Source organism: Schistocerca nitens, chromosome 10 (assembly GCF_023898315.1).
Source record: "Schistocerca nitens isolate TAMUIC-IGC-003100 chromosome 10, iqSchNite1.1, whole genome shotgun sequence".
Taxonomy (NCBI): Eukaryota; Metazoa; Arthropoda; class Insecta; order Orthoptera; family Acrididae; genus Schistocerca; species Schistocerca nitens.
The window spans coordinates 116,757,623-116,901,801 of record NC_064623.1 but is presented as its reverse complement, the minus strand read 5'-3'; the positions used below and the strand labels follow the sequence as shown (position 1 = coordinate 116,901,801).

The window sequence follows — 144,179 nt, the reverse complement described above, 5'->3', positions numbered from 1 at the left end:
CAAACCGTGCGCCAGTTAATATCAGGATGCTGTAGCACCATGGGGTCGCAAGGGTTGGACAGCATAAACAAACGATAGTAATCTTTTGTACGGTGAGAACGGGTGACTGGAAGATCGGCCCGAACGTAGCTGAGTTCGAGGAAACAATTGGCGACGTAGTACAATAATGAAGAAATAGGTGCCACATTGATCGGTGGATCGAGAGAAGCTGGTCGGAGGATATCTAAGAGACTGCGTGTTAAGGACGGGACCGGCCCCTGCCAGTGCCGCAACAGAGTGTGGACAAAGAGTGCGGAAGATCGTGCCCGCACGTTGACGAGTCCGAGGCCACCTTTTGCAGGAGGCAGTGTTAGAGTGTTGTAGCGGACTTTGAAAAGTGCCCCTGCTGACACGAAATATCCAAAGGCTGATTGGATGCGGCGGCCAAGGAGTAACGGCATTGGGAGTATCTGGGCTACGTGTACCAGTTTAGGGGCGACATACATGTTGACATAGGACACACGTTGGAGTTGGTTTAAGTTACGGTGCACTTGACCGCGGACATGGTGCCGAATCGACTGCAAAAGCCGCCGGTAAGCCAGGGCCGCTGTGCGGTGTGTGGAGCTCGTTAATTCGATACCCAAGTAACGAAGGGTGGCACTGACTGGGAGTGGGGTCGGCACCATAGCCGGGAGGCCGCGCCCAATGTGCATCATAGTCGATTTACGGACATTAAGAATGCTACCAGAATGACGTCCATACTGGTGGATCCATTGGATGGCGTCATTGAGTTCCGTGGGGGAGCAGGTGAGAAAGAGGAGATCGTCCGCATAAGCCCTACAGTGAAAGGTGTAGTCGCGCAAAGTGAGGCCCTGCAGTCGAGAGGTAAGTCCAGTGATGAGGGGCTCAAGTGCAATGGCATATAGTAAAGTAGACATAGGGCATCCCTGACGCACAGAGCGGCGTATAGGGATCGGTCCTACAAGCCTCCCATTGACTTGTACCATCGAGACCGCGGGAAGTAGTAACCGGCGAATGGCATCCACAAAAAGCAATGGGAACCCCATACGTGTCGCCACCATGAGGAGGAATGGGTGTCGAACGCGATCAAAGGCACTCGTGAAATCGACGGATACCAGTGCTGCACGAAGGCGACAAACCGACGCCAGTGCAATGAGGTCACGGCATTCTCCTAGGGCTGTTTGTAAGGTGGCCCCACAACCACGTGCAGTCTGCTCAGGTGAAAGGACCGTAGGTAAGACGGTGCGTATGCGCGCTGCTAAGAGGCGTGCATAGATTTTATAGTCTGCATTCAGTAGTGTAAGGGGGCGATATGCAGAGACATGAGACCCTCCTTTCGGTTTAGGCACAGGTAGAAGAATGCCAGTGACGAATTCAGGTGGAATTGGGAAGGACGGAGTAAAGAGTTCCTGAATCATTTCCGTCCAGCGAGGAAGCATTAACGTGGTGAACGCCCGGTAAAACTCCACTGGGAGACCATCTGGTCCGGGTGATTTGTTCTTGGCCCCTTTGTTGATCGCATCTACCACCTCTTCTGCGGTGATTGCAGACATCATGGACGTTGACTCCGCTACGGTGAGCGTCCGATCAGGGGAAGGACGGAGATCATCAGGAATGGGCGTCGCCATCGGTTCATCATCATAAAATTGGCGATAATGTTCAGCAAAGGCAGACACCACCGCCGCCTGTGTTGTGTGGTGAACACCATCGGAGGTCGTGATGTTGGGGACAAAAAGTCGACGTCGATGACTATGGTCGGATGCGGCATGGATTGTGGATGGGGCTTCGTCGTGGAGGAGGTCTTGTCGTCGGGAACGCACCACGACACCATGCAGTCGTGCACGTTGAAGAGAGAGGAGACGAGCTTTAGTACGCTGTCGTTCCCTATGGGTGTCAGGTGATGGAGGGAGCGCATCGAGCTCACGGAGGACGGCGTAGTGAAAATTTGTGGTGTCTCGATGCCATGCTGCTGCGTCCTTGCCACATTGTATGAAGGCCTTTCGGATCGCCGGTTTGGCACATTTGAGCCACCAATGGAACGTGGATGTGTACTGCGGAAGGCGTCTTTCGCAAGACGCCCATGTAGTGGCAATACGTTGTCGGCAGTGCGGATCGTTAAGGAGGGAGGTATTAAGCTTCCAGTAACCCCTGCCGCGCCACACTGACTGAGGTGGCAGAGCCAGGGAGCAAATGACGGCGCAGTGGTCCGAAAATGCAAGGGGCCATCGTTCAGCTTGGGCGACTTCATTGCGAAGTTGGGCAGAGACATAAAACCGGTCCAGTCTGCTCGCAGAATGTGCTGTATAATGGGTAAAACCGGGGGTATTGCCATGAATTTTCTCCCAAACGTCCACTAGATGAAAATCTTCGATTAAGGTGAGCAGCGCCGGGCATGGCGAATAACCAGGCACTTGGTCCTGCGGATGGAGGACACAGTTGAAATCGCCTCCCATGATAAGGCGATCATAGCGGCCAGAAAACAGGGGCGCCACGTCATGTCCGAAGAAAGTGGACCGCTGCCGACGGTTCGTGGAGCCAGACGGAGCGTAGATATTGATGACGCGCGTGTCGAAGATGGTAACAGCCATGCCTCTTCCACAGGGAAGGATTGTCGTGTCCGTGAGTGGGATTCCTTCGCGTATGTAGAAAGCCACTCCACGCCCTGATTGATCACATGTGGAAGTGTATGAGTCGTAGCCGTAGACTGGTGGTAGTGTGGCAACGCGTACTTCCTGAAGAAGGGCGACGTCGACGTCAGAGGCCCGAAGCATGGCACATAGGAGTTGCAACTTGGGTGCAGTGCCGATCATGTTGATGTTCAGTGTGGCAAACCGGTACGTTTGTTTCAGTGGTGGTGGACGCGCATCTACCATCACCAAGGGGAGGGCACCGACAGGAAGTCCCGTCCCATCAGCTGCAATGCCTCGCTTTTGATGTTAACAGGCAGCCTTGTCCGGCGGAGGCAACTCATCCGGAGGAGGGGGCGTATCTTCCTCAACGTCGTCGGCCCATGTTCCTGTGCCGTGGGTCTGTCCAATGTCCATGGGAATGGCGTCGTGGTTAGAGAGATCTGGAGTTGTCGGCGGGGAGACAGGCGTCTCAACCTGCGCACCGATCGTTACATTGTGCGGGGCGACCTCCATGGTGGTCTCGTCCTGCGAAACGTCTTGTTCATCTTGAAAGTTGTCCGCCGACCTCTGCGTCGAGATGTCGGCTGGCTGGGTGTCGTCTTCGTCGTCGCGGGTGGCGATGCTTTGAGAGCCCGTGGGTGAACGGCGACGGCGTTTGCGCCTACGTGGCGAGCGTTGTTTGCGCACGTGTTCCTCAGTGTCGGACGACGGCAAGGAGGAACGTCGACCTGGTTCGAAGGCGTCGGTGGGTACAACGAGATTGTCAAACAGGTGTTGTGAAGAAGTACTGTTCTCCTCAGCGTCCGGTGCGGGAGCCTGTTCGGCGGCAAGGTTGTCAGGTGGGACGTCCGCACCGTCCATAGGTGACTGGGACGGCGGGACGTGCCGATCGGAAGGACCGGGCGACGGACGGGATGAAACTGTAGACGTGGCAAGAGCCGCTGCGTAAGTGACCGGCAGGGCGGTCATCGTGGGTGTGACGGACGCTTCCGACAACGGGAGCTGCGCGACACGTCGTTGAATGCATTCAGACCGTAGGTGACCTTCTTTCCCGCAACCGGAACAGGTCCGAGGTTGGCCGTCGTACATTATAATGGCACGGCAGCCTCCGATACGTAGATAGGAAGGCACGTGTTTCTGCAACTCGATGCGGACCTGTCTAACACCGTTTAAAACGGGATAGGTTTGAAATTGTACCCATCGTTCGGCAACATGTTCCAGAACGTTGCCATAGGGACGGAGCGCCTCGATGACGACGTCTGCAGGTAGTTCGAACGGCAGTTCGAAGATCCGTATCGTCCGTATGCCGAGACCTGCGTGATCGACGGTAACGGGTCCGACGTTGCCGTCGGAATGACAGAAGCGCAGTCCACGTTTGGCCTCTTGAAGCACCTTGTCGCACGCCGCATCGTTGATCATTTTGACGTAGACGGTACTGCTAACTATGGACAAGTGGATACCAATTAGATCCGTTGGAGGTATCTTAACTTCATCGCGTATAAATCGTTCTACCTCCAGGGCCTTGGGTCGGGCGAAGTCGGAACAAAAGTTGAAACGTAGTGTCTTCTTCCGATAGTTGTGCGCCATGGTGGTCTAGAAGAGAGAACGGCACTTACAGCGGCCGAAGTAAACACAAACACACCGTGCGCGCTTCGCCCGCAGCGCTCTGGCGCGTGACCGCCTCGCAGCACTGCCGGCGGCAAACTGCGCCACTCAGCTACCGGGGGCGGACACTGTTGGTAATGAAATGATTTTACAAACGTTTAAATGGGACTTACCTTTTACAATAATCTTACAACTAACATTGCGCAAACATACCTTCAGTAATCTTGAAAATCAATAATATTAGTTCCTCTTATTATAATAGTTAGCTGATGTCTCTGTACATCCGTTTATAATCTCTTGTAAATCATAGCTGGTGGCTGGCAGGCACACCGTTCCTTTCAACCTCTCGCTTCAGACCTGCTACCGACTCGCTTCACATCTCGCTTACCACTGACTTCCTACGAACGCTTAAGTGCGGTCTCTCCTGCCAACAATGTTTTCTGGTGCAGACAATCCCTGCTACCATTACAGAATGTATCAATGCGCGGTCTTTCCCGCTCTTTTCTGAAAATGTATCGATACGCGGTCTCCCCCGCCCTTTTTAAAATTATGTCAATGTGCGGTCTCTCCCGCCAACAATACTTTGGTGCATACATTCCCTGCTACCACAATTATTTCCAACATGACAAATATTAATTATTCCCACTTAATTCTATTAATAAAATACACTCCTGGAAATTGAAATAAGAACACCGTGAATTCATTGTCCCAGGAAGGGGAAACTTTATTGACACATTCCTGGGGTCAGATACATCACATGATCACACTGACAGAACCACAGGCACATAGACACAGGCAACAGAGCATGCACAATGTCGGCACTAGTACAGTGTATATCCACCTTTCGCAGCAATGCAGGCTGCTATTCTCCCATGGAGACGATCGTAGAGATGCTGGATGTAGTCCTGTGGAACGGCTTGCCATGCCATTTCCACCTGGCGCCTCAGTTGGACCAGCGTTCGTGCTGGACGTGCAGACCGCATGAGACGACGCTTCATCCAGTCCCAAACATGCTCAATGGGGGACAGATCCGGAGATCTTGCTGGCCAGGGTAGTTGACTTACACCTTCGAGAGCACGTTGGGTGGCACGGGATACATGCGGACGTGCATTGTCCTGTTGGAACAGCAAGTTCCCTTGCCGGTCTAGGAATGGTAGAACGATGGGTTCGATGACGGTTTGGATGTACCGTGCACTATTCAGTGTCCCCTCGACGATCACCAGTGGTGTACGGCCAGTGTAGGAGATCGCTCCCCACACCATGATGCCGGGTGTTGGCCCTGTGTGCCTCGGTCGTATGCAGTCCTGATTGTGGCGCTCACCTGCACGGCGCCAAACACGCATACGACCATCATTGGCACCAAGGCAGAAGCGACTCTCATCGCTGAAGACGACACGTCTCCATTCGTCCCTCCATTCACGCCTGTCGCGACACCACTGGAGGCGGGCTGCACGATGTTGGGGCGTGAGCGGAAGACGGCGTAACGGTGTGCGGGACCGAAGCCCAGCTTCATGGAGACGGTTGCGAATGGTCCTCGCCGATACCCCAGGAGCAACAGTGTCCCTAATTTGCTGGGAAGTGGCGGTGCGGTCCCCTACGGCACTGTGTAGGATCCTACGGTCTTGGCGTGCATCCGTGCGTCGCTGCGGTCCGGTCCCAGGTCGACGGGCACGTGCACCTTCCGCCGACCACTGGCGACAACATCGATGTACTGTGGAGACCTCACGCCCCACGTGTTGAGCAATTCGGCGGTACGTCCACCCGGCCTCCCGCATGCCCACTATACGCCCTCGCTCAAAGTCCGTCAACTGCACATACGGTTCACGTCCACGCTGTCGCGGCATGCTACCAGTGTTAAAGACTGCGATGGAGCTCCGTATGCCACGGCAAACTAGCTGACACTGACGGCGGCGGTGCACAAATGCTGCGCAGCTAGCGCCATTCGACGGCCAACACCGCGGTTCCTGGTGTGTCCGCTGTGCCGTGCGTGTGATCATTGCTTGTACAGCCCTCTCGCAGTGTCCGGAGCAAGTATGGTGGGTCTGACACACCGGTGTCAATGTGTTCTTTTTTCCATTTCCAGGAGTGTATAAACATCTTTCATAAATTGTGGTTTGACAATATACAATAGAAATATACACGTCTTATACGGTAGTATTCCGTGTACAAAGAGTAAAAGTGCAGTACATTGGCGGGGCTGTCATTTGTACTCGGGTGATTCACGTGAAAAGCTTTCCGATGTAATTATGGCAGCACGACGGCAATTAACAACTTTTGAATGTGGAATGGTAGTTCGAGCTAGACGCAAGAGTGTGCCGAGAATACCAAGTTTCAGGCATTACCTCTCACCACGGACAACGCAGTAGCCGGCGGCTTACACTTAACGACCGAGAACATCCACATTTGCATAGAGTTGTCAGTGCTAACAGACAAGCAACACTCCATGAAATAACCGCAGATATCAGTGTGGGACTTGCGATGAAAGTATCCGCTAGGACAGAGCAGTGAGATTTGGCGTTAATGTGCTATGAGAACAGAAGACAGACGTGAGTGCCTTTGCTAACAGTATGACGTCGCCTGCAGCGCCTCTCCTGCAGTCGTGACCATATTGGTTGATCCCTAGTCAGATGAGTCCCGATTTTACTTGGTAACACCTGATGGAGTGTTCGAGTGTGGTTGCGGACTCCACTAAGCCATGAACCCAAGTTGTCAACAAGGCACTGTGCAAGCTGTAAGCGACTCCATAATAGTGTGGGTGCATTTACATGGAATGGACTGGGTCCTTTGGCCCAACTGAACGGAGTATTCACTGGAAATCGTTACTTTCAGCTACTTGGAGACCATTTGCAGCCATTCATGGAGTTCATGTTCCCAAAAAACGATGGAATTTTTGTGGATGATAATACGCCATGTCAACGGGCCACAACTGTTCGTGGTTGATTCGAACATTCTGGACAATTCGAACAAATGATTTGGCCACTCGGATGGCCCAACATCAATCGGTTCGATGAAAATTTATGGGACATAACCGAGAGGTCTCTTCGTGCACAAAATCCTGCACCGGCAACACTTCCGCAAGTATGGACGGGTATAGAGGCAGCATGGCTCAATATTTGTGCAGGGCAGATTCGTGTCACGGACCGGCACGCCTTCCCACTCGGGAAGCAGTGCGTTAGACTGCACGACTAGCCGGCCGGGCTAATATGGCATGATATTTAATTTAGAGAGATCCGTTTCATTTGTACGCAGTTATTTATTCAAACTGAGACCAGTTTCGGGATTTTAAAATCCCATCTTCAGGTGCATGAAATTATTGTATTTGGTAGCACATAACATGTAGTCGGACCAGTCACTGCAAAAGCTCCAATCACTGACTGCATGTTGGCAGAGACTGTCCGCCGCCGGGCAGCCGACTGCATGTTATGCGTTCCCAGTTAAATAATTTTGTACACCTGAAGATGGGATTTTAAAATCCCGTAACTGGTCGTGGTTTGAATAAATAATTAGTACAACTGAAGCAGATCTCTCTAAGCTAATTATCGTGCATCTCCGCTGTGGATGTCTACGTATCAAATCTTGTAAATGTGGCATCTTTCTCCAGACTCTAGATTGGTTCCCAACCTGGGGGTAATCATCCCTAACGGGTAAAACGAAACTTTATGAGGAGCAAAACAAAAGCATTCAATTGTGTTTTGGTCATGAAATGAAATTGTTTGTAAAAGATCATTCCCATTATCACTATTCCGTAAGGCTGTAATACTGATTACACAAATGTGATTTGTTCAAATGTGCGTGAAATCTTATGGCACTTAACTGCTAAGGTCATCAGTCCCTAAGCTTACATACCACTTAACCTAAATTATCCTAAGGACAAACACACACACCCATGCCCCAGGGAGGACTCGAACCTCCGCCGGTACACTGATTACACAGTCCACCCACAACACACATACTTTTTGCTTTGTACAATGCATCTATGGCAATAAAGTTGTGACATATGCATGAGATATCCTTAAATATCTTATGAAAATGACTTCTCTAAGTTATAGGTGGTTTCCAGAATAGACCAGAAAATGCTTGATTATTCATTTCACAGCAATAAATGAACTAACTGACCATACAACGGAACAGTAACTAGGGTAATGGTTAGGATACTACTGTAGAACCCACACATTATTAGTATTATTATTGGAGTTAATATTAGTGGGCGTGGTGATGGGTAGGGCACTGGCAGCCAGAAATCTTCCGGTTTCTGACAGTTCAGAAGTAAGAAGATCGGCAATCAAGTGATTCGCAAACAATAAGTATAGCGCACGCATTTTAATATGGCTGATTTTAAATGGGAGTGATTGATGTTGGTGAAGCAAATGTCACTAGGAAGAGGACTTGGGCAGAAGTATTTTGAACTATCGTCTGCCTTCACTGTGGAATGTTAGGTTTCTTTTCTGAGAAGCAATTATAGGTGACTCTCGCGACACACTGAGAATTGCTTCGTCGTCCTATAAAAAAGTAGTTAGAAATAAACAGTAGTAATTGTCACATTGAATCCAGAGTTCGTGGTTTAATAAAACACCCACAGAACATTAAATATTATTTTCCTTCCAGCATTTGAAAAATAAAAGTTTTCGAAGAACATTCTTTTCCATTCTGAAGCTTAGTTAGGCACTCATGTTAATAATGGTATGGAAAGGGAAAGGGGGGTGGGGTCTGGCTAGGTACTATCTGGTTGTAATCAGGCGTAATCGTCTCAGAAAAGTTGGGAAGCAGTGTTCTAGAGAGACATATTTTTATGAACACTATACATTTACAAGGACGCATGATATTCGTAGAGTGCATGATGTGCAACAAACACAAGAAAAATTGTTGCTGTATGGCCCTTGGCAACGGGTGTTGGCTAAGTACATCGACACGGGTTCACAGGTAGATGCCGTGTTTCTTGACTTCCGCAAGGCGTTCGATACAGTTCCCCACAGTCGTTTAATGAACAAAGTAAGAGCATATGGAATATCAGACCAATTGTGTGATTGGATTGAAGAGTTCCTAGATAACAGAACGCACCATGTCATTCTCAATGGAGAGAAGTCTTCCGAAGTAAGAGTGATTTCAGGTGTGCCGCAGGGGAGTGTCATAGGACCGTTGCTATTCTCAATGTACATAAATGACCTTGTGGATGACATTGGAAGTTCATTGAGGCTTTTTGCAGATGATGCTGTGGTGTATCGAGAGGTTGTAACAATGTGTAAAGGATGAGCCAGACAATAGGGGATTTTACTTTATTATATGAGCCTCAAACCGGTAACTTCATTTTTCCATTACGGTCAAGCCACGGCCGGCAGTGTTAGCTGCCTGTAAATTCTTTCGTCCCACGGTCTAGCAACAGGAAGTCAGCACCGACGAAGGGCACCTTGATCACGCGCCTCTCTCGTGTGCTTACGAGGTAACGCCGCCCCAGGCGTCGCTTAGCAGGCAACGCTCTGGAAAGTTCCATGCCGCCCGCACGGTTTGCTCGGTCCTGACCAATCAGGGCGTAGGAAGCCGCGTGGTGCGTCGAACATACCCGGCCGCCCGTCACCGGGCTCGTTCTCTTGTATTCTTGCTCACCCGCGAGTCGGATGCGCGCCCTGTAGCATTGAACATCTCCCGCTTCTCCCGGTGCTGCGACACTGTGGAATTAGTTTTGGCAGACAACCACTTTCGGTAGCTTCGCGAACAATGTTCGCCAAATTGTAAGCTCTGGCTCACTCTCACCTCCCTAGGCCTATGTAGCCCCTTTTCATCATGCTTTAGCCAATAAATGGCCTTTCTCTAAAAATTACCCTATTATTCCACAACGCCCACCGCCTGCCCATACCCGCCATCCTGCACAAATGGAAAATTGTACTGAAATGCAGGAGGATCTGCAGCGAATTGACGCATGGTGCAGGGAATGGCAATTGAATCTCAATGTAGACAAGTGTAATGTGCTGCGAATACATAGAAAGATAGATCCCTTATCATTTAGCTACAAAATAGCAGGTCAGCAACTGGAAGCAGTTAATTCCATAAATTATCTGGGAGTACGCATTAAGAGTTATTTAAAATGGAATGATCATATAAAGTTGATCGTCGGTAAAGCAGATGCCAGACTGAGATTCTTTGGAAGAATCCTAAGGAAATGCAATCCGAAAACAAAGGAAGTAGGTTACGGTACGCTTGTTCGCCCACTGCTTTAATACTGCTCAGCAGTGTGGGATCCGTACCAGATAGGGTTGATAGAAGAGATCGACAAGATCCAACGGAGAGCAGCGCGCTTCGTTACAGGATCATTTAGTAATCGCAAAAGCGTTACAGAGATGATAGAGAAACTCCAGTGGAAGAGTCTGCAGGAGAGACGCTCAGTAGCTCGGTACGGGCTTTTGTTAAAGTTTCGAGAACATACCTTCACAGGAGAGTCAAGCAGTATATTGATCCCTCCTACGTATATCTCGCGAAGAGACCATGAGGATAAAATCAGAGAGATTAGAGCCCACATAGAAGCATACCGACAATCCTTCTTTCCACGAACAATACGAGACTGGAATAGAAGGGAGAACCGATAGAGGTACTCAAGGTACCCTCCGCCACACACCGTCAGGTGGCTTGCGGAGTATGGATGTAGATGTAGATGTAGACTGTTTTGAGTAAAATTTCTCTCCGGTAGGCGCCCTCATCTTGCCAGGTTAAATAAATCTTGCCAGGTTAGTTCAGCTTCCAAGCAAATAGGATAATTGCGATCCATATCTGCAGCTGTCTTATCCCATCATGCTGTGTGTGTGTTTGGTGGTTAGGCACGCGCTGATAAGCGCCTTATCGCGTCACTTTCATCCGCCATCCGCCATTTAAATATATGTTCCCGCAGTCTCTCTCACAAGTCGATCAGTGTCTGTTACCGTTTGAACTGTAGATTCGTCAATAGGCAGGCATTCTGCTAACCGATTGCGATTGCATACATCTACGGTAAGAATTTTGTTACTTTTCCATTTATCTAACGTTCTTTTGGCAAAGAGTAAGGTGTTACTCTAACATTATGAGAGACAAATACCGGTCTGTCGAAATTTTTTGCGCATGTGGCCTGAAAGGAAAATATTTAGTAATATAAACTTTGGTTTCAGGAAATTTGAGAGAAATGGACTTTTTGCGCATACAATATTACCGTGCTTGTACGTGAGAGTTTGTAAGATTGCAACAGCTTTTCCGAGACTCGCAGCTACAAAAATCATCCCGATCAGAGGACACAAGATAGCCTACATAACCTGACGGTGTGCGGCGTGAATAATTGAAAATGAGGAGAGAAGATTCTGGATTGGAAAAGGATCAGTAACAACGGACCTTAAAATAAGGACAAAGGTAAGACAATAACGACTTTTGGTATATTTTTGAACCTATTTGTGTTGTGTGTGTGAAAATTATAGTGCCTGTCGAGTAGGGAGTTGAACATTTTTCGAAACCTCCCGTTCCGCAGCTGCTCACGCTAACCACGGGACCACGGCGATCCTGAGCTCACCCTATCCTTGATGTTGCCTATATTTCGCATGGACTGCTCAGTTTGTATATTTTACTTATTTTTTTTCGTAGTCCCACACAACTTCTTCCTGTTTTCTCGATTGATCTGTGTTCAGTTTTTCAAGGCCTATCCACTGTGCCAACTTATAACTAAATCTGAGGGGGGTGCGATGGGGAGGTTCCCTTGTTAGATGCGTTCCAAGCGGAGAGCTGTCACTGAGTTTGTTTTAGCGGAAAACCAGAGCATCGCAGATGTTCATAGCAGATTGCAAGGCTGGCTACCTTCACAGCTGGTTTTCTGTATGTTATTAACAATGTTATTTCCAAGTCAGCTATCTCATGCAAATGTTAAGAGTTTACGCTATGTTAAAAACATGTGTGACTTCTTGTATATTGTAAACTCTGTTTTTCTTTTGTTTTCTTATCTCTGGTGTTCTGAAAATTATTTTCTGCTGGAAGTATCGTAGTTGACATTCATGTACTTCTATCGCGTCTAGTGTGAGGGAAAAAGATGAACAGGCATAATTAATTTGTTTTGCCTAAGAGATATGACTGCAATCAGGAATCGTTATTTTTTTTTTAGTGAAGGACACACACAGCTGTAAATGATATCTTTCACTGTTAGATCTGAAATTTTATGGACAAATGAGCCCTCCACCAACTGACTGAAATTGCAGACATTGGTGGTAAGAGATACAATGCATTTTTGTTTCTTAACATCTGCCTGGAAGAAGATGTAAAATCGCATTGTCGCTGCTGGTACAGAATTTCTAAAATAAGAACTGGGTTCATGTGCGAATTACCCTCCAGAAAAAGTATGTGTAACTGAAAACAATATTTTTTTTACTCGACAATGTAATGGCTGAAAATTCTATATATAGCCATAAGGCGATAAGAAAACCATAGCTAAGAAATTGTAAAAGTTACCGCTAATCTTTAGCAAGGTACCGACAACTGTAAGGGGGACATTATGCAATAGTTCTTCCGTACTAAGAGACGAGAACAAGTTATAGATTTTCCTCTTCGATCTACAAAATTTTTGTAATTAGAGAATAGTACAATTCGCGTTCGCCAGTACTACTGAAGAACTTTTCTGGAAATTATGCCGAATATTGTTCGCTGTACTCGATCTGTAGTTTGTAACTAAGCCATATTCTGTACAATGAAACGTTTTGCGATGTCTTCCGCAGTCTCGAGAAAGACAGAGAGGTCGATTAAAGAGATCATCGCTTATTGGATAATACTCCAAATGTACATTGAACAAGGCATCTACATCTATATCTACACACATACTCCGCGAGCCGCCGCACGGTGCATTACAGAGGGTACAACACAACACCACTAATGACGTCCTTTCTTCTTCCGTTTGCAAACAGACGGACAGAAAAATGACTGCCCAGAAGCATCCTTACGAGTCCTAATTTCTCTCTTCTTATCTTCGTGGCCCTCATGCGAAGAGCAGAATCGCTCTGCAGTTGGTGCCAAAGGGCGGTTCTCTAAATTTCCACACTGGTGCTTCGCGGAAAGAGCATCGTCTTCCCTTCAGGGATTCCCATTTGAGTTCACGAACTTCTCTATAATACTTATGTGCTGATCCAACCTTCCACTAACAAACCTAGCAGCACGCATCTGAATTGGTTTGAGGTCTTCGTTTAATTAGTCTTCACTGGCCCGCAGGTAGAAAGGCATCGAGCCAGCAACAGAAAACATGTGCACATCCAGAGGGTGAAGGCTCTTATTTACATAGACATGTGACGTCAGTATAACACTTGAAGATACCCAAAAATAGACTCGACTCTCACCTGCTGGCTGTAGATGACAGTGTCCTGAGAGCAATGGCTCACATCCCTGTGTTCGTCTCTGTGGTGGTGGCTCGCATCCGTAGTCGACAGCTCCGGCATGCGTTTGGACCTTTGTAAGGAAGAGTTTGCTGATACGTCGTGGTTGACGATAGTTCGAAAGCGTTTTTTACGTGCACTGAGTGTTTGTGCACTCCATTGTTTTCGGCTGTTTAAGCGTTGTGAGCGTGTTTGCAGAGCCTTTTACATGCATTATTTTGACAATTTACGAGTTGTTTGCGTGTCCGTAGATCAGTGTACTGCATTATTTCGCTAATTTACGAGCTGTTTGCGTGTCTGTACATCAAAGTACTGCATTATTTGGATAGTTTATAATTAGTGAGCGTGACTGCAGAGCGTTTTACATGTGTTATTTTGACAGTTTACGAGTTGTTTTCGTGTCTGGACATGAGTGTACTGCATTATTTCGGAGATTTACGAGTAGTTTTCATGTCTGTAGGCCATATAGTGTGACCCCAAGCACGTCAGAGCGAGTGTTTTATATCAGTGTAATAAATAAACTACGTGAAATACACCCATAAATAAATTGTTCCAAAATAAATAAAGTACAGTCGTTCCTATCCAGCAGCCCAGAACAGGCGGAGCTCTTCTCTCAACTTTTTTCCCCAAACTGCCAAGGGTCAACGATTCCTCTGGTAGCAGAACTGTGTACTAGGTCAGTTGGACTCCAGACCTCACAGTGGACACACCAGATGGAGCTACTGCCTCAAATTGTTTAAATAAAGACTGCATGCAAAATAAATACTTACATCCATCCTATCCAGCAGCCTAGCACAGGCATTTTCCCACCAAGGTAGAGGTGGCAGTCGGACGACTTAGCGGAGGTAGCCCAAGTGGCCTTTTTTCCTGCCATTTTCATAAGTTAGTGGTGGTAGCACAAGTACCCTTTTTTCCCCTCCAAAATTTGAACTTCCTGCCACTTTCTGGGCGGGAGGATGGGGAGGGGAGCAGTTAGATTAGTGGAGGTAGCCCAATTGACCTCTCTTCCCGCCAAAATTTGAACTCGCCATGACGTCATTGCAATGTTGCCATATCTATCGATGCCATCTTGGATAAATCTGGCAACAATGCCGACTGAGCTGGCGTTCTTGTTGTTCCACTACTGTCATAATGTAGTGCAGCATGCCTGACTTGTAGCGCAGGAGAAGTGCAAACATTTTGCTGCCTTCAGAGGGATGACCATAATTAGGTTTGACGTAGCATTAGATACGAACATACGGTTCATATGGCGAATTGCTTGATTGGAGATTCCAACGAAAAATGTTCTTCAACGTTGCCGATAGCAACCAAATTTCAAAATCGTATCTATTATGCAAAGATGTAGCAATACCTAAGATTTTTGAATTCCACACCTTCATTGGTTTTCGAGTTTTGAATTTTTAATATTATTTTATTGGTATTCTTAAAAACCAACTGTTGGTACACAGCCGGCCGGAAAGGCTGAGCAGTTCTAGCCGCTACAGTCTGGAACCGCGCGACCGCTACGGTCGCAGGTTCGAATCCTGCCTCGGGCATGGATGTGTGTGATGTCCTTAGGTTAATTAGGTTTAAGTAGTTCCAAGTTCTAGGGGACTGATGACCTCAGCAGTTACGTCCCATAGTGCTCAGAGACATTTGAACCATTTTTTGTTGGTAAACACAACACAGCTTTCAGATGCTGAATTTGGTATGTAATCATACATTCACAAGATATAGTTCAACGGTTCTGTGTATTGATGGTGTTGATGTTGTGAGAAATATCAGTAATTAGTGTCCTGTGTCTATCTCAAATTTCAACCTTCAATTTTCTTTAATTAGTGATGATAGAATAAACAAATTGCATTTTCGGTGATATTAATGCACAGAAGTATGTAAAAACATCAAGACTACTTCCTGCAAAAATTTCATTCAGGTGGGTTAATATTTATAACAAAAAAGTAGGCATTTATCGTAGAAAGACAAACTTATGGCAAAATGAATTTTAGCATTTTATAAAAAAAAATGAATGTTGCTACAAGACACATAGGAGAGAGCGGGAAAATACCGTGCACGTAAGCCATTTTCCAAATATTTCGTATTTTTCGAACTCAATTGAAATGCTGAGCACCTTTTTTGGGCAAGAAATCAATGCCTCACACGTTTATGGCTTCATATTTGCTATATTACATCGATTTACGTTCCTACAGCTATTTTACAAAAGTGTTACATTGCACGGTATTACCCCGAGGGGTGGGGTAATACCGCAAAATATATCTTATGATACAGCATTGCACATAAAATGACAAAAACTCTTTAAAAATAAATCAAATTAAGAAATTCAAAATTCAGAATTTACTTAGAATTGAAACACACAAATTTTACAACTTATTAAAGTTTCTAAAGACAGAAAATCCTTTACTGGTAAAACAAAATTATTGGATTTTGGTGTCAACTTGTCTCTGAACACATGTATCCCCTGTTTTAATGGCAGTAGTCGCAAATATAGTTTTCAGCTGTGTCACATGCACTACGCGAGGAAAACTTGTAAGATGACACACATACACACACACATTTCCAAATATATAGTTCACGAAAATTCCAAAAGAAATTACCATATGGGGTAATACCATTCACCACGGGGCAATACCGTGCTTCGGGCACGGCATTGCCCCGAGACAACATGGCTCGCCATTTTAAATTCTAACCCAACAATCACGAAATTTAACGTATAACGTTTGATGTTTAAAAGAAGATCAAGAAATGTGTAATTAAATAGAGCTACTTTAAATATTGTTGCTATTACATATTTCACTCACCTCAAGACTTATTATCTTCAGATTTTATAAGAAAACAGTCGAAATCAGTCGAAACCGATTGTCGAAGATGTCTGCGCCGTTGGACGATATAGACCCCTCTGTGTCTGATTATAGTTACTTCCGTTATGTGGCAGCACCATGCAGCGCTCTTTGCGCTCTCTGGGAAACTGGATAAAGCGGTGCACGGTATTACCCCGCTGTACGGCATTTCCCCACTCTCTCCTACCCATTAAGAAACACCGTCACCACTGCGTTTTTCATTCCCGCTTCTATGAGGCTGTTTGTTGTAATTTCAAGCTCAGGGTTCCTTTGTGTTGAATTTTCTGAATAAAAATCTGGTTACAGTCTACTTGAGGAGGGGCAGTGGTAGGGATACCTGATTATAAACCAGTGCCTGTTTCCGTGGAGCTTGTTGCCTGTACTGAACAGGACTTCAGTAAATTCCCGAAAATTATATTCTCAGAGTAAGCAGCCAAGGTAATTTATTTCCAACGACTCGCTGTCAATTATTTCGCCTCAGTTTGCAACTTGTTTTTCCTAGTTTGAGTTTATGCCAAGGTCGGAATAAAGTGGTTCTGTTTGATGGTGATAGAAATAAAAAATTATCTTTTGCATATTTCGATGTGCCACGCGGTCAGAGAAATAGCCATTATCTCTTTTTTTTTTTTTTTTTTTAAAGTTGGAGTTTTAAGGTGGAATCTTCGCATAAAATGAAGAGTCTCTGTTTTTAAAGGCATGAAAAGTAGCATGACGGTCAGTTTTTGGAACCTCAAAGCAGTCAAACACATGAACACTTATGTATCAGTGCTGGATGTCGAGTCTATATATTTATTGTATGTAATAGTGCCTTGATACGCTTAGTGGTTTCTTAATGAGATTCAAAACTTTGAACACGACGAAAAAATTCAGTTTACAACAACAAAGATTTCCGTGAGAAATCAAAGTGCAGAAATAAAAAAAACTACGCAGTTAAGTAATATGACTGGAAAAATGATTCATCATACAGGAGCATCTTTACAATTTACAAAAACGATCTGGTTGATGGTACCGACAGCGGCATTAGACTGTTTGCCGATGATGCTGTAGTCTATAGGAAAGTAGTATTACATGCCAGTTGTGAACAAATCAATGAGGATTTGCAGGAAATAAATGCGTGGCGTTATAACTGGCAGTTATCTCTCAATATTAGTAAGTGTAACCTACTGCGTATAACAAGGCGAAAATCCCCATTAATGAACGAGTTCAAAATAAATGCCCAGTCTTTGGAAGCAGTAACGTCCTTCAAGTATCTGGGTGTGACTATTCGAAATGATCTCAAATGTAATGGTCAGATTACACAAGTAACGGGTAAGGCAAACTCTAGGTTGCGGTTTATTGGTAGAACCCTGAGGCGATGCAGACCTCCAACAAATAAAATAGCGTACAATACGTTAGTTCGTCCAGTCGTTCGTCTGTATGGGACCCTTACCAGTTGGGTCTGATTCAAGAGATTGAGAAGGTCCAATTAAGAGCTGCAAGATTCGTGACTGGTACATTTAACCATCGCAAGAGCGTTACAAATCTCATATAAAGTTTGAAGTGGGACACACTTGCAGATAGACGGCGCGCTAAGCGGAAGGGGCTGCTCACTAAATTCTGAAATCCGATCTTCACCGAGGATGTAGAGCATATATTATGACCACCAACTTTCAAATCGCGCAATGTTCACCATTCAAAGATAAGGAAAATTAGAGAATGTACTGAGGCGTTCAGACAGTCGTTTTTCCCTCGCGCGATCCGCGAGTGGAACAGAGGGGGGGAAATATGACTTTGGTGCCAATTGTGCCCTCCGCCACACACCGCTTGATGGCTATCGGAGTATATATGTAGATGTAGGTGAACATATAGCAGAGAAACAAACGTCTCAATTACTTTCCCGACATTTTCGCTATGATTTTTCAGAAGGAATATTCAAAGAATGAATCTTCAGTTAGATCAAGTTATCATACTGCTTTTCAACTTGCAAAGAATTGCACAGTTTCATTTATCTTCGGGTTATGTTGACATTTTGGAAAATCTGCTACAGCTGGAAAATGGTTCAAATGGCTCTGAGCACTATGGGACTTAAAATCTATAGTTATCAGTCCCCTAGAACTTGTTGTTGTTGTTGTTGTTGTGGTCTTCAGTCCTGAGACTGGGTTGATGCAGCTCTCCCTGCTACTCTATCCTGAGCAACCTTCTTCATCTCCCAGTACCTACTGCAACCTTCATCCTTCTGAATATGTTTAGTGTATTCATCTCTTGGTCTCCCTCTACGATTTTGACCCTCCACGCTGACCTCCATTACTAAATTGGTGATCCATTGATGCCTCACGACATGTCCTACCAACCGAGCCCTTCTTCTAGTCAAGTTGTGCCACAAACTTCTCTTCTCCCCAATCCTATTCAATACCTCCTCATTAGTTATACGATCTACCCATCTTATCTTCAGCATTCTTCTGTAGCACCACATTTCGAAAGCTTCTATTCTCTTCTTGTCCAAACTAGTTATCGTCCATGTTTCACTTCGATACATGGCTACGCTCCATACAAATACTTTCAGAAATGACTTCCTGACACTTAAATCTATACTCGATGTTAACAAATTTCTCTTCTTCAGAAACGCTTTCCTTGCCATTGCCAGTCAACATTTTATATCCTCTTTACTTCGACCTTCATCAGTTATTTTGCTCCCCAAATAGCAAAACTCCTTTACTACGTTAAGTGTCTCATTTCTTATCTAATTCCCTCAGGATCACCCGACTTAATTCGACTACATTCCATTATCCTCGTTTTGCTTTTGTTGATGTTCATCTTATATCCTCCTTTCAAGACACTGTCCATTCCGTTCAGCTGCTCTTCCAGGCCCTTTGCTGTCTCTGACAGAATTACAACGTCATCTTCGAAACTCAAAGTTTTTCTTTCTATTCCATGGATTTTAATTCCTACTCCGAACTCTTCTTTTGTTTCCTTTACTGCTTGTGCAATATACAGATTGAATAACATCGGGGATAGGCTACAACCTTGCCTCACTCCCTTCCCAACCACTGCTTCCCTTTCATGCCCCTCGACTCTTATAACTGCCATCTGGTTTCTGTACAAATTGTAAATAGCCTTTCGCTCCCTGTATTTTGCCCCTGCCACCTTTAGAATTTGAAAGAGAGTCTTCCAGTCAACATTGTCAAAAGCTTTCTCTAAGTCTACAAATGCTAGAAACGTTGATTTGCCTTCCCTTAATCTAGCTTCTAAGATAAGTCGTAGGGTCAGTATTGCCTCACGTGTTCCAATATTTCTACGTAATCCAAACTGATCTTCCCCGAGGTCGGCTTCTACCAGTTTTTCCATTCGTCTGTAAAGAATTGGCGTTAGTATTTTGCATCCGTGACTTATTAAACTGGTTGTTCGGTAATTTTCACATCTGTCAGAACCTGCTTTCTTTGGGATTGGAATTATTATATTCTTCTTGAAGTCTGAGGGTATTTCGCCTGTCTCAAACATCTTGCTCACCAGATGGTAGGGTTTTGTCAGGACTGGCTCTCCCAAGGCTGTCAGTAGTTCTAATGGAATGTTGTCTACTCCCGGGGCCTTGTTTCGACTCAGGTCTTTCAGTGCTCTGTCAAACTCTTCACGCAGTATCGTATCTCCCATTTCATCTTCACCTACATCCTCTTCCATTTCCATAATCTGGTCCTCAAGAACATTGCCCTTGTGTAGACCCTCTATATACCTCTTTGCTTAGAACTGGGTTTCCATCTGAGCTCTTGATATTCATACAAGTGGCTCTCTTTTCTCCAAAGGTCTCTTTAATTTTCCTGTAGGCAGTATCTATCTCACCCCTAGTAAGATAAGCCTCTACATCCTGACATTTGTCCTCTAGCCATCCCTGCTTAGCCATTTTGCACTTCCTGTGGATCTCATTTTTGAGACGTTTGTATTCCTTTTTGCCTGCTTCATTTACTGCATTTTTATATTTTCTCCTTTCATCAATTAAATTCAATATTTCTTCTGTTACCCAAGGATTTCCACTAGCCCTCGTCCTATTACCTACTAGATCCTCTGCCGCCTTCACTACTTCATCTCTCAAAGGTACCCATTCTTCTTCTACTGTATATCTTTCCCCCATTCCTGTTAATTGTTGCCTTATGCTCTCCCTGAATCTCTGTACAACCTCTGGTTTAGTCAGTTTATCCAGGTCCCATCTCCTTAAATTCCCACCTTTTTGCAGTTTCTTCAGTTTTAATCTACAGTTCAATAGATTGTGGTCAGAGTCCACATCGGCCCGTGGAAATGTCTTACAATTTAAAACCTGGTTCCTAAATCTCTGTCTTACCATTATATAATCTATCTGAAACGTGTCAGTATCTCCAGGCCTTTTCTATGTATACAACCTTATGATTCTTGAACCAAGTGTTAGCTACGATTAAGTTATGTATCCGTGGTCTAGGGGAGCGTCTTTGATTCATAATCAAAACGTCTTCGGTCCCGGGTTCGATCTCCGCCACTGCCTAAATTTTAATAAACAATCAGCATTGGTGGCCGAAGACTTCCGGCATAAGAAGCCTCATTCCGCCAACGGCCTTGTCAAAGAGGGCGGAGGAGCGGATAGAGGTTCAGGGCACTCTCTTGTCCTAGGGGTAGGAAATTGCCCCTAAAGGCGGAAGAATCAGCAATGATCAACGACATGAGGATGCAGAAGGCAATGGAATCCACTGCATTAAAGACACGTAACGTGTATTCACAGGACACGTGGCCTGTACTTGAAGAAGTGTCATGATGATCTCTCCATTGGCAAAAGATTCCGGAATAGTCCCCCATTCGGATCTCCGGGAGGGGACTGCCAAGGGGGAGGTTACCATGAGAAAAAGATTGAATAATCAACGAAAGGATAACGTTCTACGAGTCGGGGCGTGGAATGTCAGAAGCTTGAACGTGGTAGGGAAACTAGAAAATCTGAAAAGGGAAATGCAAAGGCTCAATCTAGATATAGTAGGGGTCAGTGAAGTGAAGTGGAAGGAAGACAAGGATTTCTGGTCAGATGAGTATCGGGTAATATCAACAGCAGCAGAAAATGGTATAACAGGTGTAGGATTCGTTATGAATAGGAAGGTAGGGCAGAGGGTGTGTTACTGTGAACAGTTCAGTGACCGGGTTGTTCTAATCAGGATCGACAGCAGACCAACACCGACAACGATAGTTCAGGTATACATGCCGACGTCGCAAGCTGAAGATGAACAGATAGAGAAAGTGTATGAGGATATTGAAAGGGTAATGCAGTATGTAAAGGGGGACGAAAATCTAATAGTCATGGGCGACTGGAATGCAGTTGTAGGGGAAGGAGTAGGTTACAGTAGAATATGGGCTTGGGACAAGGAATGAAAGAGGAGAAAGACTAATTGAGTTCTGTAACAAGTTTCAGCTAGTAATAGCGAATACCCTGTTCAAGAATCACAAGAGGAGGAGGTATACTTGGAAAAGGCCGGGAGATACGGGCAGATTTCAGTTAGATTACATCATGGTCAGACAGAGATTCCGAAATCAGATACTGGATTGTAAGGCGTACCCAGAAGCAGATATATACTCAGATCACAATATAGTAGTGATGAAGAGTAGGCTGAAGTTCAAGACATTAGTCAGGAAGAATCAATACGCAAAGAAGTGGGATACGGAAGTACTAAGGAATGACGAGATACGTTTGAAGTTCTCTAACGCTATAGATACAGCAATAAGGAATAGCGCAGTAGGCAATACAGTTGAAGAGGAATGGACATCTCTAAAAAGGGCCATAACAGAAGTTGGGAAGGAAAACATAGGTACAAAGAAGGTAGCTGCGAAGAAACCATGGGTAACAGAAGAAATACTTCAGTTGATTGATGAAAGGAGGAAGTACAAACATGTTCCGGAAAAATCAGGAATACAGAAATACAAGTCGCTGAGGAATGAAATAAACAGGAAGTGCAGGGAAGCTAAGACGAAATGGCTGCAGGAAAAATGTGAAGACATCGAAAAAGATATGATTGTCAGAAGGACAGACTCAGCATACAGGAAAGTCAAAACAACCTTTGGTGACATTAAATGCAACGGTGCTCACATTAAGAGTGCAACGGGAATTCCACTGTAAAATGCAGAGGAGAGAATACATTGGTGGAAAGAATACATTGAAAGCCTCTATGAGGGTGAAGATTTGTCTGATGTGATAGAAGAAGAAACAGGAGTCAATTTAGAAGAGATAGGGGATCCAGTATTAGAATCGGAATTTAAAAGAGCTTTCGAGGACTTACGGTCAAATAAGGCAGAAGGGATAGATAACATTCCATCAGAATTTCTAAAATCATTGGGGGAAGTGGCAACAAAACCACGTTGGTGTGCAGAATATATGAGTCTGGCGATATACCATCTGACTTTCGGAAAAGCATCATCCACACAATTCCGAAGACGGCAAGAGCTGACAAGTGCGAGAATTATCGCACAATCAGCTTAACAGCTCATGCATCGCAACTGCTTACAAGAATAATATACAGAAGAATGGAAAAGAAAATTGAGAATGCGCTAGGTGACGATCAGTTTGGCTTTAGGAAAAGTAAAGGGACGAGAGAGGCAATTCTGACGTTACGGCTAATAATGGAAGCAAGGCTAAAGAAAAATCAAGACACTTTCATAGGATTTGTCGACCTGGAAAAAGCGTTCGACAATATAAAATGGTGCAAGCTGTTCGAGATTCTGAAAAAAGTAGGGGTAAGCTATATGGAGAGACGGGTCATATACAATATGTACAACAACCAAGAGGGAATAATAAGAGTGGACGATCAAGAAAAGTGCTCGTATTAAGAAGGGTGTAAGACAAGGCTGTAGCCTTTCGCCCCTACTCTTCAATCTGTACATCGACGAAGCAATGATGGAAATAAAAGAAAGGTTCAGGAGTGGAATTAAAATACAAGGTGAAAGGATATCAATGATACGATTCGCTGATGACATTGCTATCCTGAGTGAAAGTGAAGAAGAATTAAATGATCTGCTGAACGGAATGAACAGTCTAATGAGTACACAGTATGGTTTGAGAGTAAATCGGAGAAAGACGAAGGTAATGAGAAGTAGTAGAAATGAGAACAGCGAGAAATTTAACAATAGGATTGATGGTCACGAAGTCAATGGAGTTAAGGAATTCTGCTACCTAGGCAGTAAAATAACCAATGACGGACGCAGCAAGGAGATCAAAAGCAGACTTGCTATGGCAAAAAAGGCATTTCTGGCCAAGAGAAGTCTACTAATATCAAATACCGGTCTTAATTCGAGGAAGAAATTTCTGAGGATGTACGTCTGGAGTACAGCATTGTATGGTAGTGAAACATGGACTGTGGGAAAACCGGAACAGAAGAGAATCGAAGCATTTGAGATGTGGTGCTATAGACGAATGTTGAAAATTAGGTGGACTGATAAGGTAAGGAATGAGGAGGTTCTACGCAGAATCGGAGAGGAAAGGAATATGTGGAAAACACTGATAAGGAGAAGGGACTGGATGATAGGACAACTGCTAAGACATGAGGGAATGTCTTCCATGGTACTAGAGGGAGCTGTAGAGGGCAAAAACTGTAGAGGAAGACAGAGATTGGAATACGCCAAGCAAATAATTGAGGACGTAGGTTGCTATTCTGAGATGAAGAGGTTAGCACAGGAAAGTAATTCGTGGCGGGCCGCATCAAACCAGTCAGTAAACTGATGACCAAAAAAAAAAGTTATGCTCTGTGCAAAATTCTATTAGGTGGCTTCCTCTTCCATTTCTTAGCCCAAATCCATATTCACCTACTACGTTTCCTTCTCTCCCTTTTCCTACTACCGAATTCCATTCACCCATGATTATCAAATTTTCGTCTTCCTTCACTATCTGAATGATGTCTTTTATTTCATCATACATTTTTTCAATTTCTTCGTCATTTGCAGAGCTAGTTGGCATATAAACTTGTACTACTGTAAGTAGGCGTGGGCTTCGTGTCTATCTTGGCCACAATAATGCGTTCACTATGTTGTTTGTAGTAGCTTACCCGCACTCCTATTTTTTTATCCATTTTTAAACCTACTCCTGCATTACCCCTATTTGATTTTGTATTTATAACCCTGTAATCACTTGACCAAAAGTCTTGTTCCTTCTGCCACCGAACTTCACTAATTCCCACTATATCTAACTTTAATTATCCATTTCCCTTTTTACATTTTCTAACCTACCTGTCCGATTAAGGGAGCTGACATTCCACGCTCCAATCCGTAGAACGCCTATTTTCTTTCTCCTGGTAACGACGTCCTCTTGAGTAGTCCCCGCCCGGAGATCCGAATGGGGGACTATTTTAGCTCCGGAATATTTTACCCAAGAGGACGCCATCATCATTTAACCATACAGTAAGGCTGCATGCCCTCGGGAAAAATTACGGCCGTAGTTTCCCCTTGCTTTCAGCCGTTCGCAGTACCAGCACAGCAAGGCCGTTTTGGTTAGTGTTACAAGGCCAGATCAGTCAATCATCCAGACTGTTGCCCCTGCAACTACTGAAAAGGCTGCTGCCCCTCTTCAGGAACCACACGTTTGTCTGGCCTCTCAACAGACACCCCTCCGTTGTGGTTGCACCTACGGTACGGCTGTCTGTATCGCTGAGGCACGCAAGCCTCCCCACCTACGGCAAGGTCCATGGTTCTTGTGGCGGGGCCCTAGAACTTAGAACTACTTAAACCTAACTAACCTAAGGACATCACACACATCCATGCCCGAGGCAGGATTCGAACCTGCGACCTTAGCGGTCGCGCGGTACCAGACTGAAGCGCCTAGAACAGCTCGGCCACACCGACCGGCTACAGCTGCAACTTACACATCTGGGCATTGAGTCAAACAGAACTTGGATGGCATGTACAGGTACAGCTGCCCATTCAGCTTCAACACGACACCACAGTTCATCAAGAGTAGTGAATGGCGCATTGTGACGAGGCAGTTGCTCGGTCACCATTGACCAGACGTTTTCAGTTGGTGAGCGATCTGGAGAATATGCTGGCCAGGGCAGCAGTCGAACATTTTCTGTGTCCACAAAGGGCCGTACAGGACCTGCAACAGGCGGTCGTGCATTACCCTACTGAAATGTAGGGTTTCGCAGGGATCGAATGAAGGGTAGAGCCACGGCTCGTAACACATCTGAAATGCAACGTCCACTGTTCAAAGTGCCGTCAGTGCGAACAAGAGGTGACCGAAACGTGTAACCAATGGCACTCCATACCATCACGCCGGGTGATACGCCAGTATGGCGATGACGAATACACGCTTCCAATGTGCGTTCACCGCGATCTCGCCAAACACGAATGCGACCATCATGATGCTGTAAACAGAACCTGGATTCATCCGAAAAAAATGAAGTTGTGCCATTCGTGCACCCACGTTCGTCGTTGAGTACACCATCGCAGGCGCACCTGTCTGTGATGCAGTGTCAAGGGCAACCGCAGTCATGGTCTCCCAGCTGATATCTATGCTGCTGCAAACTTCGTCGAACTGTCCGTGCAGATGGTTGTTGTCTTGAAAACGTCCCGATCTGTTGACTCAGGGATCGAGATGTAGCTGCACGATCCGTTACAGCCATGCGGATAAGATGCCTGTCATCTCCACTGCTAGTGATACGAGGCCGTTGGGATCCAGCAAGGCGTTCCGTATTACCCTCCCGAACCCACCGATTCTATATTCTGCTAACAACTTGACCAACTTGAGCAGCAATGTCGCGATACGATAAACCGCAATCGCGATAGGCTACAATCCGACCGTTATCAAAGTGGGAAACGTCATGGTACGTATTTCGCCTCCTTAGACGAGGCATCACAACAACGTTTCACCAGGCAACGCCGGTCAACTGCTATTTATGTATGTGAAATCGGTTGGAAACTTTCCTCATGTCAGCACGTTGTAGGTGTCTCCACCGGCGTCAACCTTGTGTTAATGCTCTCAAAAGCTAATCATTTCCATAACACAGTATCTTCTTCCTGTCGATTAAATTTCGTGTCTGTAGCACGTCACCTTCGTGGTGTAGCAATTTTAATGGCTAGTAGTGTAAATTAAAAAATGGGGGGAGGGAGTTAATGGATCAACGATGAACTTCCACGAGTGTCATGGGACGTCGGCTCCGGACATATACAACGGACATTAACGAACAAAGTGAGATCAACAACAACAACTAAAATGTGGTTAGCAATCCGCGCGTTGCAAGCGGGTAGCGAACGAGTCAGCGGTTTGAAAGTACATACTTTTTAATCAATATTTTTTACATAACTGGTTATTTAATTTACACTCCTGGAAATGGAAAAAAGAACACATTGACACCGGTGTGTCAGACCCACCATACTTGCTCCGGACACTGCGAGAGGGCTGTACAAGCAATGATCACACGCACGGCACAGCGGACACACCAGGAACCGCGGTGTTGGCCGTCGAATGGCGCTAGCTGCGCAGCATTTGTGCACCGCCGCCGTCAGTGTCAGCCAGTTTGCCGTGGCATACGGAGCTCCATCGCAGTCTTTAACACTGGTAGCATGCCGCGACAGCGTGGACGTGAACCGTATGTGCAGTTGACGGACTTTGAGCGAGGGCGTATAGTGGGCATGCGGGAGGCCGGGTGGACGTACCGCCGAATTGCTCAACACGTGGGGCGTGAGGTCTCCACAGTACATCGATGTTGTCGCCAGTGGTCGGCGGAAGGTACACGTGCCCGTCGACCTGGGACCGGATTGCAGCGACGCACGGATGCACGCCAAGACCGTAGGATCCTACGCAGTGCCGTAGGGGACCGCACCGCCACTTCCCAGCAAATTAGGGACACTGTTGCTCCTGGGGTATCGGCGAGGACCATTCGCAACCGTCTCCATGAAGCTGGGCTACGGTACCGCACACCGTTAGGCCGTCTTCCGCTCACGCCCCAACATCGTGCAGCCTGCCTCCAGTAGTGTCGCGACAGGCGTGAATGGAGGGACGAATGGAGACGTGTCGTCTTCAGCGATGAGAGTCGCTTCTGCCTTGGTGCCAATGATGGTCGTATGCGTGTTTGGCGCCGTGCAGGTGAGCGCCACAATCAGGACTGCATACGACCGAGGCACACAGGGCCAACACCCGGCATCATGGTGTGGGGAGCGATCTCCTACACTGGCCGTACACCACTGGTGATCGTCGAGGGGACACTGAATAGTGCACGGTACATCCAAACCGTCATCGAACCCATCGTTCTACCATTCCTAGACCGGCAAGGGAACTTGCTGTTCCAACAGGACAATGCACGTCCGCATGTATCCCGTGCCACCCAACGTGCTCTAGAAGGTGTAAGTCAACTACCCTGGCCAGCAAGATCTCCGGATCTGTCCCCCATTGAGCATGTTTGGGACTGGATGAAGCGTCGTCTCACGCGGTCTGCACGTCCAGCAGGAACGCTGGTCCAACTGAGGCGCCAGGTGGAAATGGCATGGCAAGCCGTTCCACAGGACTACATCCAGCATCTCTACGATCGTCTCCATGGGAGAATAGCAGCCTGCATTGCTGCGAAAGGTGGATATACACTGTACTAGTGCCGACATTGTGCATGCTCTGTTGCCTGTGTCTATGTGCCTGTGGTTCTGTCAGTGTGATCATGTGATGTATCTGACCCCAGGAATGTGTCAATAAAGTTTCCCCTTCCTGGGACAATGAATTCACGGTGTTCTTATTTCAATTTCCAGGAGTGTATATGACATTGAAGAGGTAATATAACGGAAAAAACACGTGCATTTTCATAAAATTATAGTGAATTTCCCACGCTATTTAACTATTTACTCTTTGTAATTAAATTTTGACGGACGAGGACAGGCTTGGAAAGCCCAACTCAAAAATGGTTCAAATGGCGCTGAGCACTATGAGACTTAACATCTGAGGTCAACAGTCCCCTAGACTGAGAACTACTTAAGCCTAACTAACCTAAGGACATCATACACATCCACGCCCGAGGCTGGATTCGAACCTGTGACCGTAGCAGCAGCGCGATTCCGAACTGAACCGCCTACAACCGCTCGGCCACAACGGCCGGCTAAGCCCAACTCAAACCGCGATAAACACTGATGCGAGTGACATTATTCACAGTCAGTAATATACTAAGACGCAGTGTGCCAGACCACAGAAGTAATGTACAATTACTCGTCGGAAGTGTTCTCGAAATCACACTTTGCAGGGTGGTATTCGTCATACATTGAAAATGTAAATTGAACCTTCACGCTAATAAACTTGTTTCTTTCATTATATTGTTTCTTAAGTGTCATATATATTAAATAATATGACCAGTGACGAAAAAAGTAGATTCGTATTTAAGTCTGCATGGCAGTCGAACGGTCGCTGCATACACGTTCATTTTACAAAGCTCAAATGTTAATCACGTGGCCACCGTAAACTCTAAAACGTGGCACCTATGCTCAGATATGTAATCCACGTAACATGCCGGCCGCGGTGACCGAGAGGTTCTAGGCGCTTCAGTCCGGAACTCCGCGACTGCTGCGGTCGCAGGTTCGAATCCTGCCTCGGGCATGGATGTGTGTGATGTCCTTAGGCTAGTTAGGTTTAAGTAGTTCTAAGTTCTACGGGACATGACCTCAGATGTTAAGTCCCATAGTGCTCAGAGCCATTTGAAGCATTTTTTTTTTTTTTTTTTTTTTAATCCACGTAACAGACGCGTAAAACTTCTCTTGCGATTTTCACGGAATTGCCAGAGTAATGTACCTCACGCACATTAAGTTGTTTCAATGGCCTCCTAAAGGCGTAGAGGCCGGCCGGTGTGGCCGAGCGGTTCTAGGCGCTTCAGTCTGAGTCTGAAACCGCGCGACCGCTACAGTCGCATGTTCGAATCCTGCCACGTGCATAGATGTGTGTGATATCCTTAAATTGATCCGTAGTGAGGTCCTCAAATGGTTCAAATGGCTCCGAGTACTATTGGACTTAACTTCTGAGGTCATCAGTCCCCTAGAACTTAGAACTACTTAAACCTAACTAACCTAAGGACATCACACACATCCATGCTCGAGGCAGGATTCGATGAAAAATATTCGTATTTGTTAAAACTATTAATAATTCTCACATGGTTCAATTACTGTAAAAGAAAATATATTTCATAAAGTAACCTCTTAAGTGTTTTCTAGTTTTCGAGTTAAAATTCGATAAAATTTGAGTTCCTTTCCGAATGGGACAATAGGTCTGCCACGAAACTCAGGAACCACATATAAACACAGTTTGCATACATATTTTTAAAAATGCAGATAAGAGCCTTCCAGAGAGAGACACAGTCCTGACTATGAAGTGTAGACGAGACAGGGTTTAAATTTAAGGAAATAGTAATCGATACGTCATTCCTTAATCGTACCACAATATAGATATATACCAGGTGGTCCATTGATCGTGACCGAGCCAAATATCTCACGAAATAAGCGTCAAACGAAAAAACTACAAAGAACGAAACTTGTCTAGCTTGAAGGAGGAGGAGATTAGAGTTTAATGTCCCGTCGACAACGAGGTCATTAGAGACGGAGCGCAAGCTCGGGTTAGGGAAGGAAATCGGCCGTGCCCTTTCAAAGGAACCATCCCGGCATTTGCCTGAAAGGATTTAGGGAAATCACGGAAAACCTAAATCAGGATGGCCGGAGACGGGATTGAACCGTCGTCCTCCCGAATGCGAGTCCAGTGTGCTAACCGTGCCACCTCGCTCGGTGTCTAGCTTGAAGCTTGTCCAGCCTGCAAATACAACATTAATGCAATAAACGCTCAAAATTATGTCCGTCAACCTCAATGCATTTGGCAATATGTGTAACGACATTCTTCTCAACAGCGAGTAGTTCGCTTTCCGTAATGTTCGCACATGCATTGACAATGCGCTGACGCATGTTGTCAGACGTTGTCGGTGGATCGCGATAGCAAATATCCTTCAACTTTCCCCACAGAAAGAAATCCGGGGACATCAGATCCAGTGAACGTGCGGGCCATGGTATGGTGCTTCGACGACCAATCCACCTGTCATGAAATATGCTATTCAATACCGCTTCAACCGCACGCGAGCTATGTGCCGGACATCCATCATGTTGGAAGTACATCGCCATTCTGTCATGCAGTGAAACATCTTGTAGTAACATCGGTAGAACATTACGTAGGAAATCAGCATACATTGCACCATTTAGATCGCCATCGATAAAATGGGGCCAATTATCCTTCCTCCCATAATGTCGCACCATACATTAACCCGCCAAGGTCACTGATGTACCACTTGTCGCAGCCATCGTGGATTTTCCGTTGCCCAATAGTGCATATTATGCCGGTTTACGTTACCGCTGTTGGTGAATGACGCTTCGTCGCTAAATAGAACGCGTGAAAAAAATCTGTCATCGTCCCGTGATTTCTCTTGTGCCCAGTGGCAGAACTATACACAACGTTCAGAATCGTCGCCATGCAATTCCTGGCGCATAGAAATGTGGTACGGGTGCAATCGATGTTGATGTAGCATTCTCAACACCGACGTTTTTGAGATTCCCGATTGTCGCGCAATATGTCTGCTGCAGATGTGCGGATTAGCCGCGACAGCAGCTAAAACACCTAATTGGGCATCACCATTTGTTGCAGGTCGTGCTTGACGTTTCACATGTGGCTGAACACTTCCTGTTTCCTTAAATAACGTAACTAACCGGCGAACGGTCCGGACACTTGGATGATGTCGTCCAGGATACCGAGCAGCATACATTGCAAATTTGGGCATTTTGATCACAATAGCCATACATCAACACGATATCGACGTTTTCCGCAATTGGTAAACGGTCCATTTTAACACGGGTAATGTATCACGAAGCAAATACCGTCCGCACTGGCGCAATGTTACGTGATACCGCGTACTTATACGTTTGTGACTATCACAGCGCCATTTATCACAAAGCGAGAAAAGTGGTCCAACTAAAACATTCATATTTCTTTACGTACTACACGAATATGTAATAAAAAATGGGGGTTCCTATTTTAAAAAATGCAGATGATATCCGTTTGACAGCGCCATCTAGCGGGCCAACCATAGTGCCATCTAGTTTCCCCCTTCAAACTAGACGAGTTTCGTTCTTTGCAGTTTTTTCGTTTGATACTTATTTCGTGATATATTTGGCCCACTCACTATCAATGGACCACCCTATTCAAAATGTCTCTGAGCACTATGGGACTTAACATCTGTGGTCATCAGTCCCCTAGAACTTAGAACTACTTAAACCTAACTAACCTAAGGACATCACACACATCCATGCCCGAGGCAGGATTCGAACCTGCAACCGTAGCAGTCGCGCGGTTCCGGACTGAGCGCCTAGAACCGCGAGACGGACCACCCTGTATATATATATATATATATATATATATATATATATATATATATATATATATTAAAATTGTAAATGTTTTAAATCGTTAATTTGCGAAGTTTCTCGGCCGATTACTTTGAAATTTTGACGAGTTCAGTTCTAATACGAGCGTCTTTTGACGGACCTAATTATTTAATATGTGCATATTTTTAATACATATGATCCCTCTTTCCACTTCCACACCTTCCTTCATCAGGGCAATTTCCAGCACCTCCCCCTCCCGGATGATGAACTTCGCCATGACATCTACTTCCAACTATAACCTGGCCTTGTTCCCCCTCCCCTCCCCAGGGCCTCCTTTTTCCTCTCCCCTCCTTCTCCCAGAGCGGATTTTCCTCCTTCCCCCCCCCCTCCCCCCGAGACCCTGCACCCCATACTTCCCTATTTCCTTCCCACATCCCTCTCTACATGGCCCTCGTCAGGGGGCCCCAACTCATCTACCCCCTCTCTTCCCCTCCCTTCCTCCCACCCTTCTTCCGGTCTCCCTCATCTCCTTCCACCTGGCAGATCCTCCGTTTTGATCATCGTCAGTGTGCCACATCAGTGTTGTGCTTAGTGCTGTTTCTCGTGTGCGTCAAGAGGTGTGATTTTAATTGTGTACTGCCTTGAGGTTCGCTGTCAGTGTTTGTTATGTGCTACGCCATCTGTCGATACTTTTTATGCTCCGGTCATACTGTGCCTTGTGTTCTTTTAATTGTTGCAGTGTGTGGATTTTTGTGTGCCGGTCATACTGAGCCTTGTGTTCTTTTAATTGTTGCAGTGTGTGGCTTTTAGTGTGTGCTACTTTTTTACAGTTTTTATCTCCATTTCACAGTCGCCCCTTTTTTTGTCTATTGCCTTCCATGATGTTCCCCCTTTTTATATCTATGTTCACCATATTCTCTCCTTTGTATTTTTTTCACTGTCTTCTATTGTTTGTTCTATGTCTTTCGGCTGGAGAGCAGCGCATATGCTGCTGCCAGCCTGCCCCGATGGGGAATTGAAATATAATAAAGAAAAAAATATACATGTGATGTATAAGTACATGTATGCAGTATATAAGGGGAAAACATTGTTACCAAAAATCTAAAAATGTACCTTTTCGGTTTACATCAAATTTTTACATGTTATTGTAACAAACTATATATATATATATACAATAATGAAACGATGTTAGCAAACTGTAAATTTGTGTCTATGGCTTATCCGTTTCCGACTGGAATACTGTTATAAAACCTGAATTTGCATTAACAATAAACAAAGCTCAAGAGCAGAGAGAGGGTGAGAGGGATGGGGCTGGGTGGGAGGTAATGGATATAGAAAACGGGATGGAGGAGATGGACAGAGAGAGGTGGCTGCAGGAGATGGAGAGAGAGAGGGGTAGGAGGTGATGGGAAGAGAGGGGGGGAAGGACGAGGAGGTGGACAAAGAAGGGAGGGAGAGATGTACAGAGCAAGGGGAGATGAGAACATACATTCAGTTCCCAAATATATTATAAACGTGTGCCTTCTCCTCTCTTCCTTTTCCACTGAAGCAGACTGAGCCTCGCCTAAGTGTCGATCAGTACAGCTAGTATTGGATAAACCTGATTCCACCATTTTGACGTATGTTTTCTGAATATATTGCCTTAAGAGACTGTTTGTCTTTGGTTGCTCGTTACAGAGTAATAAAATAATTATGATTTATTCAGTTTGTTACCTAAATTGTTTCTGTGTAAATACTTTGAAACACCTTGGAAAAACCGGCCATATGTAATCCCCAAAATACAGAACTCAAAACACAGAGCAATGCATCAACCATTATACAGATCCAAAAGTACTGTGATGTGGTCGCCGTCGCTGTGGGAACGACTCAGTATTGTGCCTTTGTGCTAATCTCCCATGACGTTCAACGAATACGTACATGGGGAGAATATGGGCCAATTCTTCATCAGTTATCCTATCCATACTCATGTGCATCACTATCAATGAATAACTAAGGATGAGACATGTCCATGGACATTTATTTGCTCATATCTCCGTTTTTATTTTTCAGAATGTCTGTACTACGGGACATATTGAGTGCAGTGGACGAGTCTACTTGTGATCGGTGAGTATTCTATTTATTCCTTTAAAACATTTGCAAAAGATCTGTAGCACTCACACCAAATGGTTAACGTTGCCAGACAACTTTGGGACACGTTACAAGAACATATTAGCAGGAAGGTCTGTTTTAGTAACAGTAACTGCATACCCATCCCCATCCCTGTGGACAAGGTTGGCTTTGCATTGCTGTGATGCAGCACGCGACTCATTGTCAGAGACACCTCGCAGATATTTGGCCAGTAAGGTGGGAAGTGGTAGCAGCACACATTTTCTAATCACCAGACTTTCCTCAGTTCCTCATGGAGTGGGGGAAGTGCCACTGTTCATGGTCATCCATATGTCTAAGGTGGACATTAAGCTGTTGTGGTTCCATTGGAGTGGAGTAGACTATGGGTTTCACTATTTCTGTTCTTTTATTATCTTAAACTACAAACGCACTGCTTTGCAGAGTGTCTGAGAAGTTTGCATACCCCTCTTGGCTTTTTTTAAACTGGAGAAGTGCATACCTGTTTTATCTGTATTCCTGATTTGGCAAGTGCCCACAACATAAAACATCCTGTTTCAGATAGTGTCAGCAACTTGCCACGCGTTGGACGTAAGTGAATGCGCCACGTTCAAGAGCGTTAGTTTCTGATCCAGGTCCCAGACGAGTTGTGTGTGAGAACTAATGAGACTGATTTTTTATCTACCAAATTTTTACCTTTTCAAACATCAGTACTGTCCCTTCCAAAGTAGTTTCTTTGGCAGCTACCCATTGGCCAAGTCTTGGAATTAGCAATGTTTCAACTGTTAGGGCCTTTAAAATTGTTGGTGAAGTTCTTTTCAATATCCTCCACAAGCCGAAAATGATATCCTCTTAAGACATTTTTCAATTTCTGGAAAAGGAGAGTTACGAGAACTCATATCAGGAGAATAGGGGGCGGGGGGGGGGGGGGCGGCGGAGGAACAACGGTAAAGCCTTACGAGGTCAAAAATTCCGTGATGGAAGTGGCCGTGTGGCATGGGGCGTTGTCATCATGCAGCATCCACTAGTCTGCAATGTCCAGTCACTAGATTCACCCTTTTCCTAAGCTTTCAAGAACATCTTTGTAAAACACTTCGTTGATAATTTGTCCTGGAGGAACAAACTCTTTATGCACAGTACCCCCATGGTCCAGATGATGTCTCAGTGTGCCACTCCTCACTTTGCCGCTTTGTCTCAAGATCATACTAAGATAATCCAGAATTCATCCACCTGTGATCGTAGGACTGAACCATTCGCAGTCATCGGCAATCTTCTTAACAAGATCAACGCATGCATTTCTTCGATTGTCCTTCTGCTCAGTTGCGGGGTTTTTGGCAGCATTTTAGCACAAATCTGTGGCATGTGCAAAAATTCGCTCAAAATTCGATGTACCGTGAAAGTGTTTGAGTTTAACAGCTCACCCCTCATCATTATTGTTAAATGTCGACAGTTTTTTGAAGTTGAAGGTCTCCCTGACCGAAGTTCGTCTTCAATGTGTCCTCAGCCTCGCAATAATTATTTGTTCCCTGTAGGCCTGCTTCAGCTTCTCAAAGGTCACACTCACGTATCCCCAAGTTTAACACAAAACTTCATGGCATAGCGCTGCCCTAAATTCCATTGATCCATTTTCTAACACACAACAGAAACACAGATTTACTGACGGCACTATCAAGCTGAAACTCGGACTGAGCTTCTGGAAGTAATGAACACACCGCTCAACACAACTTGAGCAACGCAGCGTTGCCAGATCGCTTCCAGTGTTGTCAGTCTAACTACTTTTCTCAGACACCTTGTAAACTGATAGGAAAAAGTCCCAACATAAACTGAATTTGGTAGGGGTGTTTCTGCACTTGACAGATGAAGTCTATTCAGATTCACACCAGTCGCATCAAAATGCCGCTAGTAACGCTGCTACGAGAATTCAAATCAGGCATGCTCTAGATACACACTGCAACGGACGTGAGCGTTAGAAACTTTAGTGACTGGTCGTGGTGAGTTGATGTTAGTCAAGAATGCCTTTAAACCTCACTGAGTTTGAGCGAGGTTGCCTAACAGGACTATGAGAAGCTGGATGTTCCTTCTGCGATATTGCAGAAAGACTTGACAGGATCTTAGTCACTGTGCATGATTGCTGGCAGTGGTGGTCAAGAGAGTGTACAGCCGCAAGAAGACCAGGCTCTGAATAGCCACATGGCACTACCGAGTTGGGAGACCAACATGTTCGGTGCATGGTTCCCGCGCTCATACTGCATCTGGAGCGCTTCAAGAACAGCTCTGAGCCAGACACCCTGTAACATGCATTCCACTAACCCAAAACCATTGCTATTTGCGACTTGTATCAAGTGAGAGCTCAGTGGAGAGCAGGACAGAGGTCTGTTGTGTTTTCTGCTGAAAGCCGGTGCTGTCTCAGTGCAAATGATGACCATGTGGTGGTAAGAAAGAGGCGAGCCGAGGACCTGCAACCAACCTGCCTACGTGCTAGATGCACTGGACCTACACCTGGAATTATGGTCTGGGGTGTGATTCCCTATGACAGCAGGAGCACTATCGTGTTTATCCCATGCACCCTGACCGCAAATTTGTACGTCAGTCTAGTGAATCGACCTGTTGTGCTGCCAGTCATGAACAGTATTCCTGGAGGTGTTTTCCAACACGGTAACGCTCGCCCGCCTGCCGCTGTTGTAACCGAACGTGCTTCGAAGTGTGTCGACATGATGCCTTGGTCCGCTCGATTACTAGGTCTGTCTCCAATGGACCGCATGTGGGACGCTATCAGATGGCAACTCCAATGTCATCCAAAAATTACATTGACCATCCCTGTATTGACCTACCAAGTGCAACACGCATGGAACTCCATGGCACAAAATGGCATCTAGCACCTGTACAACACAATGTATGCACATCTGCGTGCTCCCATTTAACATTCTGGCAGTTACACCGGTTATTAATGTACCAGCATTTCACATTTGCATTGGCTTATCTCGCAAGTACATTAACCTATGATCCTGCAATTTTAATCACTTAAATATTTTACCTAGACAAATCTATTCCCGAAATTTCATTGCTCCACGAATTTTTTTTTTTTTTTTTTTTTTTTTGTGCTGCGATTTTTTTTTCTGTCAGTGCATATTACTGTTCACACAGGAGGAATGTGGTTCTATGGTCCCCATAGGAAACGTGACTCGTGTCGTGATACACAATGTCACGACCGCACTGCTGGACGCGTGTTTTTCGAAGGGCATGTGCATGGAAAATCTTACACAGACATCGTGCAAACATGTGTCGATTCTTCACCTCGAAAAAGAAGGATTTGTGGAACATAATGGGTCAGAGTAATTAGGTCTGAGCCTCCATGTTTCGAAATATTCATCCATTTTGATAAGGTCTTCCTCAATGATTCTTTCGGAACTGTGGAAGTCTTGATGTTGATATGTGAGAGCAATATCGTCTGCATAGATAAACTTCTTAGAAGATGTCTCTGGTAATTTTTTTTTGTGCTGTAATTACTGGAAGTACAAATGGGGACAGACTGACTCACCCAACTGCGACTGTGGGAATCCACAAACTCTACATCATATCGCAATGGACTGCCCTACGAGGAGATTCCCTGGCACAATGCAGGAGCTGCACCTCCTGGAGGGAGATGCTTCTGGCTGGCTGAGGGGGGGGGGGGGGGGCTCTGAGCACTATGGGACTCAACTGCTGTGGTCATAAGTCCCCTAGAACTTAGAACTACTTAAACCTAACTAACCTAAGGACATCACACACATCCATGCCCGAGGCAGGATTCGAACCTGCGACCGTAGCGGTCGTGCGGTTCCAGACTGTAGCGCCTTTAACCGCTCGGCCACTCCGGCCGGCTGGCTGGCTGAGGGACTTGGACATACAACCATGAGTCTGGTCTACTCTTTTCCTTCTGAAAAACCTATTACTAGATACTATTACTATAATTTCTATGTATTTTTGTGTATTTTGTGTTTCACTTCCTTTTTTAGATCTAATAATTGTTTGTTGCCTGTAACATATTGACCATTCATTGTTTTTATACGTTGTTTGTGTTATTACTTACTTACTGCTGTATTCTATTAGCCATACGATATATATATATATATATATATATATATATATATATATATATATATATATATATGGGTCAGAGCAGGATGGATACCCAGAACTCTTTGTTAATCAGGTACAGGTATTCCTTGAAGGACAATTTCGAGGCAACTGAACTGGGCGTGTTTCAGCAACGTCTCCTGCTCCACTGAAATTATGACCACGAATTCCGCACCTTACCACGCCAGGCAAATCACTATGCGCAGTAATAACGTCCCACGTGGATCAACGCCGGTACAAGGCTAACGAGAGATCGTGCAAAAACGTTGAGGATGCTAGTCGTAGCATTAATTCCTAAGAGGCCGTGTGTCAGGTACGACATCGAGACGCACAGACTTGTGTAAGGCGCGATGCCGCACATACAGATCACGTGATACATACTTTTCTGCATGGAAATAAAACATTACACAACGTACTGTCTTCAGCTGGGAGCATGGGGACTTCTTTGACATACTGTACACACCAATTACAGTCACCAACGCCCAACATGTACGCTTATGAGACAAAACACACGGAGAAAAGATGTCAACGTGTGTGCAGAAGACAATCCTTGCCAATTAGACCCCTGGGCTTCTTTCTGTCAACAATCCATGGCTTTACGAGGCTCACTCAGTAACTATTTGCCCTTTCGACATCATCGTCTTTAGATCAGCCGTGTGGCTTAGTGCACTCGCGCCTGCTCCTAGATGACACACTTCTCGTCACTTCTGTCACATCTGTTAGCTCCACACTCCTGCGAAGTGTAGATCCTTCCGGCATTCTCTGTTTGCACCAATGAAGAAAAGCATTCTGTTATCAGTTTTCGTGGTCTGAGGATGTACCAGGAGACGAAATCCATAGAAGACCTTCAGCACAACACAACTATGAAGGAATAGGAAACAGAAAGACTTCCCGTTACATCCGTTACAGATTTTCAACATGCAGCAAGTCCACGAGATAGCATTAGTTTGAATACGAGACGGGTGATTGTTAATGAAGTGCTAAACCAAACGAGCAATAGTCACGGTTCTGCATGTGACACTATCTGTAGTTGGCACAATTTTCGTTAAACATGTGCAACATTTGTCCCACAACAACTCAGTGAAGAACATATTAAGTGTCGTCTGAGTATCTGTCTCCAGCTAGTGGACCTCCATGCTAATAAAACTGAAATGGACAGGAAACTCCTCGGATCTGTAGCAAAAAGAAATTCTAGAGTCAGCGTTCTGCAGGAACAATTTTGGGATGCACAACGGCCACTTTTGGTCTATTACCCGAAAAATTGGTCAAGAGTAAACAGTCTCATTACACTGATATATTTTTCAACGAGTTGAAGCCAGGAAACCAGGGAATCGCTTTATTACCCCTCTATCTTAAGTTAAAAGGAAGGTCAGCGTTGGCCTTAATATTGATGGTTTATTGATAGCAAAATCGATTTTCAATCACTTAGTGATCATCTTCAGTGCTGTGGTATACAAATTAAACTCATAGGCACTGGTATCAAGTTATTATCAGTAACCAAAACTGAGAAACGATCACAATAACTGCAAACAGAGAGTCTGTCTCTCTATCTGTCTGTCTGCACGCTACTGAAAACCCTTTTTCTCAGGAACGGCGATACGCATCAAGTTCAAATTTATATCACTTACTAAAGTCAATGATCCCATTGCTGCGTAAAAATTATAAGCTTCTAAGTCAATGCAATCAAAAGATGCGACCGTTTGCGTAACATATTTGGACACCCGCAAACTCACTCATCAAAATCTATGGGGTACTTTACGATCACCTAGAATGATGAAATTTCGCAAGAAGCAAGGTTTTATAGCATATGTAAAGGCAACAATCCGAAAATTGTCAATCTGTAATTATATCACATGAAAAAATATTTTTGTCTTATTTTAGCCGTCTGTCTGCGTGTGTGTCTGTTTTTTATGATATCTTTTTCTCTCGAACTGCTTGGTGTATCAAGTTCAGAATTATGTCACATAATAAAATCTATGGCCCCTTGACGCTGTAAAAAATTTAAGATTCTAAGTCAATGCGAACAAAAGATACGGTCAATTATGTCATACATTTTGATACTCGCAAACTGATTCATCAAAACCTATAGGTTAAGCTCTACTTCCCTTTGATGCAGGATAATTATATTCGGCAAGAAACAGGGTTCCATAGTATAAGCAAAGTAAAAACTCTGAAACTTGCTAAATGGTAATTATATCACATAAAAATGTGTTTTGCTATTGCATTCACCATCTGTCAAAAGCATAATAGGAGAAAATTATAGCATGCAGACATAAAATGTAAGCTGTACTCGCGTTTTAGTACATTAATAAAAATGTTTTATTAAATCTTGACTTTCTAAGTATATAAACTGAAGTCCCCTGCTCGCTTCTTTTTGTATGCTTGGGCTATCCTGAAGAACTACCTCAGAGATTTTAATACAGTCTCTGAATTCCCGGGAGGAATATATTGCCAATATCCATTCTCAATTCCCAGCATGTATGAACCACATAGAGGTATGTATATAACTAAGTTTGTAAGGAATCCTTAATATGCGAGTCCTACTAGTGCTTGGGCAGTTTTATTTCATTGGTTTGGGCCATTTAAAGGTGGATTAAAATAAAGCTATATTTAGGATCTATCGGTTCATAGGATGGCCATATGGCGCTGGTCCCACGTTGGGAAATTCTGTGATGATTGACCAGCAAAAATAGCACTTTAGAATAATTTTTGAATTAAAAGCCTATAACGCAGCATTTAAGGTTTGTTACTTACTTGTATATAAATTATTTGATCATGCATTTACAATTTGCTAAACTGATGACACGAAAATTTAAAACAAATGAAATCATTAATATGTTTGACATGATTTATGAACATCCTAATAAACATCTACTTAATTTTTTTGATGAAAAGTTGAGATTTATGTCCACGAAGAAACTCAGTGTTTCAATTTAAAAAAATTAGATTTTGCAGCTAGAAGCACACAGGTTTGTTAGTAAAATACAAGATAACCACGGGAATGTGTCCAACAATCAAATTTTACCTGTACCGAATTCAAATTTAATACTTTCGCAAATAATCAGCATTAAAATGTGTTTCAAACTTACTGACCAATTGGTTTGTGCCTACACTTCTTAGCAATGAAGTTACTTATAATACGAAGGATGTTCTAAAGGTAAGTTTCGCCATTGTTTTTGGAAGAGAAGATGATATACAGGTGACGCAAACGAACGGCATATGAATCCACACACACACTGCTGGTCAGACAGAAGGGGCATCAGTGCAGAGGAATGGCGCATGCGCAGAGCGCCCACGAAGAAAGAGCACCAGCTGACCGGGTTGACCGAGACTGCTCCACTGCACATCGTGGTGGTCACGACGGCAGATCGATATGTACTGACAAGGCCAATGGAGATGCGTGCCGTTATCCACTATGAACGGACATGTGGGACTAGTGTGTACGTCATCCATGAGTGCCTACAGACCGGTTATAGGGAAGAGGTCACGTTGCGTCAAATTGATGGTCATAGATGTCGCGTGCAAGATCGGATTTTCACCCGTTCACTGCATTGAAAGCTGAACTCTCTGCACGTCACTAGCAAACCAGTACTGGCGGAGCAGGCCGTGGGCAACTCCTTGCATCACAGGGCACCGAGTTTTACCACAGTGGCATTTTCAAACTGATTGCATGCTACGACTATGTCGAAAAATAGTGCAAGGTGTATAGTTCATTATGCCACGAAGTACACTATGTAATCAAAAGTATCCGGACACCCCCAAATAATACGTTTTTCATATTATGTGCATTGTGCTGCCATCTACTGCCAGGTACTCCATACCAGCGATCTCAGTAATCATTAGACATTGCGATAGAGGAGAATGAGGCACTCCGCACAGCTCACGGACTTCGAATGTGGTCAGGTGATTGGGTGTCACTTGTGTCATACGTCTGTATGCGAGATTTCCACATTCCTAAACATCCCTAGGTCCACTGTTTCCGACGTGATACTGAAGTGGAAACGTGAAGGGACACGTAAAGCACAAAAGCGTACAGGCCGAGCTCGTCTGTTGACTGACAGAGACCGCCGACAGTTGAAGAAGGTCGTAATGTGTAATAGGTAGACATCTATCCAGACCATCACACAGGAATTCTGAACTGCATCAGGATCCACTGTAAGTACTATGACAGTTAGGCGGGAGATGAGAAAACTTGTATTTCATGGTCGAGCGGCTGCTCATAAGCCACACATCACGCCGGTAACTGCCAAAGGACGCCTCCTTTGGTGTAAGGAGCGTAACAATTGGACGATTGAACACTGGGAAAACGTTGTGTGGAGTGACGAATCACGCTCCACAATGTGGCGATCCGATGGCAGGGTGTGGGTATGGCGAATGCCTGGTGCACGTCATCTGCCAGCGTCTGCAGTGCCAACAGTAAAATTCGGAGGCGGTGATGTTAAGGTGTGGTCGCGTTTTTCATGGAGGGGGCTTGCACACCTTGTTGTTTTGCTTGAGACTATCATAGCTCAGGCCTACCTTGATGTTTTAAGCACCTTCTTGCTTCCCACTGTTCAAGAGCAATTCGGGGATGGCGATTGCATCTTTCAACAAGATCGAGCGTCAGTTCATAATGTACGGCCTGGCGGTGATGTTAAGGTGTGGTCGCGTTTTTCATGGAGGGGGCTTGCACACCTTGTTGTTTTGCTTGAGACTATCATAGCTCAGGCCTACCTTGATGTTTTAAGCACCTTCTTGCTTCCCACTGTTCAAGAGCAATTCGGGGATGGCGATTGCATCTTTCAACAAGATCGAGCGTCAGTTCATAATGTACGGCCTGTGTCGGAGTGGTTACACGACAATAACATCCCTGTAATGGACTGGCCAGCACAGAGTCCTGACCTGAATCCTATAGAGCGCCGTTGGGTTGATTTGGAACGCCGACTTCGTGCCAGGCCTCACCGACCGACATCGATACCTCTCCTTCGTGTAGCACTCGGTGAAGAATGGGCTGCCACCCTCCAATAAACCTTCCAGCACCTGATTGAACGTATGCCTGCGAGAGTGGAAGCTATCATCAAGGCTAAGAGTGGGCCACAACCATATTGGATTCCAGCATTACCAATGGAGGGCTCCACGAACTTATAAGTCATTTTCAGACAGGTGTCCGGATATTTTGGATTACATAGTGTATTTGTTTCTTGCGGTAAGGTTTCCTTGAGAAAAGACAATGAAGCAAATTTCTTTCAGAATGTCCCTTGTACCTTCATCACTTCGTTACTATAAAATGTCATTTTCATTATTTATTGTTGAAGAAGTCAAAACAGCGATGCTTGTCTTCCAACAAGAAAGTTTGGAACAGTGTTTTGAGCAACTTCAGTATTACAATTACATTTATCGACTGCTATTTGCGATCGTAAGTGACAATTATGTTCTTAGACTGACCTCGATGTTAGGAAAGCAGTGACTGGCATCTTGTGGATCTTGGTTGGGATGAAATGACATACTGAAGAAATTTTCCTTCCGTAGTATCGAACTTATAGGAAACAGATAAAATTGCTTTAAGCATTCCTTTAAAAGTGGTGCAAATTTTCCAACCGAAGTGCGATGCGTTTAACTCGGTGCAAGTTGGAATTTGAAGGGGTGAAGTTTGAAAGACTTAATTCGTGGCAGCTGTCCACCATTTAATTCAGCCAAATAAATCCATAGAAAATACCCTACACAGCATAATTAAAGGGTCAGTTTTTGTAAACCATGTACGTGTCTTCAATTGTGACGTAAAAGTTTGAAATTTCGCTCGAAGCTACCACCAACCTGCCTCTGTAATTGTGCAAAAGTATGACGCTCTGCGTCGTTACCCTCACTATCGGTTAAGCTGCTGCTCTTACCCTGCTAGCGGGCATGTGGAATTGGAGGGGTCTCAGGGGGTCCATCACGAATTCTCTCTGTACAAGTACATTTTTAAAGCACTCAACAAAGACGGGCAGATGGCGCCTAGGGTACTGCCAAACTGGGTGGCATTAGAGGAACCCATTGAAATTCTACTGATGTCATTGGTCATTGTCGTACACCCGCTCCCCCCCCCCCCCGCCGCTTCCCCTTTTGATCACACCAGTTGTTGTTGTTGTGGTCTTCAATCCTGAGACTGGTTTGATGCAGCTCTCCATGCTACTCTATCCTGTGCAAGCTTCTTCATCTCCCAGTACTTTCTGCAACCTACATCCTTCTGAATTTGCTTAGTGTATTCATATCTTGGTCTCCCTCTACGATTTTTACCCTCCACGCTGACCTCCAATGCTAAATTTGTGATCCCTTGATGCCTCAGAACATGTCCTACCAACAGGTCCCTTCTTCTTGTCAAGTTGTGCCACAAACTCCTCTTCTCCTCAATTCTATTCAATACATCCTCGTTAGTTATGTGATCTACCTATCTAATCTTCAGCATTCCTCTGTAGCACCACATTTCGAAAGCTTCCACTCTCTTCTTGCCCAAACTATTTATCGTCCATGTTTCACTTCCATACATGGCTACACTCCATACAAATACTTTCAGAAACGACTTCTTGACACTTAAACCTATACTCGATGTTAACAAATTTCTCTTCTTCAGAAACGCTTTCCTTGCCATTGCCAGTCTACATTTTATATGCTCTCTACTTCGACCATCATCAGTTATTTTGCTCCCCAAATAGCAAGACTCCTTTACTACTTTAAGTGTCTCATTTCTTAATCTAATTCCCTCAGTATCACCTGACTTAACTCGACTACATTCCATTATCCTCGTTTTGCTTTTGTTGATGTTCATCTTATATCCTCCTTTCAAGACACTGTCCATTTCGTTCAACTGCTCTTCCAAGTCCTTTGCTGCCTCTGACAGAATTACAGTGCCATCGGCGAACCTCAGTTTTTATTTCTTCTCCATGGATTTTAATTCCTTCTCCGAATTTTTCTTTTGTTTCCTTTAGTGCTTGCTTAATATACAGATTGAATGTCTGGGAGAGGCTACAACACTGTCTCACTCCCTTCCCAACCACTGCTTCCCTTTAATGCCCTTCCACTCTTATAACTGCCATCTGGTTTCTGTAAAAATTGTAAATAGCCTTTCGCTCCCTGTATTTTACCCCTGCTACCTTCAGAAGTTGAAAGAGAGCATTCCAGAACATTGTCAAAAGCTTTCTCTAAGTCTACAAATGCTAGAAACGTAGGTTTGCCTTTCCATAATCTTTCTTCTAAGATAAGTCGTAAGGTCAGTATTGCCTCACGTGTTCCAACATTTCTGCGGAATCCAAACTGATCTTTCTGGAGGTCGGCTTCTACCAGTTTTTCCATTCGTCTGCAAAAAATTCGCGTAGGTATTTTGCAGCATACCAGCACACCAGAGGAAAATGCAAATTAGGAGATCTGCAAAACCATAAGCACACTTTGCTACTTCGGATCACGTTCAAATTTCTTCCATTGGTTTTGAACAGTCCCTAGTGGTTCCACACTATACTCGAGAGTAGTTGTGGTCGCATTGCATTTTAGTTTTGACTCTGAGGGCTGGTGTGTCAGAAATGTTTTCTTTGGCCTCCCATAAGAAAACCCCATGTGATTTCGACTTTGGTGCTCATCCCCACTTCAGAAGTGTCGAAAGAAGGGGTGAACTGTGAATAAGATGGGGTGCGACAGCCTTCCCATCGATTGACACATCCACAGTGACATTGGGCAGAACCGTGGTAAAATTTGAAGCCAGTGTGGCAGCATTAATCCACTTGACGCCTAACATGGACTTCTGAACTCTGGCCGTTTTTCGCATGTGTCGAAGCCGTGCTGTCCGAAGCCTCGACAAACCCGAGACTCATGTCGCAGGGCGCACCGCTTCTGCACCGATACACAGGAAGGGCGTAGGTGCCTTTGAGTCAAATGTAAAATTTATACGTCCTTTAATTTGTTGCACAGTGTAGTTACACCTCCGCCTTACACGACTATAATGAGGTGCACACTACAGGAGTATTTTAATTTTAAATTATTACTGGCCAGCTGGTTACAACCTAGGTAGCAGCCCTGTTTTAAGAAGCCAGCGGTTCACTTTCAGTGAAGGAAGAGGTGAAGGAAGCGAGTGGTGTATATGTCGTTTGCTGCTCAACTGAAAAGTTGTTTCTGATGGTGCTGGAAAACCTGGACAATGACGGAACGTATGAATTTAAAAGGCAGGGTGCCTATGTAGAGAAATGGTGCCATTGAAGAGTTTTTATCGTTGTAATAAATTAGAAAGCTGCTGTGAAGATTGTATTGTATTGTCTGTTAACTGGGGACCTAGAAACGACGGAGAGGCTCCGTCCCCGCCGTAGCCGCAGTGGTCCACAACCTCACGACGACTACCGCAGTCCACCCCTTCGCCACCCCACACCGAACCCAGGGTTATTGTGCGGTTCGGCCCACGGTGGACCCCCCAGGGAACGTCTCACACCAGACGAGTGTAACCCCTATGTTTGCGTGGTAGAGTAATGGTGGTGTACGCGTACGTAGAGAACTTGTTTGCGCAGCAATCGCTGACATAGTGTAACTGAGGCAGAATAAGGGGAACCAGCCCGCATTCGCCGAGGCAGATGGAAAACCGCCTAAAAACCATCCGCCGACTGGCCGGTTCACCGGACCTCGACACAAATCCGCCGGGTGGATTCGTGCCGGGGACCAGGCGCTCTTTCCCGCCCGGAAAGCCGTGCGTTAGACTGCACGGCCAACCGGGCGGGCTGCTGTGAGGATACTTTTGACATACTTTCGTACTAAATAGATACTTTCATATTTAGCAAAGCCGCTTGTACTCTTGCCATTGAGCAGACTAAAATTATGATAATAATAATAATAATAATAATAATAATCATTGTTATCGCCGGCCGAAGTGGCCGTGCGGTTCTAGGCGCTGCAGTCTGGAACCGCGTGACCGCTACGGTCGCAGGTTCGAATCCTGCCTCGGGCATGGATGTGTGTGATGTCCTTAGGTTAGTTAGGTTTAACTAGTTATAAGTTCTAGGGGACTAATGACCTCAGCAGTTGAGTCCCATAGTGCTCAGAGCCATTTGAGCCATCATTGTTATCACCATTCTTGTTGCAGGTCTGTTGCCCTGAAATACAATAAGAGACCACACGCTACAGGAGAAGGTGATAGGTACGAGGAGCGCATGCTAGCCTTGGTCTTCCTCCGCTGCTTGAAGCGCAGGCTGCTCTTCCAGTTGTCGGCCAACAATGGCGATGCAGGCAGGTTCGACGACTTGGTGCTGGGGTGGCGACCCAAGGACGTCACCAAGGCGCACACCTTGCTGGTGCAGCTCAAGCACAAGACCTCCAATAACATGCACATTGACAGTAAAGAGTGGTTGTCTGAAGACCCCAAACGCAACTTTGGAATCAGGAAGTACTGTGACTCGTATGTAAAAGTTACAGAGTCCCTGAAGAGGGACAGAGTCACATTTGTGTTGCTGACAAATGCCTTTCTGGATGACAGTAAGGATAACATATTCGTGAGTGAGCGTGTGGACAGTGTCTCAGGACTAGAGCTGCTGCAAGCTGGTGGTGACCTGTACAAGCTCAACTGGGACAACCCACAGGTGCAGAAGGCAGTGCGTCAGGACCCCAGCTTTGTGAATCATTTTCACCTGCTGTGCAAGCAGAGGGATTGGGAGGAAATTCTGGGAGACATTTATGGAGAGCTGGAAGAGTTGCTGGGCGCGGGTGGCCTCCTATGCGAATCCATCTCTGAGAGTCTGTGCAAGAATCTCAGGCAGTGGATGAACAACGAGACTGTGTGTTTGACAAGTGGCTGGAGCGAGTGGCAGAAACTTTTAGACGAATACATCAGTAAGGAGGTGAATGTGTGCAGGTCGGTGACCACCAGACTTAAGTATTACAGCGTGGCAGATGTTCGCGGCTACATACAGTCCTGTAACCCAGCGTGGGTGAGACCTCCAGAAACTGGAACTGCAGCTCTCTCTGCTACAAAGATCCACCAAGCGCTGGCTCCAGAATCACACATCATGGTGGCTGTGGAGCAGTTCAGAGAGCTGGAACACCAGATTCTCCGCTGTTGGGGACCATTTTGTCGATGGCTGGTAAGTTTTACAATCTTGCTAATTTGAAATGGAATTTCAGGATGCACTTATATGAAGGGCTTATTTCAATAGTGGTACAAGTCCATTTTTGTTCATTTTGAGATACAGAGTCCTAAATTTAAATGAACGCTGAAAAATCTGCAGTTGAGATACCAGAAATATTCTAGCCTATAGCTTCTTGCTAGAGATGAACCTTTCTTTCTGTTTGTTTGGATCATTAATTTCAGAAGCATTATAGGCAGAAAAATGGAGGTACTGGACTTGTACCACTATTGAAATAAGCCCTTCATATCGAGGTCCAAACTAGTGGACATGTTTGTCTGATGGTTTGTTAGCGAACATGCACACAAGCTGGGTTGTGTTCCTTGATGGATTCGGTATACTGTTTGGAAGCTAGTCAGAAATGCTATCGTAGGTGGTGAGTTGCTGTGCAAGTTCTATGTATGAGGCCCGCATCTCGTGGTCGTGCGGTAGCGTTCTCGCTTCCCACGCCCGGGTTCCCGGGTTCGATTCCCGGCGGGGTCAGGGATTTTCTCTGCCTCGTGATGGCTGGGTGTTGTGTGCTGTCCTTAGGTTAGTTAGGCTTAAGTAGTTCTAAGTTCTAGGGGACTTATGACCACAGCAGTTGAGTCCCATAGTGCTCAGAGCCATTTGAACCAATTTTTTCTATGTATGAATACCTACACCATTTGTGGACGACTGAAATGTTGTTCTGTCTAGTGGCAAGTGTTCCTCCATAGCACCATGCTGATGTATGTTATGTTTGGCAAAAATGTATTAACTCTATATGTACATGTATATGTTGTTATGATTTATTTACTCGTGGTAATGTACGGATACTGAGCAAGGATTCCACATGAAAGATGGTTATGTATTTAACTTTTGATTATAGGGGAAATTAATAACATGAGCACAGATAATGAACGAAGAAGTTTAATTTTTGGGTAGATATTGTTTAAATGGATACGTCGCATTTCCTGATTAGCATGCTCGTCTTACTGACTCACTGATAGCACAACGGATAGGACTCAAGGAATAAATCAAACTAGAATTTGACAAAACAGTTAATTTTAATGAGCCTGCCAGAGAAGATGCATTTTGTCATACTGATCATTTCTCGTTTACTTATTACTTTCTTTAAATACGCTTTAGCACTGTAGGCACATTTATTTCTCAGAGTTAAATACGGTTTGTTGGAATGACTAATATTATTGAGAGTAACAAAATAATTTGTGTAATGAGTAACATTCTTTTTATCACAAATGGTGACTATTTATCAAAAGGCAGAGGATTGCCACCAACATTTCTCCGGAGCGTGTTCAGTAAGCAATATTCATGGTGTCAATAGAAGCAGTGAATCACGGATAATTATTGAATAATGAGTTGCCTAATATATTATGGAGATGGACTCATTTGGATAAACAGATCATTGGTAGTTGATACAGCGTTGGGTTACAGTTATCAAGTTTCACAAATCGAGTGTGGAATTATATAATGCACTTATACTATTAAAAATGGCGAGCAACGCTTTACATTACGCTCTGCTGTCAGTGAGATAAGCTGAAATTGAAAACAGTGGACGGTGCGTGAAGCCACTTCAAAGACCCATGATCGCCAACATTTTGAAAAAAAAGTCAGAAAAATGGTTACTGGACAGTAATTGATATCACAGACAGGTTTTTACATACCACACATGCTAGATACTACAGTTTTGTAGCTGTGAGCTCTTGAATACATGGGATTCTAATAGACAAAGAGCATCCCAGTGGGCACAAAGAAGAAACTGAACCTCACGCTAAATTTCCACTCACTATCTAAGTTAATGCTAAGCGTAATTTAACAAACGTCAAGCCAAAGATTTAAGGGCATAGATTATATGATCACAGAGCAATGGCTCAAGTTCAAACAAATCGCTGGCTATGGGTCTAATCTTTCTCGCAAAATTCAATCAACAAACAAGATATTGGGCCCCAACTTATTTTACTAACATAAACGAACTTGAAGGAGACTATGATAGCATTTCTCTAAGCAGACTAACATGTTCAAATACATGTTTCCTCTATCAAAGTGGACAATATTATGATCTATCACGCAAAATGATCCACATGTAACTAACTAACTAATTAAAGCAAGTATTTGGCTAAAATTCGCAATCAAAGATGAAAGGTAAAAGATTAATGACCCACTACGATTCCGTTAAACGAATGCAATACCTTAATCCTCACGTCTAGCTCACTGCGAGAACCAGCTGCAACCACCTCCAGAAAGCCAGCAACAGATACCGGTTTCACTGCGAGTCCTGGGCATCCTCTGGGCGGCCAATGGTGGAGTAGTTTCCCTTAAGCACCGGAAGAACAGTGCCAACATTCTCCGGGGATTTATTTTCCCCGCTCTCATCTTGTTACTGGTCAAGAAGCTCCCTGCACTCTGCTGCCTGACACATCCCAGTTCGACTGGCAGTGCAAAATTACTACTGTACTGTCTCTGACATGTGGTGCCAACTTCAAAACCTTGTCACTCTTACATTCATTTATACACCAACACATACAAAGAGAATGAGGTAAAGAACAAACTTTGAGTAACTGAAATAACCAAACAAAGGTCATTCACCCGATCTGCAGGGGCTCAGCGTAGCTCCAGCAGCGTGAAACGAGACTTACAGGCAGCTCATTACAAACTGCACGCATGTGAAGTCGCAAAGTGCCCTTAACACCCATGAAAGGGTAACAACAGGCATCTTTCAACGTGCCGTGTGTGGTCAGACGTAGTCCTACAGAAAAATGATATAAGGATATTGTAGCATGAGAGGTGGAACATGAGGTCCGTGAGGTACAGTTAGGGTTCCCAGGTCTGAAAATACACTGACGGAAAAAAATCGCAACACCAAGGAGTTGAGTGATACAAACGTAAGTTGGTAGGCGTGTTTCTACATCTGAAAGACAATCTCTGTTGAGATTTCGCGCCAGTCGCATAAGAGTGGCGCAAGTAGCGCCACTATGAGGATGCACATCATGTTAGCTTTAAATACCGGGTGATCAAAAAGTCAGTATAAATTTGAAAACCGAATAAATCACGGAATAATGTAGATAGAAAGGTACATATTGACACACTTGCTTGGGATGACATGGGGTTTTATTAGAACAGAAAAAAAATACAAAAGTTCAAAAAATGTCCGACAGATGGCGCTTCATCTGATCAGAGTAGCAATAATTTGCATAACAAAGTAAGACAAAGCAAAGATGACGTTCTTTACAGGAAATGCTCAATATGTCCACCATCATTCCTCAAAAATAGCTGTAGTCGAGGAATAATGTTGTGAACAGCACTGTAAAGCATGTCTGGAGTTATGGTGAGGCATTGGCGTCGGATGTTGTTTTTCAGCATCCCTAGAGATGTAGGTCGATGACGATACACTTGCGACTTCAGGTAACCCCAAAGCCAATAATCGCACGGACTGAGGTCTGGGGACCTGGGAGGCCAAGCATGACGAAAGTGGTGGCTGAGCACACGATCATCACCAAACGACGCGCGCAAGAGATCTTTCACGCGTCTAGAAATATGGGGTGGAGCGCCATTTTGCATAAACATCGTACGTTCCAGCAGGTGTTTATCAGCCAGGCTGGGGATGATGCGATTCTGTAACATATCGGCGTACCTCTCACCCGTCACGGTAGCAGTTACAAAACCAGAATCACGCGTTTCCTCGAAGAAAAAAGGCCCGATAACGGTAGATGTGGTAAATCCAACTCAGACCGTGACTTCCTCGTCGTGCAATGGAGTTTCCACGACAGTTCTAGGATTTTCGGTAGCCCAAATTCTGCAGTTGTGGGCGTTGACAGACCCTCGGAGCGTGAAATGAGCTTCGTCGGTCCACAACACGTTACTCAACCAATCGTCATCTTCCGCCATCTTTTGAAACGCCCACACCGCAAAAGCCCTGCGCTTCACTAAATCGCCAGGGAACAGTTCATGATTCCGATGGATTTTGTACGGATAGCATCGGAGGGTACACCTCAGTGCCAACCAAACAGCAGTGTATGGACTGCCGGTACGACGTGCGACTGCACGAGCGCTGACTTCCCCATGCATAGACTAACCCGCTACAGTCCCAATTTCTTCCTGAACTGTCTCAGCAGCATTACACCTTGTGCTCGGTCGGTCACTACGGGGTCTATCGTCTAAACAACTTGTGGCTTCGAACTTCGAAATCATTCTCGCCACAGCTGCATTTGTCAACGGACCTTTACCCGTTCGAATCCCCTTCCCATGGCGATAGGATCGTAACGCTGAACTAGTTCATTCCCCATTCTGATAATACAGATTCACTAAAAGCGCCTTTTCAGGTAATGTCAACATGCTCAGACTGCTGGCGCATCTCTCTCATTAGAGCTCCTGTTATACACGATTGTCATGCGCAGTCACTGACATTTTGCTGTCCAGTGCCATCTGTCGGACATTTTGTAAACTTTGTTTTTTTTTTGTTTGTTCTAATAAAACGCCATGTCATTCCAAGCACGTGGCTTTAGTTCATAACGCTGGGTAAGGCGGGTGACCTTGAACGAGTTTCGCTCGGCTGCTGCTAGGCCTCGGCGGATCGCGCTAGAGTTTTAACTGAGTGCGATCCGCAGAATTGCTCGACATCCGGTGCCGCCATTGCGCTACTGAGCGGGCTTACTTCCTGCCACGCCCAGATAAGCTTATCAGTATGACGTCACGGGACTGTTTATCTCGAGAGAGAGAGAACAGCATGCTCATTCGACTCGAGGCAGCCGCACGAAGCACACGGCCATGCCTTACCGTCGGAGAAGATATTACAGGAGGCAAAGAATGCCAATATATAAAACCGTGGACACTTTCGGTTTTGTTCCTAATAATGTTGTTCAAGAAGAGCTCCTGAGTGGTCCTATTACATTTGTAGGATACAAGATTAATTTTTCCTGTTACTGGAAATTCTTGGTTAACAGTTGCTATAGTACGAGGTGGTGATAAGCCATTACTAGGATTGGAATCCTACTATGACAGAGACATTATCACTTATCGTACCTTTTCTATTGGTGTGAAAGGTGATAGAAATTATGGTACTGCTGTTGTACTTACAGATAAACCATTCTCTTTATATACATTATTCCGTGGTTTATTAAGTTTTCAAATTTATATTGACTTTTTGATCACCCGGTACATGCTATAGTGATCGTGAGCCTTAGTTACCTTTGCGATTGTTCGTTGTAACTTGTGAGTCAAGAATGCCTTTAAGGCGACAAAGACGTCATAATCAGCACCTCACTGAGTTTGAACAGGGTCGTGTAATAGGACTACGAAATACTGGACGGTCCTTCTGCAACAGTTCAGGAAGACTTTGCAGGAATGTAGCCTCTACACGTGATTGCTGTCAGCGGTGGTCACGTGATTGTACGGTCGCTACAAGACCAGGCGTCAGATGGCTACGTGTCACTACGAGAGGCAAGACCATCGTGTTCGCCGTATGGCTACAGCACATCACATCGCATCTGCAGCAGCAATTTAAACAGCAGTTCCCAACACAGTGACATAAAGAATTGTTACAGACCGGTTAATTCAAGGAGAGCTGCGAGCCACACACCCTGTAGCGTGCATTGCATGGACGCGAAACCACCGCTACTTGCGACTCAAGGGAGAGCTCATTGGAGAGCAGCATAGAGGTCTGTGGTGGTTTCTGCTGAAAACTTGTTCTGTTTGGGTGCCAGTGATGCCGTTGGTGGGGGGGGGGGGGGGGGGGCAGACAACCGTGTGGTTCCTGAAGAGGGGCAGCAGCCTTTTCAATAGCTGCAGAGGCAACAGTCTGGATGATTGGCTGATCTGGCCTTGTATCACTAACCAAAACGGCCTTGATGAGCTGGTACTGCGAACGGCTGAAAACAAGGGGAAACTGCAGCCGTAATTTTTCCCGAGGGCATGCAGCTTTACTGTATAAATGATGATGGCGTCCTCTTGGGTAAAATATTCCGGAGGTAAAATAGTCCCCCATTGAGATCCCCAGGCGGGGACTACTCAAGAGGACGTCGTTATACCATCTGGTGAGCAAGGTGTATGCGACAGGCGAAATATCCTCAGACTTCAAGAAAAATATAATAATTACAATCCCAAAGAAAGCAGACGTTGACAGATGTAAAAATTACCGAACTATCAGTTTAATAAGTCACAGCTGCAAAATACTAACACCATTTCTTTACAGACGAATGGAAAAACTGGTAGAAGCCGACCTCGGGAATGATCAGTTTGGATTCCGTAGAAATATTGGATCACGTGAGGCAATACTGACCCTACGACTCATCTTAGAAGAAAGATTAAGGAAAGGCAAGCCTACGTTTCTAGCATTTGTAGACTTAAAGCTTTTGACAATGTTGACTGGAATACACTCTTTCAGATTCTGAAGGTGGCAGGGTCAAATACAGGGAGCGAAAAGCTATTTACAATTTGTACAGAAACCAGATGGCAGTTATAGGAGTCGAGGGACATGAAAGGGAAGCAGTGGTTGGGAAGGGAGTGAGACACGGTTGTAGCCTATACACGATGCTATTCAATCTGTATATTGAGCAAGCCATAAAAGAAACAAAAGAAAAATTCGGAGTAGGAATTAAAATCCATGGAGAAGAAATAAAAACTTTGAGGTTCGCCGATGGCATTGTAATTCTGTCAGAGACAGCAAAGTACTTGGAAGAGCAGTTGAACGGAATGGACAATGTCTTGAAAGAAGGATATAAGATGAACATCAACAAAAGCAAAACGAGGATAATGGAATGTAGTCGAATTAAATCAGGTGATGCTGTGGGAATTAGATTAGAAAATGAGACACGTAGAGTAGTAGACGAGTTTTGCTATTTGGGGAGCAAAATAACTGATAGTGGTCGAAGTAGAGAGGATATAAAATGTAGACTGGCAGTGGCAAGCAAAGAGTTTCTGAAGAAGAGAAATTTGTTAACATCGAGTATAGATTTAAGTGTCAGGAAGCCGTTTCTGAAAGTATTTGTTGACTGGAAGTGAAACATGAACGATAAATAGTTTGGACAAGAAAATAATAGAAGCTTTCGATATGTGGTGCTATAGAAGAATGCTGAAGATTAGATGGGTAGATCACATAACTAATGAGGAGGTATTGAATAGAATTGGGGAGAAGAGGATTTTGTGGCACAACTTGACTAGAAGAAGGGATCGGTTGGTAGGACATGTTCTGAGGCATCAAGGGATCACCAATTTAGTATTATAGGGCAGCGTGGACGGTAAAAATCGTAGAGGGAGACAAAGAGATGAATACACTAAGCAGATTCAGAAGGATTTAGGTTGCAGTAGGTACTGGGAGATGAAGAAGCTTGCTCAGGATAGAGTAGCATGGAGAGCTGCATCAAACCAGTCTCAGGCCTGAGGACCACAACAACAACAACATGACAGCAGGAGCACTCTCGTGGTTATCCCGTGTACCGTGGCTGCAAATTTGTACGTCAGTCTGGTGATGCAACCTCTTGTGCTGCTGTTCATGAACAGCATTCCAGGGGGTGTTTTCAAACATAATAACGCTCGTTCACGTACCGCTGTTGTAACCCAACATGCTCTGCAGTGTGTCGATATGTCTTGGCCTGATCGCTCACCAGATCTGTCTTCAATCGAGCACGTATGAGTCATCACAGCACGACTCCAATGTCATCCACAGACAGCATTAACCGTCCCTGTATTGACTGACCAAGTGCAACAGGCACAGAACTCTATCCCACAACTGGCATCCGGCACCTGTACAACACAATGCATGCACGTTTTCATGTTTGCATTCAACATTTTGGCGGTTGCACCGGTTATTAATGTTTCAGATTTCTAATACCTTATCTCGGAAACACGTTAACCTGTATCTTGCAGTGTTGAATCCTGAAATATATTACCGTGACAAATAAATTATTTGCTTGGCGAATTCCAATCTCTGTCTTCCTCTACAGCTCCCTCTAGTACCATGGGAGTCATTCCCTCATGTCTTAGCAGATGTCATATCATCCTGTCCCTTCTCCTTATCAGTGTTTTCCACATATTCCTTTCCTCTCCGATTCTGCGTAGAACCTCCTCATTCCTTACCTTATCAGTCCACCTAATTTTCAACATTAGTCTATAGCACCACATCTCAAATGCTTCGATTCTCTTCTGTTCCGGTTTTCCCACAGTCCATGTTTCACTACCATACAATGCTGTACTCCAGACGTACATCCTCAGAAATTTCTTCCTCAAATTAAGACCGGTATTTGATATTAGTAGACTTCTCTTGGCCAGAAATGCCTTTTTTGCCATAGCGAGTCTGCTTTTGATGTCCTCCTTGCTCCGTCCGTCATTGGTTATTTTACTGCCTAGGTAGCAGAATTCCTTAACTTCATTGACTTCGTGACCATTAATCCTGATGTTAAGTTTCTCGCTGTTCTCATTTCTACTACTTCTCATTACCTTCGTCTTTCGCCGATTTACTCTCAAACCATACTGTGTACTCATTAGACTGTTCATTCCGTTCAGCAGATTATTTAATTCTTCTTCACTTTCACTCAGGATAGCAATGTCATCAGCGAATCGTATCATTGATATCCTTTCACCTTGTATTTTAATTCCACTCCTGAACCTTTCTTTTATTTCCCTCATTGCTTCCTCGATGTACAGATTGAAGAGTAGGGGAGAAAGGTTACAGCCTTGTCTTACACCCTTCCTAATACGAGCACTTCGTTCTTGATCGTCCACTCTTATTATTCCCTCTTGGTTGTTGTACATATTGTATATGACTCGTCTCTCCCTATAGCTTACCCCTACGTTTTTCAGAATCTCGAACAGCTTGCACCATTTTATATTGTCGAACGCTTTTTCCAGGTCGACAAATCCTATGAAAGTGTCTTGATTTTTCTTTAGCCCTGCTTCCATTATTAGCCGTAACGTCAGAATTGCCTCTCTCGTCCCTTTACTTTTCCTAAAGCCAAACTGATCGTCACCTAGCGCATTCTCAATTTTCTTTTCCATTCTTCTGTATATTATTCTTGTAAGCATCTTCGATGCATGAGCTGTTAAGCTGATTGTGCGATAATTCTCGCACTTGTCAGCTCTTGCCATCTTCGGAATTGTGTGGATGATGCTTTTCCGAAAGTTAGATGGTATATCGCGAGACTCATATATTCTACATACCAACGTGAATAGTCGTTTTGTTGCCACTTCCCCCAATGATTTTAGAAATTCTGATGGAATGTTATCTATCCCTTCTGCCTTATTTGACCGTAAGCCCTTTGTAGGGAAGCAGCCTACTCACGCTGCAGCAAATTCACATGTTTCCATTGTGTGTTAGTCAGTCTGCTAGCTCTGACGTCATAGATGTTGCGCAATACCTTAAAAAAACAAGCAAATGACATAAAACTTTCCTAGTATGTCTGGGATAATGATAAATTAATGTGTGTTAAATATCAGCTTGATAACTTCAGCCGTTTCCTTTATTTGGACGTTTTTCTATAAAAATAATTGGCGGCACAGAAAAGAGCTAGAGACTGCAAAATTTGTATTTAGATTCAGCCTTCATAATGATTTAATAAAAACAGTACTTTGGATTTCATAAATTAAGATTTTAGTGTAAATTCATGATTTTGTGGGTTTCATCTCAAAACTAGAAGAAGCAAGATAGATTAAGTGAGCTTATAAATCATACTAGGATGTTTAGATTTTAATAGGTTGGAGGTCCGCTATGATGATGAAGCTGTAAAAAGTTTCTTTCAAATATCTGTTAAATTATAGCGATAGCGGATCTCAAAAGGGACAGTTCAGAGCCCATCTGCTGCGTGCAGTGCAATTAAATTAATTCTCTCGCCAAAGTTATTAAAGTTAGCCACGTCAAAAATTTATTATCAATACTTCCCTGCGTGCTGAATGCACAGTTAAATTAGGAGCTTCATCGGCCTTCAGCAAGAGAAGCTAAAATTTATTATGTAACTTGAAGTGGTGCGTTACTAGCCTAGCGGCTAGTCGAGCCAGCCGATTTGATCGAGCATTTTCTCAGCGGTCCGCACCCCGGCTTTATATATAAGAGCACTGTGCGAGGAGCCAAGGCCCCAGTTCTCTCCAGACGTTGAATGACACGCCATCTGTGTCGGCTGTCGCGCCGCATCGGTATCACCGCGAAGAACAGCCTCGGGTGCCGTATTCAGTTACTAGAGATGCGCGGAAACATGAAATCATTTCAAGTGACTTTCATTATCTAGCTTCAGTTTGCGTTTTGTCGTATTTTCACGTGCCGCCGCGGGACAGACATTCTACTACTAATATAGCGTGGCGTTTGATGAGATATTTCATCAAATTATGGCGAGCATTCATTTCAACAATTATTTCGGACATTTATAGTTGCATTGGCGCAATAGACTCTGAACTGTTCTGTTAGTTAGGTTGGAGGGATATTTGTGTGTATATTTGTGATTTTAAGAATATACTCAACTATTTTGGAAAGTCGTCTTTGATTAGAAATCCCGAACAACTTCCTGACTCTACAGAGCTACAAGCTGCAGCTATAATTGTAATCTCAAGGAAGTGGGCACTAGGAACTCTATTTACAGGCTTCAGGTTTTGTCAAATCGCTTTCTGGGGGTCTACAAAGTAAATAGAGAGCCAGTGTTGAGAACGGCGAAAGACAGCATAACAACATTTAAAAGCTAGAAATTGACTCGACAAACAAACATTTGTACAGTCATCATTATTTTTCTCTCCCCTAACCGCCGCCCCACATATGGTGCATCGGCCGGGAAATCAACTAAGTGAAAGCGATTTTTAACTATTCGGATTCGCGAGTGAAGTGCGACACGCAGCTGAGTAATAGAACAGTGAAAGTGTTACGTGTGCATGTGAGCGACGCAATTGGATTAACATCGCATCTGGATTGACGGAGCTGGCACTGAGTCTAGCGGTGCTGCCGGCATCGCGAGTAGCCAGTTTCGCCGCACCGCAGTCGTCAGCCGCAGCAGCCGGAGCCGAGCCTGTAGTTACGGGCCACACCAACACACAACAGCCGTCGGAGTGCCGTCTGGAGTTCAACGTGCCGCGTCGCCTCAGTAATCCTGGTACGCCGCGCCGACAACGTCGTGCAGAAGGAACTAAGTTAAGTGAAAAGCTATTAAAAATTTTACTAACCTGCACTAAAAGACTGTCGGCGATGGAACCGCCAAAAGAAACCGAGTTTAAATTTAAATTAGAACCTATGTCTGTAGAGGGAACTGTAAATTCAGACAACGGTTCAATTGTAAATATGCATGAAAGTAGTGTTAAAGTAAAATATGGAGTATTGTCTCCTGACAATAGTGTGGGAAGAGGTAATGATTCAGTGATAGAGACCCCTGTAGTAAAGCCGAAAATTGAAATTGTAAATTTATTGGATGATAGTTTCTCTGATGAATTAAAAATGAAACAGTCATCAGAGATTGTAGAATTTAAACAGAAGAAGTTAGACATGTCTGATCAATCAGATGTTTCATTTAGTTTTGATGATTCTGGTATTGGAGCTAGTTTTTCGTCACCTGAGTGTGATAAAAAGCCAGCTATTGAGCAACCCAAAGATACTGGGGCTGTTGATTTAAATGTTATATTACAAGCAATAGCTGCCAGTAATGCAAAAATGTCAGCCAGTAATGCTAGAATGACTGCTGAATTAAAGTCTGAAATAAGTGAACAGGTCAAAAGCAGTAATGCTGAATTAAAGTCTGAGATTATGGCCAGCCAAACTAATTTTAATAAACGATTGGAGGTAATGGATGATACCTTCAAGGCTGGTTGCAATAAGTTGAAAGAGGATCTAGACAGTTTGAATTGTAAAATTGATTACAATCATGAGGATATCAAGAAAAAGGTTGCTCAACAGTTTTCTGAGATGTATAAAACAGTTAAATCCGAAGTTGCTGAGGTTCGCAAAGACTTCCAAATGGAAGATGCGAAGCTGGAGCACAAGCTAACAGAAAAGATCGAGGCGGAATCTGAACTGTGCTCAGATAGATTTAAAGATGTTAATATAAAAATAAACATATGTCAAGCAGACGTAGATGCAATCAAAAATGATACTAATCATATTGTACACAGAGTAGATAATGTTGAAATGAAAGTAGAAAATATCAGTACTAACATTGCTAACATTGAAAGTAGGGTAGCTTCAGTAACTTCTGGTAATGGTAGTGTACAACAAGTTGTAGCTGCAAACGCCGCTTTTATCGGGTGTCGGCAGTTCTTGCGGTTCGATCCAGATAAAAATATTCACCCGCTAGATTTCTGGAACGATTTTGAAGATGTGATTCCACCGACTTGGTCTGAAAGAGAGAAAATCTCATTTATTAGAAGCCATTTAGCAGGTGACGCCATGCGTTGGTCAGCTGATGTAATGTTAAAGTGTAAAACATTAGCGGAGTTTAAAACAGCTTTTATTAATGAGTATTGGTCTAGCCATAAGCAAAATGAAGTGTTAAGGGAATTTTGGAGTGGAAAACGCTTCAATGCAGGCAAAGAATCTATTAAAGAATTTGCTAGGTCATGGATCTCACGTTTGTCACATTTGGACGAAAAGCTAAAACCAGAAATGATTATATTGGGTCTTGAAGCCAAACTGCCGTGGTACTGGCAAACTAGAATTATATCTGCCCCTAGAGATAATCTGGATCGTTTCATTGAGTATTTGGAACGTGTAGAACGTGTTGCGGCCAATGAGGAGCAATCACGTAATAACAGAAATGCCAATAACAATAATAGTAATTTTAGGAACGAACAAAATGGCAATGTAAACATCAGAACAGTAGGGGTTCGCCATCCTAAGAGAGGTAGGAGTTGGAGAAATAATTATCAGAACCAACAATGGCGTCCAAATGACAGTAATTTTGTTCCAAACAGAAATATGCATGTAAACAACAGTACGGAAAGTAATGCTGTGCCAGTCAACTATAATGAAAATAAAGGAAACAGCAGTAGGCCGAGGCAGGAAAACTAGTTCCCGTCTATGAGGACACTGGCGCTCACCAGGCGGTTACTTTTCCTAAGCCAGTAGTTAAGGGAATTGGTAAGACAGATCAAAATACTCAAACTGACTATGTGGATGAAGAGTCGGTAGCACCTAAGGATACAACAGAAATATTAGATCACTCACAGTATTTGATAGATACCGTGTTAGAGACGCTTTCTAAGTGGGAAGAGAAAGAGAAGGCGCAGCAGTGTAATGATAGGGAAGAGCTACAAAATATTGGATTGTCAGGTGAAGAAGCAGAAGAAATTCATGCTTATATTTATGATGAAGATGATGTGCTCTTATCTAAAGTGCCTGTGCAGGATGTTGATAATGTATTAATAGATTTAGGACAGGAGATAAGTGAGAATGTAGAGGGTAGGCTGTTGAGGGTCGATGAACCCAGTAGCTGTGACCAGTTGTCACTTGAGAGGGAAACCGACGCTAATAGTGAAAGTGGTTTAGCTGTAACTAATGTTATGCCCGGTCTGGAGGCGCAGAATCGCTCAGACTACAGTAATTTGGGTCATGTTCAGCAAACTAAATGTAATGAAGTCGTGCGGTGTTTCGATTTAAAATTAATAGACCGACTGGAAAAGGCAGCTGAAAATGTAATTCAGGAAACCCCTACACACTGTGACCTAAATGTAATGAAGACAGATGTTGATCACTTTAGTTGGAGACAAATCCAAAAGGAATTATTAGATGAATTTGAGAAACCACCTGTACAACCTAGAATAAGCCACCCTATAATAATAGTGAATATGTTGGGTATCAATGTACGTTGTTTCTTAGACAGTGGAAGTGAGGTGAGTGCAATATCTCAGTCCTTCTTTGATGCATTACCTGGTAAGGACAAGCTTACAGTAATGAGAGTATCAGGACTAAGAATAATTGGTGCTACTGGCAAGGTGTCAAAAACAGTAAAGCAAGAAGCTTTGCTGCCCTTTAACATTAATGGTAATTTAATTGATCATCCATGTTTAATTGTAAACAATCTCAGTATTGAGGTTTTAATTGGCATAGATTTCTTGTCAAAATATCAGAGTGTTGTCGACTTTGAAAGAAGCCAGTTAAAAATGGTCTTGCCAATAACCGGAGTAATTATAGTACCTTTTAGTGATAAACATGTAGTAACTGATGATGAAACTTGGGAGTTGCCTATACGAGTTCTGAAAAATAGGAAGTATTGGGACGAGGATGTTAACCTTAGTACAAATAAGCTAAATACAGAAGAAGAAGAAGCAATTATTTTAGACAAGATAGAAGCTAAATTGCAGGAAATAGATACGATTGCCGCGAATCAGAAGGAAGAACTGAGACTGGTTCTAAAAAGGCATCATAAGGTATTTTCAGATCGACCTGGCATAGTCAAGGGTTATGAATGTCAGTTAAAGGTGAAACCCGGCCAAGTGTTTTTCAGGAAGCCATACCAAATACATGTAGCCAGGAAGGAGGCGGTTCGAAAGGAAATACAGAGAATGCTGGAGTGGGGTGTGACTGAGAAAGCGGTCAGTGAGTACAATAATCCTCTTGTTGTTGTACCAAAAAGAGACGGGAGTGTCAGATTGGTCTTGGACGCTCGTTGGTTGAATGAAATAGTGGTTAGGGAAAGTGATAGACCGCAAAACATGGACGAGTTATTGCAAAAGTTCCGGGGAGTAAAATTCTTAACTTCTATGGATATCACGTGTGGATATTGGAATTTGCCACTGGCGGAAAGTTCAAGGAAGTACACAGCTTTCTTGTACGAAGGAGTTTGTTACCAATACCGTGTGGTACCTTTCGGACTAAATATCTCTGTTTGTGCCTTTGTGCGGGTGATGTGCCATGTTTTAGGACCAGCTTTAAGTAATAAAATAACAGTCTACGTAGATGATCTGTTAATAGCCACTCCCACCTGGGAAGAACACATAGCTTTATTAGAGGAAGTGTTACAGGCTATTGAGAGAGGTGGCATGAAATTAAAAATTGAAAAGACAGAGTGTGTTAAAGAGGAAATAGGTTTCTTGGGGTATAGGATAAGTGGAAAAGGTATTCTGCCTGACCCAGGGAAGCTAGCAGTCATTGAAAAATTTGAGGCTCCAAGAAACAAGAAGCAGTTGAGATCAATGTTTGGTCTTTTCGGCTTCTATAGGCGTTTTGTTAGTGATCAGGCTTTTAATGCTCCCTGTCTTCACCTCCTGCTGAAAAAGAATACCCCTTGGGTTTGGACAGCAGAATGTCAACTGGCGTTTGAGGTGCTTAAACAATCTTTAATTAATAGTCCTATTTTACATCATCCTGATTTTGATAAACCATTCTGCATGTCTGTTGATGCTAGTGGCTATGGTATAGCTGTGGAGATATTCCAAGTAGAAATAGAGAACGAACAAGAAGTGCACAAGACTATAGCTTTCGCGAGTAGATCTTTACAGGCAGCAGAGAGAAATTATGGCATCTCAGAACTGGAAGCATTAGCAATTGTATTTGGGATACAAAAGTTTGAACAGTATCTATTAGGTCACAAGATAATTGTTTATAGTGACCATAAGGCGTTGACCTTTTTAAAGACCTGTAAGTTGAGGAATTCCCGTTTGGTAAGATGGTCATTATATCTCCAGCAGTTTGACCTTGAGGTTAGATATATTCAAGGGAAAGACAATCTGGTAGCTGATGGGTTATCTAGAAGTGCGGAGCTCTGTGATGACACGGGAATTACAGCAACAGACCTTAATGAAGTTCGAATGTTTGCATTGCACGAAGTAAAGGAAGAAAGTGCATTAAAGAGAGTGATTAAGAACTTGAGACGTGAGCAGAATGCAGATGACCAACTGAAATTAGTGAAGAGCTATTTAGGAAATGCGAACTATCCTAAGGTTTCGCAATACTATTGTTTGCATAAAGGTATTCTGTTTAGGAGGAAAAAGATAGGTGTTTTTGAGTGGAAGCTGTGCTTTCCCTCACAACATGTGGACTTACTAATAGACTATGTACACCTGAGGTATGGGCACTACGGTGCAAAGAAGTGCATTGCAAAATTACAAGAGAGGGTTGTGTTTGACAACATGTACCGCCGTGTGGCCAAGCGTCTAGCTTCTTGTGTAGTGTGCCAGAAAGTCCGTGCTGCTAACACCAGAATACAAGGAGATATGCATTCAGTAGAGCCAACTGAAACGCTAGAATTATTGGCCTGTGATTTGTTTGGCCCTCTTCCTGTTTCGAGAGGTGGTTGCACCCATGTTTTTGTCGTTGTGGACGGATTCAGTAAATATGTTAAGCTTTACCCAATTAAAAGAGCATATGCAAAAACATTAGTTGAAAAGTTGGAAAAAGATTTCTTCGTGAACGTTGGCGTTCCGAAGAATTTGCTGTCAGACAATGGGCCTCAATTTACTTCTGATAGATTTAAAGAATGTCTAGCTAAAGCCGGAGTGAAACATCTAAAAATATCTGCGTATTTCCCCCAAGGAAATATGAGTGAACGTATTATGAGGGAATTGAATAGGCTTTGCAGAACTTATTGTGCTCGGAAACACTCAAGTTGGGCAGAGCACATTAAGTATTTTGAGAATGTAATTAACAACTTAAGACATGATGCCACTGGTTTTGCACCTTGCGAATTGATGTTTGGCCAAGAACCGCACAATGTAATTGCAGATATGGTAGAATTCCCTGTTCTAACACAAATATCCACCGACGAGAAGAAACTAAAGGCTAGGGCAAATATCAGAAAAAGAGCGTTGGAGAGGAAGAAGCGTCATGACGCAAAAGCTGTACCTACTAGTTTTGAAATAGGTCAGTTAGTCCTTGTCAAAACCAAGGAAAAATCGAAGAAAGTAAATGCTGAAACAAAGAAGTTCATGTTCGTGTACCAAGGACCTTTCAGGATCATAGGAAAGCCACACGTCAATGCCTATAGGCTAGAGTACCCTAAAAGTAAGAAGCTATTAGGTCTTAGAAACGTGATTGACCTAAAGAAATTCATAGGAAGTGAATGAAGGCTGTAGGGAGGAGGTTGTTCTGTAACCTCTACACAGTGTGGCAGCTGTGCAGTCCCAGCTGTGTGAGATCTTCTTTCCTTTTCAGGTCTCACTCACTCTTCATCTTTCCTATCCACAAAAAAAAAAAAAAAAAAAAAAAAAAAAAATATTTCAACTTTTTCTTTCCAACAAATTAAATTTTCCGGTATAAATATTAAGCCAGCATTCAATTAATGAAGGCTGTAGGGAGGAGGTTGTTCTGTAACCTCTACACAGTGTGGCAGCTGTGCAGTCCCAGCTGTGTGAGATCTTCTTTCCCTTTCAGGTCTCACTCATTCTTCATCTTTCCTGTCCACAAAAAAAAATTTCGACCCCTTCTTTCCATTACGAAAATTTTCTGAAACCAGCATTCAACTAATGAATGCTGTAGGGAGGAGGTTGTTCTGTAACCTCTACACAGTGTGGCAGCTGTGCAGTCCCAGCTGTGTGAGATCTTCTTTCCCATTTCAGGTCTCGCTCACTCTTCATCTTTTCTATCTACAAAAATTTCGAGTTCTTCTTTCCAACAAAGTAAAATTTCCGTCATGACTATCAAGCCAGCATTCAACTAATGAAGGCTGTAGGGAGGAGGTTGTTCTGTAACCTCTACACAGTGTGGCAGCTGTGCAGTCCCAGCTGTGTGAGATCTTCTTTCCTTTTCAGGTCTCACTCACTCTTCATCTTTTCTATCCACAAAATTTTCGATGTCTTCTTTCCACATTAAATTCTTCCGATATGACTATCAAGCCATGAATTATGTAACTATTCTATCTACCGATTAGCAAAACAAAATACCTGATATGACAAACCTAATAGTGACAAACAATAGAGAAGTATGACGTAAATAAGATAAAATGTGTTTGAGTAAAAATTATGTATAGAACCCTGGTAAAATAATAAGTACAAAGTGTTGTTTTATTGGAAATGGTCCCACAATAATATTTTGAAAAAGATGTACAAATTCATGTACAAGCAGGATCTGCAGTGGTAGTGAAACCTAGTGTATGCATTAGAGCTAACCAATAAATAATAAGGAAGAGATTGCTTAGTGTTATAAGAAAAATATGCAGACAAGTTGTAAGAAATAAACTCACCTGGTGTAAGCAAGGAAAGGCAGTATAATAGAATTGAGCAGTGTTTGTGGTTGAGACGTGAAGGACACGTCCCTGAAATATTTATAAGGTTGGAGCTGGCCGTTATTTTAGTGTAGTGTGTGACAGGATACACCTACACATCTTGAGGTTATAAGGTGGAGGCGTGAATGCGACCATAGGTACCCTTATGTTAGATGAGACAGAGTAGCTCATGGTGTCCTATAGGTTTAAGGAAATTAGCATTACGCTCGTCCATAATTATTTGATGCATTTTAGTGGTAGGTCTGAGAGAGACTACCTGTGGTTTCAGCGTCCAATTGAGTGGAAATGGATTGCCACGTGAGCAAACTGATCAGCTGCAGTACACTAAAAATATGAAATGAATGTGCTATCCTATGCTTTAAATGTTAATGAGTGAGTGTCAAATAAGTACATACACTAGCAATATAATTGAAAAACATAATGACAGACGTAAAACATTATTTTAGCTCAGCATAAATACACTTCACAGTAAGTAAGTACCTAATTTCAGATGTGGAATAGACAACAGCAGAGGACCAATAAGTGAATTTAGTAATCAACTAAACGTAATGTGTTTTGAACACTCGCAACTGTACTATTACCAAAAGTTACTCACATGTATAAAGAAGCTGAGGAACAACTACTAATCAAATATACTCATACTATCTCTAAGAATGAAGTAATAAAAAAAATGAGTCAGTTAAGTGAATAAAAGACAAATGTATCAGAAATGTACTGAGCATTGGTTCAGTGTTCCGGCCCTGAAATAATAAATTCAGACTAAATATGATTTATGATTGTATGTCTTGAGCATAAATTTTATCTAGTACATGACTAAAGGCGTTTTGAGCCATTTGTTTACCAATTTATGACAATTAAGTAACCTCGAGAGTATTATTGAAAAAGATTCTGTTAACTTTGTTCCAGCAACATATTGAAGGCTAAGATGTATATATCCCCATTTCATTGTGACCCACCCTTAGATGTTAAGTGAACAGAGTCTGAGGCACTCTTTTTGTTTGTTCTACAGGACAAACCAGATAATGGCAGCCTGGTAGCTGCGTGAAAGCGTGGAGTGACTTGGACACAACTCACAGTGACCCCTCCCCTTTCCCCTTGTAATTTAGAGAGATCGAGAAGGACGCACACCATAGCAACTTCCCCTCCTCTACCCTTGTGAATGGAAGTGTAGGACGCCAGCCAAAGCGGCTACAACCACGTGTGTAAAAATTTAGTTGTGAACTTTTCTTTCAGGTTTATAAAAGACTGATAAGGAATAATCATCTGTTTATGTATCATGTTATCTTCCTTGAATTTGTGTGTGTAAAAATGTATTTGATGTATTTAATGTAACTAAGATTTTCACAGTTTTTCAATTTCTATGTGTTTGTTAGTCTAAGGCAATATGTATGCCAAAAATAGTTCATTGATTTTGCTTAAAATTTGAATAATGACATTTCTAAAGAGGCAGTGAAAATGCCCGCAATTTAAATGATTAATGTAGGAAATCAGTTTCTTTTAATATTTATATATGTTTATAATTCAATTTTGATTTTTCATAGGGAGTTTAAATTGTACTCTTGCTTCCCTTTTTGTAATTAAATTTTTTTTTCATTCATTAACATTCATAAACAAAAAATTTAAGTAGAGGGTGATGTAGGGAAGCAGCCTACTCACGCTGCAGCAAATTCACATGTTTCCATTGTGTGTTAGTCAGTCTGCTAGCTCTGACGTCATAGATGTTGCGCAATACCTTAAAAAAACAAGCAAATGACATAAAACTTTCCTAGTATGTCTGGGATAATGATAAATTAATGTGTGTTAAATATCAGCTTGATAACTTCAGCCGTTTCCTTTATTTGGACGTTTTTCTATAAAAATAATTGGCGGCACAGAAAAGAGCTAGAGACTGCAAAATTTGTATTTAGATTCAGCCTTCATAATGATTTAATAAAAACAGTACTTTGGATTTCATAAATTAAGATTTTAGTGTAAATTCATGATTTTGTGGGTTTCATCTCAAAACTAGAGGAAGCAAGATAGATTAAGTGAGCTTATAAATCATACTAGGATGTTTAGATTTTAATAGATTGGAGGTCCGCTATGATGATGAAGCTGTAAAAAGTTTCTTTCAAATATCTGTTAAATTATAGCGATAGCGGATCTCAAAAGGGACAGTTCAGAGCCCATCTGCTGCGTGCAGTGCAATTAAATTAATTCTCTCGCCTAAGTTATTAAAGTTAGCCATGTCAAAAATTTATTATCAATACTTCCCTGCGTGCTGAATGCACAGTTAAATTAGGAGCTTCATCGGCCTTCAGCAAGAGAAGCTAAAATTTATTATGTAACTTGAAGTGGTGCGTTACTAGCCTAGCGGCTAGTCGAGCCAGCCGATTTGATCGAGCATTTTCTCAGCGGTCCGCACCCCGGCTTTATATATAAGAGCACTGTGCGAGGAGCCAAGGCCCCAGTTCTCTCCAGACGTTGAATGACACGCCATCTGTGTCGGCTGTCGCGCCGCATCGGTATCACCGCGAAGAACAGCCTCGGGTGCCGTATTCAGTTACTAGAGATGCGCGGAAACATGAAATCATTTCAAGTGACTTTCATTATCTAGCTTCAGTTTGCGTTTTGTCGTATTTTCACGTGCCGTCGCGGGACAGACATTCTACTACTAATATAGCGTGGCGTTTGATGAGATATTTCATCAAATTATGGCGAGCATTCATTTCAACAATTATTTCGGACATTTATAGTTGCATTGGCGCAATAGACTCTGAACTGTTCTGTTAGTTAGGTTGGAGGGATATTTGTGTGTATATTTGTGATTTTAAGAATATACTCAACTATTTTGGAAAGTCGTCTTTGATTAGAAATCCCGAACAACTTCCTGACTCTACAGAGCTACAAGCTGCAGCTATAATTGTAATCTCAAGGAAGTGGGCACTAGGAACTCTATTTACAGGCTTCAGGTTTTGTCAAATCGCTTTCTGGGGGTCTACAAAGTAAATAGAGAGCCAGTGTTGAGAACGGCGAAAGACAGCATAACAACATTTAAAAGCTAGAAATTGACTCGACAAACAAACATTTGTACAGTCATCATTATTTTTCTCTCCCCTAACCGCCGCCCCACACCTTCAAAGCTCTCTTAAATTCCGATTCTAATACTGGATCCCCTGTCTCTTCTAAATCGACTCCTGTTTCTTCTTCTATCACATCAGACAAATCTTTACCCTCATAGAGGCTTTCAATGTATTCTTTCCACCTATCTGCTCTCCTCTGCATTTAACAGTGGAATTCCCGTTGCACTCTTAATGTTACCACCGTTGCTTTTAATGTCACCAAAGGTTGTTTTGACTTTCCTGTATGCTGAGTCTGTCCTTCCGACAATCATATCTTTTTCGATGTCTTCACATTTTTCCTGCAGCCATTTCGTCTTAGCTTCCCTGCACTTCCTATTTATTTCATTCCTCAGCGACTTGTATTCCTGATTTTCCCGGAACATGTTTGTACTTCCTCCTTTCATCAATCAACTGAAGTATTTCTTCTGTTACCCATGGTTTCTTCGCAGCTACCTTCTTTGTACCTATGTTTTCCTTCCCAACTTCTGTGATGGCCCTTTTTAGAGATGTCCATTCCTCTTCAACTGTATTGCCTACTGCGCTATTCCTTATTGCTGTATCTATAGCGTTAGAGAACTTCAAACGTATCTCTTCATTCCTTAGTACTTCCGTATCCCACTGCTAGGCATTTTAAATCGTTTATTAATAACCACTTACAGTATGTGTTTTGCGAGATCAGTCTTCAACGTGCTTAAACTATCAGTTAACATTCTTCTGATTTGGAAATTTTGATAGTAACTAAGTTGTCAGTTTTATTAACTGCTCAGTCCTCTTCCGAACAAAATCGTATGTCCAAGTATACAAAAAGTTCATTAATCAAAATAAAAAACTATCCATTCTTCTGGGACGCAAGAAGGGAAGATATTCAATAGCTTTGGTAATTCAATTAGACATGTAAAGAGATAATAATAATAATGTGGCCGGCCGGTGTGGCCGAGCGGTTCTACACGTTACAGTCTGGAACCGCGCGACCGCTACGGTCGCAGGTTCGAATCCTGCCTCGGGCATGGATGTGTGTGATGTCCATAGGTTAGTTAGGTTTAAGTAGTTCTAAGTTCTAGGGGCTGACGACCTTATAAGTTAAGTCCCATAGTGCTCAGAGCCATTTTGAATAATAATGTGTTGCTAAGTACCGGTACTGAAATTTCTGTTTTGAACCCAGTTTATCACGAACGTTATTTTTGTTGGAAATCATTTCACATAAGTCTTGAAAGCATAATTTTAAATTACACAACAAGAACATCTTCTTTATGACTGTGTCGGTTTGCAATTTATTGCGTTACTTTCTCCGCTGGACATTTGAAGGTGTCGGAGAGATATAGTCATAAGCCACATCGAACTAGTTTTGAGATACAGCGAGTTTAAAGTTTCATAGAGGTCTGAAAATGTTCAATACAAAATAGAAACCTTATTTCTACTGCAACACTTGCTTAATACTTGCGAAGCATGTTGTTAAATAGTCAACTCTCTGCAGGCTATAACATATTAATTTTTGAATTATTCTAATTAAGATGTAGTCAACGGTGGCTTATGACTATATCTCCCAAAAAATTGTTTAAAACATAAAGTATGAATATGTAAGGATTTATTTTAACTACTCTTACACGGCAAGCAGAATATATAATTTTTACACATTAATATATACATATCAGGTATCTGAGATGTACAAATTACTTTTTCATTTATACAGTTACATCAAGGATGTTCCTCTACCTCATTATTGTACATGACCGAAAGAAATCTTGATTTTTTGCAGGTATGTATGGCATAAGAGACAGTACATCATCAATTTCTTTCTAGTTAATTGGTAGTGGCTTTCTGTACTTTATTGGCAGCTGATATGAATTTGGTTCAACTAGCATTCCTTTCTTTTTGACATGAATATCCACTGACATGAGAGCTCGTATGTCTGAATAAGAGTGCTTTACACTTAGCTTGAAGGGATCTTCAGATTCAAACTTAAATTGAGTAGCTTCACTGAAATGGTGGGGATCTCCAGACGTGGATTCTGTACGTTTTGAGGTCAATGTCTTCAGGTTTTACAAACCTCTGAAGTCTTCTCTTTCCATTTTAGTTACAATGAAATGTTTTGGACTCGCAGATTTTATTACTTCTGCCCACTCATCTGGAGTGTACACTATTGGACGTGTGTTTCTTGCATACAGTTCAATGCAACCAAAATCACGATTGCAAGGTAGCATGGTGTGACCTACCACAGGGAAGAAATGCTGGACAGAATCAAATCTTTTGGTAGCAACAAGGGACCTTTCCAAAGCAATAATAGTCCAGTTCTTTGTCTGACCCTTGCAGTTGTCTATTATTACGTGGAGATGTTTTGTCTGAGGATCAGTTATCTCCAAGTACTTCAATAAGCAGCTCCCAGCCTCATTTGAACCCCGTCCTCCATCTTTCTCGCTCCACAGAAACATATAATCCTTATTTGATCCACAGTCGTGGATACCATAGTTGTATGTCCATATTTTCCTCTTGTAAAACGCTGGACCTACTGTTAGTTTAGGTGTGGGGAACGTTTGCTGCATGTCCATTGCTATCACATGATGCTCTTTCAAATTTTCTTTAGCCAGAGCAGTTAAAGATGCAATCATATTTTGTCGTCTGTCAGCCTTTTTGAGATGCAGTTCATAATTTTGTTTCTTTTCTGTGACTTCGTCTGCACATAAATCTGGGTTATTTATTGCAATTAGAAATCCATCACATTTTGAACAGGTGTCACTTTTTGGTAGTTTTAAGCCTACGTTAAATTCAGATACGAAAATTTCTCTGAATTTACTTTTAGATACTGCAGGAACCTGCTTTTCCTTGCAGTATTCTGAGTATTCATCTCGAAATAAGGAAGCAATTGTGAGATCACAATCCAGATACACTTTATTGGAGTTCTGTTGCCTACTGTAATGACTGTTATATTTCGGTATGGCATTGAGAAATTTTCTAACACTTTGTACAGCTTCGCCTTGAAATTTATATGGGTATTTTCCATGTTTTCCTGAAAGAGAAAAAAGATGAGCTTATATCCTCTTCCTAATAGAAATATTTGTATAGTAACTCTGTTTGAGTACATCCCTAACTTATAGCACAGAGTAACATACAAACCTGTTCCATCTTCTTTTGGCACTGAAAATCCCTGCTTCATTTGATGTTGCAAATTCTTCACCCTTCGTGCATGTATCTGTAAGCCATGAACCCTTAGGAAAGCTTCCTTGCAGATCATGACTTCTATTCCACATACCCTCACATTATAAGAAAATGTAAAATCCCTGGATGATATTTTCTTGGAAGTCTTTTTTGGATAGCTTTGAAAGAAATTATGATAAATATAACAAAATGAAATAAATGTACAAAATATTAAACCATTTGTATTTAAATAGTGAACAAACCTCCGCTTTTTCGGTTCCATTTTCATACAGCTTATCAGGTAAGTATTCGGGGCATTAAAGTTTCCTATGTCCCAAAATGAATGAAAAATGTTTTCTTCCTCTGCAAGCAGTTTTGTGAAGCATTTATTTGAACAAGTACAGGGACTTCCTATAGTAGCAGCCTGAACACTCTTGTGGGTTTTTAAAGACTTATACTGCTGACCAGCATTTCGTCGACGTTGTGCTTTGTTTTTCTTCCACTGATCAATATTTCGCTTTCTTTTCCGTGAAGGCTTTGGTATTTTGGGTGGTTCTTCATTTATTCTACTTATTTCCAGGTATAATATGAAGAGCAAAATAGCCTAAGAATTTGCGTGAGATATAGTCATAAGCCACAAAAAACATTAAATTTCGCTAAAATCACATTAATGAGAAAATATTTTTTACACATCTTTTGCCTTTGAAACTACATTATTGCTCCATTAAGCAGTAATATAAATGTACCCATCAAGTTTCATCATTAACACATAGGATAGCTGTCAAATGCGTTGCCAATGTTGAGAGAAACAAAGTCACAAGCCACAGGAAATTAATCACCAGAAATAAACCGTTTTATTTCCTTACCGAAACATCATCTGAGGTGGAACTGCTGGTCAATGGATGCCAAGATTCATCACTGTCAGGATCCAAAGGGTAAAACTCTTCACTTGCACTACTGTCTGTGTCAAATATGCGTTGAAGACCCGAAGACTCTTCAGACGTTCCTCATCCACCTGCCATTTTGCTGTGGCTTGTGACTATGTATCTTCTGAAAGTACCACCAGATGGCACAGCATAGAACTACACTCTGTCATAGCCTGCCATCCGTTGCAGTAACACGGAAGTTTTTCAACTCATTGTGAAGAAGACATTGTTAAGAATGCCACAACATGAAAAACTCAATTTCGTGAAAGTTGTGGCTTATGACTATATCTCTCCGAGCCCTTCATTTATGAAATCGAACACCCTTTCAACGTTGCCAATATCTTCTGGAAATGCAAAGTAATATCCTGCCAATTTCAATAATTCCGAATAGAATTCTTCATCATGCTGTTATCTGATACAAGATGTCCACTTTTCGTATGCAAAAGGTTTTTTAAAGGCTGAGCTGTCTTCTTTTTCGTATGAATTTCGTGAAATTGTGCTACCGATGAAATAAATTACTGTCCTCCAGCTTTACGTTTTTTCTAGGCAAAATTTCTGAAGTTTCATCTGCTTTTCGCAGGTTGGCATATCCTACTCTGCATCACTGGCTCTGCGCGTAGCGTGGTTGTAACGTCGTGCATTTTTTTTTTTCATTTATTGTCATTTAAACACCTTTACATAAGGTGGGCTGGCAGCAGCATATTACGCTGCTCTTCAGCCACAAGTTTAACAATTGAAAAAACAATGGAGACACAGAATAGACAGAACAAAATTGTGGGGCAAAAAACAGTAGACACATAAACAAAGAACATGTAGCTGTTCACACGCGAAGACACCGAAAGAAACTGTTGGCAAAACTGTTGGACACTGATGAATTAGACGGTACAGGTGAACGAAGGAGCGTGACGGCGAAAAACACTAAAGCACAAACACGACGGCACACACACGATAAACTGATGGTGATTATTTCCGGCGCGCGAATTTCCACTGAGCGTGTGCAAGTCCAGGGACCTGCCAAGAGGAGAGGAAGGTGGTGGGGGTGGGAGAGGGGAGAGCAGGAGTGCCAATGGCAGGGGGGAATGGGGGTAGGAATGAAGGGAGGAGGGGGTAGGGGAAGCCTGGGGGGGGAGGAAGGGAGGATGGATGGAAAGGAGAGAGAAGGGAGAGAGGGTGCCCTAAGGAAAAAACACAGGGAGGGGAGGATCAAAGTTGATAGGAGGGGTAGATGGAGGGGAGGAGGGCATTATCAGGGAGGGGGAGCTGGCGGAAGCCACCTTGGGAGAGGGTAAGGAGGGTGGAGAGATGGAGAGCAGGTGGGATATGGAAATACAGGCGCGGCAGCGGACGGGGGTGGGAGAGGATGTGAGAGACAAGCGGGTGAGAGGGATCTAGTTTACGGGAGGTGTATAGGATCCGTATCCGTTCGAGGAAGAGGAGGAGGTGGGGGAACGGAATAAGATCGTACAGGATCCACATGGGGGAGGGGAGACGGATACGATAGGTGAGGCGGAGAGCATGGCGTTCAAGGATTTGAAGGGATTTGTAAAAGGTAGGGGGGGCGGAGATCCAGGCAGGATGGGCGTAGCAGAGGATAGGGTGGATGAGGGATTTATAGGTGTGGAGGATGGTGGAGGGGTCCAGACGCCATGTATGGCCAGAAAGGAGCTTGAGGAGACGGAGCCGGGAGCGTGCCTTGGCTTGGATTGTCCGGAGATGGGGGGTCCAGGAGAGGCGACCGTCGAGGGTGACGCCAAGGTACTTCAGGGTGGGGTGAGGGCGATAGGACGGCCATAGATGGTGATATAGAAATCGAGGAGGCGGCGTCGTGCGTTATGTTCATTCGGCTTAAGAAGAAAACCATAGGACACATACATAGCAGTAGTATTCGTTGGTATTATCTGTACAGTGTGAGGTGACAGGCTCTGGGGGGCGTGTGTGAAGACCGCAGTTTCTGTAGTAAAAATCGCGACAGAGTGGCAGCCGACAATCTGGCGTGTTTACATCTAAGATGGGTGTGTATCAGCCGTCTTGACAGCAGCAGAATCATCCTAGTTTCGGCACCAACCAACAGATGGCGGTACTATAAAATGAGTACGGTCAGTTTGGCGCCCAGCCACGTGACGGGGAAACCTAACGGCCGGCGGGCTTTCTCCGGGCTGCTTTTAGCATAGAGCTAAAGTGAATGTATGATGTAGAAATAAATAAAAACTGGTTCCAATGTAGCACAAAGGAGCTTGTAGGCTCAGTTTAAAGCAGAAAATTAGCCGGGTGTGCTCATATAAAAGCGCCTCCAGTCGCCCTGGTAGTTTTTGAATTATAATAAATTGAATATTTTAATAACTAAATAAAATTGTAATTGTGTATCTTAGAGACACTTTGACCAAATTTTACGAAGGAGGTGTCAAATGAAAGGTCTGAATGAGCAGTATTAAGATATCTATGTAACTTTTTTCACATGTTCTGAAAATTCAGATGAGAAGCTGGAATGCTGTTTTCGTTATTAAAATGCAGAATTTTGATAAATAAAAAATAGGAACTATAAAAATAGCGGTAGTACGGAAAAGTAGACATAAGGAAATAGGTAATACAATAATAATATCAGCTATTTATGCTTTGAGATTATTTTAAGTAACGAAAAGTTCTATATGAAGAACACATAAATTTTAATAATATGAGAATAAGATCCCATACAGAAATTCTGATGATGAATCGGTATTCAGCGGAAAATTTCCGTCTGAATAGAAGTGCTACATGCATTTTATTGTGTCTATATTAAGTGCAAAAGTAAATTTTATGTGCAAACAAACTTCATTTGACTTCAGAGTGTTCAGAGGGCTTCTAAGGGCAGCTATTTTCTGTGGTAGGACAGTCTTTCACTTGAGTTGAAAGGGGTAGCACGTGTGACTGGCGAAAGTCCGTGCACGACTTGGACGTAGAATATTTTTCGTACAGTGAAGTCGCATAGAACTTGTGATTCTAACTGTTGTGCGCTGTTGGATTCTGAAGACTTCTCGGCGGTGCGTTTGTGAGACTTGTGAAAATTTCGCGCACGAATTGAACTTAGAATATTTTCGTACTGCGAAGTCGTGACGAACTGTAACTCTGAACAACCGCTGTGGGACATAGTGATTTCAGCTTGCGGTTGGACTTCGGATTGTGTTTGGTGTACTATTATTTTTCGAGAAATATTCTCCGCTCGGAACTTTGTTCATCTTGGGGTTTCAGCTATTTTAAAAGAAATATTAAATGAAAAATTGCTGAACGATTTGAGTAATATTTGAGTGGCGCTGTTGGACTAACTCGGTAAATATCTGAGGTCAAATCAGGAACACTTAACTTCATTCAAATCTGTCCTGAACAAGTTAAAATAAATTCCAGTTAATTAAAACTGTGTTGTGGTCACTAAAATGTATTCGTGCCTGCTAACATTTGTTTTTATAAACTTGACATTAATTTAAATTTACTGGGGATATTGCAGCGGATGTGGTTTGCACCCCTCAGACCTAACGTAGCCAATTTATTTAGTAAGTCCAACCACATTTTATGGAACCCCAAGGGGATACATGCTATGTTTCACTAGATAACTGACTTTGATCTAAATTATGGCGATCATCCAGAGCAACCAGTGTGTTTCTCCCGATCTCGACCCAGCGAAGCTCGTAAATGGGTTTTTCTCGTCCTTAGTAGCTCGCAACATCTGTATGGTGTATCTCCTTATTCCTCCTTTTCTTATCCCAGAGTTTTGCTCGTTATCATGGAATGATTGTGCGTTCTCCATTGCCAAAAAGCCTGAGGAAAGGTGGACGGGCTTTACTTGTAGCCTATATATTTGACCCACCACAACCATAAAATGCGGGACACGTCCGGCTAAACCCGAACACTTGGCAATCCAAGGCACATTGGTTCTACCGTAGTTCTCTCAATTACAGCCAGTCGTGATGTAAATTCGTCCCCAACGGCTACTCACACCGTGACGCCAGCAGTAATATCGCAGTGCCTATCCAAAATTTTGGTCATGAGACCCCAACACAGGTCCTGCCATACTCTCCGGCGGTATCGCAGAACCGCTGTTCATAACTGAACACCAGGTGACGCCATTCATCAGTAATACATGTTTCCCGGTCGCAGCACCACCCTAAACGCTGCCTCCCGTGTTGCGGTGCTAACGCATTCAACGCTACTTCCCTAGTACAGCTGCTGCTACTCTCAAGCAATTACAGAACGTAGCGGGAACTGCATTTGTTCTCGGATGACGCCCGTAGACGCGAGAAGTTACCATGTGCTTTGGTGGACAATATAGCAACTCTCCCTTGTGACGATCACACATGGTTGACCAGAATGTGAACGATGAGTATGCCTACCCCCACGTCCCCCTGCAGTCCAGCACCGTGACATTGACACATCTGACTGCCCAACAAATGCGGATGTATTGGCCAAATGGAGTCACACAAGTCCGCAGCTCGTGGTCGTGCGGTAGCGTTCTCGCTTCCCACGCCCGGGTTGCCGGGTTCATTTCCCGGCGGGGTCAGGGATTTTCTCTGCCTCGTGATGACTGGGTGTTGTGTGATGTCCTTAGGTTAGTTAGGTTTAAGTAGTTCTAGGGGACTGATGACCATAGATGTTAAGTCGCATAGTGCTCGGAGCCATTTGAACTATTTGAACCATTTTTTTTTTTTTTTTTGACTCACACAATGAAGCCACTTTCAAGCTCTGTCGAGTACTAATAACGCTGTCTCACACGAGTATGCGCCATTTCCGCATCCTTCACAGTGATTACTCTACATCTGATGCTGTCCACGCCCTTTATATAACCTATGAGCCAACGCAAATGACACTAATCCAATCTGGTTGCCATTCTGTCACAGAGAACTGCGACTCAAATCATTTTCATCCAACCATGCCTTCTAGCTGCTTCACTTTCCAGTTAGCTTGTACGAGGCCCGTTCAATAAGTGATGCTACCCATTTTTTGTCTGCCGATTTCGGTTGAAAAAATTCAGAATTTGTTATGCGACATTGTGGAATATTCCCGCTTCTGCCCCTGTAGTTTCATGAAGTTCCGATGGAAGGTGGCGCTGTACGTAGTCTCTAAAGTGGTATCTGTAATGAAGGTGCGTTCCAGGCAGACAGCTGTCATTGAAAGTCTTTTGGCAGAAAATCAGAGCATCGCAGGTATTCATAGGCACTTGCAGAATGTCTACGGAAATCTGACAGTGAACAAAAGCACAGCAAGTCGTCGGGCGAGGTGTCTGTCATCATCACAACAAAGTCGCACCAACCTGTCTGATCCCTCACGTGCCGGCCGGCCCTCAGAAAATTGAAGCGTCTTCGTCGCTACAAAAATGTTAACGAACTTCTCCTTCCCCCAGCAACACATGCCCTCACAAAACTTCATTGGACTGTTCTTCCTCATCCACTCTATACCTCACACCTCACAACTTCCATCTCTTTGACCCAAAGAAGGATGCATTGTGTGGGAAGCGGTACGTGCATGATGGGGAAGTTACTGATGCAGCTTTACGCTGGCTCCAACATCGACCAGTGGAGTGGAACCATGTGGGCATCCAGGCTCTCCCAATAATGTGGCGTAAGGCCGTCTCATTGGAGATTACGTTGATAAATACAGTTTTGCAGCCGAAAGAGTAGGGAATAATATGGTGTATTTGAATCATGAATAAAACCATCCTGCGTTTGGAAAAGAAACGTGTTGCACTATGCCTACTCTTTGAACAATCCTCAAATGTATAAATATACGACTTCTGGAATGGCTTTATTCCTGACCGCAGTAATACCTCAGTGGTAACTAGAGCCAACAATTGGAAACAACATATGTGCATTCAACCAGTTAGCAAGCATTATTAAGCAGTGGGCGTGCGACCAAATTACGCCCACGTGGTTACGTCACAAATCGCAATGGAGCGACTAAATGAACTTCTCCAAATTGTCTGTTCAAGACAGTCTCCAGCGTGCAAAATTTGTCCAACACATTTTGACTTCTGAACAAAAGCAATGACGAGTGGACGCCTGCCGTCAGCTAGACCGGTCGCCTGGTGCAAGTCTTCTTAGTTGACGCCACTTCGGCGACTTTCGAGGGTGGTTTTTTTTACAATGCTCGCTCACCCCACACTACAATACCGCGACCAATTTTAATTTTTTTTCTTTTTTTTCCCAACACAGGAAACACACCGAAATTAAACACTCAAATGACAGTATATTCCTTCAAAAAACGAAAATATTCACTCTTTTTTTCCAAAGTACTTATTGAAGGCAATCAATTAAAAGAAGTCACTTCGACAAAAACAAAGGGCTGAAATCAGAAAAACGTATAGGAAGGAATGGGGTGTCAATTTTAACGTTCCCACACATTCTTCCTTCACTTCTACATGGTGGAACATCTAAATCCATAGAAGTGTCCACAAAAGTAAAAAAAATTAAAAAAAAAGGGGGGGGGGGGGCATGGCAACTCATCCAATGCCCTGTTGATGAAACACAAGATACAACATAGCAGAAAAAATTCACGGTGACGGGGCATCCTGAGCCACATCCAATGTGCGGTGGCCATATATTGGGAAAAGGCACACGGATCTGTGTCATATCCACTCACCATCACGTAGTGGACATAATGACCAACAAGCCACATCATGGTATTGTTCTTCGATCGAGGAAAGAAGGTTGAATTGGGACGCACGAGAATCTCCCTGCGTGTCGATGGGGATGAGGTGATGATGATGACAACACAGCACTCACTCCCTGAGCAGACAAAATCTCCGACCCAGCCAGGAATAGAACCCGGACACCTTTGCAGGGCAGTCCGCCACGCTGAACACTCAGCTATCGAGGCGTACACTTGAGTGAAATCACAAGAAACGCGGACAGTTGTTTTCTGGGAAAGTACATCACAGGAGACGAGAACTGGCGTTATCAATATGAACCTAGCATAAAACAACAAAGTGCAGTCTGGGTATCGGACCACCAAAGCCCGAATTGTAAATGTGACACAAAAGCTGAACAACAACCTAAAGAAGGTTTTTCTGAAAGTTTCACACAGTTGGTCAAACATTATACGTGTTATATTAAAAGGGGGCAATCTACATAGACAACTTGAAGCATTAAAACCAGCGTCTTAACTTTTCACTATTATCTTAATCCAGCCTGCAAAAGCTTTTGACTGAATGAGCCAAAACACTGTGACCACTGCCTATCGCGAGACTGAAATGGCGACTGACGGCATTGTGGAAACGCGACGCGGGAAGGAAAGTAAACAAGCAGAATAGAGATGAATGGGGAATCACTCTAGAATATAGAGCTTTTTAGACCAATATGCGAGAGTCGCCCAAAGGGTAATACACGACATTTTTGTATCAGTTAACAACAATAACACGAACGCGAAACTGCAGGTACGCACTGTTTAAAATTTTCGGGGTTTCCGTTTCCTCCGACAGACTGCGTAGCTGTAGCAGTGTTTCAACATGGCGCCTCTAAGTGATATACATTACAAGCAGCGTTTCGTCATTGAATTTCTCACTCCAGAGAAAGGAACTAATGGGACCATTCGCAAACGGTTGTGTTAAATTTTGTTCCGTTGCTACAACTACAAGAAGATTTCTTCAGTGGACGCGTTTCGCTTTATTGAAGTAAGGGATCATCAGTAGTCTCTAATTAAGATATTTGCAATCAGATTTGTTTCTTCTTTCATTATTCACTGACACTTGTGGTTTAATTTTTCGATGCTTTGCAGAACTATGCATTTATTACGTTTTACACAGACACTTTTTCGTACACCACTGTTCACTATTTGTGTGATTTTATGTCTGTATTGTGTTTTGTAGTGTTGACAACATTGCCACTACTTTGTCTTCGACCTAGGTTCAAAATGGTTCAAATGGCTCTTAGCACTATGAGACTTAACTGCTGAGGTCATCAGTCCCCGAGAACTTAGAACTACTTAAACCTAACTAACCTGACATCACACACATCCATGCCCGAGGCAGGATTCGAACCTGCGACCGTAGCGGTCGTGCGGTTCCAGACTGTAGCGCCTAGAACCGCTCGGCCACTCCGGCTGGCCTTTGACCTAGGCTTTAGTCTTTTTCTCTGTAGTTAATTATTTGTGTGTTATCTTATTTAATTGTGTTGTTGTGTATTTATATACTGTGTAAGAGTAATGAAGGAATAGTAATGGAGTTTTTGTGGTCAATACGTGTGGGAAGAAGTAACAAAAATGAGTGCATAGTTGTGTGATGGAGAGTTGGAGGAACAGGTGGGGAGCAAGAAATGAATTGAAACTGGGAGTGATTGGAGAGGGGGACTGAAAAGACCTTTTTCTTTCAAATGTGATTTCTTCAATTATTTTATACAGTTCTGGTTTCCAATATTTATTTCGTCATTCAGCAACTCCATTACACTACTATAGCTTACATCCATTCATCATTGCTTCCCCTTCCCCACGTAATCACCACAAAAGAACTTCATCACTATTCCTTCCTTACTCTTACACTGTACATAAATACACAACATATTTTAATAGAATAGCATACATACACTGAAGAGCCAAAGAAACTAGTACACCTGCCTGATAACGTGTAGGGCCCCGCGAGCACGCAGAAGTGTCGCAACAAGACCTGGCAGAGACTCGACTAATGTCTGAAGTAGTGCTGCACGTAACTGACACCATGATTCCTACAGGGCTTTCCATAAATCCGTAAGAGTACGACGGGGTGGAGATCTCTTCTGTACAGCATGTTGGAAGGCATCCCAGATATGTTCAATAATGTTCATGTCTAGGGAGTTTGGTGGCCAGAAGAGTGTTCCTGGGGCCCCTCTGTAGTAGCTCTGGACATGTGGGGTGTCACATTGTCGTGCTGGAATTACCCAAGTCCGTCGGAATGCTCAATGGATATGAATGGATGCAGGTGATCAGACATGTCACCTGTCAGAGTCGTATCTAGACATATCAGGGGTCCCATATCACTCCAACTGCACACGCCCCTCACCATTACAGAGCTCCACCAGCTTGAATAGTTCCCTGCTGACACGCAGGGTCCATGGTTTCATCAGGTTGTCTTCATTTCCGTACCGAGCGAGGTGGGGCTATGGTTAGCGCACTGGACTCGCGTTCGGGAGGACGACGGTTCAATCCCGCGTCCAGCCATCCTGATTTACGTTTTCCGTGATTTCCCTAAATCGCTCCAGGCAAATGCCGGGATGGTTCCTTCGAAAGGGCACGGCCGATTTCCTTCCCCATCCTTACCTAATCCGACGAGGCATATAGGCAGTCATTTTTCCCTCGTTCTGTTTGGGAGTGGAACAGGGAGAGAAGATGCTAGTTGTGGTACGAGGTACGCTCCGCCACGCACCGTTTGGTGGATTGCGGAGTATGTATGTAGATGTAGGTGTAGACTTCATAGAGACGTAGACGTGTTGTTCTATCTGGTTTTTAGGCAAATATTAGTCAGTTTGTGTTTATTATTTTTCTCTTGACTGCTTGGATGACAGTAGATCACCGATATTACTTGTTTACATAGTATCAACTGGAAGTAGGTGATGTGTGGAAACTTCATTTATATTTTCATTATTATCTTAGGTCTCTTTGTGATTATATTTTTCCCGTGCAATTTTGTTTGGTTTGTGTTCAGATTACTATGTTTTATTTTTTACGTAATAATTTTGTTATGGTTTAAGGGTTGTGATGTTTTCTTGGTGTTATGTCTTTGTAGTACGGTGTTTATGCTGTTACTATGGGTGTGTGTTACTTAGAATCTACAGTTTGTTTGTTTCACGCGTTTTCCTGTTTTATAACAAGAATAAAGTTACCAGTATATTTTTTCGTGCTCGGTAATTTAGAGGGTTACTATTTCCACACATTACTTACTTCTTGTAATAACTATGGAAATACGTAATATTGCTAATCCACTGACATCCAAGCTGTCAAGGGGAAAAGTAACGCGCAAAATTTGACTAATCTATATCTAAAAATTACATATGACAGTACACATACAACAACGTCCAAGTAACGTATAAATAAAAATTCTAACAAAGACAGCAGATGGCAATATTGATATTACTTGAATCTATTATACTATTGCTATCATAGTTACTGTTTACAATATCAAGACTACCACCTATTAATGTATTTACAGAACATGTGTCTATAGCAATAAGCCAAATGAGCTCACTGTGATTTACATCATACAATTCATATAAAGAGCAGTGTAGCTGGTATGTCATTATCGTAATAACTCAGGTGGTTGTCTGATTCAACAGGTGAACACTCGACCTAACACAATTTGAGGACTTCGGGAAGAACTAGGTTGGACAGTGTTACTGCATCCATCCTAGAGCCGTGAACTAGCTCCCTCAGCCTTCCACTTTTGTGGGCCATTAATGGATGCCATTCGCGGAAGACATTTTGAGGATGACAGAGAGGTGATCCGGACAGTGAAGAAACGGCTTCGTGATCAGAACAAGGAGTGGAGACGACGTGGTATACACGCCCTTGTGTCGTGCTAGAGTAAAGTCATAGAATGGGAAAGAAATCACCTGTGAAAATAGGGAGTGTAGAAGAAATCATTTTTTTGTGTGTACGTTTCATTGTGTTCAATTAATGACTGTTGAAGAAAAAAATCTGGTGCATTACTTTCTGGGCGAACCCCGTATAACCTCAGTTGTGTCCATTCGCTGTTATTCTCAAATATAGCACTCAGTTCGTAAGCGAAAGTTGCTATATTCTTAAATTACTGAATGTTCCAAAGGCCAGTTCGTCGAAAGAAACATGATAAAGTGGAAAATATACAGGGTGTTTCAAAAATGACCGGTATATTTGAAACGGCAATACAAACTAAACGAGCAGCGATAGAAATACACCGTTCGTTGCAATATGCTTGGGACAACAGTACATTTTCAGGCAGACAAACTTTCGAAATTACAGTTGTTGCAATTGTCAACAACAGATGGCGCTGCGGTCTGGGAAACTCTATAGTGCGATATTTTCCACATATCCACCATGCGTAGCAATAATATGGCGTAGTCTCTGAATGAAATTACCCGAAACCTTTGACAACGTGTCTGGCGGAATGGCTTCACATGCAGATGAGATGTACTGCTTCAGCTGTTCAATTGTTTCTGGATTCTGGCGGTACACCTGGTCTTTCAAGTGTCCCCACAGAAAGAAGTCACAGGGGTTCATGTCTGGCGAATAGGGAGGCCAATCCACACCGCCTCCTGTATGTTTCGGATAGCCCAAAGCAATCACACGATCATCGAAATATTCATTCAGGAAATTAAAGACGTCGGCCGTGCGATGTGGCCGGGCACCATCTTGCATAAACCACGAGGTGTTCGCAGTGTCGTCTAAGGCAGTTTGTACCGCCACAAATGCACGAAGAATGTCCAGATAGCGTGATGCAGTAATCGTTTCGGATCTGAAAAATGGGCCAATGATTCCTTTGGAAGAAATGGCGGCCCAGATCAGTACTTTTTGAGGATGCAGGGACGATGGGACTGCAACGTGGGGCTTTTCGGTTCCCAATATGCGTCAGTTCTGTTTATTGACGAAGCCGTCCAGGTAAAAATACGCTTCGTCAGTAAACCAAATGCTGCCCACATGCATATCGCCGTCATCAATTCTGTGCACTATATCGTTAGCGAATGTCTCTCGTGCAGCAATGGTAGCGGCGGTGAGGGGTTGCCGTGTTTGAATTTTGTATGGATAGAGGTGTAAACTCTGGCGCATGAGACGATACGTGGACGTTGGCGTCATTTGGACCGCAGCTGCAACACGGCGAACGGAAACCCGAGGCCGCTGTTGGATCACCTGCTGCACTAGCTGCGCGTTGCCCTCTGTGGTTGCCGTACGCGGTCGCCCTACCTTTCCAGCACGTTCATACGTCACGTTCCCAGTCCGTTGAAATTTTGCAAACAGATCCTTTATTGTATCGCTTTTCGGTCCTTTGGTTACATTAAACCTCCGTTGAAAACTTCGTCTTGTTGCAACAACACTGTGTTCTAGGCGGTGGAATTCCAACACCAGAAAAATCCTCTGTTCTAAGGAATAAACCATGTTGTCCACAGCACACTTGCACGTTGTGAACAGCACACGCTTACAGCAGAAAGACGACGTACAGAATGGCGCACCCACAGACTGCGTTGTCGTCTATATCTTTCACATCACTTGCAGCGCCATCTGTTGTTGAAAATTGTAACTACTGTAATTTCGAAAGTTTGTCCGCCTGAAAATGTACTGTTGTCCCAAGCATATTGCAACAAACGGTGTATTTCTATCGCTGCTCGTTTAGTTTTTATTGCCGTTTCAAATATACCGGTCATTTTTGAAACACTCTGTAGCTTGTCTCATTTGACAAAATCGGGACAATAGAAATGTAACAACTGAATATAGTATACTATTATTATTATTATTATTCCCGTTCACGTGCTACTTAATTTTTACTTTTACTCTTTATTTATCGCCAATTCCGCTCAGTTTTTCACAATGAGTTCTTTTCCTATCTTCACGCCAAGCGATTCAACTCTTCTTGGGTTTTGCTTCCTCTAGAACTGCCCACTCATGCAAATCCTGCCTCAGAATCCTGTATTTCCTTGGATTATATCTGTTTCTTACGAGTCTCGCGCTACTACTGTGATCCATTTTATTGATCCTATTTTATCTTTGCTGCAAGTTTAGCAGAATCCCACATCCTGTCTAGTTCAGTTTTGTATTCATTCAGTGCCTCTCTTTCTGTTTAAAATGCGTGTTTCATACTCATTAAACATGCTCTGATCTGATCTCTTAGTTATCAATATTTTAAGACGCATCTTTTATAGTAAATGTTTTCTGTAAGTCTAAAGCCTGTTTCAGTTTTGTGGCAATGAATTTAATAAACAATATTTTTTAGGTTGGTCTTTTGAGAGGTTTCGCCAAAATGTAGAGAAACTTTGAAGACCAAATATGTACTTTTCCGTTTCTAATGAGATATGAACACTTACTCCTTTTGTAGTTTCCTTAAGAATATCTGCTTGTTTTTGTGCTGTTTCAGTGCTCCAGCACAGAATCACCAGTTTGTATGCAACCGCTCAGCAGGCGAACGTGATATTAGTTCTTCACTATTTGATTGATTGGTCTATTTTAATCTCTGATTTGTTGAAGTATTCCATTATTTTTCTGTGAGGCAGTGTGAAAGTAATGGAGACATTCCTTGTCACATTCCTAATTTAATTTCAATGTTTGTCTTATATTTTCCCTAAATTTTATTTGTATTTTGCGCCATTTAGCGTTTCTCTAATAGATGAACTGATCTTGAGGCGCGAGCTTTGCTTCTTCAGAATTTGAAAAGGATACTTATAACTCATAATCTCATTTCTAATTTAGAAACGTGAAAATTTTTTGCCAATTATATTATTTTTTGTTTCTGAGTAGTAGTTTCAGAAGAACATATTTGGGGAGTAGGCTTTTGTCCCAAAACATGCTTGATATTTACCACATTTTTATTAAATTACTGTTGTTTTGGTCCACATGGCAATTATGTTAAGTAGTATGCGTATCAGAGCAGTTTTAAAGTTTATTATTATTAAATACTGTACGTTGAAAGAATCATTGTACTTAGTACTGACACAGTGTAATATTTTTTGTAGACTTCAGTGAGTCACATAATACTACTACCTCATGCATGTAAATCACATCAGCAAGGTTCTGCTTGCACAGGTTGACATAAAGGCAGCGCTGTTAGAGCCATATAAAAATTCTCTAAATTACTAAAGTAGAAGTGGAATGGAATGGTACAGACAAGCATGTCAGACTATTGGATTTGTTTGATATTGAGAACATGAATCTGATATCATATTTCACATAGGAAACGTGTGTGGAAGGAAACTCAAGTTTTAATTTATTCATGTTAGTTAAGACTAAGTATCGTGCGGGAAAGTGTGTGAACTGAGTCACCGCCCGATGGTGGCCGAGCGGTTCTAGGCGCTTCAGTCTGGAACCGCGCGATCGCTACGGTCGCAGGTTCGAATCCTGCCTCGGGCATGGATGTGTGTGATGTCCTTAGTTAGGTTTAAGTAGTTCTAAGTTCTAAGGGACTGATAACCTCAGATGTTAAGTCCCATAGTGCTCAGAGCCATTTGAACCATTTTTGAACTGAGTCGTTTTGAACTCGTACTTCCAAGCAGAAAATTCAGTTTGTTCAATAATCTGTTTCTAAACTGTGTCTCATGCCGCATATGGCAGTGCTCTTGGGTCATAAGATTGCTGAAATTAGCCTATGATAGCTCTCCGCCACAAACCCTATTATTTCACTGAAAACAAATGGTAGTTCTTGCTGCTAATAGATCTCATCCAGCTTAAGCTTAATGTCCTTAAACGAAACTAAAAGCGAAAACTGAATCGTATGAAAATAACTAACAGAACAGAGACATCATTGGTCTGAAAAAAAGAAATATCAACCCTTTTCATGTTGTAACCAGCAATATACGAATCGCCTGTGTATATGTGGTGTGTGTTCTTTCCGACATGTCCAAAAGAGAAAACACCATTTTTGACCCAGCGGCCACAATTGAGACGCAAAGGAATTACAGACATTGGTAGCGGGTGGGCATTGATTTAAATCAGTGGGGAAGGTTGACAATTTGTGCATGACCGGAATTCGAATCAGGGTCTCCTGCTTACTAAGTAGACGGTCTGACAACTAAGCCATCTCGACACAGTCGTCATCCCAGCACACATCCCGCCAGACCCAAAGTCTCAACTTATCCATACACTACTAACGTAGCTCCCATTGCCCATTTCCTCATCATTCGTGGCATTTCGCCGATTCCCGTAAGAGTTCGAGCTTGGTGTACATCCACACTGAAGAGATCATTGGCCATCCTCACCTTAATTTTGTATACATATACATCTTCCTCACCTTAATTTTATACATCCCCCCCAAGAACCAAGGACCTTGCCATCAGTGCCTCAGCGATATAGGTAGCCACACTGTGAGTGCAACCACAGTGGAGGGGTATCTGTTAAGAGGCCAGACAAACGTGTGGTTCCTGAAGAGGGGCAGCGGCCTTTTCAGTAGTTGCAGGGACAACTGTCTGGATGATTGACTGATCTGACCTTGTAACATTAACCAAAACAGCCTTGCTGTGCTGGTACTGCGAACGGCTGAAAGCAAGGGGAAACTACAGCCGTAATGTTTCACGATGGCATGCAGCATTCTGGAGGTAAAATAGTCCCACATTCGGATCTCCGGGCGGAGACTAATCAGAAGGACGTCGTTATCAGGAGAAAGAAAACCGGCGTTCCACGTATCGGAGCGTGGAATGTCAGATCCCTTAATCGGGCTGGTAGGTTAGAAAATTTAAAAAGGGAAATGGTCAGGTTAAAGTTAGATATAGTGGGAATTAGTGAAGTTATGTGGCAGGAGAAACAACACTTCTGGTCAGGTGAATACACGGTTATAAATACAAAATCAAACACTGGTAATGCAGGAGTAGGTTTAATAATGAATAAAAAAAAAGGAACGCAGGTAAGCTACTACGAACAGCATAGTGAACGCGTTACTGTAGCCAAGATACACATGAAGCCCACGCGAACCACAGTAGTACAAGTTTATATGCCAAGTAACTCCGCAGATGACGAAGAGATTAATGAAATGTATGATGAGATAAAAGAAATTATTCAGATAGTAAAGGGAAGCGAAAATTTAATAGTCATGGGAGAATGGAATTCGATAGTAGGAAAAGGAAGAGAAGGAAAAGTGGTAGGAATGAAAGAGGACACCGCCTGGTAGAATTTTGCACAGAGCATTACTTAACTGGCTTAAGAATCATGAAAGAAGGTTATATACGTGGAAGAGGCCTGGAGACACTGGAAGGTTTCACGTAGATTACATAATGGTAAGGCAGAGATTTAGGAATCAGGTTTCAAATTGTAAGACATTTCCAAGGGCAGATGTGGAATCCGACCACAATTTATTGGTTATGAACTGCAGATTAAAACTGAAGAGGTGTCAGTTTAAGGAGATAAGACCTGGATAAACTGAAACGACCAGAGGATGTATAGAGTTTCAGAGAGAGTATTATGGAACAATTGACAAAAACAGGGGAAAGGAATACAGTAGAAGAAGAATGGGTAGCCTTCAGAGATTAAATAATGAAGGCAGCAGATGATCAAGTAGGTAAAAAAACAAGGGCTAGTGGAAATCCTTGGGTAACAGAAGAGACACTGAATTTAATTGATGAAAGGAGTAAATATAAAAATGCGGCAAAAACAGTACAAAAGTTTCAAAACTGAGATGGACGGGAAGTGCAAATTGGCTAAGCAGGGATGGCTAGAGGATAAATGTAAGGACGTAGAGGCATATATCACTAGAGGTAAGATAGATACTGCCTACAGGAAAATCAAAGAGACCTTTGGAGAAATATCAAGACCTCAGATGGAAAAACAGTTCTAAGCAAAGATGGGAAAGCACAAAGGTAGAAGGAGTATATAGAGGGTTTATACAAGGGCAATATAATGGAAATGGAAGAGTACGTAGATGAAGATGAAATGGGAGATATGATATTGCGTGAAGAGTTTCACAGAACACTGAAAGACCTGAGTCGAAACAAGGCTCCGGTAGTAGCCAACGTTCCATGAGAGCTACTGATAGCCTTGGGAGAGCCAGTCCTGATAAAACTCTATCATCTGGTGAGCAAAATGTATCAGAGAGGCGAAATACCCTCAGACTTCAAGAAGAATATAATAATTCCAATCCCAAAGAAAGCAGGTTTTGACAGGTGTGAAAATTATCCAACTATCAGTTTAATAAATCACGGCCGCAAAATACTAACACGAATTCTTTACAGACGAATGAAAAACTGATAGAACTCGACCTTGGGGAAGATCAGTTTGGATTCCATAGAAATATTGGAACACGTAAGGATACACTGACCCAACGACTTCTCTTAGAAGATAGATTAAGGAAAGCCAAACCTACATTTCTAGCATTTGTAGACTTAAAGCTTTTGACAGTGTTGTCTGGAATATACTCTTTCAGATTCTGAAGGTGGCAGGGGTCAAATACAGGGAGCGAAAGGCTATTTACAATTTGTACAGAAACCAGATGGCAGTTATAAGAGTCTAGGGGCATTAAAGGGAAGCTGTGGTTGAGAAGGGAGTGAGACAGTGTTGTATAGCGTATCCCAGATGTTATTCAATCTATACACTGAGCAAGCAGTAAAGGAAACAAAAGAAAAATTTGGAGTAGGAATTAAAATCCATGGAGAAGAAATAAAAACTTTGAGGTTTGCCGTTGACATTGTAATTCTGTCAAAGACAGCAAAGGTCCTGTCGGAGCAGTTGAACGGAATGGACAGTGTCTAGAAAGGAGGATATAAGATGAACATCAACAAAAGCAAAACGAGGATAATGGAAAGTAGTCAGGTGATGCTGTGGGAATTAGATTAGGAAATGAGACACATAAAGTAGTAGACGAGTTTTGCTATTTGGGGAGCAAAATAACTTATGTTGGTCGAAGTAGAGAGGATATAAAATGTAGACAGGCAATGGCAAGAAAAGCGTTTCTGAAGAAGAGAAATTTGTTAACATTGAGTATAGATTTAACTGTCAAGAAGTCTTTTCTGAAAGTATTTGTATGGAGTGTAGCCCTGCATGAAAGTGAAACATGGACGATAAATAGTTTAGACAAGAAGAAAATAGAAGCTTTCGAAATGTGATGATACAGAAGAATGCTGGAGATTAGATGGGTAGATCAGGTAACTAATGAGGAGGTACTGAATAGAATTGAGGAGATGAGGAATTTGTGGCAAACTTGACTAGAAGAATGGATCGATTTGCTAGGACATGTTCTGAGGCATCAAGGGATAATCGATTTAGTACTGGAGGGCAGCGTGGAGGGTAAAAATCGTAGAGGGAGACCAATACATGAATACACTAAGCAAGCAGATTCAGAAGGATGTAGGTTGCAGTAGGTACATGGAGATGAAAAAGCTTGCACAGGATAGAGTAGAATGGAGAGCTGCATCAAACCAGTCTCTGGAGTGAAGAGTGTGTGTATTGTGTCTGTTCACTTGGACGTAATAGGACTGGGCTGTGGATAAGTTGAGAATTTAGGTCTGGCGGGAGGCATGCAGTTGCACTGACTACTGTGGCCAGATGGCTTACTGATCAGAGCATCTGTGTATTAAGCAGGAAACCCAGGTGCAATGACTGTAAATCCTTTGTGCCGTGATTCAGCTGAGTTGCAAATCATGTACCTTTTCTTTAAAAAAATTTCGAAAACATTTGTATTTAACTAATCTGTTTCAATCATTTACAGGTGATTTTAGACGATGATAAAGAAGACAGTCCTATTATTTTGGATGAGCTGATAGGCCAGATAAAAGATGAACGGCGTCTCGTCATTGTGTCATCGCGGGGAATTAACTGCTTGGATGACAAATACAAATCATCTGACGTTTCCGACGACAGCTGGAATGGTTGCCTGAACATCAAAGTCAGACTGAACGGGGACAGCTACGAATGCCACCTGCGGGACCTGGTGGCAGGAGTCGATGCTCTCAAGTCACTGCTGGACGAAAAGCCGGCGCTCTTGCTGGCTCTGGCACGACTGTCGCAACCTCTGAGGATGGGCCGGGAGCTGGAAACGTTGCCTGCACACTACGTAACAAGGGAGTTGGCGGACCAGAGGCTACTGACGGACGAGTTCTTCTCGTCTCTGGATAGGATTCGCGAGTGTGAAAGTAAACAACAAAAAGTCCAGCTCGAAGCACAGGACACTAGTAGAAACACAGTGATCGTGGTGGGCAGACCCGGAGTGGGCAAGTCGATCATGCTGTCGTATGTGGCGAAGAAAATAAAAGAAAGGGTCCCCGGCTGTTGGCTATTAAGAGTTAATCTTTTGGAGTTTTACACGGTTTTAGAGCACAGTGATAGCGACGAGAAAGCTGTGGAAGGCATCTTAAGGGGGTCAGTCTTTAGGAAGGGCGAGTTTGGCGAAATGGAATACACACTACTTCGCTACAATCTGCTAGAGTCCCCAAGAGTGGTCTGTCTCGTGGATGGCTTCGACGAGGTGTGCCCAGATTACATCAGAAGGTGTCTCGGGGTGTTGCCTCTGCTGTCACCACGCGAGGGCAAGCTCCTGGTGACGACAAGGCCAGAAACTGTCAAGCTCTTGAAGGCTCAGATGCGTGTGAATGCACACCCGCTGGAGCCTTTCAGTAACCTAGAGCTAAAAGAATTCTTCAGACGCCACTCCTCGGCGGGAAACATCCAGCGCTTCCGTAGTCTTAACAAGGGCGTGAGGAATCTTCTAAGAACCCCTCTGTTTGCTGAAATGTTTGCAAATCTACCTCAAGAATTAGGTGAGAAATACGACATTGTGACGCTGTACGAAGCTTTCTTTGGAAATAAATTCAGGAGGCTTTATGAGGAGAAATATGGTGACAACTTTTCCGCTCCTGGGAAGAAGATGGAAGTGAAGGAGGCACAGAAGAAGCATGAGGAACAGTTGATGCTCCTCGCAGCATCGGTTCTGTTGCGCGGTCCAGACATACCGGTAAAGCTGTCATTGAAGAGGGACTACTTCGTGAAGGCCGGAATTGTGTACGAGTTTGTCGATGGGAAGCCAGCGTTTCTGCACAGGACATTCGCCGAACACTTCCTCGCCAAATGGTGTTTCCTCGGGGATGGAAAGCAGAGTCGTGCAGCACTGTACCGCAAGGCCTACGTGCGCAATCGACTCGAGTTCTTTGTGGAGTCCTTCAACCGCAGGGCAGTGAGGGGTCGGCCGCTGCTGGAGGCGGTACTGGACGGCGACGAGGGCAAGGTGCAGGCGCTGATGGCCGAGGGTGCCGACCCCGGACAGACAGACGAGTGCGGGCGCAACGCACTGCATCTGACTGCAGCCACTGGTACGGCAGGGTACGGCAGGGGTTTCTTCATCTCTATGCTGCAGCGACTGTGGGGAGACGCTTGGGAGGCTACGTTGTCTGCTGTGGACGGCCTGCTCGGGTGGACCCCCATGAGGTACGCTGCTGAGGGTGGACGCTGGTTCGCCTTGTACAAGCTGCTGTTGGCTGGCGGTGACCTCAGCCACCTCGGAGACTTCCAGGCTGGACTGCACGACCCTGAAACGTTGCAGGGCATATTCGAACAGTATGGATACTGGATGCTGTACCAGCATGTCATCGAGGGGAAACATCCCGTAAAGGAAAGCATGGAAGAACAAATCGAGGTAAATCAAAATGTACCATGTACCATATGATATGTAGCTGTAACTAACTTGAAACTTTCTGGCAGATGAAAACTGCATGCTAGCCTGGACTGGATCCGGAACTTTTGCATATTGCGAGTTAACGCTTCATTGTCAAGTCACACTTTTGTGACCACCTGTCAAAAACCTGAATAGGCACTTTTTTCAGCGTGGGAGACGGACAGGCAGAGTGTCAGTGAGGTTCTGGAAGGTATTGATAGGGATATGGATCCATGACGACCTCAGTGTCCTGGTCAGCTGCACTAGGTCTCTTGGTTGAGAATCCATGATGCGAAAAGTCTGATAGAGGTGGTACCAAAGACTTTCATTGTGGGGAGTTTGGTAGCTCATTCTGGTGCTCATTGAATCACACAGGTACCCTGCCTGCTGTGTGACACGTTGCATTGTTCTGTTGGTATATGCCCGCATGTCAAGGAAAAACCAACTCCATGCAGAGGTGAACATGGTCCCCTAGGATACATACAGTCTTGTGTTGATCCACTGTGTCTTCCAGAATGACTAGATCACTGAAGGGATGCCACGAAATCATTCCCAGACAATAAGGCTTCCTCCTCTGGCCTTGACATTTCTGATGATTGTTGCAGGATGTCTGCTTTCACACATTTCAATTTGTGCATGACAACAGACATTTGTTAGATGGAGCAAAAAATGTTGTTCATCTGAAAAGGATGAGTGTCCTTACTCAGTGGACGTCAAGTTGCAGTACTGCTTATTCCAGCCTTTGTTGCTGATCCACAGCACTCAGCATGGGTGCACGAACCAGGTGCCTGCTGCTGAAGCCCATATAGAGCAACACCTACTGAACGGTCATTGAGGAGACATTGTTAGTGGCTCCTTGGTTCATTTGGGCGGTTAGTTGCTCAACAGTTGCCTGCCTATTTGCCCATATGCATCTATTGCAACTGACGTTCACCTCTGTGGCTCTGACTCTGAGCACTTAACAGTGGAGGTCATCAGTCCCCTAGAACTCAGAACTACTTAAACCCAGCTAAACTAAGGACATCACACACATCCATACCTGAGGCAAGATTCGAACCTGCGACTGTAGCAGTCGCGCCGTTCCGGACTGAAGCCCCTAGAACCACTTGGCCACCGCGTCCGGCATTCACCTCTGTCACCTCTAGTCCATGATGCACCACATTTGTCTTGGCGGTGGTTTTGGATAGCTCCGTTTTGCCATGCACAGTGTACTTTATCCATTGTGGTAAGCAGTTAGTTTATATATTTAGCCATCTCGGAAATTCATCCACCCATGGCTCGAAACCCAATGATCTTGGGCTTTGGGATAGCAGATAAATCACTCCATATGTGCATTAACACTATCACTGCATCGTTTTCCATGTTCCCCTCTCTTCCCGATATGGTTTACATACCCATAACCTCCATTGCTAGTGCAGCCATCCTGGTCTGCGACTGGTCATAAATAGGTGGAGCTAACATGAATGAGACTGGACCTTGTGTTACAGAATGAGCTATCCAGGCACGACTCACAATCTGCCATCATAGCTTTACTTCCGCCAGTCTCTCGTCTCCTACTGTCCAAACCTAATTGAAGGTCTCTTGCATTCATAGCTTGACTGTTACTCCTAGAGGAAAGTACATTTCTAGCAAATGGCTCACTCAGACTGAATTTTTTTCTCTGTAGTGACGTTGCACTGACGCGAAACACGATTTCTTCCAATAGTATTAGTTCTGCAAGGTGAGTGCAGTTCTCCTGTGACGTTTCAGAAATAGTACTATGAGAACAAGAACCGCCAGTCTCCTATTGGAGTGGTAACGTAACGAGAGGAGGAGGAGGAGGAGATTGACAGACAAAACGAGGAAAGGGGAAGATGGACACCGATATTGGAAGGGGGGGGGAGGAAGGGGCAGGAGATGTGGTGTCCTTAGGTTAGTTAGGTTTAAGTAGTTCTAAGTTCTAGGGGACTGATGACCTTAGAAGTCTATGGGACTCAACTGCTGAGGTCATAAGTCCCCTAGAACTTAGAACTACTTAAACCTAACTAACCTAAGGACAACACACACATCCATGCCCGAGGCAGGATTCGAACCTGCGACCGTAGCGGTTGCGCGGTTCCAGACTGTAGCGCCAGAACCGCTCGGCCACCAACGGCCGGCTGTAAATAAGTGGTGGTGGTGGTTAGTGTTTAACGTCCCGTCGACAACGAGGTCATTAGAGACGGAGTGCAAGCTCGGGTTAGGGAAGGATTGGAAAGAAAGTCGACCGTGCCCTTTCAAAGGAACCATCCCGGCATTTGCCTGAAACGATTTAGGGAAATCACGGAAAACCTAAATCAGGATGGCCGGAGACGGGATTGAACCGTCGTCCTCCCGAATGCGAGTCCAGTGTGCTAACCTCGCTCGGTGTAAATAAGTATTATAGTAGTTGTATTACATCTTTATTACCTTATAAATAAATAAAAAACTTTTTTATTCTAAATTCAGTGCATTAGTATATGTAAAATGACTCTTTCATATAGTGTTCATTAAAAAATGACAATCATTCCACTTGAGACCCGTGGAATGGTACATTAGCTTATTTGTTTTAGTTGTAAATATTTGTCATGTATTGTTGTTTTTCTGACATGTTCCACATCCTGGAGGACCTCCTCGCTACGGATCAATTGGAATGAAGTAAATCTAATCTAATCTAATCTAATGTGTAATGTATAAGTAGGAAACGTTGTTACCAAAAATTGCGAAAAATTTTTGTCCATATTACTTCAAATTTTTACATGATACTCTAATGAGCTTTCGGACAGATATAGGCTATATATAATTTAAATATTCATAGTGTATATATATATACACATATATATATATATATATATATATATATATATATATATATATATATAAAGTGAAAACGTTGTTACCCCAAAATCTCGAAATTTTCTTGACCGATTTATTCTTTTAAACGGCAATGTACAGGTTTTGTCTTAAAACCGACTCCAAGAAACAAAATGGAGTGCTGCGAAAATGTGCGTTTCTGTTTCTTTTTTTCTCGCGGACAGTTTCAACTCCGATAGGGGGCAGGTAAAACACTAGACAAACTGTTTTCTCCCATGTTTACTTTTTCTCCTTATATTTATTTTCAAACAAAAATTCTAGTCATAACAGTGTGATGTTTTGTTTTATTCCTCGCCATCGTTTTTACAGAATACAGGAAAGCTGTATTTAGGGCTTATGATTAGAATACTACTACGGAATTTGAATCGTCCGAAAGTTAGTAATCCTATCCATTCACAGATTAAAGCATTGCGAAATGCCGTCACTGAAGGTGCATGCTTCTCATATACATTAGCTGGAGAGGTGTTCGCATACCCCTAGTACGCCGATGGTCTCAGCCGATTTACCCGTTCACTTTAAGCAACTTCAGTATGCAGTCAAGGTTTCGTTTGCAATAACAATAAACAAGGCTCAACGTCAGAGAGGGATAAGTGGACAGAGGGGGGGGGGGGGGGGAGTGAGTGTAGAGAAGGTGGAAATGGACAGAGAGAGGGGGAAAGGAGGAGGAGGAGATGGTAGAAATGAAAGAGTGTCAGAGAGGAGAGTGGGGGGAGGAAGTTAGGATGTATATCCAATTCCCAAGCATCTTTAGCACTTGCGGCGCTTTAACGGGTTAGCTAGTTCCATACAATTTCAAGGGTGTTTTACGACGAGATTGGACTCAAAATACATTTCCATAGATGTAAAATATGTAGGCGTGTAAAGTAGCTGATTTGTTTCTCTGTGAACTACTGCTAAATGTTATTTTTATTACCATCAAGACAGTAAAAAAGCATTGACATAGTCTCATGGTTTGCAGTTTGCTGTATCCTTGATCTCTGCAAAGGTGCGAAGAAAATGTCTCAATCTCATCTGCCACAAGGCCAGGAAGAAAGGGCATATGACGGTAAGTACGACGGTTGTTTACAATAAATGTTTTTTATCTATGATCGAGGTGTCACACTATGATATGTGGAGCTTTTTTATGACTGACACAGTCTGACCATTTGTGTAAAAGTTGTATTCTGATTGTGATTTTGCACAGCAATTTTTCATTGGTCCACGCATATTAAAAATTTACAATATTTTGAGTAGAATTTTAATATTAAACGTATTTGCACGAAACTGTTCTAGTGTTACCGAGGGGATAAATTTTAGTTTATTAAGTTCACCTTCAACAGTTTGACAGTAAATAGAATGTCGTGTGACTAGACCTCCCGTCGGGTAGACCGTTCGCCAGGTGCAAGTCTTTCGATTTGACGCCACTTCGGCGACTTGCGCGTCGATGGGGATGAAATGATGATGATTAGGACAACACAACACCCAGTCCTTGAGAGGAGAAAATCTCCGACCCAGCCGGGAATCGAACCCGGGCCCTTGGGATTTACATTCTGTCGCGCTGACCACTCAGCTACCGGGGTCGGAAAGTTTTACAGTAAAACATTAACAACAAAATATTCTGTGTTCGCTTATACTACCGAAGATAATGATAACTTTAAAAGACTAAACCGAAACGTTTCAACATATATATGACGTTTACTATCTGGGAAGGGTGGATTTCTAAAAGTAGCACATGAAAGATAGCACTAAAATCAGCATTGAAAGCATACATGAAGTGTTTTGTGTTTTATGCCCTGCGCGACGTCATAAAGACCAACTATACCTATAGCAAAACCAAGACGGACATCTGTCGATCACTTATACTGCAGTTTTAACACATACGATACGAAGGATACTCGAGAGGAAAATAGCAAATTATTTGGTGTAATGAGGGGCCATGTCACTAAGGGATGGCGCACTGTCAAGAATTAATTAAAGAACCTAACATTATAGTAAAGCTAAATGTTAGAAACATTAAGTAGCTTGATAATGTAATTACATTCACGTATACAGAATCATGAATATTGCGGTAAAATAATTGTAAGAAGGAGGAAAATGAGGATAGCTGATTTTATAATAATGTCGACAAGAATGTAAGATTTTTGAGAATTAAGAATTGGAGAGACAATCTGAATGAGAGACAAGTCTGTCTCAACATTGTCGCGTCAACTTCAAACTACGTAAAGCTATGTAAAGCTTATAATTACGTCATAATAATAATATAAAGATAACAGTAATAGTAATACCAAAATGTATATATATATATATATATATATATATATATATATATATATATATATATATATTCATTTATGAAATTTGTCATTAACAATCGGAACGAATTCAAAAGTAATAGCAGTGTACATGGCTTCAACACTAAGAGAAAGGATGATCTTCACTACTCAAGGTTAAATCTAACTTTGGCTCAGAATGGGGTAAATTATGCTGCCACAGAAGTCTTTGGTCACTTAACTAATGGGATCAAAAGTCTGACAGATAGCTATATAGCATTTAAAAGTAAATTAAAAGAATTTCTTAATGGCAACTCCTTCTACTCATTAGATGAATTTTTGGGTATAGTAAGTGGGTAATTTCCCCAACACACACGAAAAGAACAAAAAATAAATAAAAAAAGAAAAATATTAAGCGTCATGTAATATTTTGTGTAATGTAATATCTTGTATAGACACCTTTTATTACCCTAACACGTTCCACATCATTACGAAGTGCCGTATTCATTATCTATGGAACAAGTACTAATCTAATCTAATCTAATCTAAAAACAGCACATGTGCTTGCCGAGAAGTGGCGTGAACAAAGAAGCAGTGGTTGCAAGACAATATAGAAGCTAATCACAGTATTTATATTCATTTCACTTCAAACGAGAAATAGAGTAATGGCCTTTCTACAGTACTAAAAGCCGTACATATTTTCTCCATCCACCCAATGCCCTACCCCATCCAAACGGGGCAACACGTGCAACAAGTGTCTGTGTCCCACGAAAGAATCTACCTGTCTAAACGTTATTTCATGTCAAATCGTCTAATTTCGGAACATTTTCCTGCTCGCTCACGGATTTCATCGAAATGTTATGCAAATATTCGCATATGTCTCCAATAAACACTGATGTTCGTCAGAGCAATACTGACCGAGATATATAGTCACTTGTTCGACACCATGCGTGACTTTGGGCAGAGCGAGCGTGAATTTCTAGCGAGTTTGAACTCTTATATCTCGGGCAATATTTTGTTGAAAGATATGAAATTAGGGCAACTTGTACAACCAAAAGCTTTCTCTTAAGAATAATAATGAAAAGAATTTTATGAGTCATTTTCAGTCAGAAAAATTTTAGAAAAATCCCACAAAAAATCGACGTCCGAAAAAATTTCAAAGTTTGGCTTCTTATATCTCCGGACCTAAAGGTGTAACGAACGTGAACATTGGCGAGTAGTAACCCAATAACACAAGGATCTCAAATATAAAGTTTCATTTACGTACCATTTTCAGACACTGAATAAATCAAGTGCTAGTTGAAGATTTTGTAAAGAGGTTAAAAAGGCGCTCTTCTCTATCTCATTTTGCAAAAAGCTGTTTTCTATAAAACTCTCCAAACTGGACTCACTAGAAAGACCATTATTTTACCCGCCTAAAAAATTATATTTGATTATCCAACGCGAGCTAACAATACTACGTAATTTGAATCAAAGTTGGCGTGAAAATTGCGGCATGAAAAAAATGTGTGGTGTCACCGCCAGACACCACACTTGCTAGGTGGTAGCCTTTAAATCGGCCGCGGTCCGTTAGTAGACGTCGGACCCGCGTGTCGCCACTATCAGTGATTGCAGAGCGAGCGCCGCCACACGGCAGGTCTAGAGAGACTTCCTAGCACTCGCCCCAGTTGTACAGCCGACTTTGCTAGCGATGGTTCACTGACAAATTACGCTCTCATTTGCCGAGACGATAGCATAGCCTTCAGCTACGTCATTTGCTACGACCTAGCAAGGCGCCATTACCAGTTACTATTGAGGCTGTAAAACATTGTACCGTCAAGAGCGATGTTCACCAATTATGGATTAAAGTTAAGTATTCCAGCAGCTACGTATTATTTTTGCTAGTCTCATATCCCTGACCTGTTCCAGACCTCACGCCAGCCTGCGTGAGCTTAAACGCTTGCCTTTCGGCTTCCTCCTAGTGGACTGGCTGTCTTGCCAGTCCACAACAAAATGTACATTTTAGATTTCTATATCTTGTTAAGTAAACGCATGCTGAACATGGAACTTAATACGCAATAGCTCGGTGGCACAAGGATGTGGAATACAATATTTAATTAAACTATTATTTTCCAGTAATTTGCAAATTCATGGAAAAAGATGACGATATTTGTGAGGAGGTAAAAATAGTTTGTTCGACATTTCTTTTATCAACACTGTTTTCTACTATTCTTCAGAACCAGTTTCATTCGAAACAACGTATTTTAAGCCCCCCAGAACACTTCGTCAAATTTAAAACGTAGGCTAACAATGCTATTACAAACTGAGGCAAACTACTCGGAAAAATAGCGCTGTGAATAAAGTTTTAACTTTGCCTTCTTACATCTCCTTGATTAAAGGCATGATAATCATGAAACTTTGGACACAACAACTTAGTAACATAAGGATTTCTAGTATAAAATATCATTCATGTACTGATTTCTTGAGCCCTAAAAAATCAGTTCAGACTTGATTTTCGTAAAAATTACAAAAATTACGAGATTAAATCACATTCAATTTGCTTTTAGTAAATCTCTTTTGCATAACTGATTTCAAACTAACCTCAGTCGGAAAGAGCATGTTTCCAAGCATTTAGAAAATAGTGGTCGATTTTCCAACGTCCTCTAGCAACACCTGAAAATGACAGACAAATCTGAGGGAATGTTCCAGGTAACAGACAATATTGCAGCAAACTATTGTCTGTGTTTCACTGCACGTTGTTTTTATTTTGAAATTGACACGTAATATCTCTTTCTACTGCGTTGATCCATGGTGACATTGTAACTACTGGTTCAAGAACAGGAACCGGCAAACCCCATCGCCGTAGGGGTCACACATGGTAACCGTTCAATATCTGGCAGAGGTAGGTTTCTTTATTCAGGCTCCCAAACCTTTGATTTGGTTTCTTAATTTAGGTTCTAAAGCCTTGTAGTATCCGTCTGCTAAAAAGCCAGTTGCTAAGTACCTTTATCTCCAGTTCACAAATCTGTAGGAGCGTCTCACATATGTGGCAAGCAAAAAGTAATACCAATTTTGATTTTAAAATTCTCAACAATGCACTTTACCAAACACGTTTCGGCACCTCTGCGCCGTCATCGATGGGTACTTTTACTCAGTTCTAAAAAATTCAAACATGTTTTAAGTAATAATTAATGTAACGAAAATTATGCATAACAACAGTTAATGTCTGACGTGATTATTGCCTTATTTTGTGACTGTTAGTTTCTGTAGGACATTCCCTACTTAGCTTTCTATCTGCAAGGAAATGATGATGTCATTGTAAGTTTGAGAGGGAAGTTAAGAAGTTACTATATCTACAAATGTAAATTTGTTGATCAAAAAAATTTTCGCGACTATATTTACTTAGAGTTACTTTCATAGTGTCCGTCGTCATATACAATCATCTGTTGTGGAGCTACACAAGACATTATCCGTTCCATTCACTTGATCTTCCTAGTTCTTTGACGTCGTTTCTTCTCTCTGAACTTTAATTCCATTTTCAAATTTCTCCTTGGTTTCCTTTTATCCATGCTCTGTGTACAGAAAGAAAAACATGTGAAATACAACCCTGTATAATCCCTTCTGAACTACTGTTTCATATTCTTCATGTAGAACTGCAGTCTGGTTTGGGCACACGCTTAGGCACAAGCGGCGTCCATCAGACTGCTTAAACACGAGGGTAATGAGTCCACAATCTTTTGAAAGAGTCCATTTGGGATGTCTCGTGTAGCTTATTCTACCTCTCCTCCGACTCATTTCGTGCATCCAGTTTTGGACAATATACTTTTTTTTGTCAAATACCACAAAAGCGTGAGACCAGAGCTTCTGTTATATTTTTCTTACATTCTCGTATTAGCAGCTAATGTCTTTGAAGCAGCTCGTCCAATCAAGTATGAAGACGTGGTGCACAGTCTAGCATGAAAGCTAGTTTATTGACATTTCGCCAATCACGTATCATGTACCGAACATATTTATTTAATACTAGAAATTAATAGTCGGCATTAGTGGGGTCATGCAGCAGACTGGTCAGTTTCCCCTCGGGCTGTCATACCATGCCATGCTGTCACTGATCGTTGGCTCTGTGCTTTCCCTACAGTCACGTTACAAGATTTTATTCAGAACACAAATGTCGCTTGCACCTACGTATGAAACTACCGGCGTGGAAATTATCTCCACCAGTTAATATAACATTTTCCAGGAAACGTTTCCAATTCTTGTCGCAATTCAACATTTACTCCCAAATTCTGTTCCGCAATGAGTATTTTTATGTGCAACTTCCTGTACATCAAGGCTTCCTCACAGGTAAAACTTTTGATCCGTGAGGACTGCAGGTACAGTGTGTCTATTTTGCTAGTTTCGTGATTGACCTTTACCTATTTATGGCGGCCAAATAGCCAAATATTAGCATCTTCCGAACGAGTCCCTTGTTTTCCTCAGACTGCGATATCGAGGGAGGGTGAGTTCTCCACACTTCATTAATCTATTAAATCAAACTTCTCTGTTTGTATGAGATCTCTTATTGGTGCTGAACGTCTTTACATATAAATAACGAAATTAATGCTTCATTGGTGCTCGGGCTTCGCGTCGGTTAATATGGATGCTGCACAGTATTTCAACGAGACAGCTGCTCGTCATCGTCAGGCGATTACTGACGCGTTGCTGCAGTGGCTCGCCAATATACACTATGTGATCAAAAGTATTCGGACACATGGCTGAACATGACTTACAAGTTCGTGGCGACCTCTATCGGTAATGCAGGAATTCAATATGGTGCTGGCTCACCCTTAGCCTTGATGACAGCTTCCACTCTCGCAGGCAGACGTTCAATCAGGTGCTGGAAGGTTTATTGGAGAATGGCAGCCCATTCTTCACTGAGTGCTGCACTAAGGAGAGGTATCGATGTCGTTCGGTGAGACCCGGCACGAAGTCGGCGTTCCAAATCAACCCAACGGCGTTCTGTAGGATTCAGGTCAGGACTATGTGCTGGCCAGTCCATTACAGCGATGTTATTGTCGTGTAACCACTCCGGCACAGGCCGTACATTATGAACAGACGCTCGATCTTGTTGAAAGATGCAATCGCCATCAACAGTGGGAAGCAAGAAGGTTCAAAAATGGCTCTGAGCACTATGGGACTCAACTGCTGTGGTCATAAGTCCCCTAGAACTTAGAACTACTTAAACCTAACTAACCTAAGGACAGCACACAACACCCAGCCATCACGAGGCAGAGAAGAAGCAAGAAGGTGCCGAAAACATCAATGTAGACCTGTGCTGTGATAGTGCCACGCAAAACAACAAGGGATGCAAGCCTCCTCCATGAAGAACACGACCACACCATAACCCCACCGCCTCCGAATTTTACTTTTGGCACTACACACGCTGGCAGATGACATTCACCCGGAATACCCACACTCTGCCATCGGATCGCCGCTCAACGTTTTTCCACTGTTCAAACGTCCAATGTTTACACTCCTTACACCAAGCGAGGCGTCGTTTGGCATTTACTGGCATGATGTGTGGCTTATGAGCAGCTGCTCGACCATGAAATCCAAGTCTCTCCCCCCCCCCCCCCCCCCCCCCCCGCCTGTCAAACTACTTGCAGTGGATCCTGATCCTGATGCAGTTTGGAATTCCTGTGTGGTGGCCTGGATAGATGTCTGCCTATTACACATTACGACCCTCTTCAAGTGTCGGCAGTCTCTGTCAGTCAACAGACGAAGTCGGCCTGTACGCTTTTGTGCTGTACATGTCCCTTCACGTTTCCACTTCACCATCACATCGGAAACAGTGGACCTAGGGATGTTTACGAGTGTGGAAATCTCGCGTACAGACGTATGACACAATTGTCACCCGTTCGAAGTCCGTGAAACGCCCCATTCTGCTCTCTCACGATGTCTAATGACTACTGAAGTCGCCGATATGGAGTACCTGGCAGTAGGTGGAAGCACAATGCACCTAATATGAAAAACTGATGTATTTGGGGGGTGTCAGATACTTTTGATCACATAGTGTATGTGCTGGCTCGCTAGAAGAACCGAGATGCCAAGGGATGGAGTTATAAATGAATCTTGGACCAATCACAGAGCGCCGCGACATTCGGAGCACCCTGTCGAAAAACGAGTCATAGCCTGCGCATGCACGATGCGACTAAAGCGTGACCTCAAATCGCGCCCCGGGACGCACGCGGGCAGTGTGTTGGCGCCCAGTTTAAGTGTGCGACTCCGATTCCCCGGCTGTGTCGACTTGTTTGATTCCCTGGTCTGCGGCCGACAGTGCATTAGTGTTGCCACTGCTGGTTGCCATGCCTTGCTGAGTTGAAATCCCCTGACTATATTAACATCCGCAGATCTATGATATTTCCGAACTGGTGCAAAACTTGATAGTTGAGTCCCCCTCCCCCTATCCGTTCTCGAACACCCCCGCCTGGAGCGTTTGAGATGGAAGCGTTTGACATCAAAAATTAAAAAAAAATCAATTTTTCAAAAATATGTTCTGAAGAGTTTGATATAGAAAACATATAAGTTAGAGGAAATGTAAGACATGTAATTCGATCTTGCATGTGCCAAAGTGCAGTGTCACGTCTCTGCACACAGGATTCTTCTGTCGCACGTAACTGTATTTCGTTCTGTGAATCCACCAACCTATAGTTAGGACAGTGGAAATTAAAATGTTCTGTGGTGCTCTCCTGTTCCCAGTTTGACAGCCTGACCTCCTCAAAAAAAAAAAAAAAAACTCACAATGAATACTGGCTAGGATAATTTGTAAGTGGGAGAATAAGATGGCAAATGGCTCTGAGCACTATGGGACTTAACATCTATGGTCATCAGTCCCCTAGAACTTAGAACTACTTAAACCTAACTAACCTAAGGACATCACACACATCCATGCCCGAGGCAGGATTCGAACCTGCGACCGTAGCAGTCGCGCGGCTCCGGACTGAGCGCCTAGAACCGCGAGACCACCGCGGCCGGCGGAGAATAAGAACTTTTCCAAAATTTTCACTGTTCATTGCCTATCAGCTAACAACTTTGTCTTTTTGGTGACATAAAATTAAATATAGGAAACATAATACCAGTAAAGACAAGACACGGGCAAGACAGTACACATTTCTTCAGCGCTTTGGTCGCTGCATTGTTTCTCTCTAATCTTATTACAGCTTTACACGGCGTGCTTTACTTTCTGCGATGTCCGCACCGATAGCTGAATGGACAGCCGCCACGGTAGCTCAGCGTGCTCGGTCAGAGAGCTGGCTGGCCTCTGTAATACGAGGGCTATCCACAAAGTACATTACGTTTTGGAATTAAAAATAAATAAAGTACTGGAAATTTTTTTATTATCTACAGATGAGAGCCACACTTAAATACTACTTTTCTACATAGTTGCCATTTAAATTAAGGCACTTACTGTAGCGATGGACGAGCTTGGAAATTCCTTCGTCGTAAAATTTGGCCGCCTGTGCCTTCAACCACGTGGCTACTCTTCTTGAAGCTGTGCGCCGTCATCAAAACGCTGCATAGCCAACCACTTCTTCATTGCTGGCAATAAGTGGAAGTCGCTCAGTGCCAGGTCGGGACTGTACGGCGGATGAGGAAACAACTCCCACTTAAAAGATTCGAGAACTTCACGAGTGGCATTTGCCGTGTGGGCCCGGGCGTTGTCGTGAATCAGCAAGATCTTTGAGCCCAACTTTCCCCTGCGCTTGTTTTGTATTGCTCTTCTGAGGTTGTGAAGAGTTTGGCAATACCTTTGAGAGTTTATTGTAGTGCCTCTTTCCAGGAAATCCACAAAAATCACACCTTTTCTGTCCCAAAAGACAGTCGCCATCACTTCCCTTGCCGACATTGTCTGCACGCATTTCTTGGGTTTGATGTGATTTTTGTGGATTTCCTGGAAAGAGGCACTACAGTAAACTCTCAAAGGTATTGCCAAACTCTGCACAACCTCAGAAGAGTAATACAAAACAAGCGCAGGGGAAAGTTGGGCTCAAAGATCTTGCTGATTCACGACAACGCCCGGGCCCACACGGCAAATGCCACTCGTGAAGTTCTCGAATCCTTTAAGTGGGAGTTGTTTCCTCATCCGCCGTACAGTCCCGACCTGGCACTGAGCGACTTCCACTTACTGCCAGCAATGAAGAAGTGGTTGGCTATGCAGCGTTTTGATGACGACGCACAGCTTCAAGAAGAGTAGCCACGTGGTTGAAGGCGCAGGCGGCCTAATTTTACGACGAACGAATTTCCAAGCTCGTCCATCGCTACGGTAAGTGCCTTAATTTAAATGGCAACTATGTAGAAAAGTAGTATTTAAGTGTGGCTCTCATCTGTAGATAATAAAAAAAATTTCCAGTACTTTATTTATTTTTAATTCCAAAACGTAATGTACTTTGTGGATAGCCCTCGTAAAAAAGGTGTGTAAGGATCAACAACGAACTTGAAAGGATGTCATGTGACGTCCGCAACGACCAAACACAACGATCCACCACGAACAAAATGAAAAAAAAAAAAGGGTCAGCGTGACGGATTACCGTCCTACGGGGACGGGTTCGATTCCCGGCTGGGTTGGAGATTTTCTCCGCTCAGAGACTGGGTGTTGCGTTGTCTTCATCATCATTTCATCCCCATCCGTCGCGCAGGTCGCCCGATGTGACGTCGAATGTAATAAGACCTGCACCAAGGCGGCCGGACCTGCCCCGCAAGGGGCCTCCCGGCCAATGACGGCAAACGCTCATTTCACTTTCTGCGGAAGAATCAGCTACCTCATCAAAGTTCGTCAAACGTTTTGCTGCATTATAAATCAAAATATCGTTGTCTAATACTGAAAAAGCTGTTAACACGAATATTACCCAGTACTTGTATCGTGTCTCGATTAGATTACGTCTATTTTGTCACTGCTGGATAAAACTAAATAAGCAATCCTGATACTGCAGCAGTTGTAACACACGCCAAATAGGCGAGACTGTCTTGGCACAAATGATCATTTTTGTCTACCTCATTTACATAAATAACACAACAGAATATAATTCACGAAGTACCAATACTAAATGCCTATTAGGCCTACCACAAACAAAAAAGTTTTATGTATAGAAATAGTTTCACATTACATTTATACACCAGTTTTTCAAGCATGAGATCGAGAAGCAGTAGTACGAATTTTTTATTTAAATTTGGAATCGCCATATTTTTCTCCTTGCTTATTCTAAAAACAATCTTGTCGCCATTAATTCTGTAAGTATTCCTGCCATTGATGAAATTTATTCTCCGCTTAACTTCACTAACCCTGACAGAATCACCAGTTAGTTATCCCACGTTTATTCACCGGTTAGGCTTTATTAAGTTTTCGTACAAGCCGTTTTCCGCACTATTCCGCAAATAGAACTTGAGTGGAAGCTAAGTGACCCTTAGTAGTGTAGCAATCTGGCAAATATTTTCTGTCAAAATTTCATCTTCTTGGATACAACGAGAAGGTTAATACGTAATTTTTCTTGCCAGTTATTCCTTACCAATTATTCGTTTATTTCCATTCAGGTATTCGGAATCTATGGTTTTCGCAAATAATTATAACAACGCTGATCATTCGTACTCCGAATCAACCACATAAACAAACAGCGATTGGGATTCACCTCTTTGGATTTATTCCGCTCTGCTCGTATAGCCCCATTTGCCTGTGGGAAATTTTTTAAATTATTTTTAGACGCGACGGAGATTCCCCTGGCAGAGACATCTCTTATACACTATGAGCACATTCAAGAATCAACTCAAGATTCATTTAGAAATCAACTTAGAATGTTTTCAAAAATGTTCAAAAGCCAACAGGGATGCGTTTCGAAATCATATGAAGAATCGATAGACCAAAGTGCTGTGGATGCTAGGCACTTTGTCAAACAAGGCTTCTTTTCTTCAAGAAATGAATTTGGTGCCTCTGAAAATCCCTCCCGGGGCAGATACCGCCCCCCTCCCCCCCCCCCCCCTCCGTCCTCACCACCTATGGATCCGAGGCTTGTCTATTTATTAACCGCGTCGTTACTCGTTACTTATGCGTATTTCGACAGCTTCCATGATGGAGTCTCAGCACGTGGAAGCAGACGCAAGGATATTTGTCTCTCTGTAGTTCATGCTGTGTCACGCCTCAACAGTGTTCAGAACAGCAGACTTTTCTGTCTGAGCCTATCTGATATCATGTGTGTTTTCAGCACAGCTATCTTTAACAGTGCGACAGTCTGGCCAATGTATGATTTCCCACACTGGCACGAGATCTTATATATCCCTGGTTTTCTTAGGCCTATTTAACAGAGCCCAGCATCGTTTGCACTCGCGCTGGAGGACGGAAGACACATTTCATTTAGTGTTCTCTGAACGGCCTGCCTATATTAATGGACACGCCACCAATATACGGTAGAAAAACCATCTTCGTGGGGTTCTCCATTTCTTCTGGCTCTTCTTGAGCTTTAGCGAGTGCAGGTTAAAATGCATCACGAATGTTTATCAGAGTACAAACACAAAGCAAAGATGGGTAAGCTCTGCTGATAAGCTCCCTGCAGCTGAGACAATTCTAGCCTTATGAACGAGAGTCCGCAAACGTCAGTGTGAGTTGGTTTACAGAACATAATGCGACTCTAGGAACCGTCTCCTTTTCTGATCACCAAACGGGTGAAATAAAATGATGGTAAACCTTGTAAGACAACCCTTACACTGCTAGATTTATTGCACAAGGCGACCAGAACTATTAACTAGGCATACACAACCTTTAATGTAGGCATTAAATGGTATTATAATAAATTATACAATAATAAAACACAAGGACCAGTCACAGACGGTGCTCCAGGAATCGACCTCTGAGGGCAAACACTTTCGCGAGCGATGAGATAGGCAGCCAAGAATTGCATTCACTTCACAAGATGGTAGCCCAGACTAGTGGCAATCCAACGAATGACTAATGATAATCTTGCTGAAGCTATGTGACGTCCGACAAACCAAATACAACGACGGAACAATACGCCAAAGCCGGAACCGGCGGTCTGCACTACGTCCCTAGAATACAGTGTTTAGAGCGCCCCGAACGAGAAAGGAATCACTACCGCTAGAGTAGAAGGATCACCAACCGGCCCCAAGGGCAGGTAACTGGGGCGTTAGCGGCCATCAGACAAGAAAAATTACCGCTGGTTGAACTTAACAAACTGTAACAAGATGAAAGCAGTAAATAATCATAAGAAGTCGAGGAAAGCTAATCAGATCCGCCTTCCCCAAACAGTCCACTCGCTGCTCTTCGCCTTGGCGACACTACGAGCAGCAACACGACCCTGTTCACTGGAAAATCGCGAGATATCAAAATGGCGGAAGTTTCTCTACTTGGATTGAAATGCACTCATCTTAAAATCTTGCTGGATCCGGTTTACGACGAGGTCGTGCACCCTCATGACCACAGTCCTTCGATCCGGCAGTCGATGCGGGCCGTCCGCGGTCCTGGCGTTTTCTCGCACTGCATGGACGTGGCTCCTTCTCAGTCCCGAACCGAACTGGCACACTCACACGGCCCGTAAAAACAACCACGTCGCCCCGAAGATATGGCCACAGTTACTACATATCGATAACCGCCGCTGCTGCCACTAGCGGACAGGCGACGCTTGTGAAAACGAGTGGCGCCAGTCAATACGAGAAGAGGACAAACAACCGCAACCAAACGATACCGTCTGGCCTCCAACAGAGGGCGGAAACCTACAAACAGCACCAACACGAACCGCAGCACAGCTCAGAAGACTTTGAGGAAAAAGTACTTCAGTGAGCTTCATTGGAATCTACGACATTCTGGAGATACATGGACGACACCTTTGTAGTATGATCACATGGGACAGCAACACTTCCCGAATTTTTTAAACACCTTAACTCCCTCCATGCCATCATTTGCTTCACCATGGAAGTGGGAAAAAATGAAGATCTCCCCTTGTTAGACGTCTTGGTCCACAGAAAAGAAGACGTTTCCTTGGGTCACAGTATGTTCCACAAACCAACTCACACTGACGGAAATCTACTAGATACGAGCTTCCACCACGCATCTCAACACAGTTGCGTATTAGGACTGTCGTTCATTGGCCTACTGTTATCTCATATGCAGGGAGTTTGTTATCAGAGCTTAGCCATTTTTGTTCTGTGCTTGTACAAAACGGGGACTCTCATAAACAGATTCACAATGTGTTTCAACCTGTAAACACTAAACCTCAGGACGAACCAGAAGAAACGGAGAACTCCACGAGGTTGATTTTTCTACACTATAAAGTGTCTTTCAATATCGGCACGCTGTTCAATAAACAACAAGTAAAATGTATTTTCCGCCGTCCAACACGAGTACAAACGAAGATAGGTTCTGTTAAATACGATCTTGGCCTAAGGAGATCAGGGATATTTAAAATCCAGTGTGAGAAATCATACTTTGGCAAGACGTGTCGCACTGAACATAGACGTCACACCAGATCGGGTCAGGCAGAAAAGTCTGCTGCTCTGAGCACTGTCTTCAGGACATAAAATGAACTACGGAGAGGCAGAGATCCTATCGACTGCGTCTACGTGCTGGGACTCTATCATTAAAGAAGCAATCGAAATGTGTGTAAGTAACTACCTAATAGAGACACGGGATTTCTACTCAGCAAGGGGTGGGAACCAGCAATGGCGACACCATGGCATCGTCGGTCGCAGACCAAGGAATCCAATGAGTCGATTCAGATGGGGAATCGGAGTCGGCACTTACACCGGGTGCCAACACGCTGCCCACGCGAAAGCAGGACTGCGGCTTGCAAAAGCGTAGACCGTGGTCTATTTCTCTGGTAAGGGGCTCTGGTCGATTCTGCGCTCTATGATGACGTTATAGCCCCACCCACCGGCGCCTGCGTTTTTCTAGCGAGTTTTCTGGCGAGCCACTGCAGCAAAACACAAGCACCTGAAGATGACGAGTGGCTGTCTCATTGAAGTACCGTGCAGCTTTCACAACCGTACAGCGTTCCCGTCAGATCACCGAAGTTAAGCGCTGTAGGGCTCGGATAGCACTTGGAAGGTTGACCATCCAGGTCTGCCGAGCGCTGTTGGCAAGCGGGGATCACTCGGGCCTAGTAAGGCTAACTGAGGAGCTACTTGACTGAGAAGTAGCGGCTCCAGCCGCGAATCTGACTACGGCCTGGAAAGTGGTGTGCTGACTGTGTACCCCTCCATATCCGTATCCAGTGCGGCTTATAGTCTGAGGATGACACGGCGGTCGGTCGGTAAAGTTGGGACTTTCGAGGCCTGTTCGGACGAAGCGAAGTTTCACAACGTTATCCGACGCGGTGACCGTGAACCAATGAAGCAGTTATTAAATCAGTAATGTCTCAAACAGCACAACGAAGTTAATTTTAAAATATGCGCTATTACGGAAAACAAACTGCTAATTTTTGAACTAAACTATTCACACTGGCCTATCTCCAATTTACTAGCGCAAAACATGCACCTATTCGCTGTAAAAATGCGCCATATTTTGAAACACTCTTTGCACATGATAGCTGCGCGGGATTAGCCGAGCGGTCTGGGGCGCTGCAGTGATGGACTGTGCGGCTGATAGCGGCGGAGGTTCGAGTCGTCCCTAGGCCATGGCTGTGTCTGTGTTTGGCCTTAGGATAATTTGGGTGAAGTAGTGTGTAAGCTTAGGGACTGATGACCTTAGCAGTTAAGTCCCATAAGATTTCACACACATTTGAACATTTTTTGCACATGACAGTAGTACAAACATTTACAGTGAGAGTTTTTATTACACTAATACTGCGTCGCGTTTATATACTAAAGACTGATGTTGTTTTTCAGGTGTGCAGTTTCCTCCTGGCAGTTGAGAACTTGAGAATTTCAGAAGAAGTTATGTCTTTTGGCCAGAAGAGAGAAAGCAGCAGTTTGAGCCACAGCTCTGCTACGGAGGTTCCAGATAGTGGCGCCACACCCCAGACAGACGTGCTGTCTTCAGCGGCCACCAGTGGCAGTGGGCAGTCAGAGGCACAGAACACGGGGACAAACGAAAGTGGCATCGACTCGTTTCTGAGTTACTGAGCCAGCTTCTCTCGACACAAATAACGTATCTTATGTCAAAGAGATACAGGGGGAAAACTATATTTGTAAAATGAAGTACACGGTGTTTCAAAAAGAATAACCTGATTTCAAAACTCAATATTTATTGATAAAAATATACTACAAACATGGGATTAATAGCAAAATACTCAAAAAATGTTAAAGTTTTAGCTAAGCTATTACAAATGCCCTATGTGTCCAGCAGCAGCTGCGCGAGCAAATCCAGACAATTGTTAAATTCGTCATAAACTTTACACAACGCATCTGCTTTTACAGAAATACGGCGGCTGTTATTCTGTTCTTCACTTCTTCTGTGCCACGAGCTGGAGGGGAAATGAGCACACTTTCCTACACACATTCCCACAAGACGAAACCGCATGGAGTCATGTCTGGCGATCCTGGATGTCAAGAATGCAGGGCAGTGTATGAGGGTCCCATGCGCCCTATCCAGCGTTGGGGCTGAGCGTCACTGAGGAACTGATATACGTTGTTGTGCCCTGTGGTGGAGCTCCATCCTGTTGGACAAATGGTTCAAATGGCTCTGAGCACTATGCTACTTAACTTCTGAGGTCATCATTAGCCTAGAACTTAGAACTAATTAAACCTAACTAACCTAAGGACATCACACACATCCATGCCCGAGGCAGGAGTCGAACCTGCGACCGTAGCGGTCGCTCGGCTCCAGACTGTAGCACCTAGAACCGCACGGCCACTCCGGCCGGCTCCTGTTGGAAAATGAAGTCGTTGGAGTCGTAGCGAGTAGAGTTTCGTGGACTCCGCTCAAACGTTCGCCGAATTCTTTCCACCATTTCATCACCTGGACTCTTACTTTTGTCGAAGCAACCTCTCTTTACATTGGCGATACCAACGACGAATATTGTTGGGTGCAAGTGGCTCAGTCCCAAAGCGCTGACGTAAAGCACGCTAGACCGAAACTCCTTGCAAACTACAGCACACAAGACGCTGTCTGTTGAGCTGACTTTAAACTGAGAAGACGCTTTGAATGACAAATACGTGATTTTCTGAAGCTCTAGGTCACGCCAATTCCAGACGACACAGATTTCATTGCTGGCACGTCCCACGTTTCGTACTTATTACCGCCCAAAATCAGGTCAATCTTTTCACAACTCCGTGTACTTTCTTAATTCATGTACTGCATTTATTTACTTAAATATGAATTTTTCGTACTTCTGGTGTTAAATATCAATTTTTGGTTGGTTTTTAAAGTTGGTAAGTGGTACGAAACTGTAAATTAATATTTAAATAAAGGAATAGTTATTGTCATTTTAATTCACTGACGATATGTTGAGGTGTGCACCTCTTCGTCCAAAAAAAGTCAAAAGTCACGAATGTGAATGTCTTTCTTCAAGGCTCCAAAAAAATTGAAATCGTGTGAGGAGAGATCAGGACTGTGGAGGGTGTTTAAGGGCTTCCCATCGAAATTTCTCCTGCTCCGGTAAAGTGCTGATCTCCTTTTTTATTGACTTTCTGGAACACGGCGCCACAATTAAGGCGCAATGCACCGTCGTACGCGAACACTTCGCAAAAATTGAAGAGCGCCAACAAGTTCAAACGCCCAGGAATGTTGACGGACCGCATCTCTCTGCTGCAGGATAATGGTCGCCCACATGTTGCCGAGGTTATTTCAACTAAGCCCTTACACACCCTCCATGAAGTCCCGATCTCTCGCCGCGCGATTTCCAGATTTTTTGAGCACTGAAGATTCACAGCTGGAAACAATCGTGGTCTCCCAGGCAACCACGAGCATACTCCCACAAAAGCATTGACCACCTTGTCTCACAGCAGGATAAATCTATTAACAGTAATACCCATTACTTTTTAGTAATAAACAGTTTGATAATAAATAGTTGATCTACTTACTTTTTTCCACCTGTCTAGTTTTCATTTTAATGATCCTCATATACTAAGAGCCAGAGACACTTGTACACCTGCCCAATATCGTGTAGGGCCCCCGCGAGTACGCAGAAGTGTCGCAACCAAACGTGGCATGGACTCGACTAACGTCTGAAGTAATGCTGGAGGGAACTGACACCATGAATCCTGAAGGGCTGCCCATAAATCCGTAAGAGTACCAGGGACTGGAGATCTCTTCTGAACAACACGTTCCAAGGCATCCCAGATATGCTCAATAATGTTCATGCCTGGGGAGTTTGGTGGCCAGCGGAAGTGTTTAAACTCAGAAGAGTCTTCCCCGGAGCCACTCTGTAGCAATTCTGGATATGTGTGGGGTGTTGCATTGTCCTGCTGGAATTACCCACCTCCGTCGTAATGCACAATGGGTATGAATGGATGCAGGTGATTAACAGGATGCTTACGTATGTCACGTGTCAGAATCGCATCTAGACGTGTCACTCCAACTGACACGCCCCACACCATTACAGAGCCTCCATCAGCATTAACAGTTCCCAGCTGATATGGATGGTCCATGGATTCACGAGGTTGTCTCGATACCCATACATGTCCTTCCGCTCGATACAATTTGAAACGAGACTCGCCCGACGAGGCAAAATGCGTCCAGTCGTCGCCAGACCCTTGTCGGCCCAGGCGAGGCGTAAAGCTTTGTGTCGTGCAGTCATGAAGGGTACACGAGCGGGCCTTCGGCTCCGAAAGCCCATATCGATTATGTTTCGTTGAATGGCTCACACGCTGTCACTTGTTGATTGGCCACCATTGAAATCTGCAGCAGTTTGCGGAAGGATTGCACTTCTGTCACGCTGAACGATTCTCTTCAGTCGCGGTTGGTCCCGTTCTTGCGGGGTCTTTTCCGGCCGCAGCGACGTCAGAGATTTGATGTTTTACTCGGTACGTGATGTTCACGGCACAGCCGTGGAATGGTCGTACGGGAAAACCCCCACTCCATCGCTACCTCATAGATGCTGTGTCCTATCGCTCCGACTATATCACCACGTTCAAACTCACTTAAATCCTTGTATGCGGCCGTTGTGGCAGCAGTAACCGATCTTACAACTGCACCAGACTCTATTCTTATATATAGGCATTGCCGATCGCAGAGCCGTATTCTGCCTGTTTCACATCTCTGTATTTGAATAGGCATGCCTATACCAGTTTCTTTGGCACTTCAGTGTATAATAGCAATACGTGATTTTATTTCCACTCCAGAGTGTTGGGGCTGCATAGAGAGCTTGCTTGTCTGCAAGATGACTTTTCTGCCGTTTGAAGTATTTGATTTCCATTTCAACGTGTTAGAAACTGCATCAGGGAGTGTGTCTGGTTGCTGGCTTCATATCTGCTGCTGCTTCTGCTCAAATGTTTCAGGCACAACATTGTCTATATCATGAAGCTGTTGTACTCAGAAAGAACTAAAAGAAAACCATGAAAAACATGTGTGCGTAACGATTAGAAATTATTGAGAGAGATGAGTAATTTAGTTCTTACAATCCAGTGTGCGAGTCAATTTCTTCTGCCTGGAAGTTTTAGATCTCTGATGTCCCTTCATGATGATGATGATGATGGTGATGATGATGATGATGATGATGATGATCGACTTTTCACTACGGAGTAAAGATCACAAGTGGTCGGTTTGCTTGATGGTCAGTAAGCCCGCACTAACAACGTGTGGTGATGGTAGATGACTGCAGCGCCACAGGAATTCAGACAACTATTTTGGACTGCATTCATCTCTCAGGGTCAGCCATTTTGGATTCTGACATCATCGAAGAAGTCATGGATTCTAAACTTAGAACCATGCAGGTTCTACCTGCAAGGTGACGCCATACAAATATCGTTACCCTGCTCAGTGGTTTACTCTATTGGAATGTCAGATGTGAATAACGTGTTAGAAATTCATAGCAGAGACTTCACTCTTGATGGGTCGTAATCCTGGATGCTACAGGTGAGTAGTGGATAGAAATCTGCTGTAAATCTTAAATGTTCTATGCACAACTTAAAACACTTATAATTACACTACTGTTCATTAAAATTGCTACACCACGAAGATGACGTGCTATAGACGCGAAATTTGACGGCAGGAAGAAGATGCTGTGATATGCAAATGATTAGCTTTCCAGAGCATTCACACAAAGTTGGCGCTCGTGGCGACACCTACAACGTGCTGACATGAGGAAAGTTTCCAACCGATTTCTCATACAGAAACAGCAGTTGACGCGTTGCCTGGTGAAACGTTGTTGTGATGCCTCGTGTAAGGAGGAGAAATGCGTACCATCACGTTTCCGACTTCGATAAAAGTCGGATTGTAACCTATCGCGATTGCCGTTTATCGTATCGCGACATTGCTGCTCGCGTTGGTCGAGATCCAGTTACTGTTAGCATAATATGGAATCGGTGGGTTCAGGAGGGTAATACGGTACGCCGTGCTGGATCCCAACGGCCTCGTATCACTAGCAGTCGAGATGACAGGCATCTTATCCGCATGGCTGTAACAGATCGTACAGCCATGTCTCTATCCCTGAGTCAACAAATGGGGACGTTTGCAAGACAACAATCATCTGCACGAACAGTTCGACGACGTTTGCAGCAGCATGGACTATCAGCTCGGAGACCATGGCCGCGGTTACCCTTGACGCTGCATCACAGACAGGAGCGCCTACAATGGCGTACTCAACGACGAACCTGGGTGCACGAATGGCAAAACGCCATTTTTTCGGATGAATCCAGGTTCTGTTTACAGCATCATGATGGTTGCATCCGTGTTTGGCGACATCGCGGTGAACGCACATTGGAAGCGTGTATTCGTCATCGCCATACTGGCGTATCACCCGACGTGATGGTATGGGTTGCCATTGGTTACACGTCTCGGTCACCTCTTGTTCGCATTGACGGCACTTTGAACAGTGGACGTTACATTTCAGATGTGTTACGACCCGTGGCTCTACGCTTCATTCGATCCCTGTGAAACCCTACATTTCAGCAGGATAATGCACGACCGCATGTTGCAGGTACTGTACCGGCCTTTCTGGATACAGAAAACGTTCGACTGCTGCCCTGGCCAGCACATCCTCCAGATCTCTCACCAATTGCAACGTCTGGTCAATGGTGGCCGAGCAACTGGATCGCCACAATACGTCAGTCAGTACTCTTGATGAACTGTGGTATCGTGTTGAAGCTGAATGGGTAGTTGTACCTGTACACGCCATCCAAGCTCTGTTTTACTCAATGCCCAGGTGTATCAAGGCCGTTATTACGGCCAGAGGTGGTTGTTCTGGGTACTGATTTCTCAGGATCTATGCACCCAAATTGCGTGAAAATGTAATCACATGTCAGTTCTAGTATAATATACGTATTTGTCCAATGAATACCTGTTTATCATCTGCTTTTCTTTTTGGTGTAGCAATTTTAATGGCCAGTAGTGTATGTGAGGAATCATTTAAAAATGCAGTGCCAGCCCTGACAATAGACCACAATCTGTTTATACGAAGGATGGTTGGATTTTAACGTTACGTCTGCAGCAATTTAAAATTTCTATCATACCAAGGCATGTCTACAGAGAAAATCGGCGTTAGTTAAAAAAAGTTGTACCCCTATCCATCAAAAGAGTGTGAGGTTTGCTATGGTACTGCTGGCTGAGAATTCTACAGTTAGCTTTGAAAGTATTGCAATTTGAATTCGTCATGGGGCCTACTGTTTGAAGATACCGAATCTACTACTACACTTGCTAGTATTGTACCATATCAGCTCAGTCAAAGCGACTCACATTTCTGTATGAACTATTATAACAGATTCTCCTGCGCAAACACAGTTACAGTTCATCGCCTTCCAGTGTGTGTGATAGTGTTAAAGACTTTGATGCTGCTTCTGCCAGGCCTCAAACCTTACAAAGATGGGTATGTGTACTTGGCAAACCTGCATACTTGTTGAGCATACCTTACATCTCTGCTGGTCAATTCCTTTTGCTATTTCACATACATATGGAGCAGTGGGAGACAGAATATGTGCCTCTGTCAAGTAAATTTAAGCATTCATTCGTGGAGAACGCGTGTCACTTGTAGTCTGCAATATGGATCGCTACGGAGAGACTCAACCTATGGCGGACACATCTGTTCTTCGTATATGTTGTCAAGTTTGTGCTGAACCATAAAATTCCTGGCCTCTAGCCGGTGTTAAACACAAGGTGCACCGAGATCTGGGGGTCTGGAACTGGCGGCTGTTTTACGTGTTAAAATGTTATGGATATGAAAGTAATCGACTGTTACTCTCGTATATTGTTTGTATTTCGTCAGGTACATTTATCATCGCTGACGATCATTTTATAGGAATGATGTGAACGTAGCATACTTTCCAAACTGTAATCGGAAGTGAATATCGTAATAAGTCGATGTTATACACCTCTCGAAACCTGTAACTGGTTTGTGCCAGAGAGAATCAGCACTGCATTTGGTGTCCAAGGTGATAATTTCAGGCTCTTAAAGTCAGCGATCATAGTGCGTGGACCTTGCTAGCGGAACGTATGTTTAAGGACTGTTGGATGGCTATTCTTTTCCCAAATCTACATTTGACAGTTGTAAGTGTGTTTGACAATCATATAGACTGCATGAGTTGGCTGTTCAGTTTTAAAGTTAGGATGAATTCAATATACTTTGACAGCCAGCAGACTTCGCATCCTATTAAACTTACAGTACATGGATTTTCTCATAATTTGAACTTATGGTAGTTGTTGTCGAGGCTAAATTGTTTAAACTGTAATGTCAGAGGGTATGTGGAGGGTTGTTGCTTACAAGGGAACCTCCCCATCGCACCCCCCTCAGATTTAGTTATAGGTTGGCTCATTCGATAGGCCTTGAAAAACTAAACACAGATCAATCGAGAAAACAAAAAGAAGTTGTGTGGAACTATGAAAAAATAAGCAAAATATACAAACTGAGTAGTCCATGTGCAAGATAAGCAACATCAAGGAGAACGCGAGCTCAGGAGCGCCGTGGTCTCGTGGTTAGCGTGAGCAGCTGCGGAATGAGAGGTCCATGGTTCAAGTCTTTCCTCGGGTGAAAATTTTTACTTACTTTATTTTCGCAAAGTTATGATCTGTCCGTTCGTTCATTGACGTCTCTGTTCACTGTAATAAGTTTAGTGTCTGTGTTTTGCGACCGCACCGCAAAACAGTGCGATTAGTAGACGAAAGGACGTGCCTCTGCAATGGGAACCGAAAACATTTGATCGCAAGGTCATAGGTCAACCGATTCCTCCACAGGAAAACACGTCTGATATATTCTATACGACACTGACGACGGCATGTGCGTCATATGACAAGAATATGTTGTCGACTCACCTAACTTGTACACTTGGCGAATGAGTAAAAAGATTCTGCTACCTTGCCCAATTTAGGTTTTCTTGTGGATGTGATAATCACTCCCAAAAAAGTGATGAAAACATAAGCGTTTGTCACATGATGAAAACATAAGCATTTGTCACATAAACTGAAAATTAAAAAGTTAAACTTTTCACCCTAGGGAAGTCTTGAACCAAGACCCTGTCGTTCCGCAGCTGCTCACGCTAACCACGAGACAACGGCACCCCTGACCTTGTTCTATCCTTTTTGTTGCCTATCTTGTGCATGGACTACTCAGTTTGTATATTTTGCTTATTTTATCATAGTTCCACACAACTTCTTCCTGTTTTCTCGATTGATCTGTGTTCAGTTTTTCAAGACCTATCCACTGTGCCAACTTATAACTAAATCTGAGGGGGGTGCGATGGGGAGGTTCCCTTGTTAGTATGGGGGAAGTGAGCCAGCATAGGGCGGTTTTACATAGAGTACTGTACTGCATTGGCTCCTTACTTAGCTTGCATTTATCGCGAATCTCTTGCCCAACGTAAAGTCCCGGGCGACTGGAAAAAAGCGCAGGTGACGCCTGTATATAAGAAGGGTAGAAGGACGGATCCTCAAATTTACAAACCAATATCCTTAACATCGGTTTGTTGCAGTATTCTCGAACATATTCTCAGTTCGAATATAATGAATTTCCTTGAGACAGAGAAGTTGCTGTCCATGCATCAGCACGGCTTCAGAAAGCATCGCTCCTGCGAAACACAACTCGCCCTTTTTTCACATGATATCTTGCGAACCATGGATGAAGGGTATCAGACGGATGCCATATTCCTTTACTTCCGGAAAGCGTTTGACTCGGTGCCCCACTGCAGACTCCTAACTAAGGTACGAGCATATGGGATTGGTTCCCAAGTATGTGAGTGGCTCGAAGACTTCTTAAGTAATAGAACCCAGTACGTTGTCCTCGATGGTGAGTATTCATCGGAGGTGAGGGTATCATCTGGAGTGCCCCAGGGAAGTGTGGTAGGTCCGCTGTTGTTTTCTATCTACATAAAGGATCTTTGAATAGGGTGGATAGCAATGTGCGGCTGTTTGCTGATGATGCTGTGGTGCACTGGAAGGTGTCGTCGTTGAGTGTCTGTAGGAGAATACAAGATGACTTGGACAGGATTTGTGATTGGTGTAAAGAATGGCAGCTGACTCTAAATATAGATAAGTGTAAATTAATGGAGATGAATAGGAAAAAGAATCCCGTGATGTTTGAATACTCCATTAGTAGTGTAGCGCTTGACACAGTCACGTCGATTAAATATTTGGGCGTAACATTGCAGAGCGATATGAAGTGGGACAAGCACGTAATGGCAATTGTGGGGAAGGTTCATTGGTAGAATTTTGGGAAGATGTGGTTCATCTGTAAAGGAGACCGCCTATAAAACACTAATATGACCTATTCTTGAGTACTGCTCGAGCGTTTGGGATACCTATCAGGTTGGATTGAGGGAGGACATAGAAGCAATTCAGAGTCAGGCTGCTAGATTTGTTACCGGTAGGTTTGATCATCACGCGAGTGTTACGGAAATGCTTCAGGAATTCGGGTGGGAGTCTCTAGAGGAAAGGAGGCGTTCTTTTCGTGAATCGCTACTGAGGAAATTTAGAGAACCAGCATTTGAGGCTGGCTGCAGTACAATTTTACTGCCGCCAACTTACATTTCGCGGAAAGACTACAAAGATAAGATAAGAGAGATTAGGCCTCGTACAGAGGCATATAGGCAGTCATTTTTCCCTCGTTCTGTTTGGGAGTGGAACTGGGAGGGAAGATGCTAGTTGTTGTATGAGGTACCCTCCGCCGCGCACCTTATGGTGGATTGCGGAGAATGTATGTAGATGTAGGGACCTTCCTCTTCCCAGTGTTTTCCTTTTAAGGTATACGGTGGAGAGATCCAAATTTAGTGTTAGGAGAAGCAGTATACTGTGACCGTAGATGCCTGAGGGACCTGTGTGCTGGAATTCTGTGCTATTACAAATAGCCCAGCAGGACTGAGCTGCACTGTGACGTCACAGACTCAGTGCTAGTGTTCCACGTTTCGGATTCCGACATAACGGAGCTGCGTCAGTATGGCCACAGTTGCCATGTTCGGCCGCGCTCTTGCATTCTGACGTAATAGAGCTTGTTCCAGTAATCCTAGCCTTTGACTGCAACATCATAGAGCTAGTATTCCCGGTCCTCAATCTCGCAAATCCATCTTCATCTTTAAATCTGACATGGACCCAGTGGAAACGTTTGATGTCATGATACTTTGCATAAAACATACCAGACCATAGAGTAACGATACTTTAGCGGGGACCTTAAGTGAGATGTGTATCGCTCACTGCATGGTATTTTCGCTGAACATTGCACTTACTTGCGCTGATTTCCGATCCTGCCCTGTTCTATCCTACAACAAAATCAAATACATACATACACACACACACACACACACACACACACACACACACAAACACACACAAACACATCATTAATAACTTACTCTGTAAAGGAAGATGCTAGTACTCTTGGTTTGCCTACCTGGCTAGCCGCACTGTCTAACGCGCTACTTCCCGAGCAGGAAGGCGTGCCGGTCCCTAGCACGAATCCTCCCGGCGGATTAGTGTCGAGGTCCAATGTGCCGGCCAGCCTGTGGATGGTTCTTAAGGCAGCTTTCCATCTGCCTCGGCGAATGCAGGCTGGTTCCCCTAATTCAGCGTCAGTTACACTATGTTGGCAATTGCTGCGCAAACACTGTCTCCACATATGTGTATACCGTAATTACTCTACCACGAAAACATTTGAGCTTACACTCGTGTGGTATTGAGATGTTCTCGGGAAGGGTCCACTGGGGGCCGAACCGCACAATAACCATGGGTTCAGTGTGTGTGGCGGGGGAGGGGGGGGGGGGGGGGGACTGCTGTGGCCTATTGTGGGGTTGTGAACCACTGAATTTTACGGCGGGACGAAGCCTCTCTGTCGTTTCTAGGTCCCCAGTTTCAATACACAAAACACAATACGCACTATCGGTTTTGCCGGCCGCGGTGGCCGTGCGGTTCTAGGCGCTGCAGTCTGGAACCGCGGGACTGCTACGGTCGCAGGTTCGAATCCTGCCTCGGGCATGGCTGTGTGTGATGTCCTTAGGTTCGTTAGGTTTAAGTAGTTCTAAGTTCTAGGGGACTGATGACCTAAGATGTTAAGTCCCATAGTGCTCAGAGCCATTTGAACTATCGGTTTTAGAGAGCACGACAAGCAGATATATTGAACTACATCATAGGCATCCTGTTATGATTATAAAGTTTATGTATAGTCCAGACGAAACTGTAGTGGCATAAAGCGAAGTTCACTTCTTTCGGTAAAATTTTCATCGACATAAACACAAAACTCGGTGATCAGCGGCGCCGACCCGGCCAGGGAAGGCTACATTCTGCTGTGTTAATACTATGTAGAACGCAGAAAATGGCAGCTAATTCAATAACGCAAAAGAAAAGCATCGACGCAAATCACAGCACACTGCACTGCTAAACAATAAACAGGATTGTAGGCATTCTGCACAGCACACTATTCTTTATTTTACTTGTCTTTGCTATGTTTACATTTACTTTGCATCAACATCTACGAACAGCTGGTTGTGAACTTCAACGGTTGTGAATTAAATGTCTATAATCTTTCGTATTTCTCTTGCAAGTGCTACAATTTTCAACAATTCAAATGACAGCCAGTGGTTTAAAAAAGTCAGCGTATGTACAATAACAGTGCGTTACTAATATTGACAACGGTCAGTATGTCAGACCGGGGTATTAATGTGCATCCAGAGGTACCGAGCGAGGTGGCACACTGGACTCACATTTGGGATGACGACGGTTCAAACCCGCTGATTTAGGTTTTCCGTGATTTCCCTAAATATCTTCAGACAAATGCCAAGATGGTTCCAGCCGGCCGAAGTGGCCGCGCGGTTCTGGCGCTGCAGTCTGGAACCGCTACGGTCGCAGGTTCGAATCCTGCCTCGGGCATGGATGTGTGTGATGTCCTTAGGTTAGTTAGGTTTAACTAGTTCTAAGTTCTAGGGGACTAATGACCTCAGCGGTTGAGTCCCATAGTGCTCAGAGCCATTTGAACCAAGATGGTTCCTTTGAAAGGGCACAGCCGATTTCCCTCCCCATCCTTCCCTAATCCGATGGGACTTATGACCTCGCTGTTTGGTCCCCACCCCTCCATCTTCCACAGGTCCCAAGTGGATTGATCGTCATTTTTTTAATGAACAGTATATGAAAGAATCATTTTACAAACACTAATGCACTGAATTTAAAATAAAGTTTATTTTTTTATTTATGAGGTAATAAACATGTAATAGAACTACTACAATACTTATTTACAAAGAACACATTACTGCACTGAAATGATGCATAGGTTATATTGTACTTCAGTTGGTCCTACTGAGAAATTCGTCAATGGAGTGGAAGGAGTTGGCCACCAGTAAATCCTTTAGGCTTCTCTTAAACTGAATTTCATTGGTTGTTAAGCTTTTTATGGCTGCTGGCAAGTTATTGAAAATGTAATGTACACCTTTTTGTACAAGAATAAGTTACTTTAAATCCTTGTGAAGATTATTCTTATTACTAGTATTGATTCCATGAATTGAGCTGTTGGTTTGAAAAAGTGATATACTTTTAATGACAAATTTCATTGAGGAATAAATATATTGGGAAGCAGTAGTTAGTATCCCTTTCCCCAAACAGGCTTCTGCAGGATGTTCTTGAGTTCACACCTCATATAACTCTTACTGCACGTTTTTGTGCCCAGAAAACTTTAGCTTGGCTTGATGAATTACCCCAAAAAATAATCCCATATGACATTATGAAATGAAAGCATAGTATGCCAGCTTTTTCATTTTTATATCCCCCATGTCTGACACATTTTGCATTGCAAATAGTGAATTGTTAAGACGCTTCAGCAGTTCTGTAGTGTGCTCCTCCCAGTTGAATTTATTAAGCTGTAATCCCAAGAATTTAACACTGTCCACTTCTTCTAGCTGCTTGTCATCGTATGTTGCACATATACTTGTGGGGCACCCCTTACAAGTTCTGAACTGCATGTAGTGTGTTTTTTCAAAGTTTAGTGACATATGAATGTGTGGAATTATGGGAATTCGTACAACTGATTCCCCTAGATGGGCACTTCAGTGAGGATACAAAAGTACGTCCGACTTCCTACGGGAATCCAAGAGTAGCGAGCATGGAGGAAAGGCACAAGGAGTGCGGATAGCTGGGGCTCAGTGGAAATGTCAGTTGGCCTTGCGGCGTGCCGAGATAGTCTGCACAGTTGCGATAACACCGTGCACGGCTGGAGCAGTGGTTAACGCACCTGCCTTAGTAAGTAGAAGATCCCGGGTTCAAATACACCTTCACTCGTCCCCGATGATTCCGCGTAATGTTCCGAAGCAGCTGGCATCAGCAATGCCGTCCCTTTCTTTCCCTCCTCCCCCCTTCAATGTGCATACACTGAGGCACTGTCAGGATGTTACAGTCAACAAAAACTCAAGATTATAAGACAAGGCTTCACTTAAACATGAGTTGAAAGATATGACGCATTTTGCAGTAATACATAATTATCTTGTTAAAATTATAGTGAGTTATGCTAACACTTTTCCTCCCATTAAAGAAAATGAGGTAATGTCATTGTGGCCTCTATGGTGGCATTTGGGAACAGTGTGACATGCCTGGAGCAATATTCATTGACTCAAATGAGCTGTTAAATGATAAATGTGTGGTGGAAGATTGCCTCTACCTCATCTGGGTAGGCTCTAGAATGCCAATAAAATGCAAGGAAAACTGGTACATTCTCACGAGGTGACAAATAAAGGTGTAAATTGAAAATTAAAGTTTAAATACCAAAGAGACGGCACACGTCAAATAACACAGTAAACACTAAAAAACATAGATGCGCAGCAGTACCAAACAACTTCAAATTCTACTTACAGAACATGTAAACATGAATCGAACATAAATATCAACCGAGCTGTAGACGGCAAGTCAACATTTAACAAGCTTTAAAACAAAAAAGGAATCATCGAAATAATTAATTGCGAGGGTGAGTGATTAAGTAAAGTTAAACCTCAGTTAGACTGTGGCTAAACTGACGCAAAATAAATATCCGTATATCGATTATTAGGACATTCTCGATTAACTGCAACTAATCGCGTGTAGCTACTACTCGTTTTAGTTCACAAACAAACGTGAAGCCGCAGACGAGCAACGAGTCGGAGGAGTGACTTGACGTTTGTGTAAGAGAAGTGATATGTTCAAAGAAAAATCGTAAACTGATCATAGGAACGTTCACGCTGGAAATGGTTAGTTTTATCGAAACGACAACCGTTGTATATCTTTATTTATTTTGCCCATATTATCTGGTATTGTACACTGTGCAAAGGTGAATAAAATTTTCTAATTTTGTGTTGGATAGTACATGATTTACAACACATTGCCACAGATTTACAAAATTAGCTTTACTCAGTAGTTCATTTGCTGCACGTAAACGCAACCAACACATTTACTATTCTAGGTATTCTTTTATGAAGTATAAACAGTAACAAAGTAAGTAATAGTATGTTTACAGTGTTGTTTATTGTCTTCGATAGACTTTATACTGTACTCGTGGGAATCTTATTGATCAGCTGAAGATCAATATTAAATTCTGCCTTATGGCAAAGTTGTGCATTAGTGCCTAACACTTGCAGGTTTGAATTTATTCTAATGTAATTTATGTGAATTTACAGTTTTTCTTTACTCTGCTTTTGTTGACAATATGCATATATTTCTTTTTTGAAAAAGAGTTTTGTGTTGTCGAAAATATATAAGCAAGGAGGGTTAAGATCTCCAGGTTTCTAGAAATGGGTTTTGCAGGTCTCTTCAGTTTTGTTTGCATTAATGATTGTCATGGCATTCTCCTGCATTCTAAAAGTCTTAAGGGCAGATGGAGAATTACGTAAGTATGCATAGATTGCACTTAACCAAGCAACAATTTCCCCGTTTTTATAGAAAGTGCTGTATATACATATAAAATGTAACATAACTCGGCATTGGAAAAAAATCATTGACTGATAGGGCCTAGGCGTATATCAATTGTACATTGATCTGTATGATGTTTGTAGGAAACCCCTAGCTTTGTTAACAAACTAAATAATGTAACTTATCTTGTATTAGCCCAGTTCTGTAAACTTCAGATATGTTAGGAGGATCATGTTTGTGTGATATTTAAGCTTCACAAAGGTTCTCCATTTATTTTATTTAATTACACATAATGTTGTTCGGGTTGCTGATTGTCTTCTGTAGCATAGTTGTTATTTCAATATATTTTGTTAATTCCAAGGTTCTGTAGCTGCTTGGGGTTTCACTGTGTCAAAACTAAACTATATTCAGAACACACGTACTTCTTAACTCTTTATGCTACAAGAGAGAAAACAAGAAGTTGTATTGCATAAGGCAGAATCTACAAAAAAATTTATAGCTAATGCAAACATGAATGCCGACAGCAAGCTTTTACAAGGAAATAAAATTGAGCCAGGCAGCACAGTGGTAGGCACACTGGGTTCGCATAAGAGAGGATGGAAATATGGAAGCGTCTGATCCCACCCGTCTGCTTTGACCCATAACGTCACAAATATGGCGGAAACGACCATAAACCACGATTCCGATATGGCGCATATAAAGTCGTTTCGTACACATTATAAACACGAAAACACATCGAAAAACAAACACACACACGTTCCACAAAAAGCCTAATGACACTAACGGGGCAAGCGCGGGAAATTGGGGGTTTTTGAGTGGGGGCAAACTAAATCTAAACTAATTTAGACACCCATCCCCATACAAAACCACGCAAAACGACGAAAAAAACCGACAACACAAAACTCCCCAGATTCCACTAGAAACAATATCATCTGGAACCGGACACTTCCCTTGACCTATATAGCTCAACAGCAGCTCCCGATCCCATAAATTAGGATCGAAAACTTCCCCTGACCTATGTAGCTCAACAGCAGCTCCCAATCCCATGAATTGGGATCGAACACTTCCCTTGACCTATATAACTCAACAGCAGCTCCTGATCCCATAAATTAGGATCGAACACTTCCCAAACAGCTGTAAAACTTTATCAGCTTCAACGCAGTATTTCGCATCATTTCTCGCAGATGCGCACTATTAATTTTACCCTTCATATTCATTCCTGAACAAAAACAACAACCGATTAATTTACTCAAATTACTACACGACCTACAGCAAACAACACTAAATTAACCTCAACACAAAGCCACTAAATCATTAACTCACTGAAACGAATTCCACTACAAACACAGCCAACACTCAAACAATGCTGTATAATGAGCAAGACCAAACTGAGCCCATTACACTACACAAACGAAAGCCCTGAACATACCACCAGAGGGCACAACAAACCACAACACGATGACATCTACAAACACGCCACACTCACAAACCAAACTCCATGTCATCATGACGTCACACACCACAACACCCTTACGTCACGTGTCAAAGGCGACGGGTGGGATTGGACGCTTCTGTCGACCCGAGAGGATAAGGGTTCAAATCCACATCTGGCTGTCCTGATTTAAGTTTTTATGATATCCCTAAATCACTCCATGCAAATGCCAATACGATTCCTTTTTGTAAAGGGTATGGCTGATTTCCTTCCATCTTCTCAAAATAGTCCGAGCTGTGCTCCATCTGTAATGACCTCAGTATTGACAAGATGTTAACCCTAATCTTGTGTCCTTCCTCCTTTACAGAGAAAAATAACATCAAGAGGAGTGTGTAAAATTTATTTAGCTTACATTAGCTGCATTCATACCACATCACATTTGAACTTACGTTCAGATTACTTCTCAACCTCACCAAAATCTCAGGCTATGCTATGTTTCAATTTCTCAGTATAATTTTCATTCCACAGAACACTATGTGGGGCCTATGATAGTGAGAAAACCTAGAAACAAACAGTTCGGCCTTTCTGTGAATGCTGTTATTGGGTACTGGATGACATAGCTCTGTTTGTAAACAGATGGAACTGTCTGAACTACTGTCAATGATTGGAAGATACTGTGAATGACTGTATTGAGTGAACTACCAAAGAGATAACAGAGGTATTTAAGTACTGTCCTCTCCATTAAGAGTCTCTCATCTCTCCACGGTTTACAGTAACACCATTATTCGTTGGCTTGACTTTGTGGCGAGTCAGGTTTGGACACCTGTCCAAGAGTGCTGGTACCAAGAACAATTCAGGGTACCAAACTAGTACCCCTTTCTGTCAAGTGTGAGGGGCTGTTTTCCACTGAAGCTGAACTATTGTGACAAACTTCACGTGCTAGGAAGTGTGCTGTTTAAGGGGAAAGCATGTGCAGATGGGTGGAAATCTGTTAATTGTTAGTAGTTTGAATGTACTGTGGTTAATGCTGCTCCTTTAGGAAATGGCAGTGAGGGATGTGAAGAATCACATAGTGCACCCAGTGTTTATGCATGGGGGAGGAGGGGGCATTCAACATGATGAAGAGACTGTTCAGAAGGCAATGAGGGAATGGGGTGCAATCAGTTGCAAATTGTGAAGCATGTTGCACGAATGATGTCTCTTGTTTGGGCTCCAAGGTCATTCTTGGATTATTCCAGCAAGTGGCAGATAAGATGAAGAAGACAAGGATTGCTCATGGGGTTTCCATTTAAGCTCATAATCTAAACCTTATTTTCAAGGCTGTTTGGGTTACTTCTTCTCTGTTCATGTCCTGCCCATCTTATTCTTCCCTGCTTAATTTTAACAACAATATCCTTCTGGTTACTAGTTGAGTTAAAGGCTTAAACCAGAGACTTTCAAGGTATTGTCACAAGTCATACTGTGCATACTGTGACTTTCTAGAGTTAGCCATAGGCTTGATAAATGTAGGATCCTCTTACACAGATGAGATGTATACTACACAGCAGAGGCTAATACGCAGGTGGATGACTGCTTGTGAAGTGCGTGCAAGGATTTTTCTAGTTGGGCGACTTTTACCCTGTCCAGATAACAACAGCTTTAGGAGACCCCAAAGTATTCATGTAAGATCCAAAGCTATATCCCCCACAGGTGAAATTATTAAAATCCTAACAGTCAACAACTGAAGCTTTCACAATGAAGTCCTAGAGTTTGAAGCAGTAGTAAAAAAGCAGTGGTACTCACATAATACAAGATACAGAAAATTGGCCAAAACCCAAAATTGACAGCAGTGATATGTTTGGTATAAGTCTTAAGTCTATGTCAAAAAGACCACCAGACTCATCCCTACATGTAACTGCGAATTTTAGGGAAAACCTCAGCTGCTCCCCAATTGTAATGACATTGTGGGAGGAGACTAATCGTCCAACAAATGATTCGAATGATTCAGTTTTGTAAGTGGTGGCCTAGTCCAAACAGCCAACAGAACAGTGCCAAGTGGCCCCTCTGAAAAGTACCTACAAGAAATAGTTCAGAAGGTCACTCTTTACAGTAGTGTGTTAGATAGCACTAATGGTAACAAACTGATGTGACCCTGATGATGTCCAAATTGAAACTGGTGTCAGTGACCCTGAGGCAGCTGTAGCTCAATTGCCACTGGAACAGTGGATAGGGATGCGGTAGTATCAGATCTGATGGAGGAATTTGATAAATTTACATCTGCGGCAGGAGCATTTAAAGGAACTGCTAAACAAATTTAGGAGAATAGTTGATCGAACATTGGGTGGATATATGTCTAGTAGAACAGTTCGTGATAGAAAGGACTCCCCACTTGTAAAGAAATAGTAACTATTTATTTATTCATTAACACACTGTAATCTGTCAGTCCCAGCATGAAGAGGAGCCTTCAGGGATGTGGACTGAGTCAAGTTAAAAACACTAACAGGCAGACGCCACCATTGCCAGCTGCTTCATTAAAGCGTACTAACTACAAATTATGACTAGCGCTAATCTACTCAGACATAATTATGGTAATTACTTCTGGGTGAATGGACATATGTTGACAATTTTTCAAAAATATACAATTCATGTATTTATAGAAATATTGTCCTTTTTAACATATACGCTTTATATCTGAGCCACTCTCTATGTCAAAAATGTAGAATATTAAGATAGCCCATGAAACATTACTAAATGCTTTCTCTGAAAACTACCTAGAACTGATAGTTCAGAACCCCACTCATGTTGGAAACATATTGGATCTAATGACAACAAATAGACCTGACCTCTTTGAGGATACCCACACTGAAACTGATATCAGTTGCCATGACACGGTTATAACGAGTGATTACCAAAGTACGAAGGACAACTAAAACACAGAGAGATGTAAATTATTGGTGAACTAGATTTAAAAAGCAGTAGTGCCATATCTCAATGAGGAGCTTGAAACTTTCAGCACAGGGCAGGAGTGTTTAGAGCAACTCTGGCTCAAGTTTAAAAGAGTGGTTGATCATGCCCTGGATAGATTTGTATCCAGTAGATTAGTTCATAATGGGAGGGAATCTCCATGGTATACAGTCATTGTAAAGAAAACCATAGGGCTATATATAGAGAAATGCTTAATGAAACACATTTGGCTGTCAAGAGAGCAATGTGTGATGCCTTCAATGACTATTGTAACATAATATTGTCTGCTGATATTTCACAGAACTCAAAGAAATTGTGGTCATATGTAAAGCACCAAAGATAGTGTCCACTCCCTAGTGAATGAGACAGGAACTGAAACTGAGGGCAGCAAAGCAAAAGCTGAAATTCTTAACTCTGCTTTCAAATGTTCCTTTACAAAGAAAAACTCAGGAGAATTGCTGCAATTTAATTCTGATACCACAGAAAAGATGAATGAAATTACCATTAGTGACAGTAATGTTACGCAACCAAAATGATTAAAATTAAACAAAGCTCCAGGCCCTGATGGAATCCCTGTTAGATTCTATACTGAATTTGTGGCTGAGTTAGCTGTCTTCTAACTATAATCTATTGTAGACACCTTAAACAAAAATCAGTGCCCAGTTTGTGGAAAAAAGCGCAGGTGTCACATGTCTGGAATAAGGGTAGTAGAAGTGATCCACAAAACTACCATCCAATATCCTTCACATTGATTTGTTCTGTGCTGAACTCAAACATAATGAGATATCTTGAAGAGAATGACCTCGTCAATGCCAGCCTGCATGGATACTGAAAAAATCAATCATGTGAAACTGAACTCTCACTGTCTCACAGGACATACTGAAAGCTTTGGATCAGTCATGTAGACACACTGTTTCTTGAGTTCCGAACATCATTTAACTCGGTACCACACATACACTTAATGTCAAAAGTGCAATCATATGGGTTATCAAGTGAAATTTATGTCTGGATTGAGGCCTTTTTGGTGGGGAGAATGCAGCATGTTATCTAGGATGGAGAATCATCATCAGATGTAGAAGTAACTTCAGATGTGCCCCAGGGAAGTGTAATGGGACCCTTGCTATTCATGTTGTATATTTATGATCTCACACACAATATTAATATTATCATCGGGTTTTTTGCAGATGATGCAATTACATATAATGAAGTATTGTCTGAGAAAAGCTGTACAAATATTCATTCAGATTTCAAAGTGGTGCAGAGATAGGCAACTTGTGTCAAGTGTTCATAAATGAAAAATTGTACACTTCCAAAAATGAAAAAGTGTAGTGCCTTATGACTATAATATCAATGAGTCACTGCTGGAATTGGACAACTCTTAGAAATATTAAAGATATTAAATGGGATGATCACATAGGCTGTCATGGGTAAAGCAGGTGCAAACTTTGGTTTCTTGGTAAGTTAATGGGGAAATGCAATCGGTCTGCAAAGGATATTGTTTACATCACTCATGCAACTGGTTCTACAGTACTGCTCAAGTGTGTGGGACACATACCAAATAGTAAAAGGGATTACTGAATGTTTACAGATAAGGGCAGCACAAATGGTCACAGGTTTGTTTGATCCATGGGAGAGTAGCACAGATATACTGAAGGAACTATACTGGAAGGTTCTCAAAGATAGATGTAAACTATCCCCTAGAAAGTGTAGTTACAGAGTTTCAAGAATGGGCCTTAAATGATGACTCTTCGAGCACACTATAACCTCCTACGTATTGCTCACATAGGGAGATTCTCGAAGATAGATGTAAACTATCCCCTAGAAAGTCTGTTAACAGGGTTTCAAGAATGTGTCTTAAATGATGACTCTGTGAATCACAACTACACACTTGTGTGTATTGCTCACATAGGGATCATGAGGATAAGTTTAGAGTAATTACTGCCCACACGGAGGCATTCAGACTGTCATTTTCCTCCACTCCATTTGTGAGTGGAACGGGAAGAAACCCTAATAACTGGTATAATGAGACGTACCCTTTGCCGTGTACTCCACATTGGTTGACAGTGTATAGATGTAGATCTGTACATTGCTTTATACTGGTGCCATTCTCTAATCCAAAAATTTAAAATTTTACAATTTTCTCTTATATTTCAGAGACTTTAGATTTAGCAACTAATTAGATTACTGTGATGCAGTTTTCTGGTGGTGGAAAACCTTTTTATCTCTACTTGTTTAGTTTTTAGTACTTGATAGTTTTTATTTACAGACTAAAAGACACCAATGTTCGATTTACTGGTTATCATTCCTTAATTCCAGTATGTAATTACAACATACTACAAGAAATTGAATTCAAAATCATGCAGTGTCAATTTAATTGGCAATGGTGCAGGAGTAAAGACGAGCACTCAACAAATAGAAGTGATGAGTCGTCGACAGACACACAGGAGGGGGGGAGGGGGGGGGGTAGATGGAGTAAGAGGTGGAGAGTGAGAGGAGGAGTCAAGGAGGGATGTCTGGTGATTTGGAGTGAAGGAGCAGGTGTGCGAGACAGGAATGCAGGAGGGAGGGAGGCGTGTGCACGGGGTAGTGATATGACACCAGGCACCAGAACCGCTTAGTTTGTGTGGCAGACGGTGGTGACGGCATAGAGTTGTGGACTGGGATGGGGTGACAGGACAGAGGAAGAGGAGACTATTGGGTAAAGTGCGTGAGTGCATTGGGTTACTGGAGATTGAGGCCAGAAGCATTATGGGAGCAAGGACAACTCCCACCTGCGTAGCTAAGAAAATATCCAGATAGCATGCATTGTGAAGCAGCCATTGAACTCGTGCAGTTGTGCTGAGTGGTGTGTACTTGCACTGGGTGGTCAGCTCCTTTCTTGGCATCGTGATAGTGGCTATTCTTTTTGTGGACAGCTGTTTTGTGATCACACTCATATAAAATACTGTGCAGAAATTGCAACATAGCTTATATATGACATGACTGCTTTCACAGGTGGGCTTGCTGTTGCTGGGATTGGACAGAAGCTTCTGAAATGTGCTTCTACAGAAGAATTCTGAGGACTACATGGGTAGATTATGTAACTTATGAGGAAGTAATGAGTAGATTTAGGGAGAAACAAATTTGTGGTGTAACTGGACTAAAAGGTAGGATCGGTTGATAGAACACATTCGGGGACATCAAGGAATCATCAGTTTAGTATTGGAGAGAAGTGTGCGGGGGAGGGCTTAGCAGGAGGGGGGGGGGGGGGGGAGATTGCAGAAGGAGACCAAGAGATTAGCACAGTAAGCAGGATCTGGTGGGTGGTGGTTGTAGTAGTCATTGAGAGATATGAAGGAGAGATGCATCGAATCAGTCTTTGGACTGAGGACCACAACAACATTTTATATTTTCAAAAATTGTTTATTTTCCTTTATACTTACTGTTGCTTTAAAAAGTTTTGATGTACTCTCTCTAGCTGCAGTTGTTTTAATGTTTTGTTTATTTATTTATTTTTGGGTGCTGGTGCTGGGTGGGGAAGGGGGGTGTTTGTGAGATCAAAGTATTCCTTTTGTGAGAGGGACTGAAATGTTTATATGAACATACCCAATGATTTTTATTATATATTTTAAGTTACAAGAAATAAAATAAGTTATTTTGATAAGTTGCAAAGCTCCAGTAGTAGACTTCAGAATTCCTATTTCTTTTGATGTCTTATAGAGCCAGTGTGTATTCTAAAATAACTATTGGTTAGTGACTCTGAACTGACTGTTTCTTCGTATAATTGGTATTCAAGTGAGTTTTGTGGGAAAAGGAGTTGTGTTACACTTCGGAAGCTAGCACTTAAAGGAAGGTGGAAATTGTCCTCAAGCACATACAACAACGAAGGGGTGAGCAACGGAAATTATGGAAACTAAAATGAGACTGACTGTTGTCAGGACTAGAGAAAGAGACTCATTCAGACAGCATGTTTTGAAGACCCCTTCATTCAGTAGAATCCACAATAATGTAAATGAGGTAAATATAAATTCCTATACTATGCTTCTTTGAAGAACCACTAATAACTGTAATTAAAGATAGACACCTTTCGTTATCAGTTAGAAGAATTTTCTAATATCCTCTTTACATTTATACATATTTAGCCTAGTGTTTTGCATTATTAATAATTGTTTCTCAGCAAATACTAGATCCCTCATTGTTTCTGTTGAACAGAAGACATTTAATGCTGTATCATGAAATATTAAATCCAGTGAACATTCTTTAATACAATTCTAAAAGTGCTTCGCAGATCAGTAGTTTGGGTCTTGAAACAATTTGTGGAATGAATAGCTAACAAGATATTCATTTCATTTGGTTTTGAATTTCTGAAAGATTGGACACTCATGTTTTACATCTAAGGGCAACTTATTTTTTTTAAAAAAACTCTAGATTCTTGCAAACAGAAAATAATCAGAGATAAGTTAAGCATAGTCTCCTAGTGACTGGACACACACACACACACACACACACACACACACAGAGAGAGAGAGAGAGAGAGAGAGAGAGAGAGAGAGAGAGAGAAGGTTTCAAAGACTTGCTTACTTCAAACTTTCACCCAATACCTTTTAACTGATTGGTCAAACAAAATAAAGAAAAGCACCCCTTCAAACACATGCTGGAATTCTCCAGCACACAGATCTAGAACTGTCCATTATGGTGCATGGTTCACCCTTAGGTGTTCTTTGTAGCTGCAATTCACTTATGTTTTTCTTTTTCAGAAGATGGCATCAGTAAAACATATAAGTTCTGTTCATGATGCTACTGTCATCAAACAAGAGCCAGTAAGTAATGTTAAAATAAACATTTTTATGTTGTTTGTTATCATTCAGGCAATAAGTAAAAAATGAACCAATAACTATTTATGAAGATAGGAAAAAGAATAGGTCTCACTAAAATGCTTTATCTTTCAGTGCAGTCACATAAAATTTCAAACAGATCTTCAGATCTTTTATTGTTCATATCTGTTTTGGCTCCTATGCGCCAGCTCCAGTGGGCCAGACTTTTTTTTTATTTTAAACGTAGTACATGTTTGACTGTTATTTTAGATGTAAAAGCAGTAATATGTGTATCTGCTGTACTGAAGACTTGGTTTTTCCAAAGTGGCATGTTGTACATTTTGTGACTTGTCAGGAGATTTTGTTTTCTGCCACATTGCACTTTCCCGGTGTGTTGTTTGGAGAAAGTTTGCAACTCATATCGCAATTTCTGTGGTGTCTTGTTTCAACAGTTACTAGCAGCAAAATGAATTATAATTTTGTTGGGTTAATCTGTGAACTGGTTCTTTGTCTTGATATGTTTCTTCATAATTTCAAACCCCAAAAATCTTTGGCAGACAGAAGTGTCAGAGCTCTTTTGTTTTTGTGGTTGATGTTATTCAGGTGTTTTACTAGTGTAAATGCACTAGCAGTTTATTTACTTATGGTAAATTAATTCCATAGATCCATATATGCAGGCATGTTGCATGTATGTGGAACAAGTCAATACATACAACATATATGGTGCTAAAAATATTTCAAATAATAAAAGATATGGCATTACCCCTTGAAACAAGAAAACAGGTCCAAGGAACATAGGGTTAGAAATGCGTACCTTGTGAGATCTGAACATTACTTCATAGGAGGAGCTCAATTTGATAACCATTCAAGACATTGCATCCCTTGGCCTTTCAGAAATGAAATTATACTTCCTTTGAAGCTAACACTATTGTTGTATGTGCTGGCATATATTGAATGAGTGATCTTGTTGTGATTTGATGGCATTGATTGGTATTATGTAGACAAAGTGTCTCCATAACCAGAAGTGTAGAGCAATGATGTCTGGAAGTGAGGAGGCTGATATGTGGGGCCTGTCTGAGAAATCAAGTACTCCTTAATGTAAGAGCCTGCTGCAAGAATGTGCCATACACCATCATGCGTGAACATTATTTGCAGTCTTTGTTGAGCTGGCACATTTTTGACCATTGTAGGCAAATATGTTACTGAGAAAATCCTGAAAATGAGCCTGTCTAATCCTCGTGGTAGCCTGCACGGCACTATTCATCCATCAGGAATTCCTGCTTTTGCATTGGTTGAATAGGGGTGCTGATGCTGCAGTTGGATGGGGACTTTCATCAGCTCACACAAGCTGATTATAAAATTAAAAGCGCCACCTCTTGTGAACCTCACTTTGTCAGTAAATAAAATTTTACAAGAGAATCTTCTGAACTCTTCTGCCATCATAGAATTTCTTCTTACTTATATAGGATTTCCAAGTTAGTGCTGAAGCAGCAAGATGCAATTCTCAAGAAAGATTTCTGAGCTCTGCTAAATGCAAATCATTTCGAGTATAGTAACATATTTGCTGCTTGGTGAGCGTATAGCATAAAAATCTTGTGACAGTTAGGTCTGTGGTTTGAAATTTACTGGTAGAAACTTTTTTACTTTTATTTGAATTCCGTATTAATTCACAAATGTAAATGTTACTTAACAAGTATTTGAACATGATTTTTTAATTAAAATTACTTCTATTTTTTTATTATTCACATTAAAATGTGAGTACCCACAAAAAATTAAAATTTGGTATAAAATATAAAACAGCAAATAGGAAAAATACTGTTTCTTTATCCAGAAATTGAATTGTGTTATTGATGTGCAAATTGATTTTCATTCAGTAAAAAGGCATTTCGCATTTATGTATTAACTTTTAATTTAATTCCTTACCATTATTAATGAAAAGTAAAAGTTGTTATTTTTATTAAAAACTGTATGTCAGTATTAGTTGATTATCATTTCCATTTGTTAATGAATTTGGAATCAAAAATACGTAAAAAAATATGCAACTAATGACATTTGAATGAGCCCTTAGATTACAATCCAATTGCACTGTGCAATGAGCTGCTGAGGAATTCATTAATAAATTATAAATATTTTATACTAAAGAGTTCTTGCAAATGTTCTAATCATAAATGACAATTCTGTGGAGTTTGAGTTTTTTTTAAAAAAAGAATTGCATCATATTGACTTAGGAAATTGATTTTCAGGTACTGACTTTCACATATTGCAAGTATCAGGAGCATGGGACAGAGTAGAGCACTCTTGTTATAGGTATACAGTGGGTCTTCATCACACTTGTGAGTGCCATCGACAGAACCGTAGTCTGCGTAGTTGTCCTGTGGCCTTAGGGTCTGCAGGCACTGAAGATGGTGTGGACGTAGAAAATGTTCGTGAATTACTGCCCAGACAAGAGTATGAACCAGGCTTCCACTAATTGTTTCTGACTGGTTTCAGGATTTTCGTCCACCAATTGTAACACTCACTCCTCCCTCTTGGAAGTGCTGACTGAGTGAGCACTTCCACTATCTTCCATTTTGGATGCTGGAAAACCTGTTGCCCTAAGACAATGGAAACATTAGCCAAACAGCTTATCATGTCTTACTCTGTAACATGTATATTTTTCAGAATATAGTGCACTGGATCAGAGGCTGCTTCCATTTGCCAAATCATAGCAGAGAATCATATTCGCCATATCACTTGTGTAATAGCTGTCTTCATTGCTTGGAAGTGGTGGAAAACAGGGAAAAAGGAACCATTACCATTTGCCTTACAAACAGCGGAATAACAGTGAACACAGAAGTGAAGTAATCTATGTAAGTAAGATGACAACACAATACACAACCGAAGTTGTGAGTAATTTACTGGATAATAAGATTAATGTCACTGAAACTACAGTACAACACAATTCGAGCAGCACAACTGACTGCAGACTATCTAATGCTCACACTAATGTGTACCTGTACTACTGAGATACAGAAATACATCAAAACACTCTCTTGACACTGTGGGTGGAGCACCAAGCAATGACTGTACTCATATCCACAATCAAACATCTTTCAAATCCTCTTACGAACAAGCCTTAGAAAGTCGGGCTATGCTTTTCTGGAACCATGTTTATTGGACCTGTTTTCTGGTTTGTTTGATGACTGTTACATTCCTTAATACATTTAACGCTGACAGTGTAATTCAGTACAACACCATAAGTAGCTTCGTATGCATAGACAGTAGGTTGACGGTACACTGTGAGTGAAGAAAGGCTCGAGCAACTCACAACACCGGTGTGAATGGACAGCTGTAGTTTGACCCAGCCTCTGAGAGGCTGGTGTGGGTATTGCGGAGTAGCCCACTGATTCCCTTTACTACAGAGGTGGGAGTGGAGGGTGGCGGGGGGGTGGGGGGTGGGGGAAGCGCGAAGCAGTCTGGTTATAACTGCGACAGGCAAAGGATGCGGTGTCATTGCTACCGGACAACATTCAGAATTGCTGTGGGCATTCTTCTCGATGTGGCACATCAGTGTATACAGTATATATTGTGAAGGCTACATGTTCTTGGATGTATACTGCAAATGATTCTCACAGGTTTTCTCTATGTTGTGAAGATTTTCTTCAAAATTGTCATTTTGCCACAGAAACTTATGCCAAAACACATCGGAGAATGCAACTGGCCAAAACATGCTGTTTTAGAGATCATAATATTACCAAGATGTGATGTAATTCATAGAGCAATGTTGCTAATGATAATTTTTAAGAGCCAATCATTACCTTTGTTCATGCTTTTTGACTGACACAATTGTGATTATGTTAATTAGTTGCTGTTCTATGCCTTTTAAATCTTACAGATTGTTACTATATGAACTGCTGACACGTTATAATTGTTATGTCACCCTACTGTCATTTATGGTACCTGGATAGAGAACTATGGTCTAGGAGCATTTCCAAGGTTCTGTCAGTTGCATCATCAGCAGTAATATTGCAGCTAGGCAAAAATTTTGATCAGTCCACAAGCGAATTTGGACTACACACATCAAAAAATGTTTTGCATCACCCCAGTTTCCAGAACTTCTGAAGACAGGCGTTGACTGTGGATATTGAATCACACACAGCCCCTTTGACTGTTCAGAGATGTCACTAAACCTGCCCAAAGATGTAAACAACCATGCACGAGCAGCACCTATTAGACAGAAGAGGTCCGACAGCCGAGCAGTTCCAGGCATTCCACCAGGAAGGAGGTACACGGCTCGTGTTGTTTGTAGTTCAACCGTGCCTAGACGGTCAATACCGCAGTTTGATCATGTCCACATTGTTACTTTGTACCAGGAAGAGCTCTCAACAAGGTAAGTGCCCAGGCGTCTTGGTGTGAACCAAAGGGATATTGTGTGGGCATTGAGGAGATACAGAGAGAGACAGGAACTGTCGCTGACATGCCTCGCCCAGGCCGCCCGAGGGCTACTACTGCAGTGGATGACCACTGTCTGTGGATTATGGCTCGGAGGAACCCTGACAGCAACACCACCGTGTTGAATAATGCTTTTCGTGCAGCCACAGGACGTCGTGTTACGACTCAAACTGTGTGCAATAGGCTGCATAATGCGCAAATTCACTCCCGACATCCGTGGCAGGGTCCTTCTTTGCAACCACGACACCTTGCAGTATGGTACAGATGGGCCCAACAACATGCCGAATGGACCGCTCAGGATTGGCATAGCGTTCTCTTCACTGATGAGTGACACATATGCCTTCAACCAGACAATCATCAGAGGCATGTTTGCATGTTTGGAGGCAACCTGGGCAGGGTGAACGCCTTAGACACACTGTCCAGTGAGTGTAGCAAGGTGGATGTTCCCTGCTGTTTTGGCATTGTGTGGGACCAATATACACCACTGTTGATCATGGAGGACACCATAACGGCTGTACGATATGTGAATGCCATCCTCCGATCGATAGTGCAACCATATTGGTGAAGAATTCTTCTTCACGTACGACAATTCGTGTCCGCATCATGCACATTTTGTGAATGACTTACATCAGGATAACGACATCACTCGACTAGAGTGGCCAGCATGTCTCCAGACATGAACTCTATTGAACATGCCAGGGATAGATTGAAAAGCACTGTTTATGGAAGACCTGATCCACCAACCACTCTGAGGGATCTAAGCTGAATCGCCATTGAGAAGTGGGATGATCTGGACCAACAGTGCCTTGATGAACTTATGGATAGTATACCACGATGAATACAGGCATGCATCAATGCGAGAGGATGTGCTACTGGGTATTAGAGGCACCGGTGTCTACAGCAATCTGGACCACCACCTCTGAAGGTCTTGCTGTACAGCAGTACAACACACAGTGTGTGGTTTTCATGAGCAATAAAAAGGGTGGAAATGATGTTTATGTTGATCTCTATTCCAATTTTCTGTACAGGTTCCAAAACTCTCAAAACTGAGGTGCTGCAAAACTTTGTTTAATGTGTGTATTTATTTATTTCTGTGAATAAACTTCATCACTGACAGCAACATAATTGGATGTAAGATCAGAAGTAACAGGCTTACCAGATCAGTATGAGATAGTGATACTTTATTGGATGTTCCCTGCATAACCAAAATAAATATTTCCATCACATAAGCTAAGAATTTTTGTGGTTTTGTCCCTGAAAATTATAACTCAAAATTATCATTAACTTATTAAAATAAAATTGTGAATGTAGTTGTACAGTGCGTAATCTGGAGGAAAATCACAGGTATTTGCAACAATATTTCCGAATTCCGTTATCTGTCATGTTGCACACATACCTTTGTTGATAAAATAGACCACATGTATTCATAAGTTCTGTTTATCTTCTTGAAGATGCAAAATTTAATACCCTGTTTAGGGAAATAGGCTGTCACATTTACAGTATGTTTGACAGTGACACTGAGTGGCAACATAAATGCTGGCAAGTGTTGCACTACTTCATATGTTGACTACTTAGAAACATATTTCACTCTACGCTGTGAAGCAGGTGGCTCTAAATATGTCGATATCAGATTCTGTTTAAGGAGTACACTTACATCAATATTCTGCAAAACACTGTGAAGTGCATGGGAGACTGTACTTCCCGTTGTACCAGTTATTAGGGCTTCTTCCCATTCCATTCACATATGAAGCATGAGAAGAATGATTGCTGAAATGCCTCTGTACATGCTATAATTTGTCTAATCTTGTCCAGTGTTGTCCCATTGTTTGTTCTGCCTGTGCTTATGAGAGTTTTAGTCTGCCATTGTTTTTTAGACGGGTGGCCTCTTTTTCTCTATGTTTTGTCCGGTCTTTTATTTTGTTGTGTTTCCCATTTTCTTTCTTCTTCTTCTTCTTCTTCTTCTTCTTCTTCTTCTTCCGCTGATGTTGCCCCCTTTGTGTCGTGATCATGGTGTGGTGTGGATATCGCCAAGTGTCTGTGGCAGTGCTGGTGCCCCACAGCATGTAGTGTTACTGAGGTGCCCCTGCTCTCACCATTTCTCACCACCACCTCTTGTTCTCTCCTCTTCCTTCTGCCCTGATGTTGATGTTACCTCTTTGTTTGTCCATTTCTCCCTTCCTCTTGACTGGAATGTGCTGTGCTGTTCGTGTTGTTCCTCCCTCGGTTTCTACCAACTTAGATCACGGAACCGATGACATCGTTGTTTGGTCCGCTCCCCCCATCTGCCAACCAACCTACCATCAATATCTGCTGTTACTTTTGTTTGGTATGAGTCCCATACTCATGAGCAATATTCTAGGATGTGTCACATGTGTGTTTTCTAAACAATCTACTTTGTAGACTGATTTCATTTCCGTAACACTCTACCAGTGAAGCGTTTTCTTCCGCCTGCTCATTTATGAATGAGGCTATGTGATTGGCCCAGTTCACATCCCTACAAATTGTTACACCAAAGTGTTAGTGTGGTTTGGCCAGTTCCTACTCTGAATCACTGAGAGTGTATTCAAAGAATAAATACTACATGTTTTCAGTTTGTGAAGTGCACAATTTTAAACTTCTGAACCTTTGCAGGAAGTTGCTAATCTGTGAACTGTTTTGAAATCTTATCCAGGTGTCACTGAATATTTGTGCAACTTTTCTCACCAGTACTTCATTACAGATAACTGCATCATCTCCTAAAATTCCAAGAATGTCTTATCAGCTATGCAACATGAACAGCAAGGTCTCACACCACTTCTCTGGGGCATATTTGAAGTTATTGCTGCATCTGTTGTCAGCTCTCCGTCCAAGATAACGTGCTGTTTCCTTACTACCAAGAAATTCTCACAGGTCACAAATGTCACTTGATACCTCATACAATTATGTGGCAGCGAGTCAAATACTTTGTAAGCCAAGAAATATGCCGTCCACATAACTGCCATGATCCATGGCTTTCAGGATGTCATGTGAGAAAAGTGTTAGTTGGGGTTCTCGTAATCTACACTTTTAGAATCCATGCTGGTTGAGGTGATGCTGGTTGAGGTGGAGAGACTCACTTTGTTTGAGATAGTCCATTGCATACAACTTCAAATATGTCATAAGATTGTACAAGAAATGGATGTCTGATATTTGAAAATAGTTTTCTTGTATCACTTCTGCTGCCCTTCTGAGCTTTTCTCCACCCAGTAGGCATGGCTGTTCATTTGAAAGATCTATATTGTATCATTGTTAGAACAGGGGCCCACTCAGCTACAACTTCAGTACAGTATCTGATACAGTACCGTTGGGCTCTGGAGCTTTGTTCAGTTTCAGCTAGTACAGCTGTTTCTCAATGCTCAATGGCACTAATACTAATGTCTATTTCTCTCACATTGTAATGGGACAGACCGAGCGAGGTGGCGCAGTGGTTAGCACACTGGACTCGCATTCGGGAGGACGACGGT

The 144,179-nt window shown here is 42.9% G+C and overlaps 2 protein-coding genes across 7 annotated transcripts in view; both read left to right on the top strand.

The window, feature by feature from the left end:
- The first annotated feature begins 33,823 nt into the window (after positions 1–33,823).
- Positions 33,824–113,994, top strand: LOC126209919 (uncharacterized). Its single transcript, XM_049939038.1, has 5 exons — positions 33,824–33,876; positions 47,066–48,059; positions 91,654–93,573; positions 97,421–97,507; positions 112,551–113,994. The coding sequence occupies exons 1-5, from the start codon at positions 33,824–33,826 to the stop codon at positions 112,785–112,787; spliced, it is 3,291 nt and encodes a 1,096-aa protein (XP_049794995.1). The 3' UTR covers positions 112,788–113,994.
- A 12,306-nt stretch (positions 113,995–126,300) lies between these two features.
- LOC126210369 (zinc finger protein 583-like) overlaps positions 126,301–144,179 on the top strand; it is a 230,306-nt gene continuing 212,427 nt past the window's right edge. For 2 of the 6 annotated variants that reach the window (XM_049939595.1, XM_049939597.1), the window contains exons 1-2: positions 126,301–126,440; positions 136,210–136,272. Coding sequence is in view for 3 of the 6 variants with exons in the window: in XM_049939598.1 (XP_049795555.1) it covers positions 127,064–127,075; positions 136,210–136,272 (75 nt within the window). In the remaining 3 variants the exon portion in view is untranslated. Of the gene's footprint in view, positions 126,441–126,992; positions 127,076–136,209; positions 136,273–144,179 lie in introns of those variants that run through there. The other 4 variants (XM_049939594.1, XM_049939596.1, XM_049939598.1 and 1 more) reach the window with 4 other exon arrangements.

What these genes read in the sequence shown, in the direction of transcription:
- LOC126209919 (XM_049939038.1), top strand. Translation starts at nt 33,824, where the DNA reads ATGTCTGTACTACGGGACATATTGAGTGCAGTGGACGAGTCTACTTGT. An exon ending in GACGAGTCTACTTGTGATCG is followed by an intron (nt 33,877 to 47,065) that starts GTGAGTATTCTA and finishes TTCTTGTTGCAG; the next exon opens with GTCTGTTGCCCTGAAATACA. An exon ending in GCATGGAAGAACAAATCGAG is followed by an intron (nt 93,574 to 97,420) that starts GTAAATCAAAAT and finishes CATGGTTTGCAG; the next exon opens with TTTGCTGTATCCTTGATCTC.